Source organism: Eublepharis macularius, chromosome 9, assembly GCF_028583425.1.
Source record: "Eublepharis macularius isolate TG4126 chromosome 9, MPM_Emac_v1.0, whole genome shotgun sequence".
NCBI lineage: Eukaryota > Metazoa > Chordata > Lepidosauria > Squamata > Eublepharidae > Eublepharis > Eublepharis macularius.
Genome location: NC_072798.1, coordinates 67,195,235 through 67,339,413, shown reverse-complemented (window position 1 = coordinate 67,339,413; position 144,179 = coordinate 67,195,235).

Here is a 144,179-nt window from a genome sequence, read left to right as displayed (position 1 = left end):
CACCCCTGGCAAAGGAAGCCTGCTTCTTCATTTTTTCCCCATAGGAAATAATGAAGAAGATGAGCAGCAGCATGCTAACAATATGCTGCTCCTTCGCTTTCTTATGGGAGGATAGGGGGACCTGCTTTGGGGGGCCATAACATGGCCCCCCAAAGTCCAATCGGTCTGAAACTTGGGGGGGGTTAGAGAGGGGTTAGAGGAAGGTCCCCACCAATTTTGGGCTGATTCGATGGGAAAATGCCTCCCCCAGACGTCCGGGAAGACGGAGGCATTTTCCCATTGAAAAGCCGAAAGAAAGCCGAAAGAAGCCAAAACGTTTCGGCTTTTTTTCTTTCGGCTAAGCCGAAACGTTTCGGCTTTCTCTGAAACGTTTCGGCTAACCCGAAAGAAGCCGAAACACTTTTGTTTCGGCTTTCTTTCGGCATTCAGAAAGCCGAAACACACATCCCTAGTACACACCCACATGGATGCTGCCGGGCCAACCTTTCCTTGTATTGTACGTAAAAGAGCAGAGAATGGGATAGTGATAGTGACCCTGATGGCACCATGCTGTCTGCTGTTCCTCTCACCAGTGCAAAGCAAACCTTTGATTCCCTATAAGTCACTCAATGCCAATTCCATAACCCCATCGCTCAGGAAGCACTTGGAAAAACTGCACTCATACATGCCACACACATCCTCTTAGTTAACACTAAGGGCTCAGTCTCTCCCCTTTGGAGCCAATTGGTTGCAAGTGCAAACTGACTTGCCGTTAAAGAAAATAAGACGCTGCCAGCTAGCCCAACTCTCTGGTCTGCCTGCACGGTCTTTGCATGGTAAGTACCAAAACAAAACATGGAAACTTTTTGGTATTGACTGGGAGTTGTTACAGCCTATGGTTCAGCTTTCTGAAAGCTGCTTTAATGAGCCAAAACACCCAGTTCTCTATGTAATTTCAGCTCATTTTTTTGGTTATGCACACCCCTATTGAATATCAGTATTGATTCCTTATAAAGAATAAGGAAGCGTTTTGAGAAGTGAAACATGACATTCTTACTAGCAAGGGTTTCTGCCATGTGAGAGTTCAGCAATAGGTAAAAGGCAAGAAGAAGAATGCTTTGCCAAATGGAGCAGGAATAAGCTAATCGTTCCTTTTTAAACATTTATGTTTTGCCTACATTCTCAGATTTTTCTATTGGTGTTGCATATTATTTTATATTGAACGTGTGTGCTATACTGATGTATGCAGTATGTGGTATTTTTAATACATCAAATGTATATCAACTATATTATGTGATAGCTATGCATGCAATGTGCATTATATGTATATATATAATGTAGAAGGCTGATTTGTTGACACACAAATCATGTTTAAAATATGTACATTATACGGGAGAAATTCAGTAAAAGAAATAAGAAAACTGAACAAAAATAAAGGGACATAGGGATCTGGGAACTCAAACAACAAGGAAAAAAAACTCAAATCAGTCCTAAAACAGAGACACAATTCCATTTCCTATATTAACATCCTGCTAAAATATTCTTTTCATATTTAACATTTTAACTCCTTGAAGACCATGCACGTTCAAGGTGGTGACTAGACATGGGCACAAACAGAAAAAAAACCCAAACGTGTTCGTTATTCGTTGCCATCCACAAACAATGAACAACAAACACTGACGAACATGATCCTGTCATGAACATGTTTGTTGTTTATTGTTCATAGGGGCCAGCAGGCTCTCTTCCAGCCATCAAGATCCCTACCTCACCACTCCCAGAAACCCTACCTGAGCAGGCACCAGGAAAGGTACCAATAATAGCTTGGTCCCAGAGCCTGGCAGCAGCCCTGGAACCTGAAGGAGTAGATCCCTACCACACCACTCCCAGAAACCTTACCTGAGCAGGCAGCAGGAAAGGTACCAGTAATAAATAATAGCTTGGCCCAGAGCCTGGCAGCAGACCTGGAACTTGAAGAGGTAGATCCCTATCCCACCACACACAGAGAAAATTCAAGCTCCAATTCACTCTCCCTGTCTCTCTTTCAAAATGCCAGCAGCAACTGTCTCTCCCTCACTGTCTGCAAAACCAGAGCTGGGAGCCCCCCTCCCCCCTGCTCTTTGGTTCCTTGTAACAAATTTGGAGCTCTACACTTGAAAGAAAGACCTGCCTATCAAGCTAAATTGGGCTTAGATTGGGGATTCCAGGGCAACAGCAGGAGTTTATTTATTTATTTATTCAATTTATATACCGCCCATCCCAGGGGCTCTGGGCGGTGAACAGTTAAAATTGATAAAAACAAAAACTAAAATCAATATACAAATAATAAAACAAATTAACAAGGTGCAGTGGTGGGGAGAACCTTCCCCACCCCAAAGGTGGGAGGCCGACATGGCACCGCCCCCTTCAATCACCAAACGCCTGGCGGAACAGCTCTGTCTTACAGGCCCGGCGGAATGATAATATGTCCCGCTGGGCCCGGGTTTCCATTGACAGAGCGTTCCACCAGGCTGGGGCCAGGACTGAAAAAGCCCTGGCCCTGGTTGAAGCGAGGCGGGCTTCCTTAGGGCCGGGGACCACAAGTAAATATTTATTCGCTGATCGGAGCGATCTCCGGGGAACGTACAGGGAGAGGCGGTCCCGAAGATATGCCGGTCCCAACCCACTCAGGGCTTTAAAGGTAAGAACCAACACTTTGAACCTGATTCGGAATTCAACTGGAAGCCAGTGCAGCTGGCGCAGGACAGGTGTGATGTGTGACTGGTAAGGTATACCAGTCAGGACCCGTGCCGCCGCATTCTGGACCAGTTGTAGTTTCCGGATCAGGCCCAGGGGTAGCCCAGCGTAGAGTGAGTTACAGTAATCTAGCCTGGAGGTGACCGTTGCATGGATCACTGTAGCCAGGTCCTGGGGCGTCAGGTAGGGGGCAAGTTGCCTGATCTGACGAAGATGGAAAAATGCAGACTTGGCAACCACCGTGACCTGGGCCTCCATCGATAGGGAGGCATCCAGGAACACACCCAGACTCTTTACCACTGGCAAAGTTGCCAGTGGTATCCCATCCAGGGCAGGGAGCTGGATCCCAACATCTGGCAGCCCCCGTCCCAGCTGCAGGACCTCCGTCTTCACTGGGTTCAATTTCAGCCTGCTCTGTTTCAACCGTGCCATCACAGCCTCCAAAGCTCTGGCCAGATTGTCTGGGGCCGTGTCTGGCCGGCCGTCCATCAACAGAAAAAGTTGGGTGTCATCCGCGTATTGATGACAACCCAGCCCAAACCTCCGCACCAACTGGGCGAGGGGGCGCATATAGATGTTAAATAACATTGGGGAGAGTATCGCCCCTTGGGGAACCCCGCACACCAAAGGGTGACGGGCCGATAGATCTCCCCCGAGCGCCACCCTCTGTCCCCGACCCTGGAGAAAGGAGACCAGCCACTGTAAGACTGTCCCCCTAATCCCCACGTCGGCAAGGCGGCTGGTCAACAAATCATAGTCAACCGTGTCAAACGCTGCTGTGAGATCAAGTAACACAAGCAGTGCTGACCCGCCTCGATCCAGATGCCTGCGAAGGTCGTCTGTGAGGGCAACCAAGGCTGTCTCCGTCCCATGGCCCGGACGGAAGCCAGACTGGAATGGGTCCAGGACTAGAGCATCATTCAGGAATTCCTGCAGTTGTACCGCCACCGCCCGCTCAATCACCTTGCCCAGGAACGGGAGGTTCGACACTGGGTGGTAACTGGACGGGTCGGTGGGGTCCAAAGATGGTTTTTTCAGGAGGGGCTGCACTACCGCCTCCTTTAACACTCCTGGAAAAACCCCAGAGCTCAGGGAGATGTTAACAATGGCCTCCAGATGGTCCCGTAGCCCCTCCGAGCTGGCCTTCACCAGCCAGGATGGGCAGGGGTCCAGAGGACAGGTGGTTGGCCTCATCCCCTGCAGGATCCTGTCATCATCGTCCTGAGAGAGCAGGCTGAAATGGTCTAATACGGACCCAGAAGACGGCCAAGGGGTCTCCAGTTCCCTTACTGTATCAACAGTGGGTGGCAGGCCACGGCGAAGGGACAAGATTTTACCCGCAAAATAGCTCGCAAAAGCCTCGCAGCCAATAGTTGAATTAAGAATTTGGTGGTCTCCCTGAGAGAGGGAGACCAAGGACTGAACTGTTTGAAATAATTGAGCCGGGCGTGAGCTAGCGGATGCAATGGAAGCAGCAAAGAAATCCCTCTTTGCTGCTTTCACTGCCACCTCATAGGCTTTCATAAACGTCCTATAAGATGTTCTTGCCTCTTCGTCGCGCCCCCGCCTCCACACTCGCTCTAGTCGTCTCAGAGACCGCTTCATCTGGCGAAGCTCCTCGGTAAACCAAGGAGCTACCCGTTTGCGGGCTCGGAGAGGACGGCAGGGGGCAATAGCGTCGATGGCTTCGGAAAGACGGCCATGCCAATCATCCACCAGCTCATCTAACGTACTGCCAGGGGGCATCGGATCCCGCAGAGCCGCCTGGAAACCAATTGGATCCATAAGCCTCCGCGGGCGAGCGTAAATCCGCTCACCGCCCACCCGGGAAAGGAGCGGCATGCTCAGACGAGCCTTCAGAACAAAGTGATCTGACCATGGCACTGCATCATAGGCATCCAAGACCACCATCATCCCTGCCCCAAAAATCAAATCCAGCGTGTGACCTGCTTGATGCGTGGGAGCCGAAACAAACTGGGAGAGTCCTAGGGCCGCCATGGAGGACACCAGGTCAATGGCCTGCATGGAGGCATCGTCGTCAGCATGGACGTTGAAATCCCCGAGAACCAAAAGTTTCGGGAATTCCAAGGCCCAGCTGGCCACCGCCTCCAAGAGACCAGACAGGGAAGATGCAGGTGCAGTAGGCGGTCGGTACACCACGCATATTGCCAACCTCTCCTCGGCGTCCAACACTAGGCCCACACAATCAATGCCAGTAATTTTTGGGGTGGGGAGTGGTCTGAAGGAGAAAGACTCCCGAATGAGCAAAGCCGCACCTCCCCCCCGACCACTTGTCCGGGACTGGTGGAGGACCGTATAACCTGGGGGGGCTAGTTCTTTCAAAGCGACCGTCTCGCCCTCCCTCACCCATGTCTCGGTCACGCAAGCCAGGTCCACATTCAATGCTGCAAGATAATCTTGCAGCGTTTTGGTCTTATTATTTATGGACCTGGCATTGCACAGCACCAGTGTCGGAGAGTGGTTTAATATGCTAGCCCCACAACAGGTATATCTTGGGATGGGACGCAGATTGGAAGGGCACCGAGCCCTACCATGTCTCAATGCCCTTCCCTTCCATAATCTGCTCCCACCACCATACCTCCCGCGTCCCCGGATCACTGGGATCCCCGACCCCAAGCCGGCCTCCTCACCAACGAACATAGTGCTAACCCACCACCCTCACAAAATCAACAGCCCACCAACTATCACAGACTAAGCTATCAAACATACACAAAACCCCAATACCCTACCAAATTAACAACATAGACTACAGTAACTAACACACATAGTATAAAAACAATAAACAGTAACAAGGCGAGCAGTCCCCTAGCAGCAGTCTTATAGGCTGGAGCAACAAGGGGCGGGGCCGGGCAGATGGAGAGCCCAGCCCTTGATGGAAGCAGCTCCCTTGGCGGCAGCAGCAGCAGCAGTGCAGGCTACAACAACCTTTGTAGGCTGGAGCAACAAGGGGCGGGGCCGGGCAGATGGAAAGCCCAGCCCTTGATGGAAGCAGCTCCCTTGGCAGCAGCAGCAGCAGTGCAGGCTACAACAACCTTTGTAGGCTGGAGCAACAAGGGGCGGGGCCAGGCAGATGGAAAGCCCAGCCCTTGATGGAAGCAGCTCCCTTGGCAGCAGCAGCAGCAGCAGTGCAGGCTACAACAACCTTTGTAGGCTGGAGCAACAAGGGGCGGGGCCGGGCAGATGGAAAGCCCAGCCCTTGATGGAAGCAGCTCCCTTGGCAGCGGCAGCAGCAGCAGTGCAGGCTACAACAACCTTTGTAGGCTGGAGCAACAAGGGGCGGGGCCGGGCAGATGGAAAGCCCAGCCCTTGATGGAAGCAGCTCCCTTGGCAGCAGCAGCAGCAGCAGCAGCAGTGCAGGCTACAACAACCTTTGTAGGCTGGAGCAGCAAGGGGCGGGGCCGGGCAGATGGAAAGCCCAGCCCTTGATGGAAGCAGCTCCCTTGGCAGCAGCAGCAGCAGCAGTGCAGGCTACAACAACCTTTGTAGGCTGGAGCAACAAGGGGCGGGGCCGGGCAGATGGAAAGCCCAGCCCTTGATGGAAGCAGCTCCCTTGGCGGCAGCAGCAGCAGCAGCAGTGCAGGCTACAACAACCTTTGTAGGCTGGAGCAACAAGGGGCGGGGCCAGGCAGATGGAAAGCCCAGCCCTTGGTGGAAGCAGCTCCCTTGGCAGCAGCAGCAGCAGCAGTGCAGGCTACAACAACCTTTGTAGGCTGGAGCAACAAGGGGCGGGGCGGGGCAGATGGAAAGCCCAGCCCTTGATGGAAGCAGCTCCCTTGGCAGCAGCAGCAGCAGCAGCAGGAGTTCAGACAGAGTTCAAGCAGTCCCTGACTCCGGTTGCCAAGGGAACTGATTGCAGGTGCCAGATTGTCTGGCTTGACGAATAGCAACCAACAGCAATGAACGAGGCTTGCAACAACCACCTGTTCGTTTAGAATGGGGCCTCACCAACAGCTTGTTCGCAAACAGCTGATTGGGCTGTTCATGGCTTTTTTTAGTTCATATTGCTGTTTGTGCCCATCTCTAGTCGTGACTAGGTCTCCTGTTAGAATTAAAACAAAAAACCTCAGCATGGTTAGGAGTATTTATCTTCTAAGAAGCTGGAGGTTTTATGGCTATTAATTCTAGAGTACATGGTAATAGTATTGCCCGCCTGAATTTTACATATTATTTCACATGGTTGTTGTGGGTTTTCCGGGCTGTATTGCCGTGGTCTTGGCATTGGAACTACAATGCCAAGACCACGGCAATACAGCCCGGAAAACCCACAACAACCATCGTTCTCCGGCCGTGAAAGCCTTCGACAATACATATTATTTCACATATTGTGCTAACAGAGTGCACTACATGTTTAAGTGTTTGAATAACATATTTGGTTATAGTATTTATAAGCAGTTAATTATTCTATCACTATTAAGTTTATGAAAATATTTTGGTTTCATTTTCTTTGAACCAAAGAGTTGATTGCCTTCCCTTGTTCAGTGTTTAAGAGGTATAGCTTCTCCATCACTCTACCTCCAGACCAGAGAAAGATGCATCTGCTTTTCATCCAGCTATTAAAGTTATGGGAACCCTTGAGAACTGTTCCCAGATTTTTTGATAGCAGGGGGATCAATTGGCAGATTGGCAGAGAAAAGCCAGCCTCCAAAAGATTTCCATGTTCCTATGAAACAAATACAAGTCCTATGACCAGCAAGTTTTTCTGATTGTAATTGCACTCGGCCAATAGCCTATAGTTCATGTTTGCATCTTCATGCAGGAGAGTTTCTTATAAAAGACACATCATACAAAGGGAAATGAAAGAATTGATGAAGTTGGGCATGTTCAACACAGCTCTGTGTTTTATCTTTTACACATTACCTCTTGAGCAAAAAAAGATTTCTTCCCTTAAATGATGCCATTACTCTAATAGCTTCCATTTACATTCTGAGTTTTCATTGTACTAGTTATCCAGTTCCATTTAAATGGCGAAATATGTGGGCCGTCTGGCTATTTTAATGTGATGCCTTTTCATACTGTAATTGAGAGGAGACTCCAATGAATAAAATGAATGCTTTCAGAGGAATCTCCAGCCCCCAACAGACATCAACTAAAATGTTAAGAGTGCCTCAGAGTCCCTCTGGTGCTATATTTTCTAACCATGAAAGAAATGCCATTATAGTAAATTCCCAGCCTTTGTCTGAAAATCTTGTACCAGATCCCTGGAGTGCCAGTTCACTTAATTAATTCAAACAATTTCTTTTCTAATCTTTAAAACATTTTCATATTTAAAACAATAAATGAGACACTTAAGGGGGTTCACTCATTGCTGGCAATTAATATGCCAAGGAATTAGAAGAATTATAGCTGGCCTTCAATGGAATGAATCATTTTCCAATAGCTCCAACTTAAGCAAGGTTAAAATTATGACCTCTCAAATATTCGGAGCAAGCTGATGCAATAAAATCATATTGCCTACATGGTTTCGGATTAACATATTCTCTTTTTTTCCCATTTCTGCTCCCCCACTTAGCTTTGTGACTTATGTTAATACGGGGGTTCAAGTTATTTAATGATAACATAAAAATTACCAATTAGTCTCAGAGTGGATTGATTGCATTTCCCTGGAATCGGAGCATGAGGTTAATGCAATTGGAAACTGATGGGTCTGGTAACTTTGACACTAATTGGTGATTGGGTTACATGTTAAGATAAGGAGCCAGCACGAGAGAATTCCCAGGGCACTTGTTGTGAAGCCAGTCTGTGTATTTGCAAGCAATCTTGTCTCCATTCAGTTTCAATTCATAGGAACGCTGCTTTCTTAGCCTTTCAGGTTGATGCTTCGTAAGATTTTACAGGATGCAAAACATCAAAACATAGAGGAGCACCAAATAATTTTCATGTATTTATTGCCATTAATAGACAAAGAGTACATTTCAGAGCTTAAGGGAAAAGAGGGCCTTGAATTTCTGCCCTGAATTTTTGATGTGTGGCTTTGTGTTAAATTTGCTGGCATTCCATCAGCTCTTATCTGTGCTTTCATTTGTGCTTGTTTCTGCTTTTACTAGTGTTATTTACTTTTTGTGTGGTAGAGAAGGGACTGGTTTTTAAGTCATTTTGATGATATTACGATAGTTGTTTGTTTAGGGTATTTTACCCAACAAAATCACTACCCAAGGTGGGTAAACATAATGAATATAATACAAAATTAATCAGCTATTAAAATCATTAAAACACAGATACTTAACACAAATAAGCTAAAGCCCACCTCTTTTTAAAAGCCACTTACTCTCATTGCAAAAACATCTGCAAAGGCAGTGCTGGGCATGAGCTCTGTCCACTTGACTGCAGTTCCTTGGAGCACCAGTGCTAAATTTGACAGGCTGGTAAATCTTATCTGGAACCATTTTCTGTCCATAATATATAAGCCACAGTTTCCTCTTTTGTAAGCATAAACACCATGGAGGAAGTACAGAAAATGCATTCCCACACGCACAGGCTTATGCCTGCACTCATTCCTGTCTACTTTATAAGAGAGTGATCTTCTGAACTTGTGCCATACAGAGAACTTTCTGTTTGTCCTTCTGGCTAGATTAACAATATTTTCAAGTTTTTCTGCCACTTGAAAAATGATCACTGCTCCCCATCTTTTTGACAAGAGAGTAACAACCCAGCCATGAGCTGTAGGAATATTTTTAAAATCCTGGTTGGGGCAATAATTGATATCCCTTTTTCTTTGCCTTTGCATTCTACTGTTGTGCATTTTCAATACTTTTTCATCAGCACACTGACACCAGTAACTAGGGTTTTCTGCTTTGGTTGGGATATTCTTCAAGATTTGGGGCTGGAACCTGGGGAGGATGGAGTTTGGAGGCAAGGGAATTCAGTGGTACATAATGCCACAATGCCCACCCTCCAAAGCAACAGGCGAATGGATCTTTGGAAATCAGTTGTAATTCTAGAACATCTCCAGGCCCCATCTGGAGGGCGGTAACCCTGCCAGTTAATTACACTGATCAGTTCATATAACTTCAACAGTAAATAATGGCAGAATGGGAGGGACATGGCTCTATAGCATATTCTTTTAGCAAATAGGTTAGCCTATGCTATTAGGTCATTATATGCAGATATCCAACCCAAAGCCTGTTAAAATTGAAAACATTTAGCTACCAACAGTAACAAAGACTATATTAAACTGGCACTGCTAGTATTAACTTTGAATGGCATTATAACTTTGGTAGAGAAAAATCATTGAACAGGGCTAGTGAGAGAGGAAAAATTCTTATGATGAGATTCCCAGGGATGGATCCAACTATCTACAGAATTTGTGGAGCCAGCTTTCCTGGAGATGTTCAGCTTTCCTGCTTCTTGCTCCTGCTGTAGCCTAATGACTAGAGATGGGCACGAACAGAAAAAAAAAGAACATTATGTTCGTTGTTCATTGCCATCCACGAACAGGAACTCACAAACAACCACAGACATAGCCCTGTTCATGAACATGTTTGTGGTTGGCTATTCATGGGGGTCAGCAGGCTCTCCAGCCATCATCCAAGTCAAGATCCCTACTGCACCAGTCTCAGAAACCTGACCTGAGCAGGCAACAGGAAAGGTACCAATAATAAATAATAGCTTGGTCCCAGAGCCTGTCAGCTGCCCTGGAACTTGAAGGGGTAGATCCCTACCGCACCACTCCCAGAAACCTTACCTGAGCAGGAAGCAGGAAAGATACCAATAATAAATAATAGCTTGGCCCAGCCCTGGAACTTGAAGGGGTAGATCCCTATCCCACCACAAACAAAGAAAATTCAAGCTCCAATGCACTCTCTCTATCAAAATGCCAACAGCAACTCTCTCCCTCTCCACTGTCTGCAAACTAAGCCAGAGCTGGGAGCCCCCCTCCCCACTGCTCTTTGCTCCCTTGTAACAAATTTGTAGCTCCACACTTGAAAGGAAGACCTGCCTATCAAGCTAAACTGAGCTTAGATTGGGGTTTCCAGGGCAACAGCAGGAGTTCAGACAGAGTTCAGACAATCCCTGCCTAAGTTGCCAAGGGAATTGATTGCAGGTGCCAGACTGTCTGGCTTGATGAACAGCAATGAACAGCAACGAACAAGGCTTGCAACGACCACCTGTTCATTTAGAATGGGGCCTCACAAACAGCTTGTTTGCAAACAGCAGATTGGGCTGTTCGTAGCTTTTTTTGTTCGTATTGCTGTTCATGCTCATCTCTACTAATGACTCCCCCTCCCCATGTAGATCCTGGGCCAGTCAGGAACAACATAAGAGGCCAAATGAAGTCTGCATTAGGAGGCAGTGTAAAGAAAATCACAGTCCGCTCTTTAGCAAACCGAAAGTCTGTTCTGTCAGTGGACCTGAGTGGTTCGTTTCAAGTCATTGCCAGATTATTTTAGGATACTAGACTGTGCTACTATCTTCTAATCCTTCTCCAGGCAGGGCTATGAGAGGCTATGAGAAAAAAACATTGCAGAGACAGACATATCAGCTGATGCGGCCTGTTACTTATCTGCTGCAATGCTGGGATTGCTGTGAAACAATTTCTTCCAAGAAATGTAGGCCATGTTTGAGCTGAAAGAATCGTTTGGGCAGGATCAGCTACACTGATGTAGATGAAATCATCAGGTTCTTCTGGAGTAATCATTTTATCTCATTTGTTCATTTGTTTCCATGTCCATGGATGGTGTAGAGTTCATACACTGTGAAATTGAGTAGACTCCAGAATGACATTGATGATTATTACTCTTACTAAGATGCCTTCCATGTGCCTGGCACTTTATGGAGTAGCAAGCGCAAATACTGGTCCATCTCCCAAAGAGTTTTAAATCTAAAATTGGACACCGGAGGCAATTATCAAAGGACAGGCAGGAAGATAAGACAAAGGGAAGAGTCCTCCTCTTACACATACTTAGGCTTAGTATTAATTAGGGATTTATGACTAATTGGTTAAGCCAAAGCTTCACAAAAGATCTAGTTGTTGTGGAGGGAACTAAAAGAAGAAAGAAAAGTATCATTATAGCTGTTCTGAAAAGGAGCTCCCGGTATTACAGGCAGCAAGGGATTAAATGCAGAGCTGCTTATAAAGATGCAGTGGAAATGTTCAGACAGCTGATGGTGAAGCACTGAGGGAAGGAAGGTCATGGGCAAGCATTTATGAAGACATGAAGGTGGAGAGATCATTCTGTGAAGAACTTTGAAGGATTTTGAGTAGTTTGAGCTGCAACTGGGAGCTGAGAGGAAGCCATATAGGAGTTTAAGAACTGTGGTCTGAATTATGAGAGGGAAATAATTTCTCGATACAGATAATGCTTTTTATCCTTCAGTAGCAATCTCTAATAATGTTAACTAGAATAATGCTTTGTGTGGCTATGTTCCATATATAATGTAATCCTAGTGGTTGATCGAACTAGGATTGTGAGATGGATTCAAATTCCCATTCTGTCAGGAAGCTTGCTCATTAACCCTGAGCCTGTCACTATTTTTCAGCCTGACCACCTTCTCAGGGATAAAACGGGATGAAACGGTGGTAGGGAGGAGAAACTTTGCTGGGTTGTGGATATTTTAATTCTATACCGATTATAGTGCAGACTAATATTTTGAATGTTAATTCTTCACTACTCTTTGTGCTGCTGCATGTAAAAGAACTTCTCAGATCTATCTCACTACAGCAAAAAAGTACAAATTTAATTTAACAGGGGGAAAACATTCTCTTTCAAAAATGGGAAATGCAGAATTGAATCAATGCTTGCATTGATATATCACAGGAACATACCGTAATCAGAATTTTTAAAGATAAATAGTGCCATACCTGATGTTTCTCTTAACATATCTTATTTCTTTTCTTCTTAAGGAAACTATAGATAAACCAGGAAATGGGGACTTAACAACTGTACAGTGATAAGGGAGTGCAAACCAACTGCTACAAACTGACTTGTGAGAGTGTTTGCATTTGGCATGTATATTTCAAGTAAGTTTAGGTCATCTTCACAGAACCACTTTTACATGCTTTGTCCTCTAAGGTGATATAAGAAAGGGCTATTATGATACTGCTCACCAATATAACTGGCACTAGGAAAAATGAGCAGACCAAAATTAGAACACTTTATATATTCAACTCATAAATCTTATGCAAATTACACAATATACAAAATGTACTTGAATAGTTCTCATACACAGATAAACTTTCTAATGATTATCAAGTGTTTTCATTTAAAGTCCCAACTGAGGCAAAGCCTCGACCGTAATAGCCACAAGTCTTTTACTGTCTTTGTTGCGGTAATTTCGTCGTCTCTTCAGCCTCAAGGTAAGTGGCAATGGACGAGGAATCCCTCACATCCAGAGAAATAGTCTCTTAAAGAGGAGCGGTGAGCAACAAACACGGGAGGAAAGCAAACAAAATGGCACCAGCTTGAACTCTTCCTGTTATCTAAATAAACATAAAGCAGGAAGATAATGTTATGCACTCAAAATGATTAAGTAATCAGTATGGGATGTTTCAAGTTGACCCTGAAACATAAAACACAGCAGAAGACATGCAAAATGGGCTTTATTGGTGCCTCCACAGCAATATATCCTTTCTGAATTTAGTTAGCAAAACGCTTCATGTTGTGATATGATTTTACAAAAACACATGGTCTGACTTGTGATATGAAATGATGTGCACTGAATTAGGAAGTAAAAGAGCAGGGGTAAGAAGAGGTCATGTTAGTGTGGACTTATGAGTAACTGGAATATACCTCATATAAAGCAATTTGATTCATCCTAATATAATAAATAATAATCCAATAATAATACACTAGTGTCTGGATTATCAAGTAGCCAGGGCTGCATATTGATACAAAGAATATCAAAGATGCACGGCTCATTTCCCAAAGAGGTCCCCAAAGAGGTCACATGTCAGGTGGCCCCACCCACCTGACTCTCAGCCAGTTTGGGCCCATTTCAGCCTGGATTGGGGCCGAAATGGCCCGGATCGGGCCTCTGATGGGTGGTGGATCACTCTCCCACTCAGCAGCGGCCCAATCCTGACCATTTTGGGCCCCCTTTCGGCCATTTTCAGCCCCTTTTTGCCATTTTGGGCTCAATTTCGGCCATGAATGGCCAGGATTGGGTCCAAAACAGCCAGGATAGGTGATGCCAGGGGGTGTGGCATATGCAAATCAGTTATGCCAATGACACACTTCCAGTGATCTCAAGGGGCATGGCATATGCTAATGAATTATGCTAATGAGTTCCTCCAGCTCTTTTTCTACGAAATTACCCCTGCAAAGATGCATCTGCAGATATGTTGCTATGACATTCCCTCCTCCTCTTTCCTTAAACAGCAGAAATAGCATGAGAGATGGGGTATTTTTAAAATTCAAAAGTAACTATTTTATTTATTTTAGAGAGGAAAGGTCAGGTGAAATCAGGAGTTGAAAATCTCTGAGGTAATTCAACATAGAATTCTGCTGTCCTTCACATGTCACAACTGTGACTAAAGAAATCATCTGAAGATAATGGGTCACATGAGGAGCAAGAGGAATTTTATTCTGCCTGGAAAAACCTTTGTCTTTTCTGGGCTCTTCTGATTAAAACTGTTAACCCTGGGTTAAAGAACAGGAGAAAATGGCCTTAGCTGTCCATGTGGGGTCTCATTTGTCTTTCCAAATCACAAGAGGACCAATCTGGTTACCTTTTCCCCTCAAACTTCGCTTTGCCTTTACTTCATTCGGTACTTCACTTTGCCTTTACAATCCTTTTTCATTCAGATCTCGGTTAATGGTTTTAGTCAAAAATGGAGACTGGGTGAACTGTCCAGTTTACTTATAAAACATTAAAAAAAAACAGTATCATTCCTTCATTTCCTTTCTCGTGAGGAAACTCTCCCTTTATGTGCACTTTTACACACAAGACAATGCAAGGAAACATTGGCAAGCACAACCACTCCAGCCTCCCAAGTCTCTGGCTGCCACAAAGACTCATGTTATGCTAGTTAAGGTGAAAATTGCAAATAATAAAAGATGATTAAATGAGAGAAAGATTGTTGAGAAAGATCCAGGCATGTGTGGAGCAGCTTGCTGCCCATTCATTCTTTGTTTTTAAAAAAATCTCCCCTGGCATTAAAACATAAGGTATTCAGGGTGGAGGGTAGGGATGTGCAAAACAGAAGGAATAAGCTGGAAATGCACACAAAATTGCTGGCTTGGTTTGTTAAAGCTATGCCAGTGCCACCACAGTGTCTAAAGAAGTCCTCTGAAGATAACAAGTTGAAGAGCCCAGTTTCCCCATTTAGGGATCCCCTTAAAGGATCTTGGGAGTGAGGCATGGCAGCTGCATTTCCAGCTTGAAGGGTGTCGGAACATACTCGCTCCCAGGTGGCAGGGGATCCACGCAGAGGTGTGCACTCATGTGGTATCCCACAAACTTCCATCTTGTGGTTTCCCCCTCAGCAGGTGGGATGTAGGGATGGCAGATGGGTCAACCAATGCTCAGATCTGTGCCCTGCGCAGTGCCAGTGCTCCATGAGCTGTGACCCATGATGCAAAGAAATGTCAGCAGCCAACTATCATGAGAGCAGGTTTAAAGAAGGAGGGGAGGCTCCCATTCCCGGGCTGCCGCAAAGGCTCAAGTCATGCACATCAGAGTGAAAATTGGAAATAATTAAGAATTATTAAGGGAGAACCGCACTGAGAACTAAGCATGCGGAGCAAGTTGTTGGTGCCCATTCAGTGGCCTTCTGTTGCTGCTGTTCTTCATTTAGTTGCCACCACAAACCAGCTGTGACTGTAGAAGTCAACCAAAGATAATGGGTCAGAGAACAACAGAAGGCGCTTCATCTTGCACAGAAAATCCTTTTTCCCCCAGGGCTTCGATTAAAACTGTTAACCCAACGTTAAATGAGGTGAAGGTAGTGCAGGCGCTGTGCATTGTGCACAGTTCCATTCAAGTCTTTCATGCATCTGATGGGCATCTGACATGCATCTGATGAAGAGAACTGTGGTTCTCGAAAGCTTCTGCTACAGTAAAGTTGTTTAGTCTTAAACGTGCTACTGGACTCTTTTCTATTTTGCTACTACAGACTAACATGGCTAACTCCTCTGGATCAAGCCTTTCCAGATCAGTACTCGACATGGAAGCACTGGTCTGCTAATATTGGGCTGCCTTGGCTTCAATTTAACTTATTATCCTTCAATTCTGGGTTAACGATTTTAGTTGGAAAACTGACACCAGGTGACCTACCCAGTCTCCTACCTTTGTTCATAAAAAATAAAGAAAACAAAGAGAGTCATCCTTTCATCCCATTAACAAAACAAAACCAACCCTCCCTGATCCCAATCTCACCGTTGGCTGTTTTAGGAAGGAAATGAATCACTGAAGGCTTTCAGAGCACTGGAGATCTCAGAGCATGGCAGCAACAGCCCCCAACATTTCTCTGCCAGTGCTTTATCAAGTTTTTGGGAATGGACTGAAACAACATTGCAGCCTTGTCAAGTCAAACTTGATCAAGGGCCAAATGCAAAGGATCATGGCAATGGTTTGCATGGTCTAGTGTAGTCAAAAATAGAGTAACTTTCAAAGAACAACAGGTACTGAGAGGCAGAGGGCATCAAATGAAGTGCCAGTCACAGTTCCAGCAGGTCTCTCCACTGTGATAGCAGGTCCACTGCGACATGAAATCTGATGCTTTATTGGAAGCACTTTGCTCTTAATTTGGAAGCCTGGGAAGAGCTGTACATTCAATGCTTTTTGCGGGCTTTTTGGTTCTGGAGTGGAGCCTGATGGAGCTCAGTCAGATGCACCTGATGGGGGTTCCTCTCGAGCATCGAAATCTTTTCACCCATGGGAAGGGAACATTATACAACTACAAAGCACAGAGAACCATGGCACAACAGGCAACAGTAGGATGCAAAGGTATTTTATTGTCACTGCACTATCATTAAGTGAGTTTTTTTTAAAAAAATTCACTGCACTGTACTGTGGTTGGCAATGGAGCACTATCCTGCTTGGGCACTGGCCCATCGCTGCCACTTTGCTAGCTAATTTCCTGCTGCTATGTGTGCCCGCCAACACTAGCCTTCTTTGAGGTCCATTGTTGTGTATGTGTGTTTTGTTTCAGGAGAAACTCATTGGATTAATGGGTTTTCAGACTAGGAGATTTTTATACAAGAGTATAAAAGCAAAGGGGGGAATAGACAATAATAAAGTACTTGTACATAATCCATCAGCTTTGCAAAACCCATGTTTTAGCTTCAGTTGCCCATTTCTACACATTAAGCTTCCATGAAAGGGGCAGGAATTTGCTGAGAATTGTCCACTGCTCCATGGAGCTTTCAATTCAGTTCAGCTCTGTCAGAACCGCAAATAGGCTTAAAATGACAGCCTATTCTGTGCATGTGCTTAATTTTTATCAGTTTTGAATTCTCAATTAAAAATTATGGCTTCCCTGGGTTTTAAACCCATGTCTGATGGCACCGTTTTTAATTGAGTTGTAGTTTTTTAATACAAAGCTGCAAGACCCTCCTCCAGAACAGGTGCACAGTAGGGCAGCCCTAGTCGTGCAGACTTGCTTTCCTTTTGCCTCCTAACTAGCGAGTCCCACCACTTTCTTCCTGCTCTAACTACACCTACCAAATGTGTTCAAGGTGCAAGAGACTGGTGGATTATTTTCTGTGCTTGGGGGTCTCACTTGACAATCCTCACTGTATACAAAAATGAATAGATTTTGTATTATGAACTGACTTGTATTTCTTTATTTTCAAAAGCTGACCCAGACATGTTTCTCAAGACTAGTGCATAGTGATTCAAGAGCACTTAACTATCCTGGAAAGGGGGGATGCATTGTGATAGTGCCCAAATGAAAGCACAGATTCTGCCCTGCTTACAGACCCTGCACAGGGTCATGTGAACACTGTCAGCGATGGATTCAGGGAACTTTCCAAAGTGGGTGGAAGGACCTGAGATGATGTGGGGGGGGCTAGACTCCCCCAGTTCCTTGTGCCTGCTGAAGGCCAGCACCCCTTTCCTGCCCTCCCTCACCTTGGCCCCTTTGCAAAGAAGTGCTGCTGAAGCCAAAGCTGAGCTCGAGCCTTTCTCTCTCTGCAAGCAGTTTCTGGGCTAGGCTGGGCGAGAGGAAGCAGGGCAAGTAGTACAAGTCTGCTTTATAAGTATAATGCAGACAGGCACCTGGGTCACTGTCTTCCTCTTGCATCTTCCTTGGGAGAGCTGGCTGGTCAGCAAGCCCAATCAACTAAGACTGGCCTAGTGTGCACCTGTTCTGGAGGGGGGCCTCATGACTAGACATGGGCATGAACAGCGTTACGAACAGAAAAAACCCACGAACAGCCTAATCTGCTGTTCTCAAATAAGCTGTTCATGAGGCCCCATCCTAAACGAACAGGTGGTTGTTGCAAGCCTTGTTCATTGCCGTTGGCAGCCATTTGGTAAGTCAGACAGTCTGGCACCTGCTGCAACTGGAGGCAGGGAGGGACTGAACTCTGTCTGAACAGTTCATGTTCATCCATGTTCGTTGTTCATTGTTCATGGATGGCACCAAACGACGAACAGGGTGTTCAGGGTTTTTTCCCGTTCATGCCCATGACTACTCATGACTCCATGTTAAAAAAAAAAAACTACAAACCAGTTGGAAATAGTGTCAGTAGACACAGGTTTAAAACCCAGGGAAGTGTCACTTGTAGCTTGGCCCTATGAGGAAAGACTAATGGTTGGTATTGAATTTGCAGTTTGTGCTTGGCTAAGCATGAATAAAGCCTAATTTTCCCAAAACCCTCCCCTCTGAAAAGATCAGCGTGTGCATGTGCAGCCACATAACACTCACCTTGACACCTTTCCCCATGAACTCTTTGGGGTCCATGACTGAACCCTATTGTTGTCGTGTGGGTGCTCGGTGGATCATCAATGATTTGAAGGGAAGACTGTGTTCGAAGCAATTTTGGTGCTGCTAAGTGCAAAAACAGCTTTCCCAGACACTCATTTCCCTAACCTCCCTTTGAAAAGAACAGTGTGCATCTGTGCATGTGCAGCTAACTCCCACCTTAATAATAATAATAATAATAATAATAATAATAATAATAATAATAATAATAATAATAATAATAATAATAGCATTCTATTTATATACTGCCCTTCAAGACAACTTAATGCCCACTCAGAGTAGTTTACAAAGTATGGTATTATTATCCCCACAACAATCACCCTGTGAGGTGGGTGGAGCTAAGAGAGCTCCTAGAAGCTGTGACTGACCCAAAGTCACCCAGCTGGCTTCAAGTGGAGGAGTGGGGAATCAAACCCGGTTCTCCAGATTATAGTCCCATGCTCTTAACCACTATACCAAACTGGATCTTACATGTGCACATCATACTGAAACTGATAAAAGGGGGGGGGGGGACAAATGGATTAGATCTGAGCCATTACTAGCCCACCCAGAACAAACCGATAACAGAACAGAGTTAGAGCCAAACTACAAGTGACGTCTTACACAGGTTGGACACTAGTCGGCTTCCCTCAAGTTTTGATGGGAAATGTAGGCATCCTGGTCTTGCAGCTGTAATGGAGAGCCAAGGTGTAAAACCAGGATGCCTACATTTCCCATCAAAACTTGAGGGAAGCCGACAAGTGTCCAACCTGTGTAAGGTGTCACTTGTAGTTTGGCTCTTAGTCTTGAAGCCCCTGATATAAAACTGAAATGGAAGTTTTCTCAGTGCACACCCTTTTTGGAGGGTGTGATATAGTTTAAGTAATTGCAAATTCAATAGATACTCTCTGATTTTCTCTGTGAGCAAAGAAAATGCAAAAGATGCATGTGAAGAGTGAGGTACCATAGCTACCACGGCTAAGAGCGTGCCACTGAACCATGTTCCTACCCTCTCAATTTAATTAGAGGTTGACTTCATTACAGCAGTAGGGTATGACTATATCCACATGTTTGTAAAAGAATTTTAAAGGGTTTTTTTCCTCTTGTGATTACTTATCATAGAAAGACCAATTAGTGTTCCCCACCCCCACCCCTAAAAAATACCATTTTTTGGTGAGGATCAGCTTTATGGGTACTTGGAACATCATTTTTAATGGTTATGTGCATCTGCCACATTCTAGAACTGGAGATCCACGTATTGTTAGGAATTACATAATACAAATGCATCTCACACTGAGGCTTTTGGAAGTATTGGCCTGCCCTTTGTTTTCCATAAGCCAAAAAAAACAAAACAAAAGCAAAGCAAGAGTATAAAAGCAAAGGGGGAAATAAAAAATCATAAAGTACTTGTAAGTAATCCATTAATTGCTGGGCTGAGAAGCTTTGCAAAATCCAAGCTTTAACAAGTTGGTTGTTGTGGATTTTCCGGGCTGTATAGCCGTGGTCTTGGCATTGTAGTTCCTGATGTTTCGCCAGCAGCTGTGACTGGCATCTTCAGAGGTGTAGCACCAAAAGACAGAGATCTCTCAGGGTGGGAAACTCTTACAGGATGACTCAGCCCAAATCCACCTTCCTGAGTAGATATAAATTACCTGCCAACATCTTCTCCGCACTATGACACTGAGAGATCTCTGTCTTTTGGTGCTACACCTCTTAAGATGCCAGTCACAGCTGCTGGAAAAACATCAGGAACTACAATGCCAAGACCATGGCTATACAGCCAGGAAAATCCACAACAACCATCATTCTCCGTCCATGAAAGCCTTTGACAATATATCATGCTTTAACAAGCTTCAACTGCCCATTTCTACACATTAGACCTCCATGAAAGGGACAGGAATTTGCTGAGTATTGCCCACTGTTTCACTTAAGTTTCAGTTCAGTTCAGCTCAGAAAAGCAAGTAGGATCTGGATCTTAAGCTGACAACATATTCTGTGCATAAGCCTAATCTTTATCAGTTTTGAATTTTCAATAAAAAAGAGTATTTTTAAAGCAAAAAAATCATGATGCTGCAACTCAGTTACATCTCTAATTTTAACAAACAGTAAATAAGAGCCCCGTGGCACAGAGTGGTAAGCTGCAGTACTGCAGTCCAAGCTCTGTTCACAACCTGAGTTTGATCCCGGTGGAAGCTGGGTTCAGGTAGCCGGCTCAAGGTTGTCTCAGCCATCCATCCTTCTGAGGTCGGTAAAATAAGTACCCAGTTCCCTGGGGGTAAAGTGTAGATGACTGGGGAAGGCAATGGCAAACCACCCTATAAAAAGTCTGCCAAGAAAACGTTGTGATGTGACATCCCCCCATGGGTCAGTAATGACTTGGTGCTTGCACAGGGGACTACCTTTACCTTTACCTATCTCAAGGCTTATGAATGGACCAGGTGCTCAGAAGTATGGTTTGGGGTCAAAGGCAGCCATTTGCTAACAAGTTGCTGTAGAAACATCCTTTAGCAGGCTCTGAACATAGTGTAGAATATATTGCCTTTGGCAATGCTCACAATGTTTAATACTGCAGTAGAGGATTAAAGACATCTTGCCTCATTTTTCACTTATGCATGTTTCCCATGCAACTCTTGAGCTCAAAGATCAAATAGGGCGTGTAAAATTTCTAGAAAACCCATTAGAAAGATAATTAGTGGCATGTTAAAACACAGTGCAGTAAAAATCCAATTTGGTTTGCAGCTTTTACTCTATAAAAATGATATTTAAGTCACCTTAAATACGTTGATTTGTATGCTATTTAGAGCCATAATAATAAAACCAAAGATTCAGTTTAATAAATATATCTGAGCTTACTAGTTTGGAAAAAAAGAGAAGCTAAGAGAAATGTTTCACAGAACGTTTCATTTAATTTACAAGGATAACAAAACATCAATAAATGTTAATTTAAGAACTCCCAATGATATAGAATCTCATAATCATCTTATGAAATGATCTATTGATTTTTTTCAAGGTTCTCTTGCAGAAATGCTTAGACCACTCTAGGTAATGAACAACCTTTTCGCCCCTGTAGGCAGATATTTAATATACATTCAGCTTTTTCTTCTGAACAGTTACGCACTGAAATTTAAGAATTCAGAATGTGTTGCAAACAATATATCCTTATGGGTTGCTTTACTGATATTTCATGTATCTTCATACCAGGAGGACTGATAAATTTCATTTATACTTCCCAATTAAAGAAAACAGTAATAATTTCCATTCATGTTCAGTAATCTGTAGTTTATAGGACTAAGGCAGATGTTATCTCAGCAAATGTATTTTTCCAAGCTTATCTTTGCCATCACCAAGAGAATATAAGATGAGGTCATCTACAAAGGAATTGGTGGGATAGGAGAAATGCTCTTTAACTTTTTGTCTACAAATTCTCACCAAAAAAGCTCTTCTGCCTCCGGGGCTGTTTTCCTCCCATCTGAGCCCAGCTGTGAGGGAAAAAATTTAAAATGACCAAGAGAAGAGTCATTTGTTGAGAAGATATGGTGAAAAGAGGGAAAGAAAGATTAATCATCACCATCCACCATTCCCCATCTTCTACAAGCATTATACACTCTGTCATTGCTTTACAAGGGAGAACTTGAACTGGAAACCCCATATTCCCATATGATAAGTATAGTTTTACCCTAAAAACATGGGCCTACATGTTTTCCCAATTGTTATCTGAGTTGGACACACTCAGGATGGAAGTTCGATTAATTCATACCGTTATGGCTGCCATCCTCCAGGTGGGTCCTACAGATCTCCTAGAATTATAACTTTTCTTCAGACTACAGAGATCAGCTTCCCTGGAGGAACTGGTAGCTTCAAAGGATGGACTCTGTGGAATCACTTCCCTGCTGAGCTCCCTCCCCAAACTCTGCCCATCCAAAACTCCACTCTCAAATCTCCAGGAATTTCCCAAGCCAGAGTTGGCAACCCAATACACTGGAGTGGAGAGCAGCTGCCTTCAGTATTATAGTGCCATTGGGGCATTCCCTTAGAGTTGGTGCAAGTTTGAGCATGTAAAATGGGAGTTTAACAAGTGGTTTAGCAAACTGAGGTAAGAATAGAAGCAAACTCTTCTCTGATTCATTGATTTGTGGTAATTGTAGTTGTAGATTCTGTGACCTCCAATTCTGAAGTCACTGACTAGAATTTGTACATAGAAGACAGGATTTTTGATCTCTATAGATCAGATTACAGCTCCAAAGCACTGAAAGCGCTTAGTGACACAATCTGCCAGCCACCTACATGTTATTCATGCCTGTGCCTTCCCTGATACTCCTTCTATTAAGATTATAACCTAAATAGGTCAGTCAAATTATCAAGTATCTCCAGTATCTTGACTGCAACAGTGAAGAATGCTTCAGAAAAATCAGAAGCAAAGAATATACTGAGAGCTAATTCACATGTTATAATCTGCTGTACATTTCCCCCTGAACAACATTTGTTTGACTTCTGTAGAAGGTGTACATGGTGCATGGAAACTACAGGACTATTTCAGGACCAGCTTCCATTAGAACCATCAGGATTTTTTTAATGGACACATTCATTGTTGACATGGATTCTCATTGGTTCCCCACAGGAATAGTTTCTAAGTCATACAGTTCTCTGCTCATACAAGTCTAGAAGAAAAACAAAGAAGTCAATTGTATCACATTTTTGGCAAGAAAGATCAATTTATTCTATACTATGTTTGAGTTCCACAGCAACTATTAGCAAAGGCAACCCTTAACCCAAACCAGACCTCTGGGTAGTGCTTGTTGGTACCCAGTTGCAAGCCTTGAGATACTGAACATATGTTAAAAGTAGTGATGTAGTTCATGGGGAAAAAACACATTCCCATGAATTCTGGTACATGGTGACACACTGATTCTGTTTTCCATATTCCTTGATCTATAAAAAAAGATGATAATATAACACAAAATGGTATAAAATGATGGTGGTGGCAGCTGCAATACTGGTAGAGTCAAGCAATTTGTGCCTGTTTGCACAGATATTAACAGTGTCATCCAAAGCATACTTAATCTATCTCAGTCCATTGAAGGCAATAGGCTTAGAAGGATGTATTTCTGATTAAGCTGGCACTGTAAGAACCTCATTCCAGGTTCTTGAGCTTCTAGGACTGGGCCAGTAGATGGAAAATAGGGATTGTGTCAATTTCGATAGATTTAGGCTGGAATAAGGTTGCACTATAGATAACAGTTCTCAAGACCTATTTGTGCTTAATCAAGTCCTTCATGGTATGCCATAACTGATGGTCAGTCTTCAGTTCTAAGATGATTCTGTCAAAGAAAAAACATTATAGGTTCTAATTTAATAATAAAAAACCAAAAATTCACAAAGAGATAGAGATACACAGAGAAATACATAGAAATACACACATACACAGCTGTGGATCCACATCTCTGTTAGCCTAACAAGCTGATAAAATGTAAGGTTCCATACCTTACATTTCAGCACAGGTTTCAGAACACATTGCACTAGCTTGCTTAAAGAAAAAAAATACTGTCCAAAATATCAGCAAGTGATGAAACAGCTTTATCAAGCAACCAAACATTTCCTAATTAGCAGTGGAAACTGCATGCTCTGTCTAGCTCCTGAGAGTAATCAAGCTGCAGCATTCTGAACCAGCTGGAGTCTCTGAGTCAACTTTAAGGGGAGGCCTATGTAAAGTACATTACAGCAGTCTAGTCTTGACGTTATTGTGTCATGAATCCAGGTGGCCAGATCAGCTGTGTCAAGGAAGGGGCCATTGTGGGAAGGCCTTTTTTGTAGCTGCATTTACTTGCTTCTCTAACAGCAGTGCTAGATCTAGTATAACTTCTAGGTTCTTAACTGTCTGCTTTTCTAACCAGCATCACTTGCATCGTGTCTGGCTTCAATGTCAATTTGTTTGCTTTCAGCTAGTTGCCAACAGCTGTCAAGCAGAAACTTTATCTCTACTGCATCACCCCAGGATTTGGATAGTGAGATATAAAAGCTGGGTCCTATTTGCATATTGATGGCATCTAATTCCATAGCTACAAATGAGTTTTCCTAAAGCCTGGTTTGCCCTCTCTTGAGTTTAACAAATATTAGTGGCATTGTACTGTATAGTTTGAATATATGGAAAATAACCCGCACAATAGACCTGAGCTGTTCATAGACAGCTGAATTGCCAATGAAAAGTTAGTGTACTGCTTGTGCTGGCAAGTAGCATGTAAGTAATTGGAGGATATTTAAGCCTCCCTAGATGTTAATCTTGGTCCACGTACCACTGCTTAGCCATCTGTATCATCTTGCAAAATGATAAGAAATATTGTATCGTGTATCAGAAGCAGATGTGTAAAATGATGTATGGCAAAACGGTTTTCTGTATAGGCCTTAGAGTATGCGTACCTGCATAAGTACACTTGTCAAACTGGATGTTGTTGTTATTAAAAACTAGCTTGATGCTCGTGCTTCGCTACGATATTTAACTACTTTAAATCCAGTTATAATATTTATGGGTATGTAACATTTTTTCGTTGGGGGGGGGGGGGATGTTGAGTTGGTTTTGTAGTATAATAGCATAGTACCCGACCTTCACAAAAGTGTTTGAATAAAGCGAAGCATGTTGATGCCTAAAACTGATGAAGTGAATTTCGAAATGTAACATTTATTGAAGAGATTTTTAAAAGGGAAAGATTGTAGTGCAATAAATAAAGTGAAAAATGCACACAACCTTATTTTTCTATTGAAGGATCTCTTTGTAGACCTCATTGGTGGTTTCCCCCCACTTTGAGGAGAAGCTTGTGGGCTGGGAAGCCAGGAGGGTTGAGCATGTTGAGGAACTCCACAGGGTAGTGGACCGCATCATCCATTTGCACCACTGAGTCCACAGATCTGTACCCCATTTTTGCCCCTTCAAGGGAGTTAAGTTGTATTTCATTAATGATGGCAGCCTTGTCTTTCTTGGGGGTCAGAGTGGCTTGCTTGCATAGCCCATCCATGGACTTCTTCATGATAGTGACGATATCAGGGTATATTGTGGCTGTTAGGTCCAGGGCTCATTTTGAGGGGAAACGTGCAGGAACACAGTTCCGGTAGTTTTCCAAAGAGGTCATGTCAGGTGGCCCTGCCCATCTGATTTTTGGCCATTTTGGGCCCGTTTTGGCCTGGATTTGGCCCAAAATGGCCAGGATCAGGCCAAAAACAGCCAGTATTGGTCCCAAAACAGCCAGAATCAGGCCTCTGACGAGTGGTGGTCACTCTCTCACTCAGCAGCTGCCCAATTCTGACCATTTTGGGCCCCTTTTCAGCCATTTTCAGCCACTTTTTGCCATTTTGGGCCCAATTCCAGCCCTGAATGGCCAGAATTGGGTCCAAAACAGCCAGGAAAGGTGAGGTCAGGGTGGTGTGGTATATGCAAATCAGTTATGCTAATGACATACTTTCAGTGCTGGTAAGGGGCATGGCATATTCTAATGAATTATGCTAATGAGTTGTGCTAATGAGTTCCTGCAGCTCTTTTTCTGCAAAATGACCCCTAGTTAGGTCTGCTAGGGTCATCACTACTGTGCCCAGGCCTGCAGGGATGGGTCACCTTTCCCTTGGACTTGTGACTTGCTGGTACTTGCCCACTGCTGCTCAGTACACTGCAGGAGTATGATGTGCATATTTCTTTGCCGTGTCTCTAAGTTGCTCCCTCCTTTTAGCATCGGTGTATCTTGCACAACATCTGCCAGGAGGCTTCTTGGGGGCAGTAAGAGGTGATGGCTGCAAGAGGTGTGAGGTGGAGTTGGACTGAGGGAGAGGTGGAGTGGTGGGCCATTCAGCAGGTTCATGTGAGAGGTTTGCATTGAAATGACCCCTAGAAAGGTCGTGCACCATCTCCCCATGAACATTTAAAAACTCAGCTGCCATACTGACTTGTATATAAAATCCCTTTTCAGGAATCTTGTACTGTCTGCAGTTTCCTTGGCCTGATTTTTACCTCAGAACACAGTTCCACAGCTGACCCATCAGCCTGCAAGCCACACAGGAAAGCCAGGCCCCACAGGAAGATTGGCAACCCTAGAGAGGAGGTGTATTTTTACCTCAGGACACATTCAATGACTAGGAATCATTGAATGTGTCCTGAGTACTGTTTAGAATGTTGTGATGATGACCAATCAAGGCTACATCTGCAAATGACTTCAGGACAGAGTGGCTGAGTTGGCAGTTGCCGAGGGGGAGGGGGATGAGCAGCCTCCCAGCCACATAGGGAAGCTGTATCCCTATGGAAAAACACATTTGACCCCTTTTAACTCCCTTAGGGGTTGAATTTCTTAAAATCCCTTCTTAGTGAGCCTCTATATCACAAAAGGAACATTCTCCCCAAATTTCACACTTCTAGGTCCAGGGGTTTGGGCTGGGCGTTGATGAGTCAGTCAGGAGATCTGTCTTTATATATATATAGATATTCACCCTAAATATCCAAATGTAAATAGTGACTTCATGGTAAACAGGGCTTATTTCTGGGAAAAGAGGTGGTGGAACTCAGTGGGTTGCCAGCACAGGGGGCAACTCCTGGTGGGAGGTGGTGCCCCTGGTACCACATGCATGTGTGCAAAGTGCGCGCACGCTCCCAGGACCGCACAATGATGTCACTTTGGGTCAGCTGGAACAAGGGGGGAGTTTTTAAGTTTAAATCACCCTTGGTGAAAATGGTCCGGTGGCCCTGCCCCTGATCTCCAGACAAAGGGCTATCTAAACTGCCCTCTGTCTGGAGATCAGGGGGCAGGGCCACCAGCCATTTGACCATTTTCAAGAGGTGCCAGAACTCCGTTCCACCGCATTCCAGCTGAAAAAAAGCCCTGATGGTAAATAATGTTAGGGTTTCCATTCAACCACTGTGGCCAAGTCTTTTTTCCAGTTCCTCATATTAAAAAATTCCAGACCAAATACTAATTTAGTACAGCCAAAAACATTTTATTTGGCTTTAAAGTAGATACTTTCTAACAATTCTCTGGGAATAATATAATGGATCATTGGTTCTCTGTTGTTTGCTATACCTTCTTCATATCTTTTTATGCTAAATCAATGCTATTGCTGGCCTCAAACAAACATAATATCTAACTATGGTTAGGAACACTAATCCTTTGAGCTATGGTTTAAAAACCAAATTTTCACATCTCAGAAGTTCATAGTTATTTCTAATTATGAAATATAATTACGCAAATATCCATTTCTAGCCATCTACATCATAATAATTGTTCTTTGAATAAAGTGGTTCAATTTTTGAAAGGTTTTTCTTTGCCTTCTTGCTTGTTTGGCTAAATATATTTTGCAACCATCTGGGATTAAACTATATGTAATTTGAAAATATGCACTTGTGCCAGCAAAGGGGGGACTGAATGTTTAGATCATATCAGTGCAATCCTATGCTTATTGATTCAAAATTTAGGATTCTCATCCGGATGAACAGGGATGTAAGAACTGGCATCTCCTTATGTGTAGCGGCAGTCCCGAGATGCGTAGCAGGTACTGCACTTAGGGTGGAATTCGCCCAACCCTCAATTGAGAAGAGAGCATGGATTACAGCCTTTAAGTTGTTCTTGAACAAGGAAATTTACAAGGACAATTCAGGGAAAGTAGGTTTTGCACATTTGATCTCGCAGGATACCTATAAGAGTAGCCGAACTAATTTAATTAACCAGAAACTAAAAATTCTGGATATTGATATAACATCTTTACAGACAAATGAGGCCCTAAGAGTTAAAACTAAAGGATCTCGATTACAGCAGTACTCTCCAGAGAGCCAGACGTACATGTTCGCGCTTATCCCTGGGACTTTCACCTCCAGAGGCTATTCCATCTTATTGCTATTCTTTAAAGATTCCAGCTCAACGCAGAGCCTTCACATTGGCTAGACTTAACTCCTTCCCCTCTAAAGTGCTTTCTGGTCGTTTCTCTGGACTCCCTTATTCTGAACGAGTTTGTGACTGTGGACAAGGAAAGTTAGAGACCTTGGATCATATAATAGTTTTTTGCCCTAAGTGGAGTAAGGAAAGAGAGAGATTTATTATTCCTATTATGTTAAAAGAAAAGCTTCCCTTCCTTCCTTGGGCAATCTCAGTGTTATTGTCTGATAACTTTCCTGACAATCAAACCTCTGCTATAGTGGCTTCCTTTTTAGCCACGGTGATAAAGAAACAAAATCTTCATGAGCTTAGATAGTTTAAAGTGATAATGACGAGTTATGTCTGTGTGAATTGGGTATGTTCAAGTGTACAGTTCATATTTTGTTGATGTTTGTATGGCTTATGGCTTCGGCCGGAAAAGCAATAAACATATTATTATTAATTTAGGATTCTCATCCGGATGAACAGGGATGTAAGAACTGGCATCTCCTTATGTGTAGTGCACATATGATATTTCCATACATTTCCAGCTCACATATATATTGCTAAATGTATGAACCAGGCTTGGTATATATAACATTGACACAGAAGCTTCTCCCTTTTTTTTTTAAAAAAAAAGGCTTTTAAGACAACATTAAATCATATTTAAAGAGAGGCTGATAGGCTACCTGCCCTTGTGGTAGTTGAACAGGCCTCACATCAGTCAAGTCACAGATAAATGGTCTTTAAACTTTAGAAGAATAGTATTATCAGTTTTCCAGATGAATAACTGATCAAAATTCAGTAAAAATTCCAAGGAACAGATCCTTTTTAAAAATGTCTAAGAAATAAAATATATGTAGGACACATATTGCTTTTTAATTATTGAGGCTCCCCCTTCCTCAATAGCAGTGAACTTTGTCTTGCTACAATGCTATAATGTGTTTAAGTCCTGTTGTACAAAACATAGATAATATACTTCATAATACCTGGCAATGTATAGTGCCAGCATCTCTATTTTTCCTTGAGTCATTTTTCCCCTTATAATTTTAACAAGAAATCTTGCCTTCTCATTTCGATTTCTAGCTATACCTTAAGGCGAGAATGCCAAGACAGGCAATTTCGACACTGAGGATCATATTAAAAAGTTGCTATTATATTTTCAAATTTACCTCTACCACCACAAGGACAGGGAACTTCTGAAGAAATGAAAGCTGGAACTCTTGGGATTCTAAAAAGAGTGGGGTTCTTCTCATCATTATGAGCAATAGAAGAACCATGAAAGATTTTTAGCACTCCCCATCTCTGTCTCATGTACAAGAATTTTTTGCTTATCCATTTCCAACCATCAACAACACAATTTCTTCCAAATCAGTAATATCTTTCTAGCATTTAAATTCATAAATAAATCCATAAATAAATTCTTATTTATTTAGATGTATTTATACTCTGCTTTTCTCCCTGCAGGAACCCAAAGTGTTACAAAGCATAATTCTTCTTTCTTCAATTTTATCGCCACAAGAGCAACATAAGTCAGGCTAAGAGACAGTAACTGCCCCAAATTCACCCACTGAGCTTCTGTGGCAGGAATTTGGACCTCTGTCTCCCAGTTCCCAGACTGACACTCTAAGCAATACAGTGTTGTTGATTGATTTCACTCACATTCAAATAAATATAACAACTCACAGAACAACTCATCATAGAGATGTCTAATAAGTGCACACTTAAAAATCAGCTTTGCAGGGTAACCCATCTGTGGGACTGCATCACTCTTCAAATCAGAGAAACAAATATTTTGGTTGGTGAAATATCGCATATGCACACGGCATCATATAAACTATTTTATAATAAGACTAATTATAATAAATTCTTTTTTTACTGAATAAATAATGACTCATTGGAGTAATGAATACGGAGCCATAATGAGCAGCTATAAAAGCAACCGGTAATAACTAGATACATTAAACTGGGCATAAAGGTACAATGCCTCTGATGGCTCATACAGCATTTCACAATTGCTGTTGTGGAATTGCACACAGGAGTTTTGGACTGGATTTGTGTAACACTCAAAGTTTCTGTCTAGGAAACCTAGCTAACAACAATAACCAGATACATATGAGTTCAGCTGTAAAAATCCAAAACATCAGCTCCTCCTCCATTTAGTATTAAGGTAGATTAAGTAATCTAGAGAATTTAGAAGCTTTCATGCTGTTTAGTTCTGTTTGATACAAGGTATTATATGCCCTTTTATTGTTAGATTTGGCTGGAAACAGCACAGCTACTACTTCTGAAAAAATAAGTGCATTTATCCAAAATTAGAAACAATTAAGCAAGCAGCCTCTCAAGGTTGTTGTGAGGATAATATGTGGAAGCAAGAAGAATGATGTACGCTGCTTTGGGTCCCCATTGTGGAGAAAAGCAGTATGTAAATGAAGCAAATTAATAAATATTGATGAAGATAGAGGACAAGTAAAAGATAAGTTCTTTAGTGGGTTTGAAGGAGAGAAGGATGTACTGAAAGGGGAGCATCTGGAGGCTGCCAGGGGAAGGGAAAGAGAAAATAGTGTTGAGAACAGGATACAGAGAAAAGTGAAGTACGTTACAAAAGTCCTTGCAGATTCTCCACCATGCACCTGGGCCATAGAGGAGAGGCTACTGCGGAGTGCAGGTAAAGTTGGCGGCAGACAAAAGTAGGTGGGAAGGAGAGAAAGAAGAAGGAAAAGGGGAATAGATATGGGGGCAAGGATGGGAAAGAGGACTTGTAGGGGAGGGGAAAATTAGATGCCTCCTGCAAGTCTTTGAGGGCCCCCACTTGTACATATCAAAGTAAATGGAGTGGAGAGTGCTGTCAAGTCATAGCTGACTAATGGTGACCCCTGGTGGGGTTTTCATGGCAAGAGACTAACAGAGGTGGTTTGCCATTGCCTGTCTCTGCAACCCTGGTCTTTGATGGAGGTCTCTCATCCAATTACTAACCAAAGCTGCTCCTGCTTACCTTTTTAGCTGTTTGGTTTAATGTTTGGCCATTTGGTTTGAGTGAGTTACCAATGGATAGAGCTGAAGTCTACTACTTGATATAAGGAAGGATTGGACCAAAATATTGATGCCCTTGAGAAAGTTTTGCATGAAACGCGTAGTTGAATAGCCGGTCCCCCATTGGGCAGGGGGTATACAGACTCTTGTCTGTGCCCTCCAGAGGGGTCCCATTTGTAGAGAAAAGATAAATATTGGTGAATACAGATTTACTCCTTGAATGTAAACCTTTCACTTACCTGGATTTGTGAGACAGATACCGTTGGGGTCCTCCATGACACATTGAAAAAAAGCAAAGAACAAGGAAAACTACTCCTATGCTTCAATGAACATTTATCTATGTATGGACCGCCAATGCTTTTGATATAGAAATTTAGCTTTGTTGGAATAGTACTTATCGAATGAACTGACTTTCGTATGAATGTTATGGATGTGATATATTTAATACTGTTATTTATTATTCATAACTTTGCACTTTATTCACATATATCTAAAGTCTAACAGAAAATAAAAATAATAATATATTGATATACATTATTGGTAAATTCTTTAGTTCAAAGCCTCTGACGTGGTATTCCTACTCTTTAGTTCCAGCTTAGCTTCTGGCTCACCTGGGCTATCCAGGTCAGGGCATCAAAATATGTATCATAGCACAACTACATATCTAAATATCATAGCCCAGTGCCCAAATCTAGGGAACTGCAACAGAAAATGGGAGAAAACAACACACATATAGTTTTGTGGGTTTTTTTAATAATAAATTTATTCCACATTAACTTAAAACATAACCATACAAAACTCATTCCACATTAACTTAAAACAACCATACAAAACTCAAAATATGACAATTCCTAAGGAGTGCTATACATTTAGAAATTCAATAGTTCTTGACAATGAATGTTAGAAGAAAATTTCTTTTTCCTGCAAAAATTGCACAATAGGAAACCATATTGCTTGGACATTTTTTCGATAGGCTTCCAAATTCTGAATGCCTGTAGAGCAATCCACTTTACCTGATATAAAATGGTTCCAGATGGAATCATACCAATTTTGTAGTGAGGGCCTTTTCTTATTTCTCCATTTCTTGGCAATCTCTATCCTAGCAATTGCTAACAAAGTTGTTATTGTAACCAGCTTGTTTTTATCTACTTGTTTTAACAAATCTATTTCTAGAAAAATATTTTCTGGGTTTCTTGGAATCTGTTGGCCCACTATACTTTCTATTTGCAATAATACTTTATTCCAGAACCTTTTAATGGTGGGGCAAAGCCAAAAACAATGAAAAAAGTCTCCTGTCTGTCCACAACCTTTCCAACATTTTAAGTTCAATTTCTTTTGAAATTTAGCAATTCTCATTGGAGTTAAATAGCTTCTATGTAATATCTTAAATGAGTCAAAGTGAATTGTTAAAATTTTAGAATTAAAACTTGGGGCCTTCCATGCTTTTTCAAACTCCTCTTTGTAAATTCTACCTTCACAATCTGCAATCCAAGCTCTTTCAGCTGTTATAATAGGTTTATTACATGTTGATAATAGTACTTTATAGATCTTAGAAAGGAGACCTTTATGGCCTCTCTCACTTTACTTAAATAGTGCTTCTAGAGCAGTTAAAGGCATTGCCCAATTTTGCACTATACCTAGGGTTTCTAGAATATGTCTAATCTGATAATAATTTAACCAAGATATATTTTCTTGCCTTGCAGCCTCTATATCTGGTTTGGAAAGGATTTGACCATTTGAAATAAAATCCACCAATCTAACAAACCCTTTAAGGTACCATTGTCTAAAAAGAGAATTCCCTTGAGCAGGAAGGAACCAAGATTGATTAGTATAAGAGGCATATCTGGAAGTTAAGGGAAGAAGTTCACTTCTATATTTATCCCAAATTTTCAAAGATGTCCTTAAAAATTGATTTTTTTTGGACTAGGGATGTTCTATCTGTTGGTAAATTCCAAAACATTTCTAGAATTGTACATTTGTCACAAAAGGCCTCTTCAATATGCTGCCAGCTTGTTTGTTCATCTGGATTGAACATAATTACTCTAAGCAGCGCCGTTAATATGGCAGCTTCATAATAAAGTTGCAAATTTGGAAAATTTAGGCCACCTTGTACTTTGGGATTAGAAATCACATATAGTTTTGTAACACAGTATGGACAACTTACAAAGAATTGGGGAGGAATTTGTAAATATCGCTAGGATAGGGTAGTTTGGTAAAAGAATAATCTCTTTACTGCTATTTTACTGCTGTATCTTAAGTTAGTGCTACATGGGACAAAAATGCCAGCCACCTGTTTATATGAAACAGTTAGAAGGAAGCTATGTCTTTCTTCAGCATCAATATTGTGTGAAGAATATAATGAAGATTATATTATCTGTTTTCTTCAGTTGCACACACATGCTCAACTGAAATTGAGTTTACTTCTCTCATACATCTTGTTTTTCGACTGAAAATAGAGAATTGATATTTTCAGTGCAAAGAGAACTAGGTGATAACATTCATTGCCCAGATATAGCTCTGAATATAATCTATTGGAATGGGATAGGGAAAGAATCAGTAATATTTGAACCTGTAGTACTCATGGGCCACAGCTGTTTGTCCATGTTATAAAATATAGAAATAGCCTATATTTTAAGAAGTGAAAGGAAGGAGGAGGAATGGAATAAAGTAATCCCCTGGGAAAGATCATCATGTAATTATTGTTTCAAAATATGTTAACATACTAATGGATCACTGTACTTGATCATTTTTAATGGCAGTGGTATAGTAAAGCAGATCAATTTACAGTGTTCATTGCTGTAATGTGGTTTCTAATTTTAAAAATTGTCAAGTCACAATATCTCTTTTCACTGCAGGCAGCAATTATATAATATACTGTTGAGAACTGTAATTTAATCCTTATAAGTTAAGAAATCAAAGGTTACTTGCAGCTATCCTACAAATGACAAGCAAAGTTAATTATTCTGTACTAAGAAACATCAATCAACACATGCTCTATATATTCACTTATACCATAAAATACATATTTCTTCATGAATCATTCCTTTTCGCCCTATTAATGCAGATGATAATGTCTTTTCCCTTGGGAAAGGATTGAATTACTCAATGCTTTTCGACGGAATTTGAGACAAATTAAATAAAACTTAAGGAAATCTAGTTGTCACTTTCTTAACAATCCCATTTTAAATAATAAGCCTTGACAAGAAAGAAATTACCATCTAAGATGGCCCAGTTGGGAGAACTATTTATGACATGATTTAAGTCTAAGGACTAGACATGGGCACGATCGGAATTACGGTCTGAAAATTGCCTTGATTTTGGCGTTTGTGCCATCGGGACTGGGCTGATTGGTTCCATCCATGGCTCCCGGTTCAGCGCTCAGGTGGGGCGCTCTATCGGGTCTCGATCGGATCGATCAGTTTACATTTGGGATTGCAGTCTTCAGACAGTCTGGCGCCAGCCATCTGTTCCCGAGGGAATGGAGCCCCATGGAAACGGAGCCTGGGGAATGCCGGAGCTGTTTGCCCTCCTTCTGTCGCCCTGGAAACGCGAATGGAAGCCCAGCTTTCCTTGATCAGCAGGGCTTCCTTCCAACCATGGTGCAGCCAGAAAAGCGAGCGCCCATCTCATCCATTTGGGAGAAGAGAGGGGAGGGCGGGGGAAGGGGATGTTCTTCTGTAGCCATGGGAACTCAAATCTCCTCGAATCACCTCACCCACCTTCCTTCCTTGGCGGGGAATACGCCCCGCTCCACTTTGGCCCGGCGGCCGGGTACATAGGAGGTGCTGCCGGTGAGCGGCCAGACCACCCGCAGGGGAGGCAGCTCGCTGCCGCCTCCCTGGGCCTGCTGGGCCCAGCGGCCGCCATCACCCACCATTCCTTTAGCACTGGAAACCGCGGGGCGCCCTCCCACGTCAGCCTTCCCGATTCCTGATTCCCGATTCTGCATCGGAAATGGAACTTGATCGGTGAGGTTTGGGGACCAGGGTTCGGCGGCGCCACGGAATCACGATCAGCTAAATCGGGATTATTTTTTGGATCATGCCCATGTCTACTCAAGACTACTAATCTGGTAGCTACCCCAGTTTTAAAAGGTGATATCCTAAGGACTCACAGCAAAATTCATTCCTAAACAACACTATATCCTTCTAAGTCTACTGATGACAATGAATGGGCTTAGAATTACTCTGCTTAGGATGGCAATGCCAACCCTGAAAATGTTAGGTAATTGTAAATTGATGCACATTGGAGTAAAAGATAAAGGAAGCTTGCAGACTCACTGTGGGCAAAGTTGCAGCCGAGGGCCAGGATAGGGTGGAACAAAGGACACCAAGCGAGAAAGAGGAGGAGCCAAGAAAGGTATCGCTTGTCCACAACCGATGCATGGTTGCCACCATTTCCAGGTGACAGTGGAAAGGGCAGGATGCTTTACTGCCCACCCTCCACTCAGGCAGGAGGAGAAAAGGGGGGCCAGCCACAACTTTAGGTGGTTTGGTGATGTTGAGGCATTGGGCCTGATCCACTGGGGTAAGTGGTGTGGAATGGGCAGTGCACTGTGCCTATTAAGGGGTGGTAAGCTCCATCGAGCACTGTTGGTGGCAGAATATCACTTGCCATCCTGCAGGGGTCAGCAGGCTTGCTGGGGAACATTGCATCGAACAGCAAGGGGCCTTTTGATGCTGTGGATCCACTGCGTTATACCTTGTCAATGTTCCAAGGGCTGTAATCAATAAAGTTGTGGCCAATTCAACCAAACATGCTGTGTCTGTGTGTCATTCAATGGGACCCCAGCCACTACATCACACATAGGCTGCAATCCTAGTTTCACATATATACTCAGGATTTGAACAGGTTTTTTAAAGCAGTTTCACAATGGCATATTTACATTTAAAACTCTGTGTAAAAGTCGGGTGGCTACTGTCATTAAGAATCCCATGGAGTTTAAAGGGATATGGAAACTGTAAGAAGGTACAAGAATGCTCACAAAATTCTTTGTCTCCAAATCTTTCCCCCAAATTTGCTCTGTTTACTTTCTGGCATAACACATCAAAATGAACCCAGTGGTACTTTCCCCCACTTCTCTCATTACAGCGCCAATAAATAATTATTTAATATGCATTTGGTTATGAATGTATGTATGTATGTATGTATGTATGTATGTATGTATGTATGTATGTATGTATGTATGTATGTAGGTATGCAGGGCTTTTTTCTGGGAAAAGAGGTGGTGGAACTCAATGGTGGAACTCAGGACTGCACAATGACATAACTTTGGGTCAGCTGGAATAAGGGGGGAGTTTTTTAAAGATTAAATTCCCCTCAATGAAAATGGTCACATGGCCGGTGGCCCCGCCCCCTGATCTTCAGACAGGGGGGAGTTTAGATTGCCCTCTGTGCAGCAGCATGGAGGGCAATCTAAACTCCCCTCTGTCTGGATATCAGGGGGTGGGGCCACCGGCTGTGTGACCATTTTCAAGAGGTGCCGGAACTCTGTCCCACCATGTTCCTGCTGAAAAAAAGCCCTGTATGTATGTATGTATGTATGTATGTATGTATGTATGTATGTATGTATGTATGTATGTATGTATGTATGTATGTATGTATGTATGTATGTGTCCGGGGATGAGCCTCCCCTCCCTCCTCGCCGCCGCCGCCCCCGCCTCCAGGGGCCCCACAACTCACCTAGCCGGGGCAGGCGCGGCGGCGGACGGGCGCGGCCGCGGCAGCCGGCCCGGCGGCCGGGCGAAGCGCTGTCGCGGCGCCGCGGAGGAGGCGGCGGCGGCAGCAACCCGGGCGGGAGGAAGCGACCCGGGGGAAGCAAACCGGCAGGCTGGGCGGCCGCCGGAGCAGACGCCTCCAGGGCAGACGGCCCCAATGCGGTGGCGGCGGCGACGGCAGAGGCGAGGCGGCGCAGCCGCGAGGCCCGCGCTTGCGAGGCCGAGCCTCGCCCGGGGCCGCGAGGCAGCGAGGGGGTGGGAACCGGCCCCGGCGTCGGCAGGCGATAGGCCGGCCCGCCCGCCCACCAGGGAGACGGGGGAAGGGCGCCCAATGGCAGCTGGGAGGCGGGAGGAAGGAGCACCAGGCTTCCCACCCCGGAAAGGCTGGAGGCAGGTGTTGCTGCCGGCATTGGGACAGATAATGAGCCTCACCTGGGGCGCTGGCGATTGGGGAGCGGGGCGGGGCTGCCCCTAGCGAGGGAGGGGATAAAAGGGGTCAGAGGCTCCCTGGCCAGGGAGGAGAAACAGGGAGGCTGTCCTGAGGGAAGGACCATCCCTGGGCCCAGAGGCTGTGCTTACCTGTTGCCAGACACGGTTTAACAGCCCTGGGGCCATCTGAGGCCAATCAAAAGGGAAGCTGAGACCCCTGGAGCCAGCAGACAGGCCGCCTGCCCGGCCTAGGTAGCAGCGGGACAACCCCCCGGACCCGCCGGCTGCGCTGACCGCACCCCCGCCACAACGGACCCGACGGACGCGGCGCCCCCTGCTGATGGAGAAACTCACAACGTGGTGGAGAATGCAGGCCTTCGACCGCTAGTGAAGCGCCTCCCCTACCTACCCACGCCTGCGGGGTGGGCCAGCAGCCGGTCTTTCCTCCGTCCGCCAACGTTTCCGGGACCCACCACCACACCGCCTACACCCCCGACAGCTATGGACCAGGGAGGAGGAGGCGGAGGGGCAGCGCCTGCCAACCCCAGCGGCTCGTTTGACTTTGCCCAGTTCGGGCAGTGGATGGCCGAGCAACAGGGGCGCCTGTTGCGCGACATAACCTCGCAGCAGACGGAGCAGCAGGGGCGGATTCTGCAAGACATCGTGGCCCAACAGCGCGACGCCCAGGCAGCCCTCCTCCGGGATGTCTGCCGCACCTTAAGGGACGCCCAAGGCGGCGCCGGAGCCCCAGCTGGCCCGGGGGGCCCCCACAGGGCCGCCCCGTTCCAACTCACCAAGCTGGGGCCAGAGGATGATGTGGACGCGTTCCTGGAAACCTTTGAGCGCACCGCGGAGGCTGCCCAGTGGCCCCCCGCCCAGTGGGCCTTCATTCTCGGACCCTACCTGACCGGGGAAGCGCAGGCCGCGCTCAAGGCCCTCCCAAAGGAGGAGGCGGCCGACTACGCGAGGCTGAAAGAGGCCATTCTGGACCGCTACGCCATCACCCCCGACACGTACCGCCAGAGGTTCCGGGCCCTGAGCTATAACAAGGGTGATCGGCCGCGGGGGTTCGTAACCACCCTCCGGGACCTGGCCTACCGATGGCTCAAGCCAGAGACGCCGGGCGAAAAGGCCATCACGGATCAGGTCGTCCTGGAGCAGCTCCTGAACGTTCTGCCAGCCAAGGCACGATACAGGGTGGCCTGTAGCAAGCCGGCCGATCTCAAGGAGGCCACGGCCCTGCTGGAAAACTTCATGGCGGCAGAGGCAAGGGAGCCCAACAAGGACGGAGCTACACCAGGGCGCGACGGCCGACCCACCGGGAGGGCCCGGGTAGGGCCCCGTGGACCCCTGGGGGCTGATTCCGCTGCCCTCCCCCCCACCGGGGCCAAACCTAGCAGCAGCGGAATCCCGCCCCGCTGGCCGCGACCACCACCACCCAACATGAAGGCCCCCGGCGGCCCGGCCCCTGCCAGCACTGCCGACCGAGGGCCCTGCTTTCGCTGCGGACAGCGGGGCCACCTGATGAGGGACTGCCCCCTAATGGAGTGCGATGCAGGGTGGGAGGAAGCCCTACCACTGGCCACCCGCGCGGTCCGGCCCCCGCCCCTACTGGTCATCGTTGAAATTGCGGGCCGGCGGCTGTCGGCACTCCTAGATAGCGGCAGTTCCGTCTCAATGATACGGACCAGGCTCTTGCCCGAGGGCCTGCCCGTCGTGCGGCGCACGTCCGTCGCGTGCCTCCACGGACACGCAGAAGAGTACCCGGTGGTGAGAGTTCCGGTGCGCTACCAAGGACAGGAGTGGGAGTTGGAGCTCGCCCGAGTGCCCGCGCTCCCCTACCCGGTACTGCTGGGCCGAGATGCGCCAGGCCTGGAGGTGCGGTTGCAGACCTCGCCAGCGGAGGCCCTCCCCGCCACCACTGACCCCGAGCCCCATGCCGGGACCTCGGCATCGCCTGATGATCCCTCGCCACCCTCCTGGGGTGCCGATCCCGCCTTCCGGGAGGCCCAGGCGACTGATGTTACCCTCGAGTCCCTCCGGGACGCCGTGGCGGTAAGTGAGGGGTGCATCCGGGACGGGCGGAGGGCTGGCCGCTACCCCCGAATTGTCAAGGAAATGGGCCTCTGGTACAGGCTGACTGCCAGTCGGGGGGTTGAGACCCGGCAGTTGCTGGTCCCGCAGGCCTTCCGGGCCTCCGTCCTCTCCTACGCCCACGACCACGCCTGGGCCGGCCATCAGGGGGCCAATAATACGTTGGCCCGGGTCCTGGCCCACTTCTTCTGGCCGTCCGTGGCTGCTGACGTCAAGGCCTTCTGCCGCTCCTGCCCAGTGTGCCAGCGAGCATCCACCCGACCGGCCCCCAAAGCCCCACTGATGCCCCTGCCGCTCGTACAGACCCCCTTCGACCGCCTGGCCATGGACTTCGTGGGACCACTGCCACGTACGGCCCGCGGCTGCCGGTTCCTACTGGTCTTGGTTGACTACGCCACCCGCTATCCCGAGGCGATTCCCCTGCGGTCCATGCAGGCGGCCGGCGTCGCTAGAGCACTGATGCGGTTCTTCGCCCACGTGGGGTTGCCCCGGGAAATCCTCACCGACTGTGGGACACCCTTCACGGCCTCCTTGACACGACAGCTCTGCTCAACCCTAGGCATCCGCCAGATCTTTACGTCCATCTATCACCCGCAGACCGACGGCCTGGTGGAGCGCCTCAACCAGACCATCAAAGCCATGTTGCGGAAGCTGGCACGGGACAAGCCAAACCAATGGGATCTTCTGGTCGATCCCCTCCTCTTCGCCCTACGGGAAACCCCTCAGGCATCCACCGGCTACGCCCCCTTCGAGCTGTTGTACGGCCGGCGGCCACGAGGCATCTTGGGGGTGGTCGAGGAGCAATGGGCGACCCCCCGAGACGACCCCGCAACAGCGGCGCCGGACTACGTGCGGGAGTTGAAGGAACGCCTCCAGCTCGCCCGGGAGACGGCTCAGCGCAATCTGGCTGAGGCCCAGGAGGCCCAAAAAGAGCGCTATGACAAGGGAGCCCGGCTACGCACCTTCCAGGAAGGCGACAAGGTCCTGGTCAACCGGCGAGTCTTTGGCCCGCAACAAGCCGGGGACCCCTGGAGGGGCCCCTTTACAATCACCCGGGTGCTGGGCCCTCTGACATATCTGGTCCAGTGGGGCCCCTCGCGGCGACAAGCCAAGAGGCTGCACGTCAACGACATCAAGGCGTGGCGGGAGCGGGAGCCGCAGGCGTGTCAACTCGCCGCCGACCCCCTGGAGCCCGCCGATGGAAACCTGCCCTGGACCCCCCGGGGGGGCCCCCCGGAGGCCCCCACGCTAGACCCGGCGCTCCTCCCGGAACAGAGTGAGCAGGTGGAACAGTTGCTGAGGGACTTCCCCCACAGCTTCTCACGGATCCCGGGATGCACCACGACGGTGACCCATGCCATACCTACCCCGCCGGGGCGGGTGGTCCGGGCACCCTGGCGGCCCTTGCCCCGGAAGCAGTGGGATGAAGTGGACCGCGAGGTAGCTGACATGCTCCAGCTCGGGGTTATCGAGCCCTCCCGCAGCCCATGGAGGAGCCCTGTGGTGCTAGTGCCGAAGCCCGACGGATCCGTCCGCTTCTGCATTGACTTCCGGGAGGTCAACCGCATCGCGCAGTTTGACGCCTACCCCATGCCGTGGGCGGAAACCCTCATCGACCAACTGGGCACCGCCCGATATCTGACAGCCCTGGATCTGACGAAGGGCTATTGGCAAGTGCCCATGGCGGAAGGTGACAAGGAGAAGACAGCCTTCGCCACGCCCCAGGGGCTGTTCCAATTTCGCATGATGCCCTTCGGGCTACACGGGGCGGCCGCCACCTTCCAGCGGCTGGTAGACACGGCATTAGCCCAGTGCCAGGGGTTTACCGCCGCCTACATCGACGATATTCTCGTCTTCAGCCCCGACTGGCCCTCCCACATGCAACACCTTCGCCGGGTTCTGCAAGCCCTGGACGCTGCCGGCCTACGGGCAAACCCGCAGAAGAGCCGGGTGGGCTTCCAGGAGGTCAAATACCTGGGATTTATAGTTGGCCGCGGCGTGCTGAGGCCGGTCCCCGAGAAGGTGGCCACGCTGGAGGACTGTCCCCGTCCGACCACCAAGAAGCAGCTCCGACGCTTCCTGGGATTGGTCGGATATTACAGCAAGTTCATCCCGAACTTCGCATCCCGGGCCAGCCCCCTGACAGATCTCCTCCGGAAAGGACTGCCTACCAAGCTCCCCTGGACGGCAACGGCCGATGAGGCCTTCCAGGCGCTCCGGGGGGCCCTGTCCAACGCCCCGGTCCTCCACAATCCCAACTTCAATGAGCCTTTCGTCGTCCACACTGATGCCTCGGACACGGGGCTCGGAGCCGTGCTCTCTCAGGAAATCGACGGGGTGGAGCGGCCAGTCCTCTTCCTAAGTCGCAAGTTGCAGAAGGCCGAGCGGCAGTATGCCACGGTGGAGAAGGAGGCCTTGGCCGTCAAGTGGGCGGTGGGGGCCCTCCAGTATTACCTCACCAATAACCCCTTCACCCTGGTTACGGACCATGCCCCCCTCTTGTGGATGGCGCGGATGAAGGACCACAATGCCCGCATACTTAGATGGTATATGTCGCTCTTACCTTTCAGTTTTGTGACGAGACACCGACCAGGGCACCTGCACCGGAACGCCGACTTCCTGTCAAGAATGCACGAGGAAGACCCACCTGCATCTGGGAGCAAAAGGGGGAGGGCATGTCCGGGGATGAGCCTCCCCTCCCTCCTCGCCGCCGCCGCCCCCGCCTCCAGGGGCCCCACAACTCACCTAGCCGGGGCAGGCGCGGCGGCGGACGGGCGCGGCCGCGGCAGCCGGCCCGGCGGCCGGGCGAAGCGCTGTCGCGGCGCCGCGGAGGAGGCGGCGGCGGCAGCAACCCGGGCGGGAGGAAGCGACCCGGGGGAAGCAAACCGGCAGGCTGGGCGGCCGCCAGAGCAGACGCCTCCAGGGCAGACGGCCCCAATGCGGTGGCGGCGGCGACGGCAGAGGCGAGGCGGCGCAGCCGCGAGGCCCGCGCTTGCGAGGCCGAGCCTCGCCCGGGGCCGCGAGGCAGTGAGGGGGTGGGAACCGGCCCCGGCGTCGGCAGGCGATAGGCCGGCCCGCCCGCCCACCAGGGAGACGGGGGAAGGGCGCCCAATGGCAGCTGGGAGGCGGGAGGAAGGAGCACCAGGCTTCCCACCCCGGAAAGGCTGGAGGCAGGTGTTGCTGCCGGCATTGGGACAGATAATGAGCCTCACCTGGGGCGCTGGCGATTGGGGAGCGGGGCGGGGCTGCCCCTAGCGAGGGAGGGGATAAAAGGGGTCAGAGGCTCCCTGGCCAGGGAGGAGAAACAGGGAGGCTGTCCTGAGGGAAGGACCATCCCTGGGCCCAGAGGCTGTGCTTACCTGTTGCCAGACACGGTTTAACAGCCCTGGGGCCATCTGAGGCCAATCAAAAGGGAAGCTGAGACCCCTGGAGCCAGCAGACAGGCCGCCTGCCCGGCCTAGGTAGCAGCGGGACAACCCCCCGGACCCGCCGGCTGCGCTGACCGCACCCCCGCCACAACGGACCCGACGGACGCGGCGCCCCCTGCTGACGGAGAAACTCACAGTATGTATGTCTCAGAGTGATGCCAGAAAGCACAAAGGACAATAAACATAAACATGGAAAGCAGTGGCTGAATTCAGAGATAAGGAGTTTGTTCTCTCAGCCCCCTCCCTCACAAACATAACCTCGGGAAACAGGGTGTGATGACAGTGTTCATTCAGCCAAACAAGTATGAAATGTCACACTGAAGAGCAAATTGAAATATCTATTCAAATACTATTTTCATGTGAAACAATAAAGATAAATTTTAAAAAAAGAATAAGAAGGCCAAAGCAGCAAAACACCTATGTAATCAGAGAAGCCTTGTTGATACAGAAAGGCTATATACAGAGAAATGATATTTGTTTTTAACAAGGTAAAGCTAAAAGATATGAAACTTTTTTATTTTTGCAAAAGTAGCTAAGAGGGCTTGATTCAGGCTTGCACATTTTAAACAGTGCTGAGAAAGTAGATAGAAATTTCCATCTTTTTCTCATAATGTTGGGGGGGGGGTCACCGAGAATCGGAGATTCAGGATGGAAAGTACTTTTTGCTTACAGCAGACAATGATCATGTTGAATTTTCTACCAGACACTGTGATGACAGCCATGGAGATAGAGCAAGATGAGTAGCCGTGTTTGTCTGCAGCAGTAGAAAAGATACCTGGTATTGGAGGAAGTGAGCTGTGACTCACAAAAGCTCATACTCTACCACAAATTTTGTTAGTCTTATAAGTGCTACTGGACTCTTGCTCTTTTCTACTGTGGTAACAGAAATGGATTAAGATGACTTAAAAATGAATTTATATTACTTTAACAAGATACAGCTATCTACAGCTATTAGCCATTATATTTAAATTGATCTTTCATGTCCAGAGGGAAGGGATTCAGAGCAATATTGTACATCATTTTGAAAACCTGAACAGAATTCTTTAATAAAGCTAGTATTATTAGGAAAACAGTAGAAAACATTTCCAGGAGTAATATCCTGCCCATCCATTGGTATTAAATTCTTCAGGATTGTGTGTGTGAACACTTGAAGCTGCCTTATGCTGAATCAGAGCATGGGTCCTTCAAGGTCAGTACTGTCTACTCAGACTGACAGTGACTCTCCAGGGTCTCCAGAGAGTTCTTTCACATCACCTGCTACTTGGTGCTTCTAAGTGGAGAAGCCCGGCATTGAACCTGGGACCTTCTTCATGCCAAGCAGATGCTCTACCACTGAGCCATGATCCCTCCCAATATCCATCCTTTTAGGGATTTCCACTGAAACAGATAAGAGAAAGTGTCTCTGTTCTTTAAACAATTTAAAGTTTCACTTGCCTGGTAGGCACAGAAGATGTAAAATGATATGCTGCTAATATTGCACTTACAGTGGTACTAACCAGTTAAAAGAGCATATTAGTTCATACGTTCTTCTTACCAGCCATAATTATATTTAACAAAGGCCTAAGATATGAGATGGGCGAGGACAACGTTGTTCTCAGGTTTTGTTTAAGCAAACACTTTACCAAATACTTTCTGCACACACAAATGGAAGGGATCCATTGTCTTTTTCCCCAGTGAGTTTAACATTACTTGGTTTTTGTGCAGATTTTTAAATCCTTATAATTGAGCCCTATACAGATGGGGGTATCTACAAACCTAGAGGATCCCCTAGATCTGCAAAAAACAAAAAATCAAAAATGAAAAAAGGTCGGGGAGAGTTTAAAAGCCCAAAATTTCAGCTGGGGGGGGGGGCAATTGAGACCAGTGAGGTAGATGGGAAGGCAATGGGGAAGCAAGAATTCATTTACCAATTCCAACCATGGTTCAAGCTAGGTGCAGTGCTGATGTTGGAGAAGCTGCTGGTCTTGGGGAATATGGAAGTGTGGGCAGGAAGCCCAGCACTAACAGGCAGTGACGTATGGGGCCTTCAGGGGCAGTGTTGCTGTCCCCACTGAGGGTCTGCAAAGGGAAGAAGGATATGGAGGCCAGAAGCATTTCCCCTCCTCGCAAGTATTCCTGAATCCTCCTTTTTCCTCCATCATCAACAGCACACCTGCTAGGGCAGACCCAGCAGGCACCCCATCAGAGCCACAAGAAAGAGGTAGAGCAGGAAAGGGGTAGCACACACTTTCCCTTTCCAGGCATCCTTGGAGCTGTGAATGAGCACCTGCCAGTACTGTCCAAGCAGCCCCTCTCTCTCAGAGCCCTGAGGAGACCGGTTTTAGCTTGCCTGAGGATCACTGGGACTTACACTTTTGCAGCCAAATAATTCACAAAATAATTTGCAACAAAACATTGTTCCCCACTTGCTTAGATCCTGAAAGACAAAAAGCAGAATTAGTATTAGCCCTATATTATATATCCACCAAGAAATTAATAGATAGTCTCAAGTTAGTATCCTAAGCCCTCCTGGCTGATGTTTTTTTCTGGCAAAAATTCAATACGAGTAAAATACAAATCCTTTTCTCCCATCCCTTCACAGCCATAGTACAGTTTAGGATCTCAGCTAAATTTACAGTCAATAATATAGCACCTAAGCACTAAAACTGGGCACGAACAGCAATATGAACAAAAAAAAGCCACAAACATCCCAATCTGCTGTTCGCAAACAAGCTGTTCATGAGGCCCCATTCTAAACAAACAGGTGGTCATTGCAAGCCTCGTTCGTTGCTGTTCATTGCTGTTCGTCAAGCCAGACAGTCTGGTACCTGCAATCAATTCCCTTGGCAACTTAGGCAGGGATTGTCTGAACTCTGTCTGAACTCCTGCTGTTGCCCTGGAAACCCCACTCTAAGCCCAATTTAGCTTGATAGGTAGGTCCTTTTAAGTGTGGAGATTCACATTTGTTAAAATGGAGCAAAGACCAGGGGGCAGGGTGCTCCCAGCTCTGGCTTAGTTTGCAGACAGTGGAGAGGGAGAGAGTTGCTGTTGGCATTTTGATAGAGAAAGTGCATTGGAGCTTGAAATTTCTTTGTGTGTGGTGGGATAGGGATCTACCCCTTCAAGTTCCAGGGCCGCTGCCAGGCTCTGGGGCCAAGCTATTATTGATTATTGGTACCTTTCCTGCTGCCTGCTCAGGTCAGGTTTCTGGGAGTGGTGCAGTAGGGATCTTGACTTGGATGATGGCTGGAGGAGAGCTTGCTGGCCCACACAAACAGCCAACCACAAACATGTTCATGAACAGGGCCATGTTCGTGGTTGTTCATGAGTCCCTGTTCGTGGATGACAACGAACAACGAACATCACCTTCGGGTTTTTTTCCATTCATGCTCATCTCTACTAAGCACTATATAAATTCCAACTAGTATCCATACCAATTCATATTTCAGATGTAGTACATGGAATGACTTCATGTTGAATTATGACTCAGAATACAGCCCCTGCTCCCTCTAGTTAAAATCTTCATCTCTTGTTGTATTGGATCCAGAACCCTTCCATTATGACTGGACTTGAAATAGAGCTTGCCATGGCATCATCCTACATCTCCCATGAGGGAAAAGCTCTTGTTATTGCTTGACATGAGGAGTGGTGGTTTGCCTTTTGGTATGATCCTCACTCTCTCTAAATTGTTAGTTTCATTAAATTTCATAAACATTTGATACGGGGCTATTTTAAGGATTACTTGAGTCTCTGGGGATCTCTTGGGATTTTTCCCATGTTACACTGCTCAGGCAAAATGAAAAATAATTATTATATCAGAAAAGGGAAATAGCCTAAACCTCCCAATCTTCTCTCTTCCCTCATTAAGGTATATAATGATTTGATAGACTATGCTATCAGTAAATCAAATAAAACTAAAGGGCCTCTTATTTGTTTGACCTAGATGTCACCATTAACTATAGAACAGACTTTATAACTTGGATTTAGCACTAGCGATGCCCAGCAGATCTAGCAGAGGTATCAAAAGCCTACAATCTTCCTTGTCCTCATTAGTATACATTTCAGGTTTGGAGTCAATAACTCATTTTACTGTCTCATTCATTAATCTTCACAATCGTATAAAGTAGATTAGGTTGAAAAGTAGTGACTTGACCAATGGTACCATGTGAGCAGAATTTGGATCTTCCAAATCCAAAATAAACAGGAACAGGGCTAGTTCACTGCTAGAGAGAAAAGTTTGACTCAGACAGGTGCTGGTGCTCTCTTGTGCAAAGTGAAATCTATGGACCAGAGATTACTCTCACATTTTAGTATGAGTGATGTTGCCTGGCAGATCCAGCAAAGGAACCATGAATTCAGAAACCGTTGCCAGGGACATTGCATCAGCGACTGTTTCCCTGTCTATCTAACAAGAAACACTAAAGCCAAAAAAAAAAAAATTGGTGGTGAAATCTCTTTGATTGCAGTCACCTGAAATGTATCCGTTTTATAAGTAAATACTGTAAAAGATATCATAAACCTATTTGTCCTACAGATCCTGTGAGTGAGAAATTATAAAAGCCAGGGAAACATCTTAATAATCAAATGAATGAAAACTACAGAGGAAAATAACATTTTACTAATCATTTCAAAGGCTGCCTGGCGGCATAGTACTGTTTTACCCCTGCACTATAAGACCCATAAAGGGCAGCCTTTGTTTAATAGTGACACCTGACATTTACTATACTGCTTCAGATGGATAGTATCCCATTCAGTTTATGAAGTTATCAGTGTATCATCTCTCTTGTCCAAGAACAATTGGTGCCTTTAGCATCCTAAGTAGATCTTAATTTCCATATATCAAGTTATGTTTAACGCCACTGCCCAATGCACATTCATCATGTACAGAGAAGAAGGCTTTACGCACCAACCTTTCTAGCATTGTTCAAGATGTAGTCTTGTCCACAATTACTGTTGTGAGGATGAATTGGGAGGAGATGAACAGTCATGTATTCTGTCCTGTAAGAACATCTTAGTCAGCTGAGTAAGAGCTGGGCTAAACATTTTCCTATTTTGCAAGGAAGTGAAAGCCTGAGCTTGACTGAAAGGTACCAGTCTTAGGTAGCAGAACCAGCACTAGCAGGGAACATCCTTCTGGCTCATAATTTGTTTTTAAGTTTGACTGGAAGGAACTGTTGGGTTTATACATTTTTGTTTAAATTTCTATTGTGTAAATATGCATTTTGCTTTGCAAGCTACTGTCAGTTTATGGAATTCAAGTTACTTTGAGTTCATCTCCCACCCCTTGCTGCAAGAAATCCAAGGTTTCTGGGTTCAAAGGTTCTTTATTGAAAGATTACATTCAAAGTACAGGTGTCCATTAGTAATCCAAAGACATGAAAGCTTCTGGCTGACCATGAAGCTTTGTTGAGAATGACGTGTTAGTTACAAGTTGCAATATATCAAAACCTCCTTCCACTCCCCCCCCCCCATTGCCCGGCTACAGCAGATGCCTGGGAAGGCGAGGGAAGCTCCTCCAAGGTCGATGTCTAGTCCGGCTAGATAAGCCCTTCCTGGGAACACAGCTGGTTCTCTGTGAACCTGTAGGCAAACAACACTGGAAAACTACAGCATCAGAAAGCATCAGAAAACAATATGGTGTTACTGTGGATAGCAGGCCTGACACCTACTTTGAGTCCCCACCATGGAAAAAATGAGAAGCATAAATGAATGAATTAATTAAATCAAAGGAAGGAATGGAATGGAATAAATAAGAAAATTATTGGTGACATTACAAAAACAAAATCAAAAAGAGTCCAGTAGCACCTTTAAGACTAACCAATTTTATTGTAGCATAAGCTTTCGAGAATCACAGTTCTCTTCGTCAGATGCATGGAGGGCAAACAGTTTCTGTTGTCAGCAGGGATCTGTTAATTGCTTGCACCGCAGCTTTAAAAAGGGAGGTGCCAGGGATTTGGACCCCATGACCTGGATGGCCCAAGCTAGCCCGATATCATATTTTGGAAGCTTGCAAGGTAGGCCCTGGTAATATATGTGAAGCGAAACAAGGTAGGCCCTGTTTAGTATATGGGAGACAAGCAGGGAAATCCATGGTTGCTACATAGATGCCGGCAAAGGCAAATCACCTCTGAATGTCTGTTGCCTTGAAAACCCCAGCATGGGTCAGCTGTAGTTTGATGGCACTTTACACACAGAGGGATTGGACACCCTGTTGCTAAGCTTTAGAAGGGTCAATCACAGCAGCATGTATATGGCCTGATTGTTTGAGTCAGCCATTTTTCTGGCTAAAACTGGCCCCTGCTCCTGCCTCACCCTTAATACTACAGTCTTGTGTAAGGAAGGAGGTTAGAATAAATAGGCCTGTACTTTGGGACTGATTAGGTCCTAACTAAAGGGGGGGCAGGAGCAGTTTTTGTGGAACATTATCATGTTGATAAACACATTGATCACCATAGGTGAATGATGCTGATGAACATCTCTTGGCACATATTGGTGCATAGGCAAGGAAATGTGAGTTGTACCATGTATAAAATGGGGGGGGGGGGGGCAGAACAGTGGACAAGACCTAATGGATTGCCTACCCTTCAGAAACAAAATGGGATAATTTGGGATTCCAAATCCAGAAAGAATTTTGGACAAGACAGATTTCCAAATCACTCTTGATCTGAGACTAGCAGTACCACCCTGAGTAGAGTTACACTCTTCTAAGCACATTGAAGTCAATGGATTTAGAAGGATCTAACTCTGCTTAGGATTGCACTGTGCCTCTATCTATGTACCAATCCATCAAGGTGAAAGGAACTAATTGGGTTTCTTTGGTCTGAATAAACCAATTAACTCAAACACCCTGTTATTTTCTGTGACTGTTGATTTGGGCACTGAATCACTGTGATAGCATAGTCACACCAAGCAAAACAGTGTATTTATACAACTCTTTAAGACATAACACCCTTTCATGGCCTGGATCTGTCAATTGTGTTGTGTTTCAATTGTTCTCATAGCCTCATGCCTTAAACGGGCACTTAACAAAGTTACCTAACACTGGATTATATACATGTCAGAATAACTTTCATAGCATTGCTGTGTTCATAAAACAGTTTTACTGTGCCTGCATCTCTGGTGTTCATAAAACAGTTTTACTGTGCCTGCATCTCTGGACAGTGCATTGCATTTCACAATATTGTTTCCTTAAGAATGAGTCTTTGACGTAGTTTGCATGCTAAGCAATGTGTCAATAAAAGAAGTTTCCTAATATCTCTTTAAAATGTCTTCAGATTTCTCCCAAATTTTTCAGTCTCCATGTTCTGTTTTGTCCATCCGCTGTGGCACTTATGACCACTGAAAAATTTGGGTTCATCTCATACTCAGACTCAGATAAACTGATCTGGGGAGAAGGAATTGGAATCCCCTGATTTTCTGGATAACATCATTAGGAACACCATGGGATCCACAACCGATATTCCCATCCCAAATCCAATTTATCTGTTCCTCTCTTTCTACAGCAGGAGACCCTCCAACCACCGACTGACTGGCCAACCTCCCTTCACTGTCAATGACTAATATGAAATGAGAAATATATGATTATTCTGCATTCACCTGTCTAAGACCTGATAAATAAACAGCAACTGTATGAACGTGCTCCCATCTCAAATTAGTTTCTATTAATTATCCTCTTTCAAGGGATTTTACAAGACAAATGGGGTATTAACTGTGGTTAGATTTATGATGCTTACACACACACAAGCTGGGGACCTACCAGTCCCACAAAGGATGGAAATACAATATCCCGATGCTCCCCCCTATTTTTTCCCTTTCATCCCCATTCCCCACTCTCTCTTCCCAACTATTTTACTTCGTCTGCCAGCTTCTCTCCTAAGCTTTTCCCATGGCCACCTCTTTCTCTACCCAGCCCTGCTACCAAGGTGTCGGATCAACTGGGTGGTGGAGGAGGAGATATTGTTGGAGGAGGAAGCCAGCATGGGATGTTTTGTGCTCCAGGTTTCTTGCCACTAGCATTAGGCTGGTGATGGGCTACCCTTGGGCCATGTTTTCCTCTACATTCTCCTCCCCCACATCAGCAGGCTGCTTGGTGGCAGCAAGAGACTTGGAGCCCAAAGCATCCAGGATAGGTGCATCAGGAAAGAGGCAGTGGAAGTGGTGGCACTAGACGAGCAAGGAGAGAAAGGCAGTGACAGAGGGTGGGGGTGAAAATGGAGCAGGACAACCTCCTTCTCCCTTCAACTAATTTTGACTCCTTCCTCCTCCTCACATTGGTCCTGCCACTACCTCTTTCTTCCTCAATCTGCTACCACCTTTTCTCACTCTCTTTCTACCACCTCCTACTCAATCTCTTTCTCTTCTCTGCCACCACCTCTCTCTGTCTCTCCTCATCATCTCAGGCTGCTGCCACATGCTGTATCATTGGTAGGCAGTGTAGCATCACAAAATGTTCGCTTCAATAACTGTAAAAAGGTGAAATCTCCCTTGCCTTTTTTTCTTCTCTTTTCAGATTTTCCTGCAAACCTAAGAGCTGTCCCAGGTTTGTAGGGGGGGGGGGGAAACCCTTCTTTTAAAAAATCCAATTATGCACATTTTTGATCCATATTCTGAGGCCACGTTCAGAAATGTGTGTGTTCGTGTGTGTGTTTGTAGGGGGAAAACTACCAATTTTGCTTGGCAAATGAAGGTTCATTTCCCTTGTGTTTAACTAGAGATTAAAATTAAAATACTAGTTTGTGTTTAATGACAACTTCAAATTACATAGCTCTTTATGCCAAAACATGTTTGAGTAACGATGGTGGTGTGTGAGGACTTCAACGCAGCTGTGGGAAAGCTGCATTGGGAGCTAACCAGAGGTTCTTTTGCTGCTGCTAAAAAGCAAGCGTAGTGTTAGATTCAAGGAGTGTACACTAGTAGGAAGTAGCTTCACTAATGTTTAGACTCATTTGTCTGTCATCGTTCTTTTTCTTAAGGACTTAATAGATAAGCTGCTAAAGATTTCAAGAGAAACCCCCATAAAAATGGTCAAGTTATCTTCTCATTTGGTTGAGATTTAGCATGTTTTACCAATCATGTACAGGGTGAAAGGGAAATAAAAATGTTAAATTAAATCACTACTTTGAAAAATACGTGCCACAATGATGACAGAAATATAATACTGGAAAAATACATGTTAGGTATATAAGTAAAAATGTCTCCTATGGCTTTTGGGTTAGATGTTATTCATTTTGAATGGCAGGTTTCAACACTAGCACACAATGTAAAAATAGTTCCCTTTATCAGGCACAGGGTACATTTTCCTTGTTGCTCAACAACTAAAGAGGTTGATTGTTAAGGGGAGTGGTTTATAGTAGAAGTAGTATTTCCAGACAGAGTTGAGCCTCCAGATCTCTTGAAATGAAGCCTGTTCAGTGACAATGGCTGCAATCCTAAGAACATTTCCCTGAGAGTAAGCCTAACTGAATAATATTGGACTTACTTCTGAGTAGACCTGTTCAATTTTACTCCCTTGGTTGTATTATAGGCTGACTTGAGTCATTTTGACATACAGCTACATATTCACCATAGGCATCGTAGACTTCATGGAAGCCCCACAGCCTTCATCAGCCTGTGATTGCCTTGTATTGTATCAGTCATATACACATAGCATAGCTCTATCTTTTTGCACCAATGAATATTTTATTCCATTTTAATTGCATTAAGCTATTTATGAGAATTGCAGCCTGAAACAACGTTCAAAATTTGAGCTTCAGGCAAGGTGAAATGACAGCTTCAAAAAGCTTTTAAAGATGCGTTTGAAAATGGAAATGATGAACTAGAAATAGAATAAATTTCACTATAATAAAAACTGACCACTCACTTGGTCTTCTGTTCTGTACAACAATTTATATGAACCAGCACATGATTCTATGAAGCTCTACTATCTACTCCTAAACCTCACACAGCCAGTTAAGAAGGGAGAAATGAGAATTCCTTTCTTCAAGACTGCAGCCACAAAAACAAAGGACAAATGGACAGCTGTTACACATACTTGCTGGTTAGTTAAAATTTTCTGTACAGTGTCTTCTCTGGTAACCCTTGCTTATCAGAGCCAGAGCTTTCTCTGTGGTAGAGCCCACCCCACACACATGATTTCACCTCAGAGATCATTCTATCATCTATCCTGGGCGTCCCCAGTCTTTTTGAGCTGGTGGCCACCTTTGGAATTCCAGCACAAGGTGTTGGATATAACCACAAAATGGCTGCCTAGGGAAGCAGAGTTAACCACAAAATGATTACAATAGGAGGTGGAGCCAACCTCAGAAGTCAGGGCATGAGGTTATGGATAACTGTAATAGTAAATCTTCTGCATTATTTTTATTTTATTTTTTGCATACACACTGCTTATGTTCAGTCACACAGTGCAGATCATTGTGCTGTGGTGGCAGCTGCTGCCAAAGTAACCTTTTCAAAAATCTGCACAGCCAATAAGATCTCTAATGGCCAATCAGAAGCTCTGCTGGGCAAAAGCCCTATCAGGCCTGCCCCACCCACTTTCTAAAACACTTGGCAGGCACCACGCTGGGGACTCCTGATCTAACCTCTTAGTTTTACTTGTTAGGTGGAAACATTTCCTTTATCCCCTCAGGTCTTCAGTTGATCAGTTGACAGTTTTATTACTTTTCATACCATGTATTTCTGTTTAAATGTCTGTTTTCTATCAACTATTGGCCTCATGGCTGTTCCATTATTAATTCGTTGTTACTAGTATGTATTATTAGGTTTTTCAAGTATTTTAATATTATGACAACAAAACAACCCCTCTGCCCAAGTAAGCCATGCAACTCTACAAAATGAAGAAATCGTGTATGCTGTTTTTATGACATACCACCACCAGCTTTTAAACAAATTATTCTTGGGAAAAAAGATAGGGGGAAAACACATTTCTATTTTCTTTAATTTTGTATAATCAACATGGTTGAATGATTTACAAATTATTTTAAGCACTTATAATGCTTCCATATTTTTCTCTCTCATCTCATGTTTTTCCTTCAATTATTCTACTTTGCATTTGGGGTGCTATTATTCTCCCTTTGTCTGTTTATTCTGTCTCAAAAATATGTGAGCAATTTTCACTCCCTGTCTCCTTCTTTATTATTTTTTTTCTACTCACGAGAAACAAAAAGCAGCTGTTAGGAATCCCTTTCACCTTTTTTCTTTTCAAGCTTCCTTTTAGGCTTGGTTCTTGTACCATTCTCAACTGTTTAATGTTGCTTTTTTTAAAAAAGGGGGAAGGGGGTTGTTGAATTTACCTGTGAATGTGAGAGCACAATTTCTGCAGATTTCCTACTTGAGATTCTGCTCACCACCCTGCATAGAGTTTCATGAGGTTCTATCTGAATAACAGTTACTTTGTGGAGAAGGAAAGATTCATTCCGGAAGGGGAGTTTGGCTCATGGCTCTTTGGATCCCTCCCATCGTGTAAAGATATGTTTCAAGATCACCTTTTAAAGAAATTGCTTCCATCATATCCCCTGAAAATGACCTTTGATTTTTAGTTCGCACTTTTTGCAGGAGCTATCACAAAATTGGTGAGAAATAAGTCAGGCACCTCCTCTTCCTATTCAGTTCAAACACTTTGATATCACTGTGACAAGCTCAGTTTCACACAACACAAACTTTTATGTTCTCTGAGCAGTAATGTGCAAGTCCCTTTGAAAGAGGCGGTAGAAATTCTCCAGTTGTTTGTTACAAGCAAGATAGAAAACGGGCAACAAATCATCACAGAGATTTCATTATTTTTTAAGCATCACAAAGGAACATGTGATAAGGAAGCATATAGAGAATATAAATAAACTCCATTTCTAGGCAGGAAACTATATACCAAATTATACTTTCAGGAAATCCATTCCTAGCAGCAATTATAGGGACACAATTATTTTGAGAGAACTACCAGGTACGTCATTAGTCAGCATTTCCTTCTCTTGTTCAAAGAAAAAGGTCACTAATGACGGGCTTTTGATTGCAGAGTTTTTATCTATTCCTTACCTAACTTTAGAATCAAATTAACATAAGTACCCATAATGAAGGTGCCAAATAAGATCATCTAGACCAAATGTTGATTAGCAGTGGATATCAGTCTGGTACAAAACAGGAAAGGACAGAGTTACACTCCCATCAGAATCTACATCACAGCGACTTTTCTGGAAAATTCTGGGAAATGTCTGGGGCAGATTGCAGGGAGGGGAAGGCATATTTGCCTTTTTGGTTCAGAAGCTTTGTGGCATGTAAAGAGGGGTCTACCATTGTCCAATGAGCTGCAATAGGATCTGCTTTATATTCACAATTCTGGATGGCAGCCCTCAAATTCATCAAGGACAAGGAAAAGAAAAGCTCCCTGTTGCTGGATCAGGTATTTTCTGTGTTGCTATGTTATGGAAGGCACACTTCATCCAAGATTTAAAAGGTTTGTGATCTGGCTTGGGACCATTAAAATCATACTTTTTCTTGCCTTTGTAATGCCAGAGCTGCACTAGACCCCTAGCTTCAAGAGTCTCTGAGGCAGTAAAAATAAGGTATTTTTAGTTTGCCCTGCATTGATTGCAAACTGTGTATTCTGATATTAAAAGATTATAGTCTAATCAGAAAATCAAACTTATAAAACCAACAAAAATGTGGGACAGCCCCAATCCCAACTTCTCCAGTGAGTATGGCTTACTCTCAGTTATAAACAAGATGTGGTAGTTTTGCTCCACCTTTGCTCACCCTTTTTTAATTTGAGGTTTCAACCATTCAATATTATTAAAGTGCTTAAAGGCTGGGATAGGAATTAGGAAGATGGAGACTGATTGGTTTAAATCCTTTCTTTCTGGTCATGTTTCAAAAGTGATTCCTGGCAACTCTCAATCTGCAGTTTGAGATTTCGCCTGTGAAGTTCTGCTGGGCTCCACACTATCACCCATGCTTATTAACATCAATGTAACACCATTGAATGAGATTGTCCATAATTTTGGAGATCATTAATCTGATGAAGATAACCACCTATACATTTTCATAATTAAACCTCCAGATGCACCCATCTCTATATTTGGTTAATGCCAGTTCTTGGATTGGCTGCCCATTTGTTTCTAGATTCAACAAGGACTAAGGATGAGCACTTCAAAAATCTTCATTTTAGTATCATTTCAGTATTTAGAAAGGACATGACTACCATTATCCCAGAATTTCAGGATTATTAAAACCATTTCAGGAATCTCTTTCAGGTAATTGGAAGGGTGGGAAATCAGGCATCTGTAGCCCATTGTTTTCTTTGTGTGGTAGACTCAGCATCTGGACTTTGGAGGCCAAGTCTACCTGCATTGTTTTCAGGGGCTGGTAGACCTGGCATCTGAAGGCTGCAGTGGTAGTAGACCTGGCATCCAGACTCAGATGCCGGGTCTACCCCAAAGCCAAGATGACCCCAAAAATCCTAAAACGTTGGGATATAAATCTGGAGAAATCTGAAATTGTGGAAGTGTCTTGTTATTTCAGATATTCCTAAGTCAAAATTCAGCACTTTGGATATTCCCAAGTCAAAATTCAAGCATAATAAGGGCTCAGAAATATCAAAAGGTACACCTCTAATTCAAAGTACTGGCATCCAAAAATGAAAAGCCTAATTAATACCTTGCATTAGAAACAACCAAAAAGATAAAAGCGGTATACAAGCTTTCAAGTTCTGCAAAACTCTCTATGAGGCTAGATTTTGGCCAAGGGTGAAGGGAGATAACTGTGTCTCAGATGATAATCTTAAAGCCTTCTCTTGTAAGCACGCTGTGTGAATTGTTGAGCAGGTATGCAGATTTTAAAGGGTATTGGTGTCAGGTCTTCTGGGAGGAAGATACAAATACAGCTCCCTCCAGGAATAGGTACTTATTTCTGATACAGGATAAGCTTTGCTTATCTGCCCTTTTATTCCACCCTCTCCATGCTTTAGGGAAGGTTTTGATTTTTTAAAGAACTTTTTGTTCAAGGTGGTCAGCATGTTTATCAGTATATTCATTTACTTGCTTCACACCAAGCAAAACAGATTGGGTCTTTTAGAATTATGGGTAAAATGAGAAATCGCTTCATTATTAACAAAAGGTATAACCAATCATTCCTCTGTCTAACTGGATGGATAGGAGGTTGTTGATTTAATATTTGTGAAAAGGGACAGCTAATCAGAATTCTGACTTCTCCTGGAAATAGGAAAAAAACCTTTTGCACCCAAGCTGGATTCACCTTGGAAGTCTAAAGATGTGTGACTGCAGATCCACTGTGGGCTCATCACTCAAGATGAGTATGTCTAGAGACAGTCTAATAGACCAGTTGAGATTGATCCATGTCATAGAATTGCTACCCTGCTCCTGTTTCTCTTCTATGTAATTGAAGGAAAGTAAGTACTGCATTCAGTTGTTTCATCTACAGTCACCAAATCTAATTATTTCCCTTCCTAGGAGAACTGCTAACATTGTTCATCTGGCTGGGTCATCATCTGCTTCAACCATTCAGCCTTCAGAAGGATTGATGGTGCACTAGAGAGAAATTTAATTTGTGGCCCCTGCAGTCATTAGGTGGCAGATACGCAAGTTTTTAAAATTTATGATGCCCAGTCCATTTTAATTTTATTCTCTGTCCTTGCGCATGTTGCATGCTCCAAGAAATGTCCATTTATTTTTACTAATTAAGATTTTATTGCTACCTCGTAGCACTGCAAGCCTTGTAGGGTTTCTGCTAAGAGAGGCACAGCTCTCTACCACAATCATTACATTCGCATACGAGATCCTTGAGGGATCTTCACTGAATTGCTTCATGCTAAAATGAATTATGCCACATTGCTTGTGATACTGCATAGTGTGCGATATGTCCTGCTGTAATATGGCATGACCCTCCATAGTAGCACAGACCATTAAAACTACATTCTTAAGGGATTTTTCCTGGGAGTAAGTCTGGTTAAGTATCATAGGACTTACTTCTTAGAAGACATGCTTAAGATTAGCTCAATAAATCTATACCAACAGGATAAATCAGACTAGATGTAATTGTTCTTCGTCAGCTTTTGCAAATATAAGACTAAACTGGAATACTGAATTTAAGTAGAAATACTTAATATAGTCTTGTTGTATAATCTATCATGAGCATAAGAAAATTATATGGGGAACATTTTTAAAGTTTTAAAGGATCTATGGGACCACTTAAAAACTAGAGGTGTGCACTGAGGAAATTTCCATTTCAGTTTTGTATCTGGAGCTTCCAAACAAACTCAGTTGCATTATTGGTTTGTTCCAGGTAGGATGGTGCCAGTGCAAATCTAATCCATTTTGGTTTTTTTCATTTTCATGAGTTTCAGCCCATTGCACAAATGCAAGGCAGGTGTTCACTGCACTTACACACACACATACTGTTCTTTTCAAGGGGGGTTGGGGAAGGAGGATCTGGGGCAGCTCTATTTGCACTTAATACCATTGACGACTACTCTTTGGGTATAGTTGTCCAGCAAATTCTCTATCCATTTAACCATCCAAGAGTCCTGTCCACAGTCCTTGAGTTTACCCATCGGATCAGCATGAGGAACCTTGTCAAAAGCTTTACTAAAATTCAGATAAACTACATCAACAGTATTCCCATGATTCAGTAAGTTACTAGGTCATAGAAGGTGATGATGTTGGTCTGGCAGGACCTGTGGCAGTCAAAGTAGGGTTACTACTCCCCCGCTTGGGGCAGGGGATCTCCCACTCCCACCATCTGCCCCCTACCACCGCTTGCCTGGCCAGTGGGGGGGGGAGGTGGGGAAACGCACCTCCTGCAGAGAGCCTGTAGGGTATGCTCTCCTTTATAGTACTCAAAAGATCCAAAGTATACAAGCATTTATGCATCAAAGGTACATTTCACACTTGGTTTTTAGAGCGCGTTTGTACCTGTTGCATATCCCATGTTTGCAAGGTTTTCACACTTAAAAGCAGTCATGGGATGCAGTCCCACTTTTTTCCACTGTATCCCCGATTTTTCCCCCTGCAGACATACCCCGATGTTTTTTTAAGTTCGCTGCCGACTGGCAGCTGGCCCGCATTTTGCTAATGTGAACACTTTTGTCCCCTTTTTGCTTCTCCCCCCCCTCCTTTTCCCTGGGAGCTGATTGGTTTGTACAGAATTAACCACTCCCACCCTCCTCAGCTCTCTGAACTCCTTGTCCACCATTTTTTTTAGTAAAGCAAGGTGAGGGTCATAAGGCTGCTTCTTCGTTGGTTTCCTTCCTCCCGGTATGCATGCTCTTTTATTTTTTTTCAAAAGCCAGGAATGATTCCTAAGCTTGCTGCTAATTCCCTGCTAGCTTTAAAAGCAAGGAAAGTGTTATAGCTGCTTTCTCCTTCCTCCCTTAGGGTATGCACACACATTCTTTTTTTTTAAAGACAAGAATGGGTTGCAACGTTGTAATGTTACTGCACTTTCTTCCTGGCTTTAAAAGCCAGGAAAGGATTAAATAGCTGCTTTTCCCTCCCTCCCAGGCATGTTTCAGACTTTGCCAAAGAGGGGGGGAAAACCCAAGCATTTTGCACAGCCGTTTGGAAACAAGCCTCTGCTTCCTGGGAGGAGATGAATCGGCAGCATTTTAACCCTTTCCTGGCTTGATTAAAAAAATGAGAGTGGTACATGTTTTCCCCCAGAACTCTGCCACCAATTGCCTCTCCAGTGGGCAGGGGACAGCCCAATCAGCAAAAAGGGGGGAAGGGTTCCAACATCGCAATGTTACTACGCATACTCAATTTTTTTTTAAAAAGTGTGACGTGAATTGCAAGGCCCCGAAAGCCCAAAATTGCACACACCAAATCGAAATTGCAGTGGATAGTGTGAAATGAACAGGTGCAATGCCGAAGCCACTGCGATCGGGGCGAATGCTTATAAATGGCGGTTTAAACCGTAAGTGCGAAAAGGGCCAAAGTGCATGCTGCTAAACTTCCCATGCTCACTAACTCACTACTGTTAAGCCCCAACAACTGAAGTCTAGTTTCCATTCATTTCTTCCATGGAGTGACATATAAATCAGGTTTTAATGAACTGGAAGTCACATTAACAAACCAAACCAACAATTTCTGAGTGTATTTCCAAGCTGTTTCATTTTGCAAACCTCTATTAGAGACCGTGACAAATCTAAATATCATGTTTTGTTTTTTTATGTCAGCATATAGTGTAGTGGTTCAGAGTCGAAGTTCAAAAGCTCTCATTTCAAATGTACATCTCATTCACAATACAAGGTAGCCTTAAGAAAATCATTGTCCCCCAGTTATCCACCTTATAGTTTTGTTCTTACCTAAAGGGTTTACCAAAATAACATACGTGAAGAACTGAGCCCTGTAATATATTTTATAAAAATTAAGTATTTTCATTTTTTTTGCATAATATTTAACTAGATGAAATCTGGAAGATTTATGATTGGGTCTCTGACATCATTAATTTTCTTTAAAAGTAGCCATTTGAGAACCCAGCTTATATTGGGGCCTCAGTGCTGGAGAAAGATGAAGAATAAGTTAAAATTGTCCCCGTACTGTTTTCCCAAGAGAAATCCTCTGTCACAGCCAGGTGCTTTAAGGCTAGTATGGGAAAACAACAATCTGCCTGTTATTTTGTATTCCAGGGCGTATGGCAGCTGGGAGTCCCAGTGTCTCCCAAGGAAACAGAGCAGGTTTAAAGGTTAGCATCACCATGCCACTTTCTAATAAAAAATGGGTGTCCAATGGCTACTTCTTGAGAACATTGAAGACACTGGTCATCCAATCAAAGATCTCTCATCCTTATCTAATAAAGCTTTAAAAGGAGCGTTGTTGTAATATAGTTTTATTTCAGTCTATTCTGCAATGGCTAAAACATTGAACTGATGGGACTCGTTGTTGCTGCTGTTGCTGTTACATAACTTTTTTTTTTTTTTACTAAAGTAGAATTGCTTGACTTTAAATATATGGTTAAAATAACCTCTTTAAAGTGCAGAACAGCAACAGCATAGTACTATCTTTTGTTGAACGTGTTTTTGTCACAGTAATTTATTGAAATACATTTTTTCTATATTCTGGCTCTATATAATGGAGTGTGTGAAAATATAGTTTTGAGATGCTGCTTTTTCAAGCCTCTTTCAATTTAGTAATAATTGTTTATTCTAATTTTTTCAAGAAGAGATAATAATAACTGAGCTTATATGCTGCTCTTCTAGACAGATTAGTGCCCCACTCAGAGCAGTGAACAAGTTAATAGTATTATTATCCTCACAATACAGCTGGGGAGCTGGGGCTGAGAGGAGTGGCTTACCCAAGGCCACCTACTGAGCTCATGGCAGTAGTGGAATGCAAACCAGCAGAGTGCAAATTCACAGCCAAACCATTTAACCACTGTGATTTTTCTGATAGGTCATGCAGAAACATATCTCACTTTTATGATAGGCTTCATTCCTAAGGACACTGTCCTGAGAGTAGGTAGACCTGCTTCGGATTGCTCCCATTATGACCATAGGTAGCCCATGTTATACAGATAATATTTACTATCTGTTCAATCCTTTGCACTGATTTCTACGCAACCCTTGCCATTCTCAGTCTTCCATGTTTCTTCAAAGTTCCTTACCAAGACTTCACAGACTGAGTGGCAATTGTTTTGGTTTTCTTCTTTTCTTTCTAGTATAGATGTTACTACAGTGGTAAATTATAAGTCTGTTGAGACAGGATTCTAGGACAGTTTGGATAACAAAGTCAGGTTCTGCTTCAGTTAACATTTGATTGCTGCCTCTCCCTCCATACCACAATAGTTTCTCAATCTAATGGCCCCTCATACTCCTGAAAGGAATGTCCACAAAGCACTTTCATGGAGATAGGAAGACAGGGGAAGCAGAACCAACAGGGAAACGAGAATGACAGTCAATGCTTCCTTTTCCATTACAGCTTTATATGTGCTTCTTGTTGCAAAGCTGCAATCATGGTTATCTTATTAGCATCTAACCAGGGTTCACGTCTCTTTTTTTTTTCAAGATTGACTCCTGATAGCTTTTTACGCAAGTGGCTATAGTTGTAATCCCCGTGATTCCTTCAGGAAGATTTTTTAATGCTTAGGTTTGATGCCCATGTGCACAACCTATGTTATGTTGCTCTACCAATGTCTGCTGAATTTCTTCCATGATCATGGATGTAGAGTTTAGTTTTTAGCATCATGGAAGTCTCCACTTTCTTTAAACTATTGGCTCTCATGTCATCTGCTCTTGTGAATGCATATAAGGAAAGGTACTTTGACATCCTAAAGTAGTCCTAATGACCTATGATAGGAATCTTAAATTATGAAATGTTTGTTTCAAGAATTTGAGGATTAAACTAGCATGGTGAGAAACTCAATCACCTGAGAACCAAACTACAAGTGACGCCTGACACAGGTTGGACACTTGTCAGCCTCCTCAAGTTTTGATGGGAAATGTAGGCAGCTTGGAGGAATGTTGGACAGTTGAAATGTTGGACATGGGCACGATCCAAAAAAAAATTCCGATTAAGCTGTTCGTGGATCTGGGCTGCCGCCGAATGCAGGTCACCGATTCTAACCGATCAAGTCTCGTTTCCGGTCCGGAATTGGGAATCGGGGAGGCTAGCACCCAGGGCAACTGTAGTCAGGCTCTTGCGCGCACGCGCGCGTACGCTCCTGAGTCACCTCCACCCACGCAGCAAGCTGGCTGTCCCGGTGCACTGCGGAGCTGGTGGCAACACGAGTGGCTCGGAGGCTGCCCGCGCCGTTCACCTGCCCCACAAGACAAGGGGTGGTCGGCTTGCCCGAGTGCCCCTTGTCCTGGGGAAAGGCGAACGGCGCAGGCGGCCTCCCAGCCTCTCACGCTGCCTTTTGCCTTTCCCCAGGACAAGGGGCGGCTGGCTTGCCCACATGCCCCTTGTCCTGGGGAAAGGTGAATGGTGCGGGCGGCCTCCTAGCCTCCCGCACCGCCTTTTGTCTTTCCTTTGTGCCCATGGCTTCAGAACACCCCCTTCCCCCTCCCTCCCCTGGGTTGCTGCTCTGTGGTTGGAAGGAAGCCTGCTAATCAAGGAAAGCTGGGCTTCCATTCGTGTTTCAAGGGCGACAGAAGGAGGGCAAACACAGCTCATTCCCCTGACTCCATTGCCCCGGGAATAAATTACTGGCGCAAGAGTGTCTGCAATTCCGAACAGAAACTGACCCATCCGATCAAGTCCCAAACAAGCAAACTCCCGACTGCTGGATCGGTTGCCGTGGACAGAACCGATTAGCTGAGTCACGATGGCGCAAACGCCAAAATCGGGGGGGGGGTTGAAATCATAATTCAGATCAGGCCCATCTCTAGTTGAAAAGTCCATTGGACAGCAGTCAGAGAGCCAAGCTGCAAGATCAGGACACCTACATTTCCCATCAAAACTTGAGGGAAGCTTACAAGTATCCAATCTGTGTCAGGCATCACTTGTAGCTTGACTCTCAGAGTTCAGTTTGCCAGTGAACTGTAGTGGTCAGTGTTGGGGAAAGACTTGGAAGAACCTGGGTTCAACCGTTCAAATATCCTCTCAGATATGTCATTGGATATCTTTGGCTCAGTCATTTTTTAGCCTGCTCTCTAACCCATGTTACAGAGGTACTAATGTGACAGATAGTCCCAGACAACCATAGTCTAATAAAGCTAACAGTAAATTGGCCATAGATCCAGAGGAATTAGCCGTGCTAGTCTACAGTAGCAAAATAGAAAAGAGCAAATAGCACCTGCATCGTTATGCATCTGACGAAGAGATCTGTGGTTCTCGAAAGCTTATGCTACAGTAAAGTTGGTTAGTAAATTGGCCAGAAGATAGACATTTGGTTGCAGCCAGGAAGGGAACTAAGGAGAAAATTTTCATAGTAAGTTGATAGGGGGAGAGAAAGGAAAATCATTTGATAGAGAAGAGAGGGCAGAAGGGCAGAGGAAAGAAAACTGATAAAAGAAAGGTAAAGACAGAGAAAAAGTGGCTCACAGAATTACTGGCAGGCTGTATTGTAGTCAGGAGGTGAGGCTGGGGCAAAGGGCAAGCCACCTGACAATGGTGGAAGCAGGGACTGCCAGGGAGACAGAAAGGGGAGGAACACAGGAGGGGCTTGGCACAGCACCATCTGTTTTTTGTGGGTGTCGCTGCCATTTCTGGATGGACATCTCCGCTGACCACAGTTTTACATTAGTAAGAAACAAAGAATGAACAACTATAGAAAGAAGCTGCACTGGCTACAGCCTCAAGCAAATGGACCAGGTGCCAGAGAAAGAGACTGAACTAAAGCTTAGCTCTCACACACAGCGGATGAAAAGGTAGAATATGACAGTGCTGCATTGCTTCATGTAGCAGCACATAGCTTTTTGGATATTGAAGATGTGCTCCTGGTTATGAGCACATCTTCAATATCCAAAAAGCAATCTATCATGCCTCTTCCTGGCAAGTGGGCAATGGTTATTGTTCTTCTGCTTATTTGCCTCCAGAAAAGGGGACTAGTTCTGCCCAGACTGAAACCCTAGGATTTTATTGCTTGCTTCCAAGGCTAGAGTGTTTTCTCTGAGGCCAGGGATCTCTCAAGGCATATATTATTACATTGTAGGTTCTATGAAAACAGTAGAGTAAAAATTATTTACCCCTTATTAAAGAGGCTTCATGGGTTTGTGGATGAGAAAAGAAGCCAAAAGTTACTTTTTGACCCTAATCCCCAGTTTATACTGAATTTCAACAAATTTTTAGCTATAGCCCTCAAAATTTGTAAATGCAGTTGAGAGGTCGTGGTCGTAGACCACGTGGTTGTGGACTTGAGAGAATGAGTATTTCCTTCACTTTGGCTGTAATTGTTTCAAAGAAAGTGAGGAATCTTGATGTAAATGTTGTAGATAAGTTTTATCGTATTTTAATAGCCTAGATTTTAGTGTATTTTGTGTATTTATACTGCTTTATACTGTATTTATACTGCTACTGTGGTTTTAATATAGAGACTTGTGTTGATTATATACCAAATAAACTATCTGTCTATCTAAGGCATCCTGCATCCCAAACACAACAGCAGCATTTCCAAATGACCAGGTAAGCGCCATCTTGATTTTGTTTTGCTTTGCTTTCTTTTCAAGATAGTTACCAGAAAATAAGTTGAAAGTCCAGTTTCTTCACTCCTCAAAAAACATGTTTGTTTTTTTTTAAAAACTTAACAGTGTAGGTGCGTGTAGTTTCATCTCCTACTCAAATGATTGCCACCTCCCTTGAGACAACCCTCAAAATGCTGGATTTTTCACCTGGATCAGCTGTAAGTTCTGACTCAGCCGGGGGCGTGTGGTGGCGACAGTGTGAGGCTGCAGCAGCTGCAAGCCAGCCACGCCAGCTCCGTGGCACATGCCTCCACCCCCGGCACCCCCTCTGGTGCCCCCTCCAGCACCCCAGCGCCCATGGCGCCCACTTCACTGCCTCAATGGTGTCACCGGCCCTGGCTGGATTGACATAAATCTGGCTCTTTTGCTGGATCACAAACCCCAGATTGCACACTCCTAATGATGCCTGGCAAGTGGCAACTCACTTAAGTTTTCCTTCTGCCATAGGCTGAGTCAGTTGCTACAGAAGCCAAACAGGGGGCCTATAAAAATGACAAAAAGGTAAAAGCCATTTCAAGGACTCACTGACTCTAAACACAGAGGTTTTATTTAGCCATAATATCACCAATAGCCATGTATAGGCCATAAATTTCTATTGCCTCCTTAAAAAACCATGTAAGCCAGTGTCCATTAATCATGGCTTGTATTGTGTGAAGAAGTACCATTCTGTGTGTCTTGAATTTATTGCCTATCAATTTCCTTGGGTGATCCTAATTCTTGTATCATGAGAGAGAGATTAAAAGTTAACTATTTCCACATGATGAATAATTTTATTAACTTCTTTCATGTCCACTTTGCACATCTTCTATGTAAACTTAAAAGCTCCCCAACCTTCTAGCAAAGAAGGTGTCCCTCCCAACCCTTGATCATTTGACTCGCTCTTTTCTGTGCCCTTTCTAATTGCTTCTGAGATGGGACAGTGAGAAATGTATGCAGTACTGTAAATAGGGCCACACCAAATTCACACAAAATTGGTTTCTGCTGCTGACTTATCTCCGCAAACATGACATTTTACCACCTTCCTATGTCCCTCAGGCTCTCACCTCCTTCTATAATATGTTGGGATCTTACATATGACCAGGTGGGCAGCTGGGATGGTGCAGGTGGCCTCCCAGCTCTCCTACTCAGTTGCCCTGCTCTGCCCCAGATGCCTGCCCACAGCTGCTGTGCCCAGCTGGGGGCATAGGCTGGTGCAGTGCCATCTCAGCAGCTGAGTTATGAACTCAGTGCCGTGATCTTCCCGACTCCTTGGGACTCAAGGATTCGGGGCCCCATGACCCCCCATGGAGAGGGGGGCAGGCCAGAGTAAGGTGGAAGAGCTCAAGGGGACTGGCAACCCCATGTAGCCCCCACACCGGCTCAAAGGCAAGGACTGCGGAAGAAGCCCTATGGCTCTCAAACTGCGAACTCCGGGACTTTGAATAAGCGAAAATAAAGCGAAGATTCCTGACAAGATAATATGAAAAGACAACTAAAGGACCAAAAAAGAGTGATTCTACTTGACATCTCTCCAGTAAGAGAATTGTTTATGGCTTTATGAGGGCTATTCAGCTTGAGGAAGGATGCTTCATTATCCTCCGGAGAAGCGGCTGTTTTATGACCCAGAGGAATGTCATTGAAGAGTGATTGCAAAAAGTGTTTTCCTGGGAGAGAGCTGGGTAGCAAAAATCTTCTGAATTATAAGCAGCAAGAGCAAAGTAGCTTTTTACATGTTTTAAGAGATCTTTGGTGACTATCTGAAAGTGAGTGAATAAAATGGCGCTCCCTCAAGAAATATTTTCAAAGCTGCAGCAAATCTCCAAGCTGTTGAATGACGCATTAAGAAAAGCAGATGAGACACTTGGATTGAAATCAGATAAAGACAATGTGATTGATGCCAAATTAGAAGAAAACCTTGTTGGGACAGATTTATTTAAAAGAAAATTGGAGGAGAAATGAAAACAAAAGCGAACAGAAAACCAGTCTCTTTCTGTGAAAGTACAAAAGCTGGAGAAGAAGGGGGAAGGGCGTGGACGGAAGGCTGTGAGGAAGAGATCTAGTGTATCACTTCTGTACGAAACAAAAAGCACACTACGCACTTCAACTAAGAAATACATCACAAAGAAGAAGAACGACAATCAGAGACATAGTAATGTATCCATCGACATCTTGCAAAAATGCTTGGAAGGCAAGAAGAGCCGTTTATGGTTGATTGTTAGAAAGAAAGAGTTGCAACATTATTTTAGGGGGAGAAGGAAGAAGAAGAAAAAAGATGGAACTTAAATCATGATCCTGTGGCTTTGACAATTGGATTAGAGGGAGTGGAATAGAAGGGTTCTTAGAGGGAGGGAGAAGAGGAACAAAAATGAAATTCAAAGTATGACCCGGTAAACAGGTCTTGGGGGTCTCTTATTTCCCCTCTTATCTCTTTTTTTTATTTATTTATTTTATTTCTAGAAGATGGAATTTAAATCATGATCCTGGGGCTTTGATAATTGGATTAGAGGGAGTGGGGCAGAGGGGCTCTTGGAGTCCTCTGCTCCCCTTCTTATTTTTCTTTTTACTTTCCTTCTGTTGGAGCTCCTTTCTTTTCCTTAAATAAAAGTATTGTAGGAAAGAAGGAGCCATAATACTGTTTTGGAGGGAGGGATAAGAGGAATAAAAATGAAATTCAAAGTATGACCCTTTAAACGGGTCTTGGGGGTCTCTTATTTCCCCTCTTGGGCGTCTCTTATTTCCCCTCTTATTTCTTATGTTTTTTATTGGAAATCTTTTTATTCCTTTAAATAAGGGGATGGGAATGATTTTGATATAAGATAGCTGGTAGGTTTAACAGGGGAAACACTACGGAGCTAGAGAGAACCTTATAAGTGTGTTAATTTTTAAATTTAAATTATAGGTTAAGCTAAGTCTGCCTATATATTTGCTTTGTTTTTCTTCTGCCTTTATATAATAAAAATACAAGTAGTAAATCTTAGATGGCTTGAGATTTGATATATTAAAGATCGAGGGTTTCCTTTTCTATGGATTCATGTCTATATTGCAATTTTTCCTGAAATACTGATCATATAATGGAGTATCTTGTACACAAATCTGAGACAAAAAAGTTCTATTTTCTTTTTCTGTATTTTTTGAAAACTTAACCGCCCCAGACACCTGCCCGCAGCTGCTGTGCCTGGTCGGGGGCATGTTCTGGCGGCAGCAGCAGTGTGGCACAGGGCGGGAGGGCTGGGAGGCTGCAGCTCTGTGGTGTGTGCTCCCACCCTTAGCGTCTCCTCCGGCGCCTCCTCCAGCACCCCACGCCCTGAGGGAGCCGCCTACCTGGCCTCAATGGGCGCACTGGCCCTGCATATGACTGGTAAGCTAAACTCTTCTGATCTTTTTGTAACATAGTCTCTTTCCAATGTTAGTTTCTTCTAGTACATTGTTATGCTCAATTATTATATTGCATTAATATTCTTGTAAATTGAATTTATCTATTGCAATCTCTGTATTATGAACTTCTTAAGAACATCAATAAAGGAATTTGAAAATGGGGGAAAAAATGGGGCCACGCCACAGATCTTATAGAAAAAGCTTTACTGTACTGGGAAATTTTCCTTCCTAATAATCCCTATCATGTATATTGCCTTTTTCAACACTGCCACTCACTTTTATTGAGCTGTTTCTCACTATCGCAAGATCTTTTGCCTAGTGTGATTATCATTTCAGATCCCATCAGTGTATCTGTAAAGCTGGGATTTGGTCCAGTGTATCTGTAAAGCTGGGATTTGGTCCAGTGTACATCACTTTCATTACTTATTTTTAGTTCAAGGGTTTTCCCTCATTAATATATCTTTCTTTGGATATTAGAAGCAGGATCCTCAACAGTAGGCACACAGATTTACTATGTAAAAATTCCTCCTAACAGTACTTCCACCATCAACTGGATTACTATAGATTTCATGATTTCATGTAACATTGTGGGTATATTGACCTAAACAGATTACAGACATGACATATGCCCTTGTATTGGCTTGTTCTCTCATATTGTTTGTCTTTATTGTCACGAAGGATGACAATGAAAATCTCATATAATTTATAAAGCCAGACAAATTCCATAATCCCCTGTACAATATTGTAAGTAATAGCTACAGTCTACATTGTTTGAAATTTATGTATTAGCGCCCCCTCAAAAGTAGAGATGAACTACAGATTACAGAATGATTCCCCCCCCCACAATTCTTCTGTAGATTAGGGGAGAAAGGCCAGAAACTGTTATTTATATGTAAAATGAAAACTGCAGAGAGAAAGAGCAGAGTCACATGAAGCAATAATTTTTACACAGAGGAACAAATATGATTGAAGCTGTTGAGGTGGCTCAGTTTCTTACACAGAAGTGGGAAGGGAGATAAAGAAAATGTGACTGAGATTCATGCACAGATACCATTATAGCCCACATATCTTAGTAGGAAAAAACAATTGATCACTTGTATCTGATGTTGGGGGGGGGCTTTTATTTTATTTTTATTGCCATTGCTCCCTGCTTCCACCACCACCTTCCACATAAGTGGAGGGATACAAACAGTATTGGTGAGAGGGATAAAAAGGAGGCAGGCACATGACTGGAGCTGTGGACAGCAGGTGAAGGAGCAATGGTGATCAGGGGGCAAGGGTAGGTGTACTAGTGGTGGCAGGGGTGCGCAGACCAGAAGTTATGATTCACAAACAGGCATTTTTCATTTTGACTGCAATTCTAGATTGCCTTTCTTGGGTTCTCTAAGCAGCCTATGTAGGCCTAGGATTGCTATTTTAAAAAAATTAAACACTTGGTCATGTCCTAAACCACACAGCCCATGAAGATTGCACTTCAAGCAGCACCCAACAAATTATACAGCATCAATAATGATTGTACCCTGTTAACACTCTGTGTGATACTTCATCTATAGATTGTATACTGAAGTGTTTTAAAGGGCTTAAGTATTATTTTTAAAATTTTAAATATTCTGCACTTAAAGAGTTAATGAAAATACATTTTTTCAAATGATAAAACCATCATAATTGTAAAGAGATCACCCAAGCTCTTCTGCTTTGTAGACTTGCACTATAATTTAGTATTCTGTGTGGCATACAAGCTATTTGTTAAATAGCACAGCAAATTGCACATAAACTCATGAACATAAAAACAAGTGAGCAGCAGAGATGATTTGAAGATTGATGTCTACTAGGTGAATATATATTGATAAATTTTACATTATCCAATATACACACAGCAGGGCTGAAGTGACTGAAAAGGAGCATTAAATTAGATAAACTCACTTAAATCCAAAAATTGTGCATTGAATTTTGGAACTGATTACTAAATACCAGGCCTACAGGGGGCATTTGGGGACAATGCCTCCCAGAAATACATCATGTCTCACCTCTGAATTCCCAGCTTTCATTTAAAAAATAAGTCTGTACTCTATAGCCCTTTTATTGCTGAGATGTAAGAGGAAACTTGCTGGCAGTTTTTGTCCCCATTGACAAGAAGGAATGAGAGCAAAGAACCTGCAAGTGACTTGAACGGAATCAGTTAACCCTTTCTTCTCCAAATTCATTATCTTCTGCGCTGTTACATAACCTTTTCTCCCTTGGCCTTTTGCTTCTTTCTTATTTATTTTTGTCCTGTTTAATGTATATAATGATAAATTAGAAAACTGGGCAAAAAAAGTATTTAAATGGTTATTTGCATCTGAGGGTTGCCTTCTTTGATTGCAGTGGAAAATTTGCCTCAGGAGAAAAACCAAGTCTTTAGGAGGATATGAACGAATCAGTGCAAAAAATGTAACACTTCTATGAATTCTACAAATAACTACAAATAACTGTGCACATGTCCAGATTGCTTTCTCTTTATTACACAGTAACCACCGATACATATTTACCTGGTATTAGGGGATAATGTATATACTGAAGGAAGAAATTTGCAGGCAAGTGTAATTTAGAACCCCTAATTTTAGCAATTAAGAGAGCAATCCTAAGCAGAACTACTTAGAATCCTACTCAGGTCTTTTCAAGGGAGCTTACTCCCAGGAAAGTTTTCTTGGGATTGCACTAGAAGTTGGTAACTGCCATTTTGCCAACCCCCCAGCCTTCAGCTTTCCAAGCTCAGTTTTGAATCCTGCCCTGCCGTTTTATGCCCTGTAACATCTGTTGCGAGAAGAAAGTATGTACACAAGTTAAATCACTTTCACGTTTTTCAAGTCAAGAGAATATCACAGAAGAAAAGCTTAGCCGATCTTAATTCTATGTTTCTGCAATCTTATGCCTACTGTTTCAAGAAAAAGAAATTCTGGGAGCTCAAGCTCCATTCACAGATCTCCCAACTGTTAAATTGTGCCCTCCCTATTTCCCCCTTATCCTTTCCATTACAGTGTGACATTTTAGCTACCTGAGAACCCGTTCTTATGAAAAAAAATGGCATTAAATGCCAGAAATTTAAAATTTAAAAGCCATTACATTTAAAGTTGAAATAACACTGAAGATCCCTGGGACTGCAAACAGAGGTATAAAATTAAGTATGTGCTCTGTTGAACCTGAACCTAAAGCAATTCCTTAATAAGTAAAAAGGACAAGAAACCGTTTAATCTAGTAACTACTTCACTGTAGAATAATAAAACGGCATTTGAAAAAAGAACAGGCTTGTTTAATCACTAAAATAAAAATAAGGTAGATAGATGGTGTGTACAGATAATGAGACAGCACAAGGTACAAATCCTGCATCTCTAAGTTTTTGCCATTTTCATCGGCAAAAGTGGAAACTTGTATATTTACATTAGACTTCTTGCAAAGTTTGGCCCCTTCCTAGCATGAGGAAATGCTGCTTAAGCTGGGGGCCATTGATTGCCACCCTGGAAGGAGGGAGGCAGCACCTTCCCCCTTGCAATTGAGGGTTGGCTGGGAGGGTGGAGTTAAGGAGCCTTAGGACACCGCTCCACCCTGCCCAGCCCTAGTTGCAAAAGTCACTCGGAGGAGGAGGATGTGTTCTCCACCCAAACAACCAAGTGGCATCGGAGAGGAGCAGGGCAGCAGTGGTGGCCTTGTTGGGCCATGGAGCAGCTGCAGGGCATAGAGGAATAGAGCTGCTGCCTGCATCACCTTGCCATGGCTGGGCTTCGGCGACAGCAGCGACTGTGGTGCATGGGCCGGGCAGCGGCACTTCATTCTGCTCCCAGTCGCACAGCAGAGTGGCTTCTGAGGCGGTGGCGGAGTCGCACACCTCAGGCATTTGCGCTTCCACCGGCTTTGCTGCAGTTGTGTCGGGCCACCGGTGGCATCTTTGCATAGCTGGGCAACAGTGGTTCAGCCTGCTCACCAGTGGCGTGGCTCTTGCCTTCTGCTGCGTTCCGGGCACCGCGTCCAAATTGGGTGAAGGTGCGGCTGGGCCAGGGTAGCGGGGAGCACAGTGTAGGCTGAGTGGGGCAGTGTGGCCTTTTCTAGGGCAGCATGGCCTTTCTTGCTTTTCAGCGGCTTCTCCCTGCCTTCCCCCCCTTTTTTCTGTGTTGCGGCCCTGTTTGCTGCGGGGCTGTAGGTCATTGGAGATATTTCAAAAAAATTAAATAAAGGGGGATACTTAATTAACACCCTCCCTGAAAGTGGGGGGACTATTGGTTGGGTCTGTTTAACAGAGTCCCCTTGCTTGCTGGTCATTGCACTACCACCCATTCCCAGTCTCGCGTATTGCTTAGGGCCCAGGCGATCTGCTGAGTTACAGGGCTAGGGGTGGCTGCTGGGCAGGGCAGCGATTTTGTTCAGCCCTATTCTGTACCGGGGTGGCCATTTTGGGGGCCATTTTGTAGGAGGGATCAGAAGTAGCCATTTTGTGATTGGTGGCCATTTTGTGTTGGCAGTTCTTTGGGCCTATTAGTGCAATGCCGCCCAAGAAGGGTGGCAATGCCTCTAAGGCAAAGCAGCCAGCAAAAAAAGGTACCCCCAAAGACGCCTCCTCCAGCTTTATCGTCATCGGATAAGGAGGATTCTGGTGTCTGTCAGCAGGACATTTTGAGGTGCCTGACAGCATTGGAGCAGGTTAAAAGAGCTTCAGGCCCAGCAATTCAGGGGCTAGGGGGATCACGGCCAATCAGACATGCCTCTAGGAATTCTGTGAACAGGGACATTGTATGGCATCTTTCTGTCTTGGAGGGTACAGCTGGAGCCATGGCTGGAGAGGGGAGCACAACACAGACATCATCTGCAACGGAAGTGGAGGAACCACCAGTGGAGTTGGAGCAGGACTGGCCTGAAGAATCACCCCCTGTGGCAGTTGACCCAGTGGATGTTGGGGGTAAGGAGGCCTTGCCACAATTGGGTTACCCCTGGCCTTGGGGGCTATGGGGACAGGGATCTGCTGGCGTTGCTCCGATGGTGCCCCAGGGGGTATATCCCCATTTTCCAGCAACTGCGGCAGGTCACACCGCCTGGGCGGGCCAAGGCTCGGGCGCAACCACCTCTCAGCAGCCACCAGCAGCCCATTCAGCCTGGGGTGGGGCTGGATCTGTGACTTACATGGGTATGCCAATGGGGTAGCCTGGGTGTGCAAGCGCCCCGTGGGGCTTCTATCATCCTTCCCTTGCTTATGGCCAAGTCCCTTTTAATGCCTTACTGTTTGGGGATATGGTCTTACCCCTTGGGGATCACTTGACCCAGGCAACAAGGGATAAAATCCTGCGGGGGGAGCATATTGGTGCAAGATTAGCCCACTGCTGTTTCCAGAGCCAGGTAGGAATTTTTCCCCTCTTTCCAGTTTGGCACAGGAAAGGAGAGTATTTCTCCTACCTTGCACCGATAGTGGGGTTGAGGTTGCTGGCTAAGGGTGGTGCCTGTTAGTATTATCATGGCAGGTTTGAGTTTGAGATAGGGTGCAGGCCGGTGAGCACACTTGGAGCTTCCCTATTGGTGGGAAGAGGTGCCTGCCTGAAGGGCTGGTACTGCTTTGACGGCTGTCAGATGCAGGGGCAGGCTGCCTTTGGGAAGACCCATGTGCAAGTCCTTCCTTCACTGCTATACGGCTGAGGTGTTCAGGAGCTTGGAAGGGGGGTGACCAAATTGTCTGGCCAGCCGGGTCCACACCATCCACTGGATGGGTCACACCTGGGGCTTTAGGGCTCACCCAGACAGGTCAAGGAGATGGTCCACAGTGGACCCCATGGCTTGACCTGTATCGCTTTAGGCCCTTGCCACTGTTTTGGCTGGTTTTATTTGTATGAAGTTAACAAAGTGGCCCTTAGATCCCAAACTTGGTGTCTGTCTCTTCATTCCGACTAGGGTGGCAATGTACAAATTATAATGACTGATCAGTGACTTTATGCAAGTCATTTATGCCATTAATTTTAGTCTAGTAATGCACATGGTGGAGAGTGCCCTCAAGTCATAACTGATGTAAGGTGACCCCTGGCAGGGTTTTCATGGCTAACAGAAGTGATATGACATTGCCTGCCTCTGCAACCCTGGTCTTTGTTGGAGACCTCCCATCCAATTACTAACCAAGGTCTACCCCTGCTTAGCTTCTGAGATCTGACAAGATCAAGTTCACCTGGGCTATCCAGGCCCAGGCATTAATGCACATAGCTTATCCAATATGTGAGTATTCAAGAGATGATGAAGTAAGATCATTAGATAACTTTTTACAAGATTATTTAAAGATAAGCATTTTATGATGCCCACTGTAGATGTATCTTTCCTTCAGCCCCGGCCATTAAATGCAAGATGTGGTGCTTTAATAATGCAAATAGCTGTGGGCTCAAGATGAGTATGAAGGGGAATCTGACCTTAGCTTTTTTTTAAAAAAAAAAGGTTTAAAGTAACTTTTTCCAATATGAAGATAAGCATTCATCAGAGTCGTACTGCTGTTTAATTAGGACTTAGGGTAGTTAATATACTTTCACTTGCCCTTTCTGATTTATAGGCAAGCTGTTAAAACCACTTTAGTACATTTATGTAGTTGAAGCTCAATAGGTGGCAAACAGATTTTGAAGAATAAATTCCATTCTTGCTGCATCAACTCTACTTTAATGCCTCTTATTACAAAGCCTTTATGCTTCTTTGCTTTGTATTTATTTCATTGGAAATTGAATCTCTACCAAAAGCCACTAAGACCCTTACAGAGTTGGAAAGGCATTCCCAGGCAAGAAGTCCTTTAAGGGAGAATTTGGAGTAAGCTAAGGAAAGCCCAAATGAAATCTTGTTCATCTTTAAGATGCCAAAGATCTAGGGTTGCCAGGAACTTCTGGTCCCATTTCTTGTGCCTTCCCCCCCCCTTGCCAGGTAAGTGGTGTCATGGGGCCACAGGCTGGGAGCAAGGGATCCCCCACCCCCACCAGGGACCTAGAAGCCCTACAAAGTTCTCCTCTTTACATTTTGGTGTCCCACTTCCTTCTTATGGCATCCCATCCTGACAGAGGTTAAACCTTATAAGGCACCTGAGATGTACAGTTCCCTCATAGTTACACCCTCCTAAGTCTATTGAAATCAGTGGGTTTAGAAGAATATAACTCTGCTTAGAGATAGCACTGAGTATTAACTATAGCGTTAGAGCATAGCAGAAATGAGACTTGTGCATTTCTTTCACTATTAATTACAATAATTATGCAAACAGGGTGTTTCTTTATTACAGTAATTAATATTAAAATGAAACACATTTCCTACTGAAACAACCTATACAGAAAAAAACCCACGATTTTCTTTCAATTTGTTTAGCAGATTTTTTTTAACTGCAGGAGGAAGTTTCTGTTTTTCTCTTTCTCTGCTGCATTTTCCTAATAAGAAAATCCCCCATGCAAGCTCAAGAACTGATCTTTAAGCTTTAAGTGGCTGCATCGTCAGTTCCTTGAGCTGCTTTATTTTACATACTAATAGCCAAGTGGCCCTGATCTGGGGAGATCAGAACCGTGAATGGACAAGGCAAGTTTTCCTATATGCTTAAAAATGCCTCAGGTTTGCATAAAAATATGAAATCTACAAAAGCATTAGGGATTTTAAAAAAAACACAAATGATAAAGGAGTGTTTGTACTTTTAACCAGAGGCCCTCAGTAGCTGTTGCTAGGCAACCATAACAGTTTAGCCATTATTCTAGGAATGGTTTCTGTCAGTAAAAGGGTGGGGGAGGGAGCAGGGCTCTTTTCCAGGCCTGTTTTGGCATTTGAGGGAGGACTTATTGGGGCTGTGCCCAGAAGCAATCACCCAATGTCTTCATACCACATAACTTGCATGACTCACCCAGGACTGGCTGCTTGTTACTGTTCAAGAGCACCCCTCTGCCACAAGCTAGCATAGTATAGTGGTTAGAATTTCAGAGTAGGATCTGGAAGACCCAGATTCAAATCACCACTCTGCTACGAAAGCTCACTGGGTGACCTTGATCCAGTCACACACAGGCAGCCTAACCTATCTCTCAAGGTTGTTGTGAGGATAATATGGAAGGCAAGGAGAATGATGTAAGCTGCTTTAGGTTCCCACTGTGAAAAGGCAGCATATAAATGAAGTAAATTAAGAAAAATAGGTGAAGTAGGATCACTGGTTCTCTTACCCTCCTGCCAGGTGGGCGGGTACCTGGCACTCACTTGCTTTATGTCCCTCATGTGTGCACAAAGCACAGTCAATGATGTCATTTCTGGTGCCGTCCCTCCTGGGTGATGTCATCACACAGGTGCATGAGAGCATGAGTGCTTCACAGTGAGCCAATTTGGGCTACAAATGGGCCCAATTCAGCACATTTGGGGCCCAAGTTGGCCTGCTGCAAAGCATGGGAGCTCTCTCAGGAAGGTAAGATGACATTACTCCTAGGAAGTGATGTCATCATGTCACCCTGGGAGCACACCTGGGAGGCCTATTCCCTTGCCTTTCTTCCCACCATCCAGGTGAATGCTGGCATAGGGTTAAAGCAGGGGATCTCCCACTCCCACTGGGAGACTGGTAACCCCCTTGGGATTTCACATACGCAAGCCATGGTATTGTGGCCTTCAGCCACAGAAACAGTTAATTTCTCTGTGCTCACACATAGAATCATAGAATCAGAGGGAGGGTCATCTAGTCCAACCCCCTGCACTGTGCAGGAAATTCACAACTACCCCCACACGTACCCCAGTGCCCCTTGCTGGGTTGGCTTTTCCCACAGATATGGTCTACTTGATTTACATGCTGAAAATCTCTTATTTACCAGTGCTTGGTATTCAGCAGAAGCCAGTGAAATAATGTTTGTACCCAAAATAAAGACTAATATATGGATTGAACTAGGTTTTATCAATTACTGGTCTCCTTTAACATAACACTTTTAATGGTGGTTTCTCCCCCTCCCTATCAAACAGCTTACCATGTCTACCAGTTTGTGGGGCAAACCTTGACTGGTTCCAAACCTGACTAACATGTCTACTCTCTTGGTTTATCCTAGCCTGCACATTAAAGAGTGTCAGTCAATATTCAATCTCACCTCCCTCTCCACTTTTGCCATTCAAGCAACTAAATGCATGGTTGACACCACTCAAAAATTAAAGATATGACTTCCCAAACTCAGTCAGCCACCCAAGCCTGTGATGGGCCAGTTGGGGAATGACTTTTCGTCCTGAAACAAGTTGTTTTGAAGTTTACTTTCAGTTTGAAAAGGCCCTGGGTACAAACTGAACATAAACTCTAAAAACAGCTTCTGTGAGGGGGGTCACACAACCTTATATTTCCCATTACTTTCTGCTCAAAAGGTTAATTGCATGCATTTTCAGCATTTAAAAAGAAAGACAAAAGAAGGCAAGAAAGAAAGGACAGCTTTTTAAAAAAAAAACTTATTTGAGGATATTTTTATATTAAAGGATATATTTAAGAAGTATTTCAAGGGAGGCACATGATCAAAATCTATTCATCTGTAACAGGATTTGCTGTAATTCCTCCCACACAGCACTTTGAAAATTTACCCCTCTCTGATTTTAATAGTGTGTAACCTTGGGAAAGATTGACTTGAGAAGGGCTGACATTTCTAAAACAAAGATGTGTTTAAGAAAACAACAAACCTGATAAATGTGAAATAAAATATACATAGCAGTAATGTGATAATCGTTTCCACCTAGCAGGGAGCAGATGACTACAAGCTGTGAAATTCTGCACTTCAAAAAGGTGGCCAAAAATTACAGCTCCTTATTGTTAATAAATGGAAAGTCAGTTTGAAACTGTAACCTTTCTCATCCTGATTCTGTAGTGTATGTATTTTCCAGGAAATCAAAGGATCTATAATTTAGTGTAAGTTACTTACTGAATATTTGCTAAACTCAATATTTTCCTGAATAGCTTATTAAATTTAGTTGGAAAAGATGCAGATAAAGTATTAACTCCATGAACTGGTTGTGCTGATGCTATCGGTCATCTTTTTGTTGCCTAGTTGCAGTTGCTTCCAGTACCATTTCCTTGACTATTCACGCCTTCATTTATAATCAGTACTATTTAGTCTGTTGATCAGCTTGATTTAATTACCACCACTGATGCGTCATAACATCATTAACAAAAATCACATGGACCATCATCTAACAATTATACGTCCATTACTCTGCTTGATGTAACATCTAAGATCTATGCTAGGTATCTGATGAGCAAACTGGAAGACTCAGACTTTTAATGCCAGGTTGTTATAGAAGATTCTATCAGATCATCATTTGTACCACACCAAGATTTTCCTGGCCTGAACGGTATGGCAAGAGGAGCTGATCCTCCATCACCACCCCCAAATGTACTGGACTGAAGTAACGTTCAAAAGCATGGAGACCCAGTTCTGAGGGTGACCCCTCCCACCCAACCACTAGGTAAGTCATTAGAGGCTGGATCATGAAACCATCCCATCCACAAATGCCTTAGGATACTCACCAAATATCCTTACCGTAACCAAAAAACTGCACTATTCCAGACTATCTAGTTAGATCCTGTCTATTCCTAGCACCAGGCCATTAATTAATCACCCCAGGACATAACAATATGAAGCAATAAAAAAACCCCACCCTTTCAACCGAAAAGACTCTAAAATTCAACTACCTGGCCCTAAAATATATTGTCTGCTTTGTGTTGAGGAGGCTCAGGGCAGCTCCAAAAGGCAAGAGCAGGACACACATATTTGCATGCTGTAGTGCCAAAATACACATTGGCTGGAGCAAGCTCTTCCAAAACGCCCAAGTCTTTACCCTCATCATCTTATTTTCATGCAGTAGAAGGCCAGCAAAAACAATTTCCATATCACAGCAGAGCAGGAGCTGAGATTAATGTCATTCAAGTCGGCTTCTCATATTGGAAAAAAAATCCTAATATATTTACACAGATATATTTCAAGCCATATATTTCACAATTAAATACCTATGTCTTGAGCGGCAGGAGGGATGCTGGTCAAAAGAAAATTCTTTTAATCAGAAAGAAATGCTTAAAACAGGGAGGACAAATCCCAGAGAGTATAATTGGACTGCAGGTGTAGGGTGGGGTGCACAACACTGATGATTGCCTAAGGTGAGATTTCAGGAATCAACCTGTGGTGTCATTTGATGGAAATAAAGGAATTGTAGTACAATTGCTTTGGAGTACAGCTCCTCTGTGCTGTACTCTGTGCTTCTTACAATTGTAGCACATTCCTACAATTATCGTACGCCCTCCCAACATGGTTTGAAGAGAATTAATGATTTTATTATTATTAAAAGCCAAGCACACATTTGTTGCAGCACAATTGATTTATATCGTTCCAAATTTTAAAGGCATTTAGCAAATTAAAATAAAAAGACTGCAAAACTCACTACTTATGAATCATTAGGTCAGGAACGTTAAACAGCACAGAAGAAAAAGAATTGCATTTAGAGTATAATTTAAGCCTGTTGCCATTTGTAATGCCTAATACATAAGTGAAGCAAGCATAGTCTTTAACAATTACCATCCTGTTCCAGAAGAGTGTGCATAGAGCATTTGGGACTGCAAAAAGTTAAAATCCCACTGATTAGCTATGAAACAGGAAAGGAACAATGGGAGGGACAGAAACTAGCTTCCACCCTTCTCCCAAATATCTAGGAGGAACGATAATCTTTGTGAAAGAACCAATCAATGCATGCAACCCTGTTGGTTCAGGGATACAAGATTTTGAGTATGCTTTTCCCATTCCAGCTGGAGTCATTGCCCTAAGTCCATGACCACAATGGATGAAACCAATTTAGGTCTTTGGGGCCAAACCGGACAAGACACTGGAAATTAATGAAATTTCCCTCTCCTCCCTCATGCAGTTACAGGTTTATGGGGCCTAATTCTTCTGATTGGGACCACTGCAAAAGAAAGGAGGATTTAAGCATTTCCTCCATGTTATTTTCTGATCTGAAATGACACCAGGGAACTGCAATACATGGTGCAAACCAATGGATACAAAACTGAGTACGTGAATAGCCCAAGAGAAAAAATAGGGTAATATATTAACTGTTTTGTAGTTTTATTTTGTATGCTGCCTTGAACAAGTTCACTGGAGAGGCAGCATTGAAATGTTCTAAATGAATAAATAAATGAAAGAATGAATATATTACCCTATTTTCTCTCTTGGGCTATTTTTCTGATATGAAATGACCCCAAGAAGTTGTGATCTTTGGTGCAAACCTATGGATGAAAAAAAAAATGTCAAGTATCATCATATCCCTCACTTTCTCTACCGTATCTGCTTTGGCTGAGGTATTCCTTTTATTAAAAGATCTCCCAGCTTTGCCCCAAACATCACATATGACTTCCCAGGCTGGGGCTGTCAGCTCTGATGCCAGCTCTGCCCTTATATCTACCCAGGGAATACAATTACAGGACCCAATGGCATCAACTACACTGGCTCTGGCTCTTACAGCTGCTCATCCTCCAATGTGATATATGCCCTCATGTCCATCTGCTCTGTACATTGGACAATGTACAGAGCAATGTCCATCTGCTCTGCTCTGCTCTGAACAATGTCCATCTGCTCTGTACATTGGACAAACCAGCAAACCTCTACGCAAAAGAATAAATGGACACAAATGACATTAGAAATGGCAACATCCAGAAACCAGTGGGAGAACACTTCAATCTACCAGGACATTCCATCAAAGACTTAAAGGTCACTGTAGTTCAACAGAAACTTTTCAAAAACAAAATCCAACGGGAAGCTGCTGAATTGGAATTCATATGTAAATTTGACTCTGTCAAGCTGGGACTGAATAGGGACTATGAATGGTTATCTCATTATCAAAAGTAACTGATTTCCTTTACAGAAGCAAACTGATTTCCATATCAGAAGGAGCTGTTTGAGAGCTGTTTGCATCTACTCCTCCCTCCCCTCCCCTCCTCTATATCTGACCAGTTTCTTCTTGCCCTCCATGCATCTGACGAAGAGGACTGTGATTCTCGAAAGCTTATGCTACAATAAAGTTGGTTAGTCTTAAAGGTGCTACTGGACTCTTTTTGATTTTGCTAATACAGACTAACACGGCTAACTCCTCTGGATATCTGAAGAGAAACTATCATGCCTCTGCCAGGCCACTTTTATGAGACTGGCTAGCTATTTTATAAACTGTGGTAAGAATGTTCCAATTTTGGGCAGCTTTCTCAAAAGTAACGAAATCTGGAGATCTTCTCCTACCACATGAAATAAAATCTTTAGGTGTCACTCTTGGAAGATTTAAACATCTCTACTTTGATTCTCTTCTCTTGTTCAAGCTGTTTTCCCACCAATACCCTCACATTTCAGCTTATCCCTCTCAAACTTAATTTCTGTTCCTCAACCTCCAATTTCTTTCTTCTCTTCCTTCCTCCTATAGTCTAATTTCTTCAAGTCTAAATTTCTGTAATTCTGTGCTCTTCTCAACAATTAGTAAAATATGAGTGGGGGACCCACAAAGACTTGCAGGTGACATCTCATTTTCCCATCCCCCACAATGTCCTCTTTCCCTTCCCTGAATCTCCCCATAGCCTCTCCCTCTTTTCCTGCTTTCTTCTCTTCCTTATCTGCTTCCCATCCGCCTTTGCCTGCCCCTGTCTTCATCTTCTCTGCTTCTTACCCTCCCCAGCAGCCTCTCCCCTATGGACCAGTTGCATGGTGGGGAACCTACAAGGGCATGTGGGTGATACTTCACTTTTCCCTGTATCCCCTTCCCCACACTTTTTCCTCTTTCCTTTCTGTTGGCAGCCTCCATATACTCACCTTTCCCTATGTCTTTCTCTCTTTCAAACCCACTAAACAACTTGCCTTTTATCTACTGCCCCATCTTCATTCCTGGTGCAATAAGGCAAGGTCTACAGGAGCACAACCCACCCCACACACACACCACAACCCATCCTCCCATCCCTCAGTTTTAAGACTGGGTGTCCTGGCACCCATACCTCATTCTCACCTAGGGTTGCCAGGTTGAGTAATCCCTTGAGATTTTGGGGTGGAGCATGGAGATGGTAGAGTTTGAGGAGGAGAGAGACTTCAGTGGAGTACAATGACATAGAGTCCACTCTTCAAAGCTGCCAGGGGAACTGATCTCTGTTGCCTTGAGTTCAGTTGTAATTCTGGGAAATCTCCAGCCACCACCTGGTGGTTGACAACTCTATTCTCACCTCAGAGGCCTGCATTTAAACCCAGAATAACAAATATTTTTTTTAAAAAACCACAGTAACCAGCAGGAATAAAATACAAAAACTTATTTATATGCAAAACATTACAAATGGCTGTATCTAAGTGAATTTCAGGGGAAAAATTCCCCACATCATAACAATCTAACTGACTGATACAAACTCAGACCTGAATCCTGATCGTAATGGGTCTCAGCAGGGCTTTTTTTCTGGGAAAATAGCTTGTGGAACTCAGTGGGTTGCCCTCAGAGAAAATGATCACATGGCCGGTGGCCCCGCCCCCTGATCTCCAGACAGAGGGGAGTTTAGATTGCCCTCCATGCCACTGGAGCAGCATGGAGGGCAAACTAAACTCCCCTCTATCTGGAGATCAGGGGGGGGGGGGCACCGGCCATGTGACCATTTTCAAGAGGTTCTGGAACTCCATTCCACCACGTTCCAGCTGAAAAAAAGCCCTGGGTCTCAGTAATCCATCTCCTTCAAGACCACCTGAAACTACATAGAAACCATCTGTTCAAGGCCCCAAAAATAAATGTTGGCCATTAGGCAGTAATTGTTTAAGTCATTAGATCCATGGAAGCCTTCTTCAGGAGAAAACTCATGAGTACCTCTTTCTAGGCCACTGGAACTCTGCTTTTTTGCAGAAAGATATTTATTTCCTACTGGACCCACCTAATCAACCCAGTCCAGTTTGAAACCAATGACCACAAAGATCACAAAGTCTAGTTGTGGTGGACCACACATTTCTATGTAACTTACTGTCAACTCTATGCGATCACATTTACTGAAAGTCATCCATACAACTTTTTCTCCAGTGGCATGCTTGGAAGTTATTTACTTTCCTAGAGCCCTAACATTGACAAGCATTGTTCACTATGTTATCTCTTCAGCAGATCTAAATAACAAGGATTCCATTTGGGTAGCGATCTGAACTGCTACAGGAGGTAAAGTTCTCTGACAACTATCTTTCACTAGCATCCTTTATTATTATTATTTTTTTTTAATATCTAACATAAAAAAAACTACAGAAGACTACAAAAGTATAAAGGGGAGGGGGGAAAAAAAGGGAAGGGAGAACTGGGGAAAGGGAAAATCAACATACAAACAACAAACACTACACTACATGCCTTGTATTCCCTTCATGCTGCAATTTTCCTTAAAAGTTAACTTTCTAATATGCTATCAGATTGGTAGGTCTTATACAATACAAATTATATTCAGGATCAGGACTTCTCCCCCCCCTTGCGTCTCGGTCTCAATTCTCTCTGCGCAGCTGGAGCAGCTGCGCCCGCTCTTTCCTCCCCCCCACTTTCCCCTTCAGACTTCGAACTTTCTTCCTGCTGAAACTCCTGATGGTTGAACAAAAAGTCTGTCAGCTGTGCGTCCAATGTGATCTTGTAAGTTTGATCTTTATATCTGAACCAGACGCCTTCTGGAAACAGCCATTTATATTTTATATCACATTTCCTCAAGAAAGCCGCAAGTCCTTTATACTTGAATCTTATTTTACGAGCCAAAAATGGAACATCCTTCAATATTTTAACCTTATTGCCCAAATAATCCAAGTCCACATTATACGAATTGTCTAAGATGGTGTCCCGAGTCTTCTTAGACGAAAAGTCAATAATAATCTCGCAAGGCAGCTGCCGCTTCATTGCATACTTTGAAGATGTCCGCCGGACTTCCAAAATATCGTTTTTTATCTCTTCTTTAGTTGCCTTTGCGAATGGCGCCAAAAGTCCAGACACCAAATCTTTTAAATTTTCACTTTGCTCTTCTTTTACATTTTGAAGACGCAATACCGTTTGGGCACGGTCCACTTGTAATCCTATTATTTGATTCTTCAAAAGCTTCACTTCCTTACTTGTTGCTTTCATGAGTACTGCGTTCTCATGCGCAGACTGCTCTGCTCCGGTCGCTGTTTCTTTAATGGCTTTCACCTCGCTCTCCACTGAATCAACCTTTTGCCCCATTTCATTCAGTTTCACTACAAAAGGCTGCACAGCATCGAAAACTGCTCGTCTCACCAACTCTTCCAAAGTTTCCCCCTTCCCCTGTAACGTCGCCATCACCGATTTACTCATTGCTGGGCTCTGCTTTCTCATCGCCATCTTAGGGGGGGGGGCGCCAACTAAGTTCCGAAACTCGGTGCAGGGGAAGAAGTCTGCGCCTTTTTAGCTTCAATTCCCACTGATCCTTCGCATACGCTTAAAAATCAGAAAGGATTCGCTTACTTACAGGTCTTCACCTTAAATCTGCTTATTGCCGTTCTCCGTGGCCCAGCAGCACACGCGGTGCTGCGCAAGTCTGCCGGCCTCCGTTGGAGCAAGCAGGCAATTTACCCCCTGCATTACTTCCAGGGGGTTCTTCCCGCGGCGCCCCGGATCCAGGCTCCCTCACTGGGAGTCCTGGAGGTTAACCCTCGCGGGTCAACCACCCGGTCAGGCTGCTCAGACAGTTCCCCCCGGACCTGCGGAGAGGAACGTCCGACATGGCCGGGAAAACGAAACCAAATCTATCTTTCACTAGCATCCTTAAGCAATTTCTGGTATCTCTAAGTAAAGATCAAAGATCCAACCATTAGTTAAAAGTCTAATGGATTATGATAAGTGAAACTGAATCTAACGGCTACTGCAAAATAAAAACACCACTTCCGGCTTACAGAGTTTGGGGGAAACTTCATTTGTGTTCCATTTTCCGTATGCAATAGGAGTGTCAGACTGATTGAAAACATCATTTTGAATGAAGTATTTGGAGAAATAGCACAACATGTCAAAGCTTATTGGCTTCATGCCAGAGAAGTAAAAAAGTACTAATTCATACAGTGCAAACACTCCAACATACGCAGGATGATTTTTTTTTTATTACAAAAATGAGAGATTACATACTTGAGGCCCTGTGCTTGTTATAGTAAGACTCATCACTTGTTTATGTTGAGCAATGACTAGAAACTGCCAGAGGGAACTATTAAAGTAATTCTTCTAATAAAACCTTTTTCTTAAAAAAAAAGACAAACACATTTTAAAACCTTTTTGTTGCTGTTAGGTTAATAAAGTTTTTATGCTCAGATCAGTTGTAAACTCAGCCAAGCCTATATTTTCCTTCAGGAAAAAGATGTTTTTATGCTTCCCTTTTATTTTCTGCACATTCCTCCTCTTACTTCTCTTGCCATCATATACGCTTATCTGTCTAGTGGTGTTCTTCTTCTTCTGAAACATTATGTGTGCCACATTCTACACCCCTAGAGTTGTTACCAGAGAGAACCATTGTGGCATGGAGGTTAGAGTGTCAGAAGAGGAACTGGGAGGCCCAGGTTCAAATTAGCATTTTTATGGGATGGGGAATTTCATTTCCTTCATTTTAGGAAAGTTGGTATACTGTATATTAGAGAAATTCCATGTTGATACATATGCTATATTTATCAGTTTCAATTTGGATTCTCACTTGGTTATGGATTAGAGATGAGCACGAACTGGGAAAAAAATGAACCATGCGGTTCGTAGTTGTCACATTTCATGAACCACGAACCATGAACTTTCATGAACCTGTCCTGGTTCACGAACCGGTTCATTTGGTTCATGAAAACCTCACATCCAAGTCCATCCCCTGTTGCCTGGGAAACTGATTGATCGGCACCAGGCTGTCTGCAGTGACAAACCAAAAAATGAACAAAACAAACCAGCCTAAAGTTCGTGGCGGTTCATCAGAAATGGGCTCTGATGAACTGCCGGTTCATGAACCATGAACCAACCCGCTTCATCACGAACTGTGGTTCATATTTTGGTTCGTGCCCATCTCTAGTTTGGATCTGTATACATATAGGCAGTGTGGTTGTCTTGCACCCTCCCTATTTCTTCTTGTCTGGATAAAGGAGACTTTTCATTCTCAGTTAGAAAGTGTTTGGCATCTGGCTCCCCTCCCCAGCTATCTGTCTTCTGGATTTTTATCCTTGCTTGAAGTCAGATAGAAGTTATTCAGCTATCTGCAATTGCTAGGATTGCTGTTTATCAGTTTAATTTATTGAAAAGGATCCTTACTTCCTAAATGGAGATCCTGAAATGCTGATTCATGCTTTTATAACCTCCAGTCTCGCTGTGTAATGAGTTATATATAGGGCTATCCCTCAAGATGACTTGGCTTAGTTGCCCATCTCCCTATGGATTTGGAAAATGTTAACATATTCATTTGTGTTATATCAATTGTACTGGATACCAGTATGCTCTAGGTCCTGATTTTGAATTTCAAAACCCTTCATTGCCTGGGACACCTCATATCAGAGAGAGCTTCACATATGAATTTTTATGTTCTTTTAATCAGACCTTGGGGTCTGTATGCCAACAGAGCATGAGGTAAGTACTGTAGCCATCAGAAACAGAACCTTAACAATGACTGTAATGGAGGCTATGGAATGATCCATTTATGAAATTTGGAACGCAAATTACTTACCTGCCTTTAGAAAGGACTGAAAATTAAATCTTTTACACCAGATATTTGGAGTGACAGGCTAGGTACTAGATAATTCAAATGACCATTCTCTAAGTTAATGTCTTGTATCATCAGACCATTATTCAGTAGTATGGCTAGCAACTGTTAATGTCTTGTATCATCAGACCATCATGCTAGTATGGCTAGCAACTCTTTCAATAGAAAGGGTTTGGGGCTGGAGACTGGAATGTTTCTGTACATTCCTTTTTAAATTTTTCCTGCTGTCCTACACAGTTATCTTTTTGCTAGTATTTCATTATGTTTACATTGTCCTGCTGAAATGTTATCAGTACTCCATTCTACACTCCTATCCTTGTAAACTTGTATTACTTACTGTCCCAAGTAGAAGGACTGGAATTTTGAGTGAAGCACCTGTTACAACTGAGAATTTTTTGGTTTATCTCAAGCATGTTGCGTATCTGCAGCCTATACTGGGCACAAAGGCATCCACAAGGGACTGTAAGCTATTTCAAATGTGGTACTACATCTTTGACATTTTATGCTATATTCCTAAATCACATGAAGTTTGAGCAATGGCTCCTTTTTGGCTCACATCGAGGTCTGTATTCCAAAATATAAAGTTTATAGTTGAACCCAACTCATGGCAAACAGTATGGGATCACAGTTTGCCTAAACCGTTCCTTCTCTTGGAACTACTTAATCCAAACTGTAGCAGTTGTGTATAATGTACTTAAACTTGCCAGAGTGTATGGTAAATCCCCAAAGGTATCAGTTAAACATTTTGGCTTTTCTGAAGTCAGTATTCAGAGATAGGCATGACAGCTGATACGACAGTATCATTTTGCTCTAAGACATGATGTTCTATTTCTTCCTCAGTTTTCTAAAGGGGATTATGATAATATACTTAATGTAATTTAGAAACATGATGTGGCAGTGTTCTGTTCCAGTTTTATAGCAAGAATTTGCACTGCTTTTATTATCAGTCTTGTATATCAGCTTTGCTAGGAGGTTTCCCAAATCTTTCCAAAGCCTTTAAAAGCTGTAGTTTCTTTTATTTGGTACATTGCTCTCCAGTATCTGGTTCTATCACTTGTTCCCAAACTGTTTGTCCTCCCATTCCCATAAAACATTGCTCATCATTGGTTAGTAATATTTTCTTGAGCAAATGATATCCAATGATAAAAGAATTACCCAATCAGCCTGAGGAATATAGGGTGATAGCTTCTGACAGATTCTATTCATAATAGCCAGAAGCTTTCACCAGTTTGTCCATGTGTAGGCATAATAAAATTTGAGCCCAGAACTTCACTTCACCCTAAGTCATGATAGTCTGAATTGAATAAGTATGACAGGAATCAAAACCGACAAGAGTTTGATCATGTTCAGAATTGAATTACAATATTGAGAAAATAATTTCTTTTGACCCTAACAGTACAAATCTAAATATGTATATGCAGTAGTAAATCCCAATTGATTCAGTGGGACTTACTTTTTAGGACTGCATCTAAAGGCAGTTATTTATTTTACTTCCTCTAATTGACCCTTCTTTTTCTTCCCAGCACAAGTTCAATTCGCTTGTACACTAGCTTTGTCTAGTATAGACTTATTGGGGAACTCATTTTCCAGTATGAGTACTATTGGCTGAGGAAGTCCTGCTATCTCATGACACCAGAAGAAAAGCAATTGCTTAATGAGTGCAAGACAGACATGTCTCCCTCAGAAATTATTGCACATTTTCTTGATTTCAACCAATATTCAAAATCACAGATAGTATTATTACTACCTACTGAAGTATCAAGCTTCCTTCACATGCTTGTTCTATTTTTATTCATTTCCTTAAAATTTCATATAATAATCCAGTGCTGTCAAGTAGTGACTGGCTTCTGGCGACTCCTGCCACAGGATTTTCAAGGCAAGAGATGAAAAGAGGTGCTTTGTCATCTCCTGTCTCTGTGTGGTAGTGACCCTGGACTTCCTTGGTGGTCTCCCATCCAAGTCCTAACTATGACTAATCCATCTTAGTTCCCCAACTTTAATGAGCTCAGACTAGTTTGGGCTATTAAAGTTTCTTATTACCCTCAGTTAAATAAAATATTCAAGCATCAGCCATGTTGACATGAATAACAATATTCCTTTCAGAATAATAAAAGTGTGTAAGTATAGGAGGAATTTCTTAAAGTAATTTATGGCCACCAAGCCTTTTTAATTTTACCCAAATTTAAAGGAAAACCCAGAGGCCTCAGACTATTCCATTTACATTAATTTACCAATGTTATGTTGACTAATGGCACATTTCTAACTGTAACCTAACCTGAGACTGAGTTACATACAGGATGAAGACAGACTCTGATGATGAACAATTTGAACTTGAGAAAGAGTGTATTGACTGAGGCATCCATTTAGTTTTTTACACAATGTTACCCCTATCACCAATTCTCCCAGATCACTGAGAAACATGTGGTAGGATCAAAAACAAAACACACTTCTGGGTAGAAAGACCCCTTGCAACTCGGGGTAATGAGCCACCACCAGTTTCTAGCTAACCCTAAGTTCAGAGACAGAGAAGACAAAGTCTCCAACGATGCTAGGTGTTATTCAAGAAGTTAGCTCTGCAAGGTAAGGCCCGTGCAGACTAAGCTCCACAAAAACAATTGTTTGGTAGCAAAGGCCAAATGGCCCAACATACTGGATTCATATTGAAGCCCTGATGTTCAATAACAGCACAGAAAGTATAATATAATTTAAGATCTGTGCAAAGGATTACATATCAGACAGAAAATAAGGTCTAAATAGCTAAAATGTAATAATTACGTAACAGACTGTTACAGCCTAATATTCTAGATGTTACCTTGTCAGGCCAAACTACAAAATCCAAACAGATCTCCAAGGTCCCAGTCCTCCAACTGTAAACCAAAGCCAAAGAACAAACTGAAATACCCATTCTTATGCCATGTTGCCCACAAGGTCCAATCAGGGTGCTGCTAAGACGCATGACCATGTCTCTCTGCAGTTGATAGATCAAGATGGATAGCCATGTTAGTCTGTCTGTAGCAGTAGAAAAGAGCAAGAGTCTAGTAGCACCTATAATACTAACAAAATTTGTGGAAGGGTATGAGCCTTTGTGAGCTACAGCTCACTTCTTCAGATAGAATGTGTCTGCAGTTGAGACACATTCACAATCCGAAAAACTAACCCCCACTAGTGCTCTAAGTGTTAATGGAATGGAATGCAGGGAATGAACCTTCCTCTTCTGTTTCTGGCCTTGATAGTCTATGATCTTAATGATGTCATCCGCAGTTGGGTTCTGTGAACACTAGAGATGGGCACGAACAGAAAAAAAATGAACACAATGTGCATTGTTCATTGCTATCCACGAACAGGGACTCACGAACAACCACGAATATGGCCCTGTTCATGAACATGTTCGTGGTTGGCTGTTCGTGGGGGCCAGCAGGCTCTCCTCCAGCCATCATCCAAGTCAAGATCCCTACTGCACCACTCCCAGAAACCTGACCTGAGCAGGTACCAGGAAAGGTACCAATAATAATAATAAATAATAGCTTGGCCCCAGAGCCTGGCAGCAGCCCTGGAACTTGAAGGGGTAGATCCCTATTGCTGTTTGTGCCCATCTCTAGTGAACACCATCTCTAAGTCTATCTCTCTGGGAACAGCTAAGTCTGTTTCAGTAAGTTTCTCAGAAGTTTCTCTTATGGTCTGATTAGGCCAAAAGCCTGAACCAAAGTTTTGTGAGCCAAGAAACAAGCTAAGGGAGGCTGGGTTCTGAACAAGTGCAACTTGTTCAGATAATATGGCACTCCCAGCTCGTGGCAAAAGCTGCTGCAGCTGGGGGCCATGTTTTGCCTCTCCAGAAGGAGGAGGAGGCAGCAGCGGCACTTGCCTTGAAAACGGGGCTGTGCGCAAGGAGCAGAGATAGGCTGGGCTCTTTCTGCCACTCCACCCTTCAGCATCTCAGTGTGCCTCGTGCTCGGAGAGGAAAGGATGTGTTTCTCTTACCTCTCCGGCATGAGGATGGGGGCACCCGGGAGGAGCCAAGGCAACGGGTAGGAGTGTACCCAGCGGCGACTCCTGTTCTCGCCATGGCTGAGTGTTCCAACACAGTAGTGAATTTCCTTCCTTGCATCTCAGAGGGAGCGTTCAGCAGCTGCATTGCCTTTTCCTGCCATGGCAAAGTGATCCCACGCCACTGCTGTAGGTGCTGCAGCCCTAGCCCGTGGTGTCTGCTATAGACAGGAGCAAAGCATGTGGCTGCATCTCTCCTGTAGCTTTACAGCCAGGTGGGGGAGCTTTAAGGGAGTGAACCACTTAGCCATGTCGGCCGGGCCCCAGCCAAACCATGGATGGCTCGCTCCCAGATCTGTCGGGATATCTCTGTGACCCTCAATATGGGGCATATCCCATCACTCACCTGGTGAAGGATATACCCAGTGCTTTTTTTATAAAAAAATGTTTAGCGGTACTCTCAGTTTGACTCAAGAAATCACCATTTTATAGTTCAAATCAGAAAAAATAAATGCAGTCAATGGACAAACTTACCAAGAACCTGCTCACTCTTCACGTGGTCAACAGAAGACAGGGCTGTGTGCCCACTCTCCACGTGGTCTACAGCAGACGCTGTATCACACAACACCGTTGTTGCATCTTTTGTTTTTACAGAGTCACCGTTCACTTTACAGTTCTTTTCTGGCTGTGATGATGTAAAATAGTAATTTACCTACTCATATTGTAATACTACCACTCAATGAGGTTATAGGCCAAACTTTCATCAGTAAAACACCACACTACTTCACAGATTAAACACTCGCTTCCATCTGAGACTCAGGAAACACCGTGAAAGGAAATGATGTCAGAAGACTGTTGGTGATGAGAATTATGGGTTTTGCCAACCAAGCCCCTCTATAGTGACACGTGCGCACAACCAAAGAGTTTCGGTATAAACAAACTCTTTGCACTCTTCACACAAAACGTACATAAATACACAAATTGGTCACCGCCCTCGGGGTTAGCAACAAGACTGACCAATCACCATGCTAGATTCCAACTACCCGAGCTCCAAGTGGCTTAGAGAAGACTTGTTTGTATTTTTCTGCACCCTAACGATCACTGATTATGCCAGTGATCTTGGTGGCATGTTTGATGCTCAAAGACGTTCCATTTTTTGTAAGATGAATAGCGCTCCTAGTGAGTTTAAATATAACTAAACATCTTTGTTGCCAACATACGCTACATAAAACTTAACAAATCACATAAATATTCATAATACGTTTGGAGTTGGTTTAGCAGGAATTCCAACATTTTAAAAATTTTACTTTCTCCTGTTGGATTCACAAAATGTTTTGGGATATGCGTACCCCTGTGTACCCCCCAGAAAAAAAGCACTGGATATACCACCTTTCCTCACGTGAATGTGTGTAGCAGAGCACATAGTGAAGTCCAGTGAGAAGAAATATAATTTAAGATAAGTTTGTTTAGTGACAGAAGAGTTTCATTTAAGAACTATTTACAATAATATATACAACAAACTGAAAGAGACACATTCATCACATACAGGAGAGACAGTTTTCTGAAACAGACATTTTACAACTGACACAGAACAGAATCTTCACTCACAGCAGGGAGGGGCTACTTCAGGAGCTACAGAACAAACTATACAAAATATCAAGCCCTTCATTCTGCAAGCACCCTGCACATTCAAATGAGACCACAGTGCTTTATTCCTACAGGGACTGTTGAAGCAAGCTGGACAGTCTTATGCCATCCAGCCAACTGGATAGATTCAGTGAAGGGCTGTTTAAAACATTCATGTTTGTTGGTGCCAGCCTTTTCACTGACTGATCTGCCCCTCCTCCCTTCTCTCGTTTTACAATATGAGACTAGTTACTCACCTAGTGTCATGACCCCCTCTGAACAGCTCTCTGACCAGGCCAGCAACTCAGGCCTGGAGGGCTCAGAGGAAGAGCCTGAGGATCAGCAGCACCAGAATAGGCCAGGCGGTGCGCCAGCCATCTGTGTGCCAGAGGCCACACTGCCAGAGACTGTAACGAAGGCCCTAGCTGACCATCCCCCAGCAGCACCTGATACCAACCTTCTAGAACCCACAAGCGAGTCCTTGCTGCCTGCAAATGTGTCCAAGACACCTGCCCTGGGGCCCCATCACTGAGACCCCACTAGACAGGTCACGAACCAGGGCCTATAGCCTCTCCAGATTGCCTCCCATGCCAAGGGAATGGTGGCATCAAAGGGCCCAGGTAGAAATGGCATAGAGAAGGTAAAATGCAAGGGTGGCTACACACCATCTCCCTGCAGACTAAGATCAGGACTACTGCCTTCCAGGACCATGGCCAGAACAGAGCCAGCTGAGTCTATTTAGGCTGAGGCTTGGCAGAGCTTCAGTCCTGGATCAACCAGTTCACTTTACACTAGCCTGGTACTCCAAGCTCCAGTTTCCAAGCTCCCGCCTCCAAGCTCCCTCTCAGTCCAGCTAGCTAGGTAACTAACTCCCAAGGAAGTGCAGGACACATAGCTGCTGAGCAGGAATTTTTTGTGCCTGTCTCAGACAGGTTGAGAAAGGTATTTTTTTTCTGCCTGGTCCATGCGATAGCTGTGAGACTGACAATATTTATTCATTAGATGCTGTCAGTATAGACACTAACTAAAGTAGTATGATTAGGGAAGTTAATTAGATCAGTAAACACCCTGAGGTTAAAGGTCAGGAGAAATAATTCAACTGGATTAACCCTGGGGAGAGACCTCAGTTGGTGATGTATATCAAAAACTGAATGTTCATGTGGTCTGGCACAGAGGAATGGTTTTGGCATGTAGCATCTCTTGACGCAGTCCAGTGTGCAGATAAAGGTAAGTAAGGAGCAACTACTTTATCATTCTGAGCTTAAAGCCAGGTAGGATAGCTCAAGTGCTGGTGAACAAATGGCCCTGAAGATTTCCCTCTTAGAGAGCCTGCATTATAAGGGTTAAGGGAAAAAAAAATTCAGTAGTTCGGCTGTAAAATTAATAATCTTTAGTTTAACCTACCTTCTTTATCTAGAGTGGGAGAGCCAGAAGCTATTCTATGGCTGTGAAGCTATGAGCAGTTTTCCCAAAATCAGTTTAGGTTATTACTATTCATTCATTGTATTATAAAGCAATATGGAACCTAAATTTCAACCTCCTGCTCATGTGGCAACATCATTTATCTATTCAGCTGCTACTTTTTGCAACCTTTTGGGGAGATGATCCAGAATGAGCAATAAACAGCCCTTAATTTATTATCAAATTCCAGGAATATTTTTGAAAAGTTATCCTGATTTAGCATATTAATAGAATGTCCCAGCCAATCTTCCGGTGACTTGAAAATAATACAAAAGTACTTCCTATGATCTGTTTCATTTTTAAGCCTATATGAAAGAGCACTATGTCTATCACATATAACTACTGAGAATCCGGCACTCCAGGCAGCAGCTTGCTGCGTTCAGCCTGGGGCCGTAATTTGCAGGCTTGTGGGAGGGAGACAGACCCCCTCCCTCCATCCGGGCATTCTGGCCGGGGGCGGAGCCAGACGCCTTAGAGGCTGCTCTGCCGTCCCGGCCAGCAGTCGCGTTCTTCGCTCGGAGGGAAAGCAACGTGCTCTCCCTGAGCGAGCGACTGGGCCACCACCCCGAGCGCGGGAGTGGGCGACGGACAGACGGTCTGGTCGGGCGGCTGCGCGGCCGCGAGCTCTGAGCCGCACCCAGCGTGAGGAGGCCCGCGGCGCCGCGGCGGAGGACGAGCGGCTGGTTCAGCGTGCGCACCGCGCCGCAGCCGCTGTGCAGCCAGAGGCTTCTGGCGGCAGGTTGTGTCCCCGGGTCGGGGGTGGGTGCGTTTGCCCCCGTTGTTCTGGCCTGCCGTGTGGCGTAGTTTTTCTTACACGCGCCTAGCGTGAGGAGGCCCGCGGCGTCGCGGCGGAGGACGAGCGGCTGGTTCAGCGTGCGCACCGCGCTGCAGCCGCTGTGCAGCCAGAGGCTTCTGGCGGCAGGTTGTGCCCCCGGGTTGGGGGTGGGTGCGTTTGCCCCCGTTGTTCTGGGCTGCCGTGTTGCGCAGTTTTTCTTACAACGGCGCAGTGGGACGGCTCTCCTACGGGGCTTCCCCGGGACACCCTTCTATCTCCGCCCCCCCCCGGCCTCGGCCTTTAGTAGCCCGGCTGGCCTGTTAGGGGTTTTTTAGCCTTCCTTAGGCTATTTGCCCCTCGTTGGGCTTCAGCTTTGCTGTATTTGCCTGAGGGCGGTGGCCGTTTGGCAGCCATTTTGGAGCTTGGGGTGGAGCGGCCATTTTGTGGTCTCGAGTAAGGCAGTTGGTACGTTTGTGCCTGTGCCATTAGCCACTGCTGTCCTTGTAAGGGCAATTTGCGGGGCTTTTAGCCCTCACGGAGTGCACTGTGTCTTGTTGGTTGGATAATAATAACATATTTCCTTTTGTTTGGAGTAGGTCGGTGGAGGAATGCCGCCTAAGAAAGGAAGTGGCCCATCTAAGGGCAAGCAGCCTGCTAAGCGGGCTGCTTCCAAACGGCCTCATCCCCCGGCTCTGTCGTCTTCTGAGGATGAAGACGGTGGTCCTAGCCGGCAGGAGATTTTGGCCCGGCTGGCTGCTCTGGAACACGCACGTGGGGGTGCGCTGTCTGGTGGATCGGGGGCCAGGGTTCGGCGGCCCACTGAGAAGGCTTCTACTGCCGCCTTTCAGAGGGAAGTTATGATGCGTCTTTCTGCTTTGGAGTCCACAGCTATTCCAGAGGGCGGTATGACCAGCGACACTCCCGCAGAACCCAGGACTTCCGAGGAGGTTCCCCCAGAGGAAGTGTGCGAAGCTGTAGAGCCAGGGCCTGTTGCCATTGCTGTGGACCCAACCACTCAGGAGGGTAAGTCTTCCTTGCCTGCGCAAGGGTGCACCTGGCCTTGGGGGCCCTGGGGTCAGTTGGCTGCCTCCGGGCCTCCAGGCTCTACACCGACACCAGCTTTGCATACACCACAGGTCTGGGTACCTCCTGTCGGGGCCAGTTGGCAGGGCTATGCTGGTCCTTCAGCTGGTCAGCAGCAGTCCCCTGCGGCTGATCCATTTGGGAGCCTTCAGGCGGCTGGTTGGCCTTATGGTCACGGCCAACAGTGGGCTTTCCCCCCCTATGGCTCCTCTCCTTACGGCTTTGTCCCATATAGAGCCTTGCCATTTGGTGACACCGCTCTCCCCTTGGGTGATCACCTGACACAGGCCACTAGGGATAAGATTATAAAGGGGGAGTATGTCGATGTCTTCACCCTTCTCTTCAGGGAACTGGAGAAGAAGGACAAGGAAGACTTAGACGAACGGGATAAGGAAAAGATCAGGCGTAGGCGCGTTGATAGGAGTTGGTCCAATTGGTTGCCTGGATTCCTCATATACGCGGGCGTGTTGGCAAGGGCGCACCCTTGGAGGGCAGCGCCACTTTTCCAATACCTGAATATTATTTATCGGGGTTACTCGGACTTTGTGGGGCCAGCTTGGCTCCAATACGACGAGGAATTTAGAATGCGGGCCGCATTGAACCCCAGTTTGCCGTGGGACCAAATTCAGCAGCAGCTTTGGCTGCAAGTGATGTCCCCTGCCAAGCCAAATGCTGGGGACCGTTCGGATAGCGGCCATTTGATTCAGCGCCCCCAGGCTACGCCCAGCACCCGCGGTTCCGCGGGGCAGCAGGTTCAATTCCGGCTGCTCTGCTGGGATTTCACTTCTAAGGGTGTGTGCAGTAGGAAGGCCTGCAAGTACAGGCATGAGTGCCCCGCCTGCGGGGGACCTCATTCATACGCAGCCTGTCCTAAGGCCAGGCAAGGGGGCGGCGGTAAGCGCTTCGGGGGTGGCAACACCCAGCATACTGTTGGAAAAGGGCCCCAGCCCGGTAAACCTGAAAATTCTTGAGCGCTTGTTGCGGCTTTACCCCAGGCGTCAGGACGCTGAATATTTGGTTTCTGGTTTCCGTTTTGGTTTTCGTATTCCGTTTCAGGGCGAAAGGGCACCTTTCATGTCTGCCAATTTACGTTCTGTGGCTGGCATGGAAGAGGTGGTCCGAGTTAAGATTGCCAAAGAATGCACGGAGGGACGGGTCCTTGGTCCATTTGATTCTCCCCCCGTTCCATGTTTGCGAGTTTCGCCATTAGGTGTTGTTCCCAAAAAGGCGGCTGGTGAGTTTCGCCTTATTCATCATTTGTCATTCCCCAGGGGTGGCTCGGTGAATGATGCCATCCCTGAGGGACTTTGTACCGTGCATTATACGTCCTTTGACCAGGCGGTCAAGGTGATTCGACGGTGCGGCGTTGGGGCAGAGCTCGCGAAGTGCGATATTAAATCGGCCTTTCGCTTGCTCCCTGTTCACCCTGAAGACTTCGAGCTTCTGGGGTTCTCCTTTGAGGGCAAGTACTATATGGACAGGGCCCTCCCCATGGGATGCTCCATTTCCTGTGCGGCATTTGAGCGCTTCAGTTCCTTTCTGGAATGGGAGTTGCGGCGCCGTTTCTCTTGCCCGAACACCTGTCATTATTTGGATGATTTTTTGTTCGTTGGGCCAGCGGGCACTGGGCAGTGCGCCCAAATGTTGGAGGGCTTTGTTTCTCTTGCAGGGGAGCTGGGTGTTCCCCTGGCACATGAGAAGACGGAGGGCCCTTCTCAGGTGTTGACCTTTCTGGGCATTGAGTTGGATACCGTCCAGCAATCATTGAGGCTCCCCATGGATAAGGTTGAAGATTTGCGACGCAGGCTTGCAGACTTTCGTGGGAAGAGCAAGGTTTCCCTTCTCGAGTTACAGCAGTTGCTGGGACACTTGAACTTTGCCTGCAAGGCGGTCGCCCCTGGTAGGGCGTTTTTGCGCCGCCTGTGTTCTGCTATGGGTTCCTTGCGGTTACCCCATCACAAAATGAGGGTTTGTAAGGGTTTGCGGGATGACCTTGCGGTATGGCAGGCGTTTTTGGCCTCCTTTAATGGAGTGTCCTTTTGGAGGGAAGACCTCTTATTGGAAGCAGAACTTCAGGTTGCTTCAGATGCTGCTGGAACCTTGGGCTTTGGTGTATATTTTCGTGGACATTGGTGCGCTGAACAATGGCCGGCTGACTGGTTAGATCGAGGTTTGTCTAAGGACTTAACATTTCTGGAGTTTTTCCCTTTATTGGTGGCCGTGTGGATCTGGGGTAAGGAGTTAGCAAACCGCACAGTCCACTTTTGGTGCGACAACCTGGCGGTGGTACATGTGGTAAACTCCTTGTCATCAAGGTCTCCAAGGGTCATGGGGCTGGTGCGCCCCTTCACTTTGAAATGCTTACAGTTGAATATTTTATTTCGGGCTAAGCACGTTCCGGGAATTTTGAATGGGGTGGCAGACGCTCTGTCTCGCCAACAGATGGGGCGTTTCTGGCTCCTCGCTCCGGAAGCAGATCGGTTACCTGTGCAGATGCCCAAGGAGCTCTGGGAGCTTGGAAGGCTGAAGCGGAACGGGCGATCCAGCTAGCCATTGCCCCTAGCACTCGGCGGGCATATCAACGTGCGGTAGGGCAGTTTACTGATTTTCGGCAGGCGGCCGGTCTGCAGGAGCTCTGGCCTGTTCCCGTGGATCATTTGATGCACTTTTGTGTGGTGCAACGGGGCAGGGGCCTTTCCGTTAAGTCCATTAGGGGTCAGCTGTCGGCTTTGGCATTCATCTGCAAGGCCCGTGGTTTGCCGGAAGTCACTAGCGATTTCCGCATACGCAAAATGTTGGAAGGTTGGTCGAGGGAGACCAGTGGGCCCAGGGACCTGCGCCAGCCCATTTCCCCATCTGTGTTGAAGGGACTTGGGGCAGCTTGGGAGGCGGTGTGCTCCTCCGATTATGAGCGGCTGCTTTTCCATGCGGCTGCACTGGTGGCCTTCTTCGGGGCCCTGAGGGTCAGTGAGTTGGTAGCCCAATCTCGTAAGGACTTGTCCAGTAGGGCATTGTTGGCGTCTGACGTTGCTTTTGTTGGGGATAAAGTATCCATCAGGATACGGAGGTCTAAGACTGATCAGCGGCAGAAAGGGACTTCGCTGTTGTTGGGTCCTTGTGCTGATTCTGACCTTTGCCCAGTCCAGGCACTCAGGAACTATGTTGGAGTACGTGGCGCATGTGAGGGTTTTCTTTTTAGGCATGCTGATCAGTCCCCGTTGACGCGGTATCAATTTTGGGCTGTCACTGAGCGGGCCCTTGGACAGATAGGGCTTTCTGGGGTTAAATTCGGAACCCATTCATTTAGAATTGGGGCGGCCTCTACGGCAGCTGCGATGGGTTACTCCTCAGGTGCTATTCGTAGGGTTGGCAGGTGGCGGTCCAGGGCTTTTAAGAGTTATATCCGGCCCCTCATGCAATTTTGACCGGTTACTAACTGTTCTTTCCGTAGGTGCGGCACCGGGCACTGGAAAGCGCAGGATCCTGATATGCGGGCACAGCATGATTTTCTGGGCTGCCCATCAAGCCAGGAGAACTGAAATCGGATCTCAGCTGGGGCTCAGTGCTGTGGCCGTTGTTGAGTGGCGGGGTCGGCGCGGCCTTCGTTGGCCTGGCCTACTACCACTCTTGTTTGGGGGCAGGACGGGTCCTCCTCCGGATATTTTGGTAATCCACCTCGGTGGAAACGACCTGGGGTTCGTGCAGGGGAAAGCCCTGTCTCTGCAGGCGACCGATGACCTCCGGCTGATAGCTAGCCGTTGGCCTGGTGTCCTGATTTTTTGGTCGGAAATTCTTCAACGTCGGGTCTGGAGGGAAGCTTTAGACCCCCGGGCCATTGAGGGGGCGCGTCGCAAGGCGAATAGGGCCATGAAAAAGCCTCTGGGGACTGGCTTGGGGATTTATTTGCCACATCCACGTATTAAGGCCGAATTTGCCCATCTTTACAGAGATGATGGAGTTCATTTGTCTCCTGAAGGCAATGAAATTTTCTTAGATGACTTCCGGCAAGGGCTTAGGTTGGCCTTAAGCCACCTGTGGGGTGCGAGGGTCTAAGCAGAGGCTTGACCCTTGCAGTGGCAGGAGTTTTGGGTAATAGGGAGCGGGCCGGTGAGCACCCAGAGGCATTTCCCCGTAGGGGAAACAGGGTCTGCCAACAGTGCGGTATGCTTGTGACGGCTACCATTGCACAGGCAGACGCCTGCGGGGATCCCCAGGCACAAGTCCTTCCCTCATGCTGTACGGCTGGGGCGTTAGGAGCTTGATGGGGGGAACCAGTAGCCTAGCTGGCCGGGAGGCAGCCATTCCTTGAATGGCCTAATCCCGGGGCTGTGGGGCTCGCCCAGGCAGGTCAAGGCGGAGGTCCAGAGTGGACCCCGTGGCTTGACCTGTACCGCTTAGTTTGCCCTTGCCGTTGTTTATGTTATGTTATTCAATAAACGGCCATTTAGTTCCAAGCCTGTGTCTGTCTCTTCATTCCCACTAAGTTTGCAATCCGGCACTCCAGGCAGCAGCTTGCTGCGTTCAGCCTGGGGCCGTAATTTGCAGGCTTGTGGGAGGGAGACAGACCCCCTCCCTCCATCCGGGCATTCTGGCCGGGGGCGGAGCCAGACGCCTTAGAGGCTGCTCTGCCGTCCCGGCCAGCAGTCGCGTTCTTCGCTCGGCCCACCCGCCTCACCCTGTTGCAGGGCAGGATTAGCCGGCTGCCGTTTCCGGAGCCAGGTAGGAATTTTTTGCCCCTTGCCTGAATTGGCAATTGTGCGGGGGGTTTTTTCGCCTACCTTGCACTGCTGGCAGTGGTATGAGGCTTTGGCCGGGGTGGGCTGTTTGGGTTGCCCCTGGCAGGAGTTTTGGGTAATAGGGAGCGGGCCGGTGAGCACCCAGAGGCATTTCCCCGTAGGGGAAACAGGGTCTGCCAACAGTGCGGTATGCTTGTGACGGCTACCATTGCACAGGCAGACGCCTGCGGGGATCCCCAGGCACAAGTCCTTCCCTCATGCTGTACGGCTGGGGCGTTAGGAGCTTGATGGGGGGATCCAGTAGCCTAGCTGGCCGGGAGGCAGCCATTCCTTGAATGGCCTAATCCCGGGGCTGTGGGGCTCGCCCAGGCAGGTCAAGGCGGAGGTCCAGAGTGGACCCCGTGGCTTGACCTGTACCGCTTAGTTTGCCCTTGCCGTTGTTTATGTTATGTTATTCAATAAACGGCCATTTAGTTCCAAGCCTGTGTCTGTCTCTTCATTCCCACTAAGTTTGCAATATATTTTCAGTGTCTTTTTTAAAAAGCAAAGGTGTTTTTTTTTCTTTTGCAGCAAGAATTTGGGGTATATTGAATTTTTAGGAGTCTTGCAGACTGACAAATTGGAAGCTTTCTCTACAAACCAGCTTAAGCTGTCATCCAGAAGCATAGTTTCTCTATTCCCTGCCTGTGTCTCTTTACTCCTTATACTTCCCCGCTGCTAGAAACAACCTTATATATGATTCTTCTCATCTATTTGTATTTTTAAGTGGCTTCTCAGGACACATCTATTTATTGAGTAATCCCCAAGTGACCCACCTGTTCATTCTTCCCCAACATATTCAGCTCCTAATTTTAGCTGATAAAACTAACAGTGCAATCCTCTGCAGAGTTACTCCAGTCTAAGCCCATTGATTTCTATGGGCTTAGACTGGAGTAACTCTGCAGAGGATTGCACTGTAAATCTAAATATTTTAGGTTTTTTATATATAAAAAACAACACAAAGGGAAATGAGGACATGCTCCCAATTCAGTAATCCAGAACAAAATAATGCACTTTATTAACCTAAATGAGACTTCAGCTAGCATATCATAATTCTTTATACAGTACCAGCAATGCAATCCACAAATGAATAATCTTGCAGTGAGCTCTAGCCATGTGTACTCAGAAATAATCCCATTTATTTCAATGGGATTTACTTCCAAATAAATACGTTTAGGATTACATGTTTTAGTGTCACTACCTTGGGTGGAATTAGGTTTGCCAGCTACATATTGGGAAATATCTGGAGATTTGGAGATGGGTCTTGACGAGAGAGGGATCCCAGCAGGATATAATGCCATACAGTCCACCCTCTAAAGCACTCATTTTCTCCAGGGGAATTGATCTCTGAGGTCTGGAGATCAGTTGTAATTCTAGATTTTAAGGCCCCACCTGGAGGTTGGCAGCCATGTAGAATTCTAATTTAAGAAGTAGGTAGACACACCACAAATGAATTGAGGCCACTGCTATCTCTTTACCATATTCTAGAGCATATGAAAATGTCACAAGTACAAAATATATACTAAAAATACATGCATCACCAATAATTCTGTAGTGTGTTGCATTCATTGATTTATTTACTTCATTTATACTTTTCCTTTCTTCCCAATGGGAACCCAAAGTAGCTTACCTCATTCTCCTCTCCTCCATTTTATCTTCATAGCACCCCCATTGGGACTGGCCCAAGGTCACCTATCAAGCTTCCAGGGCAAAGTGGAGATCCAGAGCTGGGTCTTTCAGTTCATAGACCTCTATACCACACTGGCTGTCTAATATCTATGTGTGTAGTCTTTTGATTAAAATATGAAATAAAATGTACTTTTCTAAATATTTTAACACTTTCTGTCAATCTAACAAGTAAAAGGCTAAATATTGAGAACGTAACACAATCTATTAGATCCTCAAGATAATAACTCCCTGGATGGCCCAGGCTAGCCAATCTTGTCAGATCGTGGAAGCTAAGCAGGGTTGGCCCTGTTCAGTTCTTGAATGAAAGACCGCCAAGGCAATCCAGAGTTGCTACATAGAGATAGGCAATAGCAAACTGCCTCTGTTCATCTATTGCCTTGAAAATCCTACAGGGTCTCCACAAGTTGGCTGTCACTTGATGGCACTTTCCACCAACAATGGCAAGATAATAACAAGAGACTACCCTCTAAATTTTAAAGACCACATGCAATATTTTTAATCTAAATATCTAGATCTTAAAAAGCAAACAATGCAAATGATGCAAGACAAGTAGGCACTTTGTACATGTTAAACTTTTATTAAGCCACTGTTCTCACCTGTAAAATCAATAAGCCTATCTTAAGCCCAAGAGTTAGGAGCATTCCTTGTTTCAACTAAGCCCACAGCACAGCTGATTCTTGCAAATCCTACTGGGCACCAGCAAAACAAAGACTAGTGAGCCAGTCTGCTGCAAGAAATAGTAAATTTCAACCAATTTAGCATATTTTGTCTGCCAGTCAGATGCTAAATCCTCTGAGCTAAGCGGGTGAACCATACTTCCTACTTACTGATCTGCTTTCTCGAGGCAATTAATATGGTTTCATGATGAGCTACCCATTCCGGCCATGCATGATGGTTTGCACTTGGAAAGCATCACAGCTGCTGAATTGCTGGATTTTTTTTTCACCAAGAAATTTCTCCCAATTAGGAATAACTTCAACCAAACAGAATTTATTTCCCTGGTGAATCCAAGCTGTAATTCAGAAAAAGCATTTAAGTTGCTCCTCATCTGAGCTTGAGTCTCTAAAGAAAAAAGCACTTAAAATGATTATATGAGTCATTTAAGATATATGGCCTTCAGCATCACTACTTCTTCTGTTTTTCAGTTCAGATATGAACAAATATGAACAGCTTTCATCATGGTATGACCTTAAGTGCAATATAAAGTTTATTTATTGCATTTTTATCCTGCCTTTTCTCCATGGAATTCAGAAGCAGTGTTCAAATCTCTAACTACTTTTGTCCTCATAATAGCTATATGAAGTAGATTGGCTTTTAGTTAGCAACTTGGCCAAGGTCAAAACATGTGATTTGTGCCTGAGTGGGGATTTGAACCCAGGCCCCCATCTTAGTCTGACAGCCCACTATAAAACAACAACGTTCAGCTGCGAGTAAATAATAGCCAAGCTTAAGACAGAGTGTCTTAGAAATTGTTCTTATTCTGTGAAAAGTGAAAGTCTAATAATAAAATGTAACCTGCCTAGGTTGAAGCATTTTGAAGGACTGAGGTATTTTGAAGTACTGAAGCCATAGCACTAAAAACTACTTAAATTCTAGCACTTTAGCCTAACAGAGCGAGGACTGGTCACTTGACATTTTTATACCGTTAGAAGTGTTTTCAGAGTCTCATACAAACTGGGCAAACAGACTATATTATTCATTATGGCTTGCTTCCATGTAAGACTTTTACCGAAGAAGTAAATATACCTTTAATGGAGTCAACAAAAAGCGCATTAAATGAAATGGAGGGAATATTTATGAATAAACTTCTTGCGGCTACCAATTCATCACTTTGCTTTGTTTGTTCCAAAATCCACCAAAGAGTGAGGCAGTTTACAAGCTGGAGAGTAATTTATTTATTGTTGACAGCTCGACCCTGAACAAAGAACCAGTACAAATAACAACTCAAACCAGCACTAAATAAAGATTACAGGGATATTATGTCTTCTTTCAGGATATTTCAGGGTGACTAGTCATGAACTGACTTGTATTAATGTTTTGTATTGGAAAAACCTGCCAGGGACATGGAGTATAATGAGTTTCCTAAAGGTTCTAACACAGCCTTGACTTTTTAACAGGAAATAACTGACATTAGATTTTTTTTTAAAAAAAACATATAAACCTGTGGTAGCTGGCAGGAGGCAAATGACTCTGTGGGAAGGAGGAGGAAAATGTCAAAAAGGTTGACACAATTAGAGCACAATGGAGAGTTAACCTACATAAAGCAACCTGGGGAAAATGCATATAATGGCATTAAAAATACATCCTTTTTTCTCCTCTCCTGCTACCAATCTGAACTCATACACTATCCATAAGATGCTAACAGAGAATTGTGAAACTTAAAACTTGCTTTTCATCTAACAAAGATATCTTGCCTTGCTTACTTGACGACCCTGAAGCAGGGTTGGCTATGAGCCCCAAATCTGTTTTGAATAGAGACATCAGGAAGGAAATATTTTCAAGGGAAAACAGAAACAGTAGCAGTAAGAAATTGTTGTTTTTCTGTATTAAAGGAGTGGGAGGAAAGAAAATCACTTATTGTTCTTTACTTACTATCCCTTTCATGGGTGTTTTATGCATGGTCACTTTACAGCGTTTCAGAATCAATGCTACATCCCGTGTTCTCCCAAGTTCTACACTTGCAAGGGAGTCATGGGAAGCAGAAACATGTTCTGACTGTCTTTATCCATTTTTTCCCCCTGCGCATATTCCACAATTTTTTAAGCCACTGCCCAGCCGCTGCTAACATGTGTTCTGTCCATGAAGAATCAAATACTCCCATTCTGCTTCTCCACCCCCCCTTCCTTTCATGGGACCTGATTGGTCTATTCGAGGATAACCACACCCACCCTCCTCAGCTCCCAAATCCTTTTTTCCACCATTTTTTAAAAACAAAAGCACAGTAATGCTGCAATGTTAATCACCAGATTAATATGCTTAAGCAGACCCAACTCAAGTGAACTTGTTGTGTTAGTGACTACAATTGTCTAGCTTTTTTCCCCCCCAACATAGAAGTTGAAAAGCTGTAGTGTTACATTACTGGGGCAACCAGAGTGTACATCAGCCACGCTGCCCACTGACTGGGCGCCATTTGCAGGTAGGCCAATAGGCAAATTATGGGCAAAAGGCAGGGGGGGGGGTGAGGAGATTGGCCCCAGCCAGCCAGCACAGTGCTAAAGCACATTATCACTGGCAGCCCGCGAGGATGGTGTGTGTGTGCTAAGCCTAGAATTGCATCTGCTGCCAAACCTGAAGCCTCCGCCTCCCAAAAATCCCCTACCAATCCTCACCAAAGCAATTTTGGCGGGTGCAGGACTGTCAAATTAGTAAATGTCAGCACTTGGAAGGGGAGGGGAATGACAGACAGCAGCTGTAGTAATGTTGCAATGTTACTATGCATGTGCAATTTTTTTTTGAAAAAAATGATGTTTATTGCAATCCCCCCCCCAAGCCTGAAACTACACCAACACTTTCAACTGTAATGAAAACAAGACACCAAATCGAAGCTGCCTCTGATTGTGCAGAAGCAATGTGCAATAAGAAGGGCAATCCTGTGTGGTAACCAGAATACACACAAAAAAGGAACCAACCCACAGTAATAAGGTCTACAGACCCATACAATAATTATACAGTCACACAAATGTAACAATATATATATATATATATATATATATATATATATATATATATATATATATATATATATATATCCCCAAGTTTAGGCTGCTGTTCACAGCTATTAAGTAAGCACTATAAGGAATGCACAAACCAAAAGTCCTCCCTTAACAGGGTGTAATGTCCCAAAAGTAACTTTCAAAAGTTGTAGAAGGTATTCCTTTCTTCGTGTCTGCAGTGGTCTATGACGAAAACATTCCTGAGACCAATTCCCCACCAGGAGAAACCGCAGCTGAAACATCCAACCCTTAGGGAAGATAACAGACCACCATGCACTCAACAAGGTGCAAGCTGAACTCGTTTCGTAATCTCTTTTTCAAGAGCGCAGTGCAATTGGTGGTTGTGCAGTTCTGCAAAGTTACATTAACTCCTCCGATTCCATATGGATCTCAGATATCAGGCTAAAAATTACATTACTATGAAAATGTAGGAAAACAGTGGGATATTGACAGAAACACATTCCATTTTCAAACAAGAAAGGCATACAATAGTTGAACTTATCTATTTCTCTCCTAATGACCTAAGGGGAAATAAAATAAGACATACAAGGCCGTCCTGACGATCAATGTGTTTAGTGTTAGGGACAGCATGATGAAGTGTTGCATGTCTCAGAGCAAGCCAGGTCAATTAGGCGGCACTTGGACTCTCGTGAACTAAGATTTGCAAGAATCAAGTGGACCAAAAATGAGACTGTATTGAGCACCAGATTGAGAATTTATTGGGAACCAAATTGAACAGAACTGAGGGTGTTCTGGGGATTATACTTATATCCCAAATGTGTGAAAAAGTATAGTTTCTTTTTTTTTCTTTTTTTTTAAATTTTTTTATTGGATTAGAAAACTATAATATCTATTACAATCAATTTCCTTTAAATATTCCAGTTCTAACCCCCTCCCTTTCCCCCCCTTTTGTTGACTTCCAACAGTTTTCCAACCCCTTATCCATTTTTCCCCCTACTCATTTCAAACTTATTTTATTCTATTAAACATATACTTTCACTCTCTTCTAAGCTTCTATTATAACACAGTGCTATCTCTATTCCCTTTCCCACTTAACTTATCAACTAAATGTTACATTCCTGGCATATATTCTTTAATAATAACAGTCATTTGTCTAATTTTATACTCCATATTCTATCTTATTTCATTCTTGTCTCGTCAATATGGGGCAAACAATTTGTCCCTTATTCTGCATAACTTTAAGTACTTCTATAAGCATTGTATACATTCACTGTAAGTCAATCAATTTAACTTGTACTCTATATGTTACTCTTTACTTCCTTATATCTTATATTCATTCTATTTTAGTTATATAATTTCTCCATTATACGATTATCTGCCAGAAATAAAATTAGTTAATTTCTATCCTTATAATTCTTATAATAACACCTCTATTACTTAGTACTATATATAGTAGTCAAATAAAATATTTGCTTAGAATTTCTCATTTAACTCTCCTCCCCTCGGTAAAGTCACTTCCCTCTTCTTTTGTTGTATTTCAGTAATTTTCAAACTGCCACAGTTCTCCTCCCACCTCCCATTTTTTCACCAAATATTGCTTCAACTTTTCCCAATCCATATTAAACTGTCCTGGATCAAGGTCTCTCAGTTTCCTTGTCATTTTGTCCATTTCCGCCATGTACAGCAATTTGTAAATCCAATCCTCGATAGTTGGCACCTCTTTTACTTTCCACTTTTGCGCATACAAAAGTCTAGCCGCTGCTGTCATGTAAAATAACAATGTCCTGTATTGTGCCGGAATATCCTCCATTCCCAAGTTCAGTAGCAGGAGTTCTGGGTTCTTATTAACTTGAAATTGTAAAATCTCACTTATCACTCTTATTATTTCCCCCCAGTACTGCCTAGCTACCTCACAAGTCCACCACATGTGATACAACGATCCTTCATGCTTTTTACATTTCCAGCATTTGTTAGACATGTTCAAATTCCCTAACGCAATTTTCTTTGGTGTCAAATACCAACGATAAATCATTTTGTAAACGTTCTCTTTAATATTAGTGCATGTCGTGATCTTCAATGTATTCTTCCACAAGTATTCCCACGCCTCCATTGTTATTTCTTTGTTAAAGTTTATAGCCCACTTCACCATTTGCACTTTAACTGTCTCATCTTCTGTGTACCATTTTAACAACACTTTATAAGTCTTAGAGATTTCCTTTTTATCCTCTTGTAAAATTACCTCCTCTAATTCCGAATTCTCCATTCTTACCCCTCCTTTCACACAGTCCGAGTTATAAAGATCTCTAATCTGTCTATATTGAAACCAATCATAACTTGGAGACAACTCGTCTTGCGTCTTTATTCTTAGTTTGGAAAATTCTATTTGTGTTATCTCCTTATATGTTAAACACTGTTGTTCATTATCGACAGTTCTCGGATCTATTACTTCATAAGGAACCACCCAGGAGGGAATCCCTTCCTGTAGGTAATCTCTATACTTCTTCCAAATTGTGAAGAGGCTTCTCCGAATGTAATGGTGTAAAAACATAGAGTCTGCTTTTACTTTGTCGTACCACAAATATGCATGCCATCCAAATATTTTTTTAATATCCTTCTAAGGCCAGTAGTTTGCGGTTTTTGAGCGTCATCCAGTCTTTCAGCCACACCAAACAGATTGCGTCGTAGTAAAGTCTTAGATTGGGCAGTTGCATTCCCCCTCTCTCTTTTGCGTCTTGTAATACTTTCATTTTCACTCGAGGCTTCCTGCCTGCCCAAACAAAGTCCGATATTTTCCTCTGCCATTTTTCAAACTGCTTAGAGTCCCGATTGTTTGTAACAAAAGCATCACTCTTGGCAACACATTCATCTTAACTACTGCAATTCTTCCCAACCATGACAAATTCAATCTATTCCATTTAATCAAATCTTGCTCTATCTGAGTCCACAGTTTCTCATAATTATTTTTGAATAGATCTATATTCTTTGCAGTCAGTTCAATTCCCAAATATTTCACCTTACTTGTTACTTCACAATCTGTTATTTCCGTTAATAACTGTTGTTTTTGTTTGGTCATATCCTTGCATAATATCTTGGACTTCTTTTTATTTACATAGAATCCTGCCAAATCTCCAAATTCCTTGATTTTCTCTATTACCTTTGGCATATTCTCAATTGGATCTTCCACAATTAACATTATGTCATCCGCAAATGCTCTGACCTTGTAGGAAAAGTCTTTTATTTTTATTCCACAGATTGCATTATCTTCTCGAATCTGTATCATCAATATTTCCAAAACCAAAATAAACAACAGTGGAGACAACGGGCAACCTTGTCTTGTACCTTTACCTATAGTCAGTTTCTTAGTCACCTTGTCATTCACCACAATTGCTGCACTCTGGTCTCTGTAGATTTCTTTCACTGCTCTTATAAATCTTTCCCCCATTTGTAGCTGTTCCATAGTGGCAAACATAAAATCCCAGTTCAAATTGTCAAATGCTTTTTCAGCGTCCACAAAGAAGAAACCAACCTCCTTATCACAACGCTTGTCATAGTATTCAATAGCATTTATAACTGTCCTTAAATTGTCTTTAATTTGTCTGTTTGGTAAAAAACCAGCTTGTTCCTCCTCAATAACTTCGGAAAGCCATCCCTGTACTCTTTCCGCCAATATCTTTGCAAAGATTTTATAATCATTATTGAGTAATGAAATAGGTCTGTAATTTTTAACATTAGTCAAATCTTGTCCTTCTTTGGGGATCAATGATATGTTAGCTTCACTCCAAGTATCAGGAATCCTTTGATTCCTCAAAACACCATTGATGACTTCTTTTAGGAATGGCACCAGTTCATTGACCATTACCTTGTAAAATTTGGCTGTAAGTCCATCAGGTCCTGGCGCCTTTCCCAGATTTGTTGACTGTATTGCCTTCCTTATCTCTTCCTCCGTTACTTCGCTGTTCAATTTGTCTCTCCATCTTTCCGAAATTACTGGGAGCTTCATTTTCCCCAAGTACGTCGCTATTGAGTCTTTATTCACTTCTTTTTTGTTGTACAGTTTAGCATAAAATTTGTAAAAGGCTCTGCTAATAGCCGTCTGTTCCAGATATACTTTATTGTCCTCACATATTTTATTTATTGTCTTCTCCTTTCTCTTCTTCAATTGCCACGCCAAATATTTCCCAGGTTTATTTGCACCTTCAAATGACTTTTGATTCATTCTCTTAAGATTCCATTCCAGTTCTTTATTATTCATTGCCGTCAACTGCTCTTGAAGGATTTTAATATCCTGGTATATTTTCTTTTTCCCTGGTCTTTTCTTTAATTGTATTTCTTTGGCTTTTATTTTCTCCATAATCTCCTGTCTCTTCTCCTCTCTTTTTTTCCTAGCTCTTCCATTTAAGTCCATTAGTATACCTCAAATTACTGACTTATAAGTATCCCATACCTTATTAGTTGGTACTTCTCTATTAATGTTGTGTTGTATGAAGAACTTAGTTTCCCTTCTCAACATCTCCATATTTTCTCCCTCTTGTAACAAGTCCTCATTTATTCTCCATCCTTTCCTTTTGGTTCTTTTTCCAAACTTCCACATAATTGGATTATGATCTGAGCCTACCATGGGCATTATTTCTACGTCCTTAGTCCAAAGTGCTAAGTCTTTTGAGGCCCAGATCATATCAATTCGTGATAACGTAAAGTGTCTCGCAGAGTAAAACGTATATTGTCTGCCTTTAGGATTCTGTCTTCTCCATACATCTTCCAAAGTTTCCTGTTGCATTAATACAAAAAAAAGTCTTTGGTAGTAGTCCTCTTTTCTTTTGTACAGTTGGTGATTTTTTGTCCTGTTCCAAGTTTGTGACTCCATTGAAGTCTCCTGCAAGAATTATCTGGTCGTAAGAAAGTTCATCTATTTGCTTCCTCAAATCCTCAAAGAAGCTTTCTTTTGCTCCATTAGGTGCATAAATTCCAATCACCAACACTCTCTTTAAATTCCATGTACATTCCACTGCTAAAAATCTGGCTTCCACATCTCTCATCACTAATTTTGGCTGTAGCTCCTCTTTTATATACAATGCCACTCCCCTTTTTTTCTTTTTTGAGGCCGCTACGAAGTCATTGCCCAATTTGTTCAGTTTAAGATATTTTACATCCTGCTTTCTAATATGAGTCTCTTGCAAACACACAATATCACATTTTTGTTTTAATAGCCAGTGGAAAAGAAAAAGTATAGTTTCTTGGTGCAATGAGTACATGCTTTCCTAGTAATTGGATGTTCTCCAGAAAGTTTTAAGGGTATTGCATAAGTCTAGCCATTAACAGATTGGTGGGGGAAAGTAAAGTACAAACAGTGGGACTTGATAGATGTTGGTAAGTGTCAGAAAGAATAACTCTTTGACAGGAATATAGACAAATATCAACTTAGAGTTGATTAGTTGATTCTTTGATCAGTGGGGTGGTGGTGGACAATACCATCAAGTCATAGCTGACTTACGGTGACCACTGGTGGAGTTTTCATGGCGAGAGGTGGTTTGTCATTGACTACCTCTGCAACCCTTATTTTCCTTGGAGGTCTATCCAACTACTAACCAAGGCGAACCCTGCTTAGATTCTGAGATCTAAATCAACAAGGAACTCCGGAGGAAAGGATCTAAATCAACAAGGAACTCCGGAGGAAAGGATCTCCAAGCTTATAAGACTTAACTACTAACATTACAATTTTTAAAGATTATTTATATACTAGAAACAAAGCCTGTTGTGGGAATACAACGGGCTCTAGAAAGGGAAGGGTGGGCAGGCAGGCATCCCCTCCTCCTCTGTCACTGATTCCAGCTGGTGAAGGAAGGGGGTGGGCATTGCCACCTGCTCCGCACCTGATCTCAGCAACATGAAGGGGTGGTGGGCTTTGGTACCTGCTGCATGTCTGATACAGGCTGGGTAAAGGGGGGCAGGCATTGCCACCTGCTCCACTTCTGATCCTAGCCAGGTGAAGGGAAAACAGGCATTGCCTTCTACTCTGTGCCTGATTATGGCTGGGTGAAGGGGGGCAGGCACTGTTGCTTGCTCCACTCCCAATCCCAGCTGGGTAAAGGGGGGTAGGCATTGCCACCTGCTCTGCTCCTAATACCAGCTGAGTTAAGGTAGGAGTGGGCATTCCAACCTGCTCCACTCCTAATGCCAGTTGTGATAAGGAGGGGGTGGGCATTGCCACATGCTTCAATCCTAATACCAGCTGGGTTAAGGTGGGGGGTAGGCATTGCCACCTGCTCCACTCCTAATACCAGCTGAGTTAAGGCAGGGGGTATGCATTGCCACTTGCTCCCCTCCTAATACCAGCTGGGTTAAGGGAGGGGCAGGCATTGCCACTTGTTCTGCTCCTAATACCAGCTGGATTAAGGCCTGGGTGGGCATTGCCACCTGCTCTGCTCTTGATACCAGCTGGCTTAAGGGAGGTGGGCATTGCCACCTGCTCTACTCCTAATACCACCTGTGTTAAAGTGAAGGTGGGCATTGCTAGTTATGATAAGGGAGGGGTGGGAATTTCCACCTGCTTAGCTCCTAATACCAGTTGTGTTAAGGCGGGGGGGGTGGCCATTGCCACCTTCTCTGCTCCTGATCCCAACTGGCTTAAGGGGGGGGGCATTGCCACCTGCTCTGGTACTAATACCAGCTAGGTTAAGGTGGTGGTAGGCATTGCTACCTGTTCCACTCCTAATACCAGCTGGCTGAAGGGGGGCGGCATTGCCCCCTTCTCCGCTCCTAATATCAGCTGCGTTAAGGTGGGGATGGGCATTGCCACCTACTCCGCACCTAATGCCTGCTGTGTTAAGGTGCTGGGAGGACATTGCCACCTGCTCTGCTCCTGTTCCCTGCCTGGTCTTCCCACCGCAGCATGTTTTCTGGAGTGATACGGTGAGTTACTTGGGCTTTCCTCTGTGGCAGCACCCTCTGGTGGTGCACCAGGGTATAAAGTGAGTTGTCTGAAACACACTTACTCAATTATATCGTAAGAAGATATATCAAAGTGCAAAGTGCTAATAATGTGCAATAATTTTGAATAAATTTACGGAAGTAGTAAGTCACTCTAAATCCAATATAAATAGACATACAAAGTCAATAAACCAGCACAATCAATAAATAGTACAATCAATAAATAATTCCTATAAAAGTCCAACTTTTCATGAATCAATAAATATTCCTTTGTTCCTTAATAGGTGGTTTTCTGTTATGCAAAATTTCTGAGAGTGACCACCAATCACATTGAAAAAAACTGGAGCTGAACGTTTCTTCAAACAATCAGCCAACGGGTTTTTGCCAGCATATTTCCAATTCCCATTTTGTACTGTTATCTCCTCATAGGCATTATTTTTATAAATGGTTAACAGATATACTTAACCAAGTCGGTTAATGCAGACGGAACAATGCTTTGATGCATTATCAGCGTACCAATATGAAAACATGTCTTCTCATTACAAGATCACTTGGGCCGAATCCACACTACCTACTTGATTCCGCGGCTTTTTCGCAAGCGGCACGCTATTCACGCAGATACTCACACGCTTTCCTGTTCCGTGTGTGCCCCGCCATCACCGCGCCACTATTGCGCCTTCACTCCAAACCACGTGATATTCGCGGAAATCCGTTTTCTTCTCTTTTTTTTTTAACAGTGCATAATGGTCGGTATACCGGTAAACCAACCCTAGTGAGCAGCGGTTTGCGCGGGAAAAGAAACGGTCACCGGAGCATGCGCATGTCGCACGGGGACCGTTTTCCTATTGAGTTCCCCAATTTTCAAGAGTGTGAGGTGCTAAGCTGAGCAATCCTGTATTTCCATCAACAGTCATCTCCAGTAAACGGCGGGAAACAAATTCAAGATATCGGTATACCGGATAATTAACCCCTTTTTTTTAAAGTCAACAATACCACTTTTCATGATAAAGTCTCTAGTTAATTTGTAAGTCTTAGCTACAGGTGCATTTACAAGTGGCATTAAAGAACAGAACACGCACATGTGTACTTATATGCATACCCTATAGTTTGCAAAACAGCTTGCTATCAATGAACGTGACCCTGAAAACTCGTTTCAAACTTGTCATAGCAGGTGAGTTCAAAGTGATTTTCTGTAATTGATGATCAACAAGTAAGCCTACACTCTCATAGGTGCTGTTTCACATAAAATACCTTCTAAAGAGGAGTATCTTTGGCATAATACATCGGCCACTTCCAATGTGAGAAAAATGACAGTGCTGTTATTGAACTGCCTCAAGGTCACAGTCTGTCTCCACTGAATGAAGCAATGAATGGCTAAAGAGTTATAATACATGTGAGAAAAATAGACTCCTATCAGTTAAACATCTCATCCCTCCCACTCTATAAATCTTCTTTGAAAAATGCCATGCAATGGGTTCTCCAAGGGTAGATTTGTACCGGTCTTTCTCTGCTAGATAATTGAAAGTTATTTTAAAGGATCACAGATATTTGTTTACCTTGGAGCATTCTGTTGCTTAATTTTACAGCTATCTTATCTGTATCCTCCAGCTCATGACTGACGGTGCAACCATTCCTCTAATGGAATCTACATGAGCACCTCTTGCTTAACTCTCCTGAGGGAAAAAGAAAAGAAACCTTTCTTCTTCTACATCTTGTGATTTTCAACAACCAACAGATTTTATTAGAAGGCTGATAAAAAAAGAATCTTGCAGTTGCCTAGAAACTTCAATATTCCATCTTCCATATCTTATAGGCCTAAACTCATCTAATATGAGGTTGCTTATTTAGAAGGGCCGGATTAGAACTTTGGACACCCACTGAAATTGATGGGCAATAGATTCAAGATGGACAGAAATGAGTACATCTTTACTGAACAAGTAATTAAATTCCAGAATTCACTGCCAGAGGACATAGTGGTGAGCACAGATGACTTTAAAGGGAGATTAGATAGATTCACGGAGGATAGGTCCATCATTGGCTACTAGCCATAGTGACTTAAAGGGAACTTCCACATTCAAAGCCAATAAACCTCTGAATACCAGTGCTAGCAGCTTGTTTACTTTGAGGAGCTAGATACAGCATGCATATTACTCCTATTCTGCAGTCACTCCACTGGCTACCCATGAGTTACTGGATTCAGTGCAAAGCCCTTCATGGATTTGACCCTTCACATCTGTGCAATTGTCTCTTCCTATGTTCCACCATGGCAGCTTCGCTCATCTGAACAAGCCCTTCTGCAGGTGCCACCCTGCATTTGAGCAAAATCAACTGCTGCCCATACATGCTGCCCATACACTCTCCTGGATTTCTGCAAACTTGGGTTGGTTCTATGTTGCTATGTCATGTTAATTGGTTTTTATGCTTTTTTCTGGGAAGGTTTCATCTCTCTGTTCAGCTTTATGTTTGTTTTCAAATTTTCTGCTACCATACCCTATTATATCTACTCATTGAATGACCTAAATGTTGATCATATTGTATTTTGTTCAATTAATGCCCTAGCTATTGATTATATTGTATTTACTTGCACTGTGTAATCCACCTTGGGTCTCAGTGAGATCTAGTCAACCAACCAACCAACCAATATCAAAAATACCTTGGCCTTTATACTCTATTTGTTGGCTTCCAGGGCAATTACTTAGGCAATATATGAAATAAGATGTAGGATTAGATAAATTATTGCTTTGAGCCAGCAGGACTTTTTTGTGATCTTATGTTCTTATGACTAGTCAGTTCCGCTACATCTCCACAAAGTGATGCACCTTCCCCACGGTCTGATTACATGTGCACTAAATGTGAGGCGGGTTGGAGGGAACCTCAATCCAACTCATGTTTAACATGTGATCATGCTCTCTTCAAAAATGATGGGGGGGGGGTGGAAATTGACTCAAAAGCATACATGGAGACTGGACGTCTTCATCATTCCCTGCTTCCACTCAGCACATTTTTGCAGATAGGCTGTTCATCTTACTGCTGGAGACACGTGTCTCCTGGACCAGACGTGTCTTCAGTAGTAAGACAACCCACCTCGCATTTAGTGCCCATGTAAGCAGGCCCTCAGTGTATACAGATAGCAGACCATTAATAATCCATACAGTCTAATGCCTTGTTGAACCTTCAGCATTCAGAAGCAGAATGATAGATCTGTCCATGTTTTCTGTATAAAAAAGATCCCATAGTGAAATGCATAAACTGAAGAATTGTTGTGTAATCATAATATAGTTACCTATGTGGTAGAAGATCATTGTATTTGGACAAAGGCTTTTTTAGGGTTCCCAGACAATAATTAAATTCATAGATAAGAATATTTATGTAGCTATCTGATGTCTAGAATTGATACAAATAATGTTATATTTATAATTTTGTTTGCTTTGATAAAGTCTATAGATAAGGGATTTCCATCAAACTTTAGCTCTGTTGCGATGACATATGTGAAGGGAACAGAAACAGAATAGTGCGATCATAACACCAGGTGAATAAAAGCAAAAGAGACTATACATTTAGAACTGTACATGGGTATGGCTCGCCCAATACCACAAGGCCCTAGAAAACCAGGTTTGCTGATTATGCTGATCTATACAAATGGTCAACTTTTTCTTGAGTGAAAACGACGTCTCAAAATAGGGCCCCTCACTTCAGCACTGCCTGAAGTACAAAATGTTGGAAAGTGAGTTGCACCTGTACTGTCTTTCGCTTCTTGCTTATAATGTACAAAGTTCTTCTAAATTTTTATTTTTCATTAATTGAAAACAATTCAACATGAGCATAGCTAGAGAAAGAATCCTAAGAAAATTGTCACCGGATTTTGAATCCTAAGAGCATTCTCTAATTATTTAACATATATCACAGCAATTGCATACCATATATGGCATGAAGCAATAGGCTCCATTTTATGCATGCGTAATATGTAAGCCACCTAATTGAACTACTATGATTAATCGTTTGATACTGAAATTGTATTTTCTCTCCATAGATACATTTGCTACACTCACAATTGCTGCTATGTGGCTTTTTTCTATACTGAAACAATTTTATATTAAATTAGAATTTTTATCAAGTAAAGGAGATGGAGCACATTTTATTATAAATCATACAACACATATACGTTTGAATAGCAAACATTATATAGTACTCTTTAATCAGGCAAAAAATGACTTACAATGTAGCCAATATAAATCAGACCAGAACAGCATCCTAATATGGCTATTAATAAATTAAACATAAATCTTCTTGAATAGTTCACAACAGGACAAATCCTGAAGTAATTACTTTCACACAAAATACCACGTTGGTTTAATTGGAAATTGTATGATTTAAAAACTGCAGATTTTGTGTTATTTAAATGCTTTTTTGTTATTGATGTTGTTCAACTCACAGTAAAAACCCTATCTGCTATGGCCTGTGCCATAAAAGTTAGACGGGAACATGTAAGGTTACCAACCTCCATGTATGGACTGGAGTTCTCCTGGAATTACAAATGATTTTCAGGTTACAGAGATTAGTTCTCCTGGACCAAATGGCAGCTTTAGCATGCAAATTCCATGGCATGACATTACATCCCTCCCCCAACTCCTTCTTGCTAGGCATTTCCCTTAAATCCCCAGGAATTTCCCAAGCTAGAGTTGGCAACCCTAGGGAAAAGATTCACTTTGCGCTGTCACTTCAAGGGGTGAGGAGCGAGGGGCAATGTGACAAACGCAGAAGTATGACATGGAGTTTAAAAGGCCACAACTTTATTGACCTATGGGTCAGGAGGGAACTGTGGGATGACAGTGAGTGAGATTCCACATGGACATTCCTAAACCCTGAGTGTTTCTTCCTCTGATATATTTCCTGGTACATACAATCTCTTTTCTAGTTATTGCCTGTTCTTGTCTTCCTTTGTCTCATTCACACTTCTTTTTTATTTGTTCCTTTGTCACCTTCACATCCCATCCTTCCTCTTTCTCTGTCACTATTTTTCTATTGAGTTCTTCCGTCCATAATAACTATTCTATATTCTTTCTCTTACACAGTTTTGAGGTATGATACAGGTGATAGGAAGATGGAGATATTACAGAGGCAGTGATAGGGGGAGGAGGGAATCTCCAGCCACTTCCCATGAAGTAGCCACAGCTTAAAGAATAACAGGAAACTGAGCTTGCAGTTTAGCTTCATTAATAACATGATTTTCTTTGAAACGACCTTGCCAAAACAATAGTTCCAGCATCAGCAGAAAGGAAGAATGAAGAGGGAACCTCACTACAAAGTGAAGGAAATACAGAAGAGCTAGAAAAAGTCAAAAACAGAAAAAGAGGAGAATGTACGATTTATATTTCCCCTCCCTCTACAAATCCAGTCCTACCTAGAAGGTAGGTTTCAGTGTGTGGTGTTGTGGGATGGCTGATCCACCTCTTGGCCTTTGGTTTATGAGGTACTGTAACATTCTTTCTTGTCCCCATGCTTTTTAACACCTATGTAAACCACTGGGAAAGGTCATTCAGAGATTTGGGCTGAGTTGCCACCAGTATAGCTGAGTATCATCCGCATATCATGCTCTTCCAGCCACTGTAGATCATGCCCTGGTATGTTCTAAGTGCCCTTGAAGACTCTCCAGAAGCTAGGGTTGGTACAGAATGCTGTGACCAGAATGCTGACTGGAGTGGGTTGTAGGACCATATCACAGCAGTGTTGTTCCAGCTACACTGGCTCCCTGTTTCCTTCCAGGCCAAATTCAAAATGGTGGTATTAACCTTTAATGGCTTGGGCATGGATGTTTTAAGGGATACCTTTTCTCACATGAACCTACCCATCCACTCCAGTACTCTTCAGAGGGTTCCCAGCCATCTAGGCTAGATGGTTAGTAACCTGAGAATGGGCCTTCTTGGTTGTGGTGCAAAAACTTTGGAACTCCCTCCCCAGGGAGATTCATCTGTCTCCCTCTTTGTTATCTTCCACCAGCAGGTGAAGACTTCTTTGTTTTGTTTTGCGCATCCCCACTAACTGTTTTTGGTCTTCCTCTCTGGTTGTGTTGTTATGTATGTTGGGGTGTATGTTTTTATTGAATTATTTTATACGTACTTTATTTTAAATGATGTGTTAATGTTTTGATGTTTGCCACCTTGAGGACTATGTTTGGGTGGAAATTCAGCATAGAAATCTTTAAATAAATATAAATAAATAACATAAAAGCTATCATACACATCTTAATTATTTAACAGTATTTTCTTCAACAGTAGTCTCATATCAGAGTCCTCAGTTCTGCAAAGATTTGCATATGGTAAACCGCCCAGAGCCCCTGGGATGGGCGGTATATAAATTGAATAAATAAATAAATAAATAAAATAAATAAACAAGGCCACCTAGCACAATTTCTTTCAATTGCATAAAATATTAGTAAGCTGGTAAGTGGCAACCATTTTGTTGCAGCACCCACTGCCACTACTCTTAGACAAAATTCCAAATAGGACCTCAGGTTGGTCTAGAATGGAGACCTGGTGTAGGTGCTACACAGTGGAAGGGAATGTGTACATTCTTTGAAGTAAGCCAAACACAGGATTTGCTGTCAATTTGCCAATAGAACAAGGCACTGGGCGTTTTTCTTCGACTCCAGAAACTTATGAGGGGGCAGAACTGAATCTTAGTATTGGCTAATTACATCCCACTGAGTCTTTTCATGCCCCCATAAAGGTCTGATTCTTATGTCATCTTGCTATAGCACAGAGTAAAATAAAATTATTCTTCTCATAAATAACCCTCAATCCAGAAACAAAATACTATGAAAAATTAATGAAATCTCTGTAAAATGAATAGTTGGGTAATGCTGAAGAGTTTTTAAAAACTCTTTATTGATGCTTTTGTCTGACATCTAACAAGTCTTTTGACTTTACAATTATAATTAAATGTAATGACTGCAGATTTTATTTTTGTTTACCAAAGCAGCCACTCCGTGAACAATAACATTTGATTTAATTGACTGAACTCCATTACAATGGACCATTGAGGGCCAAATATATTCAGCCCAAACATTGTAATTAAAATATCAAAACAGACACAAATCAAAGCACTGAGATAAATGGAGCATCAAAACAGCACTGGAACTGAGCATCTGTTATGGAGAAAAAACAAGAGTTTGTTAAATAAGAGATCTATCAGAGTTACCATATGAGCCTAAAAGTTATTCGAGTCATTCTATGTATGAACCAATTACTATATATTTTTCAATGTAGAATTGAAAATGGAATTTGATCTGTTTTCAGTACAGAATTAAGAGAGTAAGATGGGATAGTGTCTGAATTTATTAAATCTCTAAAACGTCCAGAGTACCAAGTGTCAAGATCACAGTGTCACTTCTATCTCCTTTCATGGTTTTATGATTTTCAGAAAGATTGCACACTCATTCAATACATGTTAGAAAAGTACTGGAGCAGACATGAATAGATTCCCTGCCAAAAAGCTAGTTCGAAGGAAGAGGAGATTACCCACAAAAATGACTGGGTAAATTGTCCATACGTAGATTACAATCACGGTATTTCGGTCTTTTCAAGCAGAATACTTTTATTTAAGTGATTCTCTCAAGAAGAGGTATAACACACAGTTGAGTCAAACTGGCAACTAAAATCTTCCTTTTCTATAATAATAACAATAACAACAACAACATTCGATTTATATACCACCCTTCAGGACAACTTAATGCCCACTCAGTGTGGTTTACAAAGTATGTCATTATTATCCCCACAACAAAACACCCTGTGAGGTGAGTGGGGCTGAGAGAGCTCCGGAGAACTGTGACTAGCCCAAGGTCACCCAGCTGGCTTCAAGTGGAGGAGTGGGGAATCAAACCCGGTTCTCCAGATTAGAGTCCCGCACTCTTAACCAGTACACCAAACTCGCTCTCCCACTACCCTTAGTTACATTTTCAAATAGGTTCTCAGGTTAAACTAGAATGGGGACCTGATGTAGGTGTTTACACAGTGGAAGGGAGTGTGTACATTCTTTAAAGTAAGCCAAACATAGGATTTGCTGACGATTTGCTTATAGAACAAGGCACTGGGTTTCTGTTTCCATTACTATATAGATTTTTCTTAAAAGGAATGCTTTTTTTAAAGATTCATAAAAGATGGGTCTATTGATGACAAAAAAATTCAACATCCATGTTCAGAGACAACATACTCTGGAAACAAGGTGCTCAGGCAAGAGGAAAGTAATGGCTATCTCTGTTATTCTCAGCTTTAAAGTTTCCTAGTGCATTTTGAGGAAGAATAATGTGCTGAACAGACCCTTGGACTGAAGATGTGTGGTGACAAGGTCCATCAAGAATAATCCAGACCCAGTTTTTATGTTCTTATATTACCTTTTCAAATTCAAAGGTCAGGAAATGACAAACCCAAATTAACAATTAACCAGAGGAAAACAAATTGATATTTTTGTTTAGTTTATAGATTTTTCCTGTATACTTTACAGTCAAATTTTCAAGTTTTCCACAATAAAATCAAGAAGAGTCCAGTAGCACCTTTAAGACTAACCAACTATATTGTAGCATAAGCTTTCGAGATCACAGTTCTCTTTGTCAGATGCAGTATTATTCCACAATAAAGACTACAAAGGACTATGTTGAAAGTCGCAAGAGCCATGCAGAAGCATCTAAGAATCACTTACCCCTGAAACCAGCATCACTTTTCAAAAGGCTTCTAGTCCATGCACAGGGCACTGTGTATGCAATGTCTGCTTGCTAATATGGCATCCATCTCTAGTCCATAGATTGCAAATACTGTATGCACTGAGGCCATAGAGGAAGGCATCTATCTATCTAGTTCTAGCACATTTTTATCCCGCTCAGTGTGCCATGCATGCTTCTTTCATCCCCACGTTGAATTCTCACAACTCTGTAAAGTTAGACTGAGAAAGAGTGATTGATCCACAGGTTGCTCAGAAAACTTCATGATAGCATGAAGATTTTAAGCCAGGTTTACCATGACCTGGGTAGCCCAGACTAGCATGATCTCAACAGCTCTCAGAAGCTAAGTAAGTCAGCCTTTGTTAGAAGTTGATGAGAGACCACCAAGGAAGACCAAGGTTGCTATGCGGAGGCAGGCAATGGCAAACCACCTCTATTAGTCTCTTGCCTTGAAAATTCCATCAGGGGTCACCATAAGTCAGTTATGACTTGATGGCACTGCACAGACACACAGTCTTAGATCCTAGTCCAACACAGTAACCATGACCATGACACCACACTACGCACTCTATACCACGTCTTTTTTAAATATGATATGCACAATCTGGAGTGGCTAAATATTAATAATTTCTTTAAATGGCTGTCATCTCATTTAGAGAAGCCCAGGATTTTTTTTCAAATAAAAGCATAATCCTACCATGAAGGAGAATGAGAGTTTGTAGGAAAATTAGCCCATAGCCCCATTTATTTATACTCTTGCTTGTTACAGTACACATTGTGAGCGGCCTGTTTTCTCTGCGGGGAATAACAGTACTATATGTGAGGTGCTCATTAAAGTCTTTGTTGAAGTCTACTTGGCAGTTGGGAAATATCATATTTCACAGTAGAGTCCATCCCATTGATCATTAGGCATGCTTCGCTTTCCCTGGACTAGAAGCGCTGCCTGCATGTTCTTACTGAAGACAGGTAAGTAGGTAATATAATTTTAAGGATATTTGTAGTCCAACAAATTCCTTATGTTGCTCTTGAGGTAGAAGAGAAGCAGCTTCAGGGTTACAGTTGGCAGTGTGTCACAGCCGTCTACGAAAACTTAATCCTTCAGTTCTTTGGCATATTTGCACAGCATCAGTTACACTGGTGGGCACAGAATATCGATTTTTTTTCCAGGGGTATGTCAAAAGTTAAAAACAGCCGAGCACCATTTTTTTTTAACAACTGACTTCACTTATCAAATGGCAAAACATGAAAGCGTCTCTGGCACCTGAAATCATTTAATGTGTTTATAGCAGCAATAAAATCACTTCAGGTGCTTCTGCAGCAACAGTTTTGAAAGCAATAGAGTTCGGGTGGGGAGAAGATCCATCAAAAATAAATCAAGCCTAGTTTTCCTTCTGATATAGGAAGTAAGCATAATGGAAAGTTATTAAGGCCAGAGCCACGTGCAAGCGTTGCCTCAGAACTATGCTCCAACGTCCAAATATTCCCCAATCAATCAACCATCAGCCTCACTTTGTCTTGTAAGCACTGACAAGATGATCGTTCATCCAACATCAGATTACAAGAGGGAAATTACTTAATAGCCTTGGCTACCCCAACATGAAATTATTTTTCTATTCTGATAAGCATATCAGACAAACATGATTTTTGAAATACTTGTCTGCTCTGGAAAAATAGTCAGGAGGTAGTCTCATAAGCCATTACCTGAACTTCTATGGCCCAGTTCAACCAATTTCCTGGATTGGTATTCTGATTTGTGTAGTGGAAGAGAAGGCGCATATTCCTCATTTCTGAGTTGTATATAATTAAATATATGAGGTGGGCATAACAGCACAGAAGCCAATGCATTTACCACGTTTCTTTCTGCCATTTTTCTTTTACAACTCTTTGGGAACAATCCTAAGCAGGTCTGTTCAAAACTAAGTCCCATAGTATCCAGTGGGACTTACTCCCAAGAAAGTGTTCTTAGGATGGCACTGTAGGTTGGCAAAATTTCACTGCAGATATAGAACTTCATTTCACCAACCAATTCCTGTTTGTATGGAACCTTGCAGCCATCCTACCTTAACATTCTTAAATCCTCTTCATTTCTTGGGAGGGGTAAAAGAAACATGAGCTTTGATTCAGCTCTTCAAAGGAATATGTGCATTGCTACAGAACTAATTCTTATGTGAATGCTACCAGGATAGTGCCCACTAGACATGGGCACAAACCGCATTACGAATGCAAAAAACCCACAAACTGCCTGATCGTCTGTTTGCGATCCAGCAGTTCATGAGGGTCCATGGACAACGAACCAGCGTTCGCAAGAAGCCCAGTTCATTGTGTTCATCCGTGGTTCATGAAGCCAGACAGTCAGGCACCATCAATCAATTCCCTTGGAAACGGAGCAGGGGGAATGCCTGAACTCTGTCTGCACTCCTTCTGGAAACCCAAATCAAAGCCCAGATTACCTTGATCGGTAGGTCTTCCTTCCAACCATGGAGCTGCAAATTGGTTACAATTGGTTACATGGGAGAAGACACCTGGGGGGAGGGAGGGAGAGGGGGTGTTCTGTAGCCACGGGCGCTCCAATCTCATCCCTGCAAACCCTGATAGGCAGCTCTGACAGTCAACCTCAGACCTCCTGTGTTGCTCTTGACCAAACTTGGATGCTGGCTGGAGGAGAGCCTGCTAAACACTCCCTGTGAATATGGGCTTTCTAAGTCCAAAGGGGGCCGTTCTGACCACCATGAACAGATTTGTCAGCAGGAAATGTTCGTTACGGTTCATGAGTTCGGGTTCGTTGGCAGCAACGAACCCTGGGTTCATTATTTTGGGGGGGTTCGTGCCCATGTCTAGTGCCTACTCTCCTCATTTTCAGTCAACAATATTACATTTTGTTCTGTGAACATTTTAACAGACTTAATTTTCCCCTAACGCACCTGTTGCTTCTGCTTTTTCCAGAAAGACAATGGCATGGAAGTGGAAAGGCATTTAATTCTTCACTCCCAACAGTTTTCTTGCTAAAAAACCCCATTCCACTTCAATCCTCACTTGCAAAAATTCATGGCTACCCATATTTTTGCCATATTCAGGGAGGAGTCTCTACCTGCTTTGCATACAAAAGGTCCTAGGTTCAATTCCTGGCATCCCCAGTTAAGGAATCAGGGAGCAGATGTTCCCAGCGATACAGGAATGGTGGCTGATGCCGGTGGCATCTGTGTTTGTGTTTGGCTGTCTGTGTTTCGCCGTCAAAGCTGCCTATCAGGGTTTGCAGGGATGAGATTGGAGTGCCCATGGCTACTGAATGCCCCCTTCCCCCTCCCTTCCTTGGGTGTCTTCTCCCAGCTGGTGACTGCTTTGCTGCTCCGTGGATGGAAGGAAGCCCTGCTGATCAAGGCAAGCTGGGCTTCCATTCGCGTTTCCAGGGCAACAGAAGGAGGGCAAACACAGCTCAGGCATTCCCCTGGCTCTGTTGCCAGGCCAATAGATTGCTGGCGCCTGAGTGTCTGGCTTCCCAATCCTAGCACAATCACCCCAATCAAGCCCCGATCCAGCCCCCCTCCCGACTGCTGGATCGTTAGCCATTCCCGAGCACAATCTGCTGGGTCCCAATCATGCGATTGCCATTATCGTGGGTTTTTTTCAATCATAATGCGGATCGTGCCCATCTCTAATCACAACCTACTCATGCATGGGAAACAATGATGTATATAATGAGTGAGCTAACCCGTCAAAGTTCCGTTAGCAGGCTGTCTCATTAAGGACGTGTGGGAGCAACCTGAGAAAGGTTTCATCTATGTGTTGAGTTTTATGCTATTTTAAAAATGTGTAGCTACCATACTCTACTGTATCTGTTTTCATTGCATGTCCTGTTGATTATATTGTATTTTTGCTCTGTGAATGACCTAGTTGTTGATTATATTAATCCACCTTCAAGTCTCAGTGAGAAAGGCGAACTATTGATAAATTAAGATAAATAAATAAAACAATCCTTACCAATATGCAGGGCAAAGAGAACACTGGGCTATCTTTGGATTCCATTATCTGGAGCCTCCTTATAGGAAAAGTATAGATATTTTTCCTGTACATAAGAGATGGCCCAAACCTATGTTTGATAATCCATACAGAAGCAATGACATTTTCCTTAGCTCATATGAATCCAGCCAAAATCTTCCTTTTATATGAGAGTGGCTGGACAATATGAGAATCTGAGTACAGAAGCCAGCTGAAGCTGAAGCCAGACAAGCTTTATGATATGTGAGATGAGGCGAGTAAGAATATCACCCAGTCATTTAAATTTATATCTTAGACTTGTTCTTTCTCTTCACTAGGAATACACAGTAAGAGAACTGGACAGAGATTTTTTTTCACATGCTGTATTTTAGATGTGAGCCACACAACTGCCACTTACAGCCTTGATGTACCACTACATCATATATATATCTAAACTAAGTTAAATTTTTGATTTTATGTGAACCTGTTCAGTGCCATCTCAATTAAATAACAGTATGGGGTACGAGATCCATTTAAACATTAGAGGTATTTTCCTGGACATGTCAATAAACAAACACTCCCACGAGTATGTGGCATGTACACAGGACTGTATGGATAAATCGGTAATAGTCCCACTCGATGGGAGACTTTCAAAAACAGAAAGTAGGCTTGTTAAAGGATTTTCACTGTCTCTATTTGAAATGCATCAGAAGTTCATGTCAGCCACTCAGCAGATCCTTATTTAGAGGCAGGCCTGCCAAGCTTGGGCACAGTGTGTCAGGGTGCATCAGTGTGTTCAGAAAAGTGATTTATTGTGGCAGAACGAAGTCTAATTATCTGCATAGCTTACCGCTTTTTCAGCAGAGAAGAGCCCAATTGACTGAAAGGCTGAAAGGAGATTTATTTCTTGTTACTGGTGTTTGCTTACATGTTCCCTTTGTTTCTAATTTTTTCTTAAAGCCAAGTTCCTGCTGCCTTATCATAGCCGAACGATAGATTGCATCACCGAGGTGATTTTTGTAACAAATCAGAAATTCTAATTTCCAAATCTCAAATGAATTCCAACCCAACTCATTAAAATGCAAGTATCCCCTTACCTCAGTGGCACATAAACAGCTTTAAAAAATAGATTTATCCCAGTCCGTTGTTTTTTTAAAATAATTACCAAAGTGGCTAACATTATACAATTAAACCAATTCAAATCTAGCCAATTAAGCAACAAATTAACAACTTAAAACAAGTTTTAATAACAACAACAACAACAACAACTCCAATAAATGGAGCATCAAAACAGCACTGGAACTGAGCATCTGTTATGGAGAAAAAACAAGAGTTTGTTAAATAAGAGATCTATCAGAGTTATCACATGAGCCTAAAAGTTATTCGAGTCATTCTATGTATGAACCAATTACTATATATTTTTCAATGTAGAATTGAAAATGGAATTTGATCTGTTTTCAGTACAGAATTAAGAGAGTAAGATGGGATAGTGTCTGAATTTATTAAATCTCTAAAACGTCCAGAGTACCAAGTGTCAAGATCACAGTGTCACTTCTCCTATCTCCTTTCATGGTTTTATGATTTTTCAGAAAGATTGTGCACTCATTCAATACATGTTAGAAAAGTACTGGAGCAGACATGAATAGATTCCCTGCCAAAAAGCTAGTTCGAAGGAAGAGGAGATTACCCACAAAAATGACTGGGTAAATTGTCCATACGTAGATTACAATCACGGTATTTCGGTCTTTTCAAGCAGAATACTTTTATTTAAGTGATTATCTCAAGAAGAGGTATAACACACAGTTGAGTCAAACTGGCAACTAAAATCTTCCTTTTCTATAATAATAACAATAACAACAACAACATTCGATTTATATACCACCCTTCAGGACAACTTAATGCCCACTCAGTGCGGTTTACAAAGTATGTCATTATTATCCCCACAACAAAACACCCTGTGAGGTGGGTAGGGCTGAGAGAGCTCTAAGAGAGCTGTGACTAGCCCAAGGTGACCCGGCTGGTTTCAAGTGGAGGAGTGGGGAAACAAGTTTTAAACCACAGCAGTGCAGTTCAGTTAAAACAAGTTTTAAACCACAGCAGTACAGTTCAGTTAAAATTATACCAAATATTAAAATCCCAGAGGTCTGAACAATGAGGATTACAAGACAAATTAGCTAGCCCACAAAGACATTCATAAGAATTTAGCAGTTTGACTGAACAGTCAGATCCCTCTCCCTCTCCCCATTTGCAATTTAGGTTTGTACTCAGTAATGCTTGCAATCCACATCAGAAAGGAAAGGGTATAGGATTGTCAGGTCCCTTTACTCTCCCAGCCGGTGGTTGGGGACCCAGTACTCACTCTTCTTAAAGAATCGGCCTATTTGGGGCCCAAACTGGCCTGGTGTGAAGCATGAAAGCACTCCTGAGGCCTGTGCAATGACGTCACTCCTGGAACTGATGTCATCGTGCTACTCCCAGATTGCACCCAGGGAGGCCCGTTCCCCCACCTTTCCCCCCTACCAGCCAGGTGAGTAGTAGCGGGGGACAGAGGATAGGAGTGGGGGATCCCCTGCACCTACCAGGGGACCAGCAATTTATTTGAATCATATCAATCAAGGCCTCAGCCATCCATCCATTTTAGCACTCACTGCCCAAGGCCCATCTTCCCCAGGAGCATGTCTAATGAGGCTGCTTAACAAAAGTATCTGCCAACTAACAGGAACGTACATTACACATAAGCTTACCCAGCCTTCCACTATGGTAGGAGATCTCCTGCCAATTGTGTACCACCACTGTGGGCGACAGTGAGAGAAAACATAAAGTAAAAATGCGCAGACTTCTACACTGATACGTCACTTCCTGGTACAATCCAGTCTTGCTATTATCTTGCAAATACTATGGGGTAAGGATTGAACTTTGCCTCATGTGCTGTTTCCTTAGTAAAAGTCATCTCCTTCCAATGCTACCTGCCTGAAAGGGGGGTGGGGAGAGGCAGGCAGCCTTTTAAAAAAAACTTAATGAAACTAAGCCCAGACTCAATGTGGCGATAGACTTCTCAAGTATTTACAAAATTCTGCTTTTTCACATGTAAAGAAAGTGGGTGTGGGGAAGTGAGCATTCCTCAACTCAGTAAACAGCGAAACAGCTTTCAATCCCCAACGTTCTTCATGTAGGCACAATACCTTCTATGTCCTACAAAAAGGGCCTACAATAAGATTCTATATCAGCTGTCAATGAAAGAAAGTATGGAAGACTGAGGACAATTATTGAAGTCCTCCTAAGTCCCTCTTAGACTCTGAATGAAGACTTTGATATGTACAAGCAATAGATGTAATGCAGCGGATAAGCTAGGAAACAAAACTATTAAACAGGATTTATTTTCTTTATCTTAAGCATCCAACCATACTAAACTTGCAAAAACAATGACTTCAATGTACTACAGATGCAGATAAGGCCCGGGCTGGCCAGTCTTCCCAAGAAAGGAACTAGATAAGGAGGAGGGGGATAGGGGTTGACATAGGATTTGCCAGGCATGGCCTGGCAACCAGCAGGCAATGGAGAAGGCGGTTCTCCCAGCTGCGGCGTTAGCCGCGTTGGCTTGGAGCCGGTTTTTTCGGCCGCGGAAGGAGAGGAGATAGACTCCCTCCCTTTACATCCGGGTACTGGGAGGGGGCGGAGCTTAGCGCTGATTAGCGTGTGCTCGCCCCCTTTCCCAGGAGCAGTTGGGAGAAGCGATCGGAGGGAACAGTCACTTCGCTCCTTCTCCGACGCCACCCGGGCCTCCCGATCATCGCTGTGGGCTGCGGCGCCGCGGCTGATTTCTCTTCCTTTATCCGCCGCCGCTGCCACCGCGTCAGCGCCCCCCCTTTACCCCTTTCTCCACCGCCGCGGTAACAGCGGCGTACTGTGCGCCACTTATCTGCCGTCGTGGTAAAGGCGGCAGTGTTCTTTCCCGCTTGGGTGGGGGCGTTTTGTTTGCCAGGGGGGCGTGCCCTGCTCCTTGGCCCCCATTCTATTTCCTTGGCCCCCATTCTCCTTATCTTGGCCCCATTTTTGCCCCCATTCTTAGGCTGCGTTTTGGCTGTCTGTCTGGGGGTAAGATTGCAGGCCTTCAGCCTGTCATTGGCCTGCGCTGGGCCTGGGGTGTTGCTGGGCAAAGTTGGGGAGAGACGCCTGAGTGACACCTGTAGGGAGTGAGTGGGCTAGGCACTCAGGCGGTTGCTGGGCAAAGTTTTCGGTGACACCTGTTGGAGTATTGGGTTTACTGCTCTGACTAGGGTTTCTTGGTGCCACCTATTGGGAGAGACCGGTATTACCTGGGTGTGCTTTCTGTTTGCTGTTGAATATGCCATCCAAGAAAGGGGGAGGGCCCTCTAAGGGGAAACAGCCTGTTAGACGGCCTGCACCCCGGAAACCGCCACCAGCCCTGTCTTCATCTGATGACGATGATGGCCCCAGTAGGGGAGAATTGTTGGAGCGCCTAGCTGCTCTAGAGGGGAAGGCGGTGGGCGTGGGGGTCGGTGAACAGGTGCCTCCGCCTCGCAGGGGTGGAAAAAGGGTTGCTAAGGTTAACTTTAACAGGGACTTTGCCTCTCGTCTTTCTGCCCTGGAGACAATGGCAGGTGCTCCGGTGGTTGCTGCCAGCACGGACCTGGACCATTCCACTGGAGGCCCATGTGACCTGTTGGGATCGGATGAGGGAGGACAGGTGGCTGTGGCTGTGGATCTCCCTGTGGTGGATGGTAAGGAACAACATTCACAATTGCAGGCGCATCAGAGCACTGGGTGGCCATGGGGTGCTACAGGGCTAACCACTCCTACTGGGGTGTCACTGCCTTCTGCTGGTTACAACGCACAAGTTTGGCCTCCATTGGGACAAACAGCTTGGCCCAGCACAGCCGCTGGTTCCTTGTATCATCAGGCGCCTCCCTTGCCAACAGTGGGTGGGCAGATTGGTTGGGAAGGGCCTGGATACCCTTCATTATCCACGGGCTGGCCGTATGGTTATGGCAGTCAGCTTAGCCTGTCTCCATATGGGATGCAGGGGACGCACGCCTTTGGCACGGTCCCATATAGGGCCCTTCCTCCTGGGGATACGGGCCTACCATTAGGGGATCATCTGACGCAGGCCACCCGGGATAAGATTCTTCGGGGAGATTATGTGGACGTCTTTACCCTTCTCTTCAGGGAACTGGAGAAGAAGGATAGAGATGATCTCGAGGACAGAGATAAGGAAAAGATCCGCCGTCGGCGGATTGATAGGACTTGGGCCCACTGGCTTCCAGGGTTTTTAGTGTATGCGGGTGTCTTGGCCAGGGCGCAGCCGCACAGGGCCCTTCCCCTGTTTCAATATGTTAATATTATATATCGGGCTTACACTGATTTTGAGGGTGGGGCATGGCTGCGCTACGATGAGGAGTTTCGGATGCGGGCAGCATTAACTCCTAGCTTGCCATGGGACCAGATTTGGGTCCAGCTCTGGGTGCAGGTGATGACACCCTCTAAGTCCACTACAGGGGACAGAACCGATAGTGGGCATTTGATTATTAGGCCGGTTCAGGTCTCGGGCTCCCGCACCCCTGCGGGTCAGCCGGTTCAATCACGGCTGCTCTGCTGGGACTTTATGTCCAGAGGGGTGTGTCAGCGACGGCCATGTACATTTCGACATGAATGCCCCAGCTGTGGGGGTCCACACGCCCATTCTGCCTGCCCCAGTGGTCGACAGGGTGGACAGGGCGGAAAGCGCTTTGGCGGCGGTGGAGGACAGCAGCATGCTGGGGGAAGCCAGCAGCAGGGGTATGGTAAGGGGACCCAGTCCGGTAAAACTGAGGGTACTTGAGCGGTTGCTTCAACTGTACCCTCGGCGCCAGGACGCTGCTTACCTATTGTTAGGTTTTAAGTTTGGTTTTCGAATCCCTTTCCAGGGCCCTAGGACACCTTTCATGGCAGCCAACCTTAAATCAGTGGCTGGCATGGAAGATGTGGTGCGTGGTAAGATATTAAAGGAATGTGCTGAGGGTAGGGTATTGGGCCCTTTTGATGCCCCCCCCCGTCCCGTCCCTCAGGGTTTCTCCTTTAGGGATGGTGCCAAAGAAGGCGCCGGGGGAGTTTCGCCTCATCCATCACCTCTCTTTTCCAAGAGGGGGCTCGGTGAATGATAGCATACCCGAGGAGCTCTGTTCAGTGCATTACACCTCCTTTGACCAAGCGGTCAAGGTGGTGCGACGCTGTGGGGTGGGGGCCGAGATGGCAAAGTGCGACATCAAGTCTGCCTTTCGCCTGCTCCTCGTTCACCCAGGAGATTTTGACCTCCTGGGTTTTGCATTTGAGGGCAAGTTTTATATGGACCGGGCCCTGCCCATGGGGTGTTCCATATCTTGCTCTGCCTTTGAGCGCTTCAGTTCCTTTTTGGAATGGGAGCTGCGTCGCCGCTGTGCGTGTACGGACACCTGTCACTATTTAGATGATTTCATGGTGTCCGGGCCAGCTGGTACAGGCCAGTGTGCCAGGTTGTTGACGGCCTTCATTGATCTCGCTGAGGAGCTAGGGGTTCCCTTGGCCCATGAAAAAACCGAAGGACCGGCTGTGATCCTGACGTTTTTGGGTATCGAGCTTGATACCATGCAACAAACTTTGCGGTTGCCTCTTGAGAAGGTGGTAGACCTTGGAGCTTGGAGGACTGCTTGGGTAGGGACAAGGTGTCCCTCCTTGAGTTGCAGCAGTTAGTGGGCCATTTAAATTTTGCCTGTAAGGCAGTTGCGCCCGGCAGGCCCTTTCTTAGACGGCTGTGTGACGCTATGGGGAACTTACGGCTCCCTCATCATCGCTTACGGATTACTAAAGGTATGCGGGAGGATTTGTTGGTGTGGAGGGAATTCCTTGCCACATTCAACGGGGTAACCTTTTGGAGGGAAGATTTGTTGCTAGAAGCGGAGCTCCAAGTCACTTCTGATGCCTCCGGTTCCACTGGTTTCGGAGTCTATTTTAGGGGGCATTGGTGTGCTGACCAATGGCCCTCTGACTGGGTTGCCCAAGGGTTGTCCAAAGACCTTACGTTTTTGGAATTTTTCCCCATGTTAGTGGCCATTTGGCTGTGGGGGTCTCAGTTAGCAAACCACGCTGTCCACTTCTGGTGTGACAACTTGGCGGTGGTACACGTGGTCAACTCCATGACTTCTAGATCCCACAGGGTGATGAGGCTTGTGAGGGCCTTTGTACTTAAATGCTTGCAGCTAAACATACTGTTTAGGGCCAGGCACGTTCCAGGCCTTAGCAATGGTGTGGCAGACGCTTTGTCTCGCCAGCAGATGGAACGATTCTGGCAGCTTGCCCCATGGGCCAACAGGCAGCCAGCGAGGATGCCGCAGGTACTATGGGAGCTGGGATGGGGGACGTAATTGGTGCCGTCTGTCCCTCTGTGTTGAGCATAGGCCGTTCCATGCTGACGAGGGTCACGGGGGTTATGTAGGACCGATACAGGGATTTTAATAGGCGATCTAATTGTTCTCTCCTCAGGAGCCGCGTGGGGCCGGGAGAGGAAGAGGATCCTAATATGTGGCCACAGCATGGTGTTTTGGGTAGCCAATCAAGCCAGGAACACGCCGGTCGTATCCCAATTGGGATTGAGCGCTGTGGCCACAGTGGAGTGGTTGGGACGGCGGGGCCTTAGGTGGCCTGGTCTGCTGCCCCTGTTGTTTGGTGGACGGTTGCACCCTCCCCCGCAGATTGTGGTCATTCACCTGGGCGGGAATGACCTTGGGCTGATACAGGGTAGAGCCCTGTCGCTATAGGCAGCTCGAGACATGGAGTACATAGGCAGACGATGGCCTGGGGTACTGATAATATGGTCTGAGATGCTGCAACGTCGGGTTTGGCGGGAGGCATTGAATCCCAGGGCTGTAGAGAGGGCCCGCCGGAAGACTAATCATGACATTAAGAAGGTTTTGGGGAAAGGCTTGGGCATTTACTTGCCACACCCCCAGATTAGGGCCGACCTTGCTCACCTCTACAGAGGGGACGGTGTCCATCTGTCACCTGAGGGCAATGAGCTATTTTTGGATGACCTGCGGCAAGGGCTTTGGGTGGCGCTAGGCCACCTGTGGGGCGCGAGGGTCTAAGCAGAGGCTTGACCCTTGCGGTGGCAGGAGTTTTTGGGAATAGGGTGCGGGTTGGTGAGCCCCTGTGGCATTCCCCATGGGTGGGGAACAGGGTCTGCTGTTAGGGCTGTATGCTTGGGCGGCTACCGTCAGGAAGGGCAGACGCCTGAGTGGATCCCCGGGAACAAGGCCTAACCTCATGCTTGGGCGGCTGGGGCGCAACAGGTGCTTGAGTGGGGATCCGTAGGGCCTAGCTGGCCGGGTTGCAGCCATTTCCGAGATGGCCTACACCCGGGGCATTGGGGGCTCGCCCAGACAGGCAAGGCGGTGGTCAGGTGCTGACCCCAGGGCTTGACCTGTACCGCTTAGTTAGCTCTTGCCGTGCATTATGCTTATGGTCATTTAATAAAAGGCCCTTTATTCCAAGCCTGTGTCTGTCTCTTTCTTCCGACTGTGGCCGCAATGGGGATATGGGGGGGCAATGGCATGACATCATTTCTGGGAAAACGCAAAAATGATGTCATGCCTCTTAGGAATCACTAATAAAACCATAGAATTTCTGGCAATTCCTAGAGGTGACTGACATTACTTCCAGGTTTTCCGCAGAAATAATGTCACTCCTTTTTTAAAAATTTTCTCTCATCACCACTCTAGGAATCTGCAGGTGAGAAATAATAACAACATTCGATTTATATACCAGCCTTCAGGACAACACCCACTCAGAGAGGTTTACAAAGTATGTTATTATTATCCCCACAACAATCACCCTGTGAGGTTGGTGGGGCTGAGAAAGATCTGAAGAGCTGTACCTGACCCAAGGTGACCCAGCTGGCTTCAAGTAGAGGAGTGGTGTCCAGAACTGCACTGTATTCCAAATGACGCTGCACCATAGATCTATACAGGAGCATTATACTGGCTGTTTTATTTTCAAGTCCTTTCTTAATAATCCCCTAGCAAAGTTTGCCTTTCAATCTGCTGCAGCACATACTTTAATTGAGATATTCAGTACAACCCCAAGGTCTCTTTCCCAGTCAGTCTCAGCCCCACTAATCTGTACCTAAAGTTGGGATTTTTTTTTTGTTCACTTTACCTACATCGAACTTCATTTGCCACATTGTTGACCATCACCAATTTGTAGAGATCTTCCTGAAGCTCTTCACACAGCCTTGGTTTTCACCACCCTGAATACTTTGCGTTATCTGCAAAATTGGCAACGACACTATTTAATAAATTAAATAGTAGCAGCCCCAAAACTGATCCTTGTGGGACCCCATTGCTTACTTCCTTTCATTGAGAGAACCGTCCATTTATTCTTACTCTCTGCTTCCCTTTATTTAACCAATTTTTAATCTATAAAAAGACACACCCTCTTATCCCATGACTGCTAATCTGAGTCAGGAGTCTTTAGTGAGGTACCCTGTCAAAGGCCTTTTGAAAGTCCAAAGTATATAATGTCTACCAGATCACAGTTATCTATGTTTGTTCACTTTCTCAAAGAACTCTAAAAGTTTAGTTAGGCACATTTGGGGAGGTGAAGATGAAATTAAGAAACCTTCTCAGGAGTGATCACGTTTGTGGCATTTTGTAAACGGATGGTGTCAAAAATCGCACGAGGAAGCCGGCAGACTTCCAGCCTTCCATGAGTATCGTGCCATTTTTAGACCATGGGGAAACAGCCTGCGTAGAGAGGTGAAATTGATCGTGCTTTTGGCTCTATCTTTTTAAACTAGGCTTCCCGGCTAATATTGCATCTCCCTACACTTGAGCATCCTTGTGTAAGAGGACTCATGTAGAGAGACTCCAAGAATTCTCTAGAGATATGACTTTCTTGAGTCTCCCTTTCAGCTTCCTTCTAACTCATCACCCTCATTTTGCAAAGTTCATTGTTTAGAAATCAAATGTGACTATTTTGAAGTTTAGGGGTAATTTTCCATTGAGAAGAATGCTGAACTTAATAGTGTTATGGGCACTGTTCCCAACAGGTGCATAAGACCTTATACACCACTCAGAACCAAGCCTATGGGCTTAGATTTAGGATATCACTGTTAGATCACTACCACTACCAAGTCCAAGAACTGAGTGGTTCTGTGACCACCTGTTCCAATGCACAGTAATTTATGATGTCAATTTCCTCATCTTATTCAGTACCCCTCCCATCTGGTTTCCTCATCCCTCCATGGGCTGTGAGCTCCTCTGTGCACACACCAAACAAGCATATGGGGATTGGTGACTGATAGAAAGAGGCAAGACCTCTACCCATTAGTCACACTCACACAGCATTCACCCTTAGAATAGTGCTGAAGTCCATGGGCTTGGGAAAATATAAGTTTGCTTAGGACTAGTACTGTACATAACTTTATGCACAATTGTTCTTTATATAGAAGCGCTCTACATCTTGATCTGCATCCTCACGATGTATCACAGAGTATGTCACTCAAAGCAAAAGGACTAAGACTGAACTTTTGACATTATTACAAAGGAAAGCAGTGTCCTTTTCTTTGCAGTAAATTTGAGTTGCAAGACCTGTTTTCTTTCCTAAGTAGTGGAGTATACTTATTCATTCGATCACTATCACAAAAGCTCTGTGAATAAGGTCTCAGCTGACTGCCAGTATTAAGATTTTTAAATCATAGTAAAGGCAGCATGTTCATGCGGCATGTTTTTCTTCTTGTGGTGTTCTTTCTATCTTTGTCTTCTTTTGTCATCCTCTTCACTGAGAGAAAGACAGAGAGATTTCTTTTGCTTTTTTATTTTTACATTTGTTGTTTGGATCTTTAGGAACAATCCAGCTCTTTTTCTTTCTTCCAAATGTGTGTTACGTTTTTGCACAAATTTTTACATTGTTCCTTTTTGTTGTCATCAGAGTCCTTGCTTTACTTCTTTAACCATATGTGCTCTTCTTTTTTTTTTTTGTATACGTCTGTTGTTTCTCAAAACATTTGTCTAGTTTAACTGTTCTTCTACTCCTCCTTCCTTAAGGGTCCATTAGGCCTTTCAATGTGTGACTGCAAAAGAAATTTACCTTTCAATTATACTTGCAAGAACTTTGTGATATTTTGATATTGGATAATATACCGTGCTTGGATCTGTGTGACATCAAGCATGATGCTTTGGCTGCCATAGAGATAGCACTATCCACTTAAAGGTTTCACAATACAGAAATAAGCTTACAGACTATATCTTGGCCCAATCTACATTTATTCCTAGAAGTCTAGATATATTGACTAGTATCATTTCATTAGTAAATCATTTATACCACCATCATACCAAAGCAAACTGGGACATTTCCACCCTAGAGTATAGTTTAAAAACCAATATTTTTAAAAGGAAAGGGGAGAAAGAAATGCAATTTCTAACTTAAAATGAAAAGCAGTCAAAATCCAAATGTTTGTGCACAGTTCAATCCATGTGTATTGAGTACACTTTCTGTATTATGGGACTTACTCTCAAGGAAACAGAAATAGGATTCACCATCTCCTGACGATAAAGTCCTATGAAGAAAATATGCCCAGCCATTAAAGAACATTAACGGTTTTTATTCAAAGGCCCCAGCCCCCATCAGATGTCATTTCAGACAGTAAATCAACCCTCCAAACAATCACCATTTGACCAGCTATTGTTGCTATAGTTTCAACTGGATGACTTCCATTTGTTGTTTCTTCTTCCCAGCATGCCTGGAATGTAACCTTACATTAGCTTCAGCATGTGTCCAATGGACTCAGCAAAACATTCTAACGTGATGCAGAGGAAGAGATCTTAAAACCGTTTCCCCATCATCTTATTTTTTCACATTCAGCCCAAAGGTGTCTGGAGATCTTGTAAGGATGCATACTGTGTTGAGTTATTTTGGTTGAACTTAATAAACGGCAGTGTTTTGGATTTGAACTATCAAGTTTTCACAGCATCCTTTCCATACGTGGCTTTTTGAGCATGAGTTTCCACTATTGGTAATTGCCTAGACGACCACAACCTTCATGCAAAGCTGTGCTCATGTGACTTGTTCCCTTACTGTGCTAATATAATAAATAATCATACAAAGCACTAACCAAATGAAAGAATGAATAAAAATTCACAGAGCCACTGAGCAATGACATTCTCTAAACATGGTTCAGAACATTTTCAAATACAGCCCTCTTAACCCTTAAAATGGCACATTCTCCACTGCAAACTGAAAACTGGGAAACAATTATTGTTAGGGATTTGCTGTCTGATTACTCCTCATGTTATTACTACAGTGTGTCTAGAGTGGTACTTGATGTTGGTTAGGGCCTCTGAAAAAAGAATATAAATGGATGTTTGTTGAATAGAAGCTAATTGTTCGATTATGGTCTATTGATAGTTCTGTTCTTGAATGCAAGTTTGGAGTCAAGTATGCAATAGTATGTTAAGAAATAGCAGTTTGAACTTTGAGACAGTCAGATAGGGTAACCGGGATGAACTGACTGAGTGTGCAGCACTTGGAGATTCAGAGATTCTCCTCCTAAGTACGTTCTCATTAACAAGGTATAGTTGTAACTGTGCATCCAAATGAATTGTTAGTATGTTAATATATGCAATATTCCTATTAAAATAGTCCGATATGTATACAGCTTATAATAGGTAATCAAACAGACTACTCGCCAGTACCAGTCTCAATACACAAGCAACACTGCAAATTAGCCAAAACAAAACATTGCAGATTTCATAACAATTTTGATAAAAATTGCAAAAAAAACACCCCACCCTAGAAACAAATAATGAAGAGACATGCCTAGGTTTGTTTCTAGAATGAGCAGCTAGCTTAGCCTTTATTTGCTTGTGGATTTTTACAGGTCAGGTCACTAATGAGACCGGCTTCTGCATTGCTCTAACAAAGCAAATGATGGGGAAGGAACAAGGTAGTGAGAAGACAAAAGAAGGGAAAACAGAGTTAAGGATTTCATGAAATGCAGTCAGTTTTAAAACACATTTCCAGTGATTTCTTCTTTTATTACCCTGTTATTTTGGCCAACCTCTCACAGAAAATCCATGTAAATATATTTTCTGAAACAATAAACAAAATTATGGGAGCCAAAGGTTCAGACTACAGAGCATCTTTTGACATATTAACAGACAATCTTGTTAGTATTTATGGCCTCCATTAAAGCAATGTAAACGCAGGTCTAATGATTTGTGCAACATCCTACCTAGTTACCAAATCCTTGTTCTCATGGCAAGTCATTCAGAGTTTAACATATTAAATATTCATCTCAGATCTGGTGGTGAAGCATGGAATATTAACTGATATTATGTATGTTGTTATTCGTTTTGGTTCACCTCATTTTTGTTGCTGTTTGGATTATTTTTTGTCCTTTTATAGCATTTTTATCCATTTTTATCCATTTTTTATTCTGCCCTTCCTCCAAGGAGCTCAGGGTAGAGTATATACGTCTTCCTTTCTCCATTATATCTTCACAACATTGTGAAATATATTAGACTGAGGGACAGTGAATGGCACCAGGTTGCCCAGAAACCTGTATGGCAGATAGAGAGTTTGAATTAGAGATGGGCACGAACTGGAAAAAAACAAACCATGTGGTTCGTGGTTCATCAAATTTCACGAACCACAAACTTTCACGGACCTGCCCCCCGGTTCACGAACCAGTTCGTTTGGTTCATGAAAATGTCACATCCAGGTCAGAAAATTGTCACTTCCGGACCAGCAGAAGGTCACTTCTGGGCCAGCAGAAGATCACTTCTGGGTCAGCAGATGGTCTGCAGGAAGTTCATCCCCTGTTGCCTAGGAAACTGATTAATCAGCACCAGGCTGTCTGCAGTGACGAACCAAAACATGAACCAAACGAACCAGCCTAAAGTTCGTGGTGGTTCGTCAGATCCCATTTCTGGTTCATCAGATCCCGGCCTGGTTCATCATGAATTTTGGTTCGTATTTTGGTTCATGTCCATCTCTAGTTTGAATCCAGGTCTCCTAGTTTAGCATAGTAATAGGGTTGCCAACTCCAGTTTGAGAGATTCCTGGAGATTTATAGGTGGAGCCTAGGCAGGGCAGGGCAGGGACCTCAGCAGGGTATAATGCCATACAGTCCACCCTCCAAAGCAGCCATTTTCTCCAGTGGAACTGATTTCTCTAATCTGGAACTCAGTTTTAATTCTAGGAAATCTCCGGACATATCCAGAAGCTGGCAAACCTACTATGACATACTGACTAGCATGCAGTTTATGCACCAGTTATATGCTAATGATGCAAGAATGACATTGAAAAAGTAAGTTAAGTTTGACCCAAAAAAATGTGTGATGAAACTGGTATGAAAAGACACTAGCATGAAAAGAAAGATTCACAGAACTATTTCTCATGGGAGAAAGAATATCAAAATGGAGATTTTCAAATCAAACCAGATAGCTTTCAAAATTCTGGCTGCATCTTCTCATCATTGGATATTATGCTATTAGCATTATCATGGTATAATGATCAGGCTCACAAGTCACAACTAAACTAACCTGTGTGGACAACCCAATCCACTTGTGAATGATGGCCGTAGTATAACAATACCACAATAACCAACGATGTGTGGATGCAGTCAAGGTCTCATCCCTGTGGAATATCATTGGAAAGAAAAGAACATCCATGGAATGGTTTATAGGGGGGATAGAACAGCTGAGAAAGTGTTTTTGCAAGTGACATTAAAAATGTTTTTCTGTCCTTAACTGTCTTTTTTTACAAAACAGTTCACATATCATCAGAAGTTTGTCTGGTTCCACTGTATTTTCAATCAAGCAGATTAACCGGATGGTGAAAGAAACTTCCTCGTGTACCATCTACAGTTTCAAAGGCTTGATTGCTGGTGTGGAAAGAGATACCTTTGTGATTAAAAGTTTTCACGCTGTGATCCATACCATACATCTATACAATTGATAAGAGCATTTTTATTTGATTTGTCTTTGCCTGGCATCTTATACTGATAGTTGAAGTGGAAATTTTCATGACATAGGCTTCACGTATAAACTTTCTTCCAAGTGCTAAATTTATCAGATGCCAAATTTATCAGATTCTTAATCTCTAATGGTAATGATACAAAAAGTCTGAGAAGAGATTTGACAATGGCAGAAGAACATCTTTTTTCATTTGTGAAGTGTTGGAGGGCACAATACTATATCAACTTTTTTAAAGGTAGCATTGTCAAAGCTTTTGCAAATGTGGCCACAGTAAAAACATTTAGGACAGTTTTCAAAAAGTCACAGATAAAATAAAATGCTCGTGGGAAAATAGCCAAACATCATATTTAATATGGATTTAATCTGCAATCAGTTTTTATGGCGGGGGGACAATATTTGGGCAGCATTAGTTCTTTTCAGTTTCCTTCTCCTGCCACTTAGGCTAAAAGACAGGAAGAAACCAGGAACACACACACACACAGAAAGTGTACAGAGTCACAAAACCATTCACAAAATGAGTGTCTATAAGTGCTTGGCCTCATTTTTCTGCCTGACCTCATTTTTCTGCAAGTCACAGCAGGGTAAATCAGCCCAGCCACATTTGGATATTTTATGTATTCATGTATTGAAATATATTTCAGAACCGCATCACTACATGGGGCAAAGGAAGAGCTCTTCATTTCTAATTATATTTTTACAAAACTGCAAAATAATAATGCAGCACAGAAAAGAGCTGAAATTTCAGAAGCTATAGAGGAACAGGCTGACCTTTTAATCCCTAAAGAAAAATACTTGAATTTTCTAAAACTTGTGTGGAAAAGGGAGAAACATTATTGTCAAAATTTACTCTGAAAAAAGAGCAGTATTAAAAATGACTCACAAGAGCTTTGCCATGAGGTTACATAAGAAGGGGGGGGTGCAGAAAAAGTTAAACCTGGCTGACTTTTGATTCCCTAATCAAATACATCAAGGGGTTTTGTACCCTGACCTTTTCTGTCGCATAAGCAGTGATAACAAACTGCCTCAACTTCTTGGTTATCTGCTTCTTCCATCAGTGCAAGAGAAGGTAAGTATAGAGCTAACAGTGAATCAGAGGGCAGTGGTGTACATGGAGCCAAGCCAAGCTCCGTGCCCAGGAGGAGAGTAGAACAAGGCTGATGGGGCAGGGGAGGAGGGAGGAGGTAGCAGACAGAGTCAGTTCTCACCCCATTTTGCCCCTTCACCCCTGCCTGAGCTCCAAAAAAGCCCTTCAAGCCACTGCCATCGCTAGCCACCTTTTAAACTCTGCAGCTTGCAATCAGCAAGTCTCAACCCGCCCCCCCCCCCCCACTCCTCCTTGCTTCATGGCAGGAGAGCAGGGAGATGCTGGTGGGGTGGGGGTGGACACAGCAGGCAGAGTGGATTCCCACCCCATTCCACTCCTCCACTCCTGCCCAAGCTCCAAAAGTTCCCTTTAAGAAGCCACTACCAGAGGCCATCTTTTAAAGTCCGTGGACTCGACAAGCCCCTCCCTTGTTTGAGAAAAGGCATTCTCGTTAGGGATTGTCTAGTTTAACATTGGTTCCCTTGGTTCCTTTTGGTTCTGTTGTGCTTTGTTGGTTAAGCTTGCATTGGGAGTGAGACTTGCATTTGGTGGGGACTAGCTTTTGGGCAAGGGTTGCCTAAGCTAAATATTTCCCTTTGCCTGGAAAACCTTGGAAACGTTTCCCCCATAGGAAACAATGGAGAGAGGCTGGGGGCACCTTGTTCAGGGGCCCATAGAATTGGACTCTGGGATCCAATTATCCTGAAAAATGGGGAGTGAGGGGTTTTTTAGAGAACATTCAAGAAAAGGTTCCCTGCAGATTTTGTGGAGTTTGCTTGGAAAATGCCCCACATCCCCACAGATATTTTTTACCATATGGAATAATGTCTGGATAAATCTGGGATTCTCTAACTGAGATCAGAGAATCTGACCTGGATTTCAGGGATATCGATTTTTTTTTTTTGGTATCCCTGAAACCTAGATCCAAAGCCCCTAATTTTTATTTATTTGATGTATTGTCGAAGGCTTTCACGGCCAGAGAACGATGGTTGTTGTGGGTTTTCCGGGCTGTATTGCCATGGTCTTGGCATTGTAGTTCCTGACGTTTTGCCAGCAGCTGTGGCTGGCATCTTCAGAGGTGTAGCACCAAAAGACAAAGATCTCTCAGTGTCACAGTGTGGAAAAGATGTTGGCAGGTCATTTATATCTACTCAGGAGGGGTGGGGTTGAGCTGAGTCATCCTGTAAGAGTTTCCCAGGGTGTGGAATGCTAATGGCGGGAGGCTTCACTGTATCCTGAGGAGGTTCTTTTGCATATGGATTGGTACTTGAAGTGCTAATCTTCTCTGCAGGGCTATTGTCGTGTATAGAGTGTTTTGTTAGCCTGGTGTTTTTCAGAACTGGAAACCATGCTCTGTTCATTCTTAAGGTTTCTTCTTTCCTGTTGAAGTTTTGCTTATGGGGGTGGTGATTGGAGTTTTTGTGTAAGTACCACCCCCGACAGAAAAGAGGCATAATGAAAACATTAGTGGATCGTGCAAGACGGATATGTGAGCCGCACTTTCTCAGTCAGGAAATTAACCATCTAAACCACGCACTTCAGGCAAATGGCTACTCCAGAAATGAAATCCGAAGAGCAATCAAACCCAGGATGAATCAAACAACCAAGGAAAAACAGTCTCCTACAGGAAAAGTGTTTTTGCCATATATCAAAGGAATTACTGATCAGATGGGAAAGCTTATGAAAAAGCATAACCTTCAAGCAGTATTCAGACCCACCCGAAAAATACAACAGATGCTACGATCAGCAAAAGACAGTAGAGACCCCCTCACCTCTGCAGGAGTATACCGTATACCCTGCAGCTGTGGACAAGTTTACATCGGGACCACAAAGCGTAGCATCCAGACAAGAATAAAAGAACATGAAAGACACTGCAGACTTGGACAACCTGAAAAATCAGCAGTGGCTGAACATAGCCTAACTCAAACAGGGCACAGTATCTTATTCCAGGACGCCAAAATACTGGACAACACTTCCAACTACTTTGTCAGACTGCACAGGGAAGCCATTGAAATTCACAAGCATAAGCAAAACTTCAACAGGAAAGAAGAAACCTTAAGAATGAACAGAGCATGGTTTCCAGTTCTGAAAAACACCAGGCT